Source organism: Heterodontus francisci, chromosome 23 (assembly GCF_036365525.1).
Source record: "Heterodontus francisci isolate sHetFra1 chromosome 23, sHetFra1.hap1, whole genome shotgun sequence".
Lineage (NCBI taxonomy): Eukaryota > Metazoa > Chordata > Chondrichthyes > Heterodontiformes > Heterodontidae > Heterodontus > Heterodontus francisci.
The window spans coordinates 44,836,897-44,981,075 of NC_090393.1; the positions used below are offsets into that span (position 1 = coordinate 44,836,897).

The window sequence follows — 144,179 nt, forward strand, 5'->3', positions numbered from 1 at the left end:
ACAGCTTTCTAGGTCCTAAACTCTCCGTGTCTCTACCTCACTTCCCTCCTTTAAGACACTCCTTAAAACCTACCTCTTTGACCAAGCTTTTGGTTATCTGCCCTAATATCTTATGCAGGTCACCGCCACATTTTGTTTTATAATGCCTTGGGATGTTTTATTAAGTTAAAGGCGCAATATAAATACAATCTGTTGCAATTGCAGCTGCTTCCTCAGCACTGTGAATAACACAACTTAGATTGCAGTTGCCTATTAGAAATTTTTAGTCTCCAAGAATTTAGTTTTAATCACACTTTTAGGCAATTGTAAGAAAATCCATTCACAATAACTCCAGTAGTTAAAATAATGATGTTGAAACATCTGGAGGTGATCAAAAACTATTTCAACGTGCACTCTAACAGTTACTTTGGCATTTGCAGCATTGCTACATTTAAGATTTCAACAGCTCGCACAAAGAAATCGCCAACAACCAGACTGCATATATATATAGTATATGCGTGTTGAATTATTTGTGGGGGGAGATTTATAGGATAATCTATCTTTTTTTTAAAAATTCATTCATGGGATGTGAACGTCACTGGCAAGGGCAGCATTTAGCACCCAACCTGAATCAATATCACAGAACAATTTCACAATACCCTGGGATTCAGATGCTATTCAGTCCTCCAACTTTGAGAATGTACAACAGTTTGAAAGTTGCAATTTGGGACTGTGCTTTTGGCTACTGGATCCTTCCCAATTGCTGGGGAATGTTGCTCCATGTTATCAAATGAGACAACTCTATTGTTCACTTGGACAGGTAGGCTGTGTATTTGGTCCAAAACAATTGGTGGGAATGATCACCAAAACATTTGTACCATCACCACTTGATGTTCCAGAGAAAAATGAGTGGCCTGCAGCACATCAGGGGAAAAGCCAATATCCTCATTTACCTTACTGTGCTTCTGCCAAACACTATATTGCTTTTAACTGCTAGATTCAACTCATGTCCTCAACCAGGAATGTTGATCACTACTACTATGCACAATTATTGCATGGTAACAAAGCCAATTATTTATTCAATCGTTTACAACAAATCACACCACCAAAATTTTCCGATACAACTTCTGTTGACAAGTATTTATAGAATTCTGAGCGTACAATAAAAATGATAGTTTTCCAGCTAAACCTTAAACCATTCTGCGTAAATGTCAATAATGTTAGAAGCCTGACATACAGCTGTTTCTGCACGATTCGAGCATTTCTGCTTATATCACTACAGGAAAATGAGGGAGAAAATTCAACAGAATAACTTGGGGTCAGAATTTCATAAGCAAAGTCAATACAGCTGGAAAAGATAGCTAACAGAAAAATAATACAGAAAAACCACAGCAAAAGAGCATTTGAAAAAAAGCTTTTAAATGTAAAAAGTGACAAAAATGAGCAAGAGAATATGGAACAAAAGAAAGGATAAATATTACGGAACAAAACAACTTGACCGAGTGTATTGTCTGTTAACTGTCACAAACAATGGGAGGGTTTTTTTGGCCATTTATTAAGATACATCAGTTGAGTTGAAGACTTGATTGTCTGAAGTAGAAAATTTACAAGCTGCGTTTCAGATGAGACCCAGATGAGTTAAGCATCTCAAGGAATGGAGTGCTTTACAGATACCAGTAATGATGTAGTTTTGCAGGTTTCTTTTTGTTGAAAATTTATTTTGTGGTTAAGTTCCTTTATTAATTGTACCAGTTGTTAAAAAAAGCAAGTGTAAATTGAATTTTTATTTGGTGACACTGGGGCAACCCAGCATAACTCTTATGGCATCAGTACTCACCAAAAAATAAGACCTGGACTTTGCAGTTATCAGCGAACTAATGATGCCAGCTAGTCATTACACGTCCCACAGTTTCCTGGACTTTTGCACTGGAACTTGTGGTGATTCAAAATCCATTTGAGCATGGTACCCTCTACAGGGGATCAGGGACTTGTGTGAACAGGGAAAGCAACTGAATACCTCCTTAGCTAATCAGATTGAAAAATCTTTAGTGAGGCAGAGGAAGCGTCAGTTAGAATAGTTAATTCAATGCTAAATTGTGTACAATAAAAAAAAGAGAATGATGTGAATGTGAGACAGTAAGAAAAAAGTTAAAAATTCTATTTAAAATCTCCAAAATATGAAGGAATGTGGTTTTGTATAAAAAAAAGTTTCAGTGCCAGAGAAGTTGTTCAGTCATAATAAAACTCATCACACCTTTAAAAATTTACTTACGCTGGAATGCACAAGCCCCAACTTTTTCTGACAAGTTTAGTGGGTATCTATCGTGCAAATATGACAACTTCACGCCCTTCTATGTGTTTCAATGCTACATCTCTCAGCAAAGATACTGTTACAACGAAGCTACTGGAGGAGCAGGGGCAACTCACACAGCAACTATGTGATATCTGTGTTTAACTGTACATGTGCGGTCACTGGAAATTGCTGTCAGATTTACTCTTCGATAACAGTGAATTTTGACAGCCTCACTTGTTTTTAAACTTCAAAATCAGGGGCATTATAATTTTAATCAAGAATTACACTAATAAGTCTTTTGGATCTTTCCATGCCAGGATACAGATTGCTCATGGAAATGTCCAATTGCTCAGTCCAACAAAATGCCCATTTACAAAAGACACTGGCACTTTGTTTTAACAACTGCCCGACATGTACTGTATGTATGCTTTAGAGAAACCTTTCATTCAAAATAGACAGAAGTTGCAAGAACTTGTGTTTCCTTGTAAAATATACTACAATCTCAAAATATGATAACTGTGCCCACCAGAAAAAAAAAACATAGCCACTAGTCTATTTTTTGATTATCTGGTATACTAAGCTATTATACAGATGATCAGATGAGAACATGATTAAGTTCAGCTGCAACAATCATCCCATGGGCAAATAGTCTTGACACACAATGCCCAGATCCACACAGTAAGATCAATCACTTCATTGAAGTACCCGAAGTCATCCATGCCCCCAAAGCATAATACAGTAACAATCCCCAAATCCAAAAAAAGGGCAAAGATATGGAAACTCTCGCAACTAATAAAGCTGACTGATGCCTCTGAATGATTCGATGTGAATTGGAACTGGCATCCTTACTGATCGTTGTTTAGCATTGTTGAGATGTATTTTAGCACCAATATTCTGTTATACTCCTACTCAGCAACAGGACGAATATAGAGACGTTGAATGAATACCAATCCTTACTAACCAACAATATTCGATTGGGTAATAGAAACTTAGGAGCAGTCGTCCATTCAGCCCCCCTGAGCCTGTTCACCATCCAATTAAATCTATATCTCAACTCCATCTACCTGCCTTGGTTCTGTAATGCTTAATACCCTTGCCTAACAAAAATCTAGCAATTTGAGTTTTCAAATTTCCAATTGATCTAGCTGGTACTGCTTTGGGAGAGAGTTCCAGATTTTCACTTAATGTTCCCTGACATTTCTGAATGGCCTAGCTCTAATTTTAAGGTTATAGTCCCTTGTTCAGCACTCCCAAACCAGAGGAAATGCATTCTCTCAACCCATCTAGCCTATCAATCCTTTAATCATCTTAAACACCTCAATTATGTCACCCAAATCTTCAAGAGAATCCAAGCGTAATCTATCACCCAAACTGATCTTGAACAATAAAGTGATCTGAAAGACATGGAATCGGAGTAGAGGAAAAGTAAATTGCATTTGAAGTATTTTTCTACTGAAATGCAATGCAACTATGTTACAGGAAAATTACATAACTATATGCAACTCCTTTTCTATTAAAAATTACATAATTCAACAGCACTGGCCACCTGTTATTAGATATTCAAGCCCATCTTAAATATGTGGGACAGACTAATTTTCCAGCTACGCTTGAAACAAAAAGTGGCATTGCCCAGATACCGGAGCTGCCAAAAGATTTAAAACTAGAGCCCGCCCAATTCACTAGTTTGGAACACAGGAAGAGAAGTAGGCCATTTAGGCCCGCTGTGCCATTCAATTAAATCATGACTGATCTGCACCTCAGCACAATTATCCTCCATATCCCTAGATACCCTTAGCTAAAAAAAATTTTAATTTTGTCTTGAAAGCTACAGTTGTCGTACAGCCATTCGGGGTGGACGGGAGGGTAGAAATTATCTACTATGTGATAAAAGTGCTTCCTGATTTCACTCCTGAATGGTCTAGCTCTAAATTTTAGGATTATACCCCCTTGTTCTTCATTTCCCCCTCCAAAGTAAATAGTTGCTCCGTATACACCCCAAATTCTTTGAACATTTTAAATACTGCAATCAGACCACCCCTACACTTAATGAAATACAAACCAACTTTACGTAACCTGTCTCATAATTTAAAGTTTCAAGCTCAAGTATCATTCTGGAGAGACGGTGCTACACCCTTTCTATGGACAATAACATACTTCCAGAGGTGTGATGCCCAAAATTGAACACAGTACTCTAGATGGGGTCTGACCAAGCTACTATAAAACCAAAGCATAACTGCCTCTCCTTCGTATTTCAGCCCCTTTGAGCTAAAAGCCAACATTCTATTAGCCTTTTAGTTTTCCATACTCAAAAAGGAAGCTTAATAAAATACTACATAGCTGGTGTAATTTTTCAACACTTTTATGACTGTAACAAAGGTAAACGTTCCCTCCTTCTGTCTGCAACTTTGACACTATTGACCACACCACCCTCCTCCAATGCCTCTTCACTGCAGTCCAGCTGGGTGGGACTGCTCTCACCTGGTTCCACTTTTATCTATCTAATTGTAGCCAGGGAATCATTTGTAATGTAACTTGTTACGAAGTGGAAAGAAAATCTACATTTAAAGTTTCTTGTACACCAATTTTATAGACAATCTTCTTACTGGAGATTTAAAAACCCATAACATTGAATGACTAACTCCTACATGACATTACTCCTTACGGGCTATGGATCAAATGCTGGGAAGTGGGATTCGGCTGGGTGGTTCGTTTCTCAGTCAGCGCAGACACAATAGGCCAAGTAGCCTCTTTCTGTACCATAAACTTTACATACGAGCATACAATTTAGGAGCAGGAGTAGGCCACTCGGCCTCTCAAGCCTGCTCTGCCATTCAACATAACCATGGCTAATCTGATTGTAACCTCAACTCCGCATTCCCACCTTGCCCAATAACTTTTCATTTATTTAGAATCTATCTACCTCTGCCTTAAAAATATTCAAAGACTCTACTTCCATTGCCTTTTGAGGAAGAGTTCCGAAGACACTCAACCCTCAGAGAAAAAATTTCTCATCTGTCTTAAATGGGTGATTCTTATTTTTAAACATTGACCCCTAGTTCTAAATTCTCCCATAAAAGGAAACATCTTTTCCACATCCACCCTGTCACGACCCCTCAGAACCTTATCTGTTTCAATCAAGTCACCTCTTACTCTTCTGAACTCCAGCAGATACAAGCCTAGCCTGTCCAACCTTTCCTCATAAGACAACCCGCCCATTCCAGGTATTAGTCTAGTAAACCTTCTCTGAACTGCTTCCAATGCATCGACATCCTTCCTTAAATAAGACGACCAATACTGTACACAGTACTCCAGATGTGGTCTCACCAATGCCCTGTACAACGAAAGCAGAACCTCCCTACTTTTGTATTCAATTCCCCTCGCAATAAGTGATAACATTCTATTAGCTTTCCTAATTACATGCTGTACCTGCATACTAACCTTTTGCAATCATGCACTAGGACACCCAGATCCCTCTGCATCTGAGCTCTGCAATCTTTCACCATTTAGATAATATGCTTCTTGTTTATTCTTCCTGCCAAAATGGACAATCTCACATTTTCCCACATTATACTCCATTTGCCAGATCTTTGCGCACTTAACCTATTATCCCTTTGTAGCCTCCTTATGACCTGGTCACAACTTACTTTCTGACCTATCTTTGTGTCATCAGCAAATTTAGCAATCATACCTTCGGTCCCTTCATCCTAGTTATTTATTTAAACTGTAAAAAGTTGAGGCCTCAGCACTGATTCCTGTGGCACACCACTTGTTACATCTTGCCAACCAGAAAATGACCCATGTATGCCTATTCTCTGTTTTCAGTTAGCCAATCTTCTATCCATGTCAAAATGTTAGCCCCTGCACCATGAACTTTTATTTTCCACAATAACCTTTGACGTGGCACCTTATCAAATGCCTTCTGGAAATCTAAGTCCAGTATATCCACCTTTATCCAGAGCACGTTACTTCTTCAAAGAAGTCCAATAAATTGGTTAAATGATTTCCCTTTCACAAAACCATGCTAAATCTGCCTGATTACCCTGAATTTTTCTAGATGCCCTGCTATAATGTCTTTAATAATAGTTTCTAACATTTTTCCTATGACAGATGTTAAGCTAACTGGCCTGGAGTTTCCTGCTTTCTGTCTCCCTCCTTTTTTGAATAAAGGAGTTACAGTGGCTATTTTCCAATCTAATGGAACCTTCCCCGAAGCTAGGAAATTTTGGAAAATCAAAACCAATGCAAATATCTCACTAGCCACATCTTTTAGGACCTAGGATGAAGTCCATCAGGACCCGGTGACTTTGTCAGCCCTCAGCTCCAACAATTTGTGCAGTACCACTTCTCTGGTGATTGTAATTTTCTTGAGTTCCTCCCTCCCATTTCCTGATTTACTGCTATTTCTGGGAAGTTACTTGTATCCTCTATAGTGAACACTGACGCAAAATACCTGTTCAATTCATCTGCCATCTCATTTTCCCTTATTAATTCCCCAGACTCACTTTGAATAGGACTAACGCTCACTTTGTTAACTTTTCTTTAAATATCTATGGAAACTCTTACTATGTCTTTATATTTCTCACCAGCTTTCTGTCATACTCTAACTTTTCTCTCCTTATTAATCTTTAAGTCATTCTTTGCTGCTTTTTATATTCTGTCCAATCTTCTGACCTGCCACCCATCTTAGCGCAATTATATGCCTTTTCTTTAAGTTTGATATTATCTTTAACTTTTTTTTAAAGTTAACCACAGATGGTGGGTCTCCTCCTTGGAACTTCTCTTTCTATGATTCTATTCTATAAAAAGTGGCCTATTCAAAACGTCCCATAGTAAGGCTGATGGCAATTAGAAATATTCGGCAACTGAGCTGGAAGATTCCTCACAGTCAATATAGTCCGCTAAACAGAACGATGATAAACTAAAAGAGCTAAGGGAGATATATGTGGTCTTGCCCAGATGCGCTGGAGGGCTAAGTGTTGTGAATATCGCAAAATGTAGGCCTGCCCTCCCCCCTTTATTTTAACTACACCTGGGGCATTCAATGTACCTGGGCTCAGATCCAGGTAAGATCCACCCATATGAGGATGGAGTGATGGTAATCTAACCGCATACTGCACACCTACCAAGCAAGCATCAACCTCATGCAGGAGGAGCTTGTTGATTCTGATACTTTAAACAGCACGTTTGCCAGCTCCGTGCATCAACAGAGTCATGTATACAATTATTTTACTGTAAACAATAAAACCTCTGCTCAGTCAGCGGAGGAACAAACACATGGACGGAGTTTGCACCTTCCTCCAGATATGGTACACAAACCCCGCCCGACTCGGGCTAAACCGCAAGTAAAAGTGAAAGAAAAAAAGAAACCGTCAGTACGTGGTCCAAAAGAGACACAGACACCGGGAAAACTTGCAAGTGGAACTTCCAACTCCCATCCGCCCGTGGGCTTCACTCACCTACAGTCCCGGCCCGCCGGCCAACATTCTCCACCCATCCCCTGAGGGAAACAGGAAGCGGCTACACCTCACAGAACAGGACGGGACAGGGTGAGGGTAGCCAGGCAGCCACTCATTCCACAACCATCACCACCGATCCCCCGTCTCGATTTAATACCCATCCCACCCCGAACCCCCAGTAAGTTACCGAGAGCTCACTCACAACACCGACTCTCCCTTGCAAAGAGTCCCAGGTTAGAGGAGCAAGAGAGGGGGCAAAAGGGAACAGGAAGTCCCTCTCTACTTAAACACAAGCCGCCCGTTTCCCCGGCCTGACACCGGTTAAAGTCGCCGGTTCCCCTCCACTTGCCTCGATTTCTCCCCCAGAGACGGCCCGCAGCTCGACTTCCTGGTGAAGGCCAAACGGCGCAGGCGGAAACACATCGAGTCGTCGTCCTCCTTGTATATCAACACACGGTGGCTGACAACAACTCCCGCTTCGGCCTCTGCTTTACACTGAAATCCCGATTCGAGCGACTGCCGCTCGCGCTTACTCTCTCCAACCGCTCTGGCGCGAGCTTAACGGACACTTCTCGCCGCCACCACCAATATGGCCGCGCCAACGCGCCGCCTTCTCCTCCTCCCACCAAAGAGCACCGACGCGTGTTGCAAGAGAACACTCCGTCGCCTGCTGGCCGATCTGTCTACAGGGTACAATTTGGAGTACTCATCACTTCCCAGGGCTGGAAAGCAGTGAAATACTGATAATTGGAAAGAAATGTAAAAAAAAAACGATAGAGAAAAAGTAGATCACTGTTTCGGGGTGTTGTCCCTATTTCACTAGATTAGAACATTCCATGTATGCTACTTTCAAGTAAGCTCAAATATGATCAGAATTGTTGACGCAATTAAAAAATTTCTATAAAACAATTCAGAAAATGAACGAGGACCGAACCCCAACAGCCTTATTCCACATACACCTTTAAAAAGGAACGTAACGTAGAAAACTGAGCTATAAAACTCAAGAAAATACAATTTCAATCAATTTAGGGGGTTGAAATCAGAGAAATGTTAAGATAAATATTTTAGAGATTGTCCGAGCAACTTAAAAATCAGAATACCTTAGATATATTCCAGAGGAAATGTTGGCAACAGATTACATTTCCTCATTTTATTTATTTAAAGGGGATGTATGTCATTTTGCAAACCAAACTTGGAGAAAAATTGCAATGACAAATATAAGCTGCGGTGCAGAACTGCTGAAATAGTGTTTTGTGACATAATTACATTTTCAGTATGAATTACTTCAAAGTATTGTATGCTTAACAGAAAATAAACAGCTCCTACACAGGGTTATATTTGAAACATCAACTTCCCTTTTCTCTTTGCAGATGCTGGTCGGACCTGCAATGTATTTCCAAAATTACTGGGGGGGGGGGGGGGGTTTCAAATTGTTGGAAGAACAAATAAAAAGTCTTGAGTTTGATGTAATTTAATCAATGATGATCTTGAAGTTTATTAACAATGACACTCCACATTTCTGACATCTTCAGTGTTGTCCTAAAAAGTCCTCCAAACAAAAATGTTCTTTCAGGATTAAATCATTTTAAACAACAGAGATTTTGCAGCAGTAAACATAACAGTTGAAACATTCCTTCATCCAAAAGCACAACCAGAAGGAAACTTCATGTTATGTCCTCGGGACTTGAATGAGACAAAGACTTGCAGCAACTAAACATAAAGGCTTCTCCTTTTTATTCTGTCTTTGCTTCACTTTTTCTTTCCTATCATGTTTGTTCTACAGCAGCCTCTAGACTGCAAAATGCAATTGCAATTTCAAAACAGTACAGCTCTTCACTGGTCTAAATAAAGTAGCAATAGTTGGAAATTAAAATTAAACCAACCTGTCAAAACAGAAATTTTAAAAATGATCAAAAGTTTCTCTAAAGGTTTTTGATATTTGTGGCCCCTAGTTTATAATATTTTCAATTGGAACAATACTTAACACTGTAGTTCCCTACTGTTCTAACCTTAAAAGTTTACATTGCACAGGGATGCCATTCGGCTCATGTCTGTGCCAGTTCGTGAATAGAGCAGTCCAAAACCAATCCCACTGCTCTGCTCTTTCCCCTTAGTCCTTTGCTTCAAATATTTGTTGAATTTTCCCTTTAAATGAACGATGGGCTCTGCTTTAACCACAGTTTGCATAGACTAGGCTTGTGTTCCCTTAACTATAGACAATTAAGGGGGTGATCTAATTGAAGTGCTTAGGATAATTATGGATTGATATAGTAAATGGAAAGAAATAATTTCATCTCGTGGGGAAGTTCAAAGCAAGGTGACGTAACCTTAAAATTATAGCTAGGTCATTCAGGGGTAATGTTGTGAAGCACCTCTTCACACAAAGGGTAATGGAAATCTTAAAGTATCTACCCCAAAAAGCTGAGACTAGGTCAATTGAAAATTTCAAAACTGAGATTGATAGATTTTTGTTCGGCAAAGGTATTTGGGAATGTGGAAACAAGGCAGGTAACTGGAGTTAAGATACAGATCAACCATGATCTAATTGAATGGTAGAATAGATTCGAAGGGTTGAATGGCCTACTTCTGTTCCTTAGGCAAAGTATTAATTCCATACTCCAATAATAACTCTAAGTAAAGAAATTTCAAATGTGTCATTATTTATTAACTCTTGTACTCTATGTCCTTATTTCCAAAATGCTCTTAGCTTTCTTATGGCTTTATTCACCTACTCTTGTACGGTCAGGGAATTATTGGGGTGAAATAGGTCTTCAGTACTAATGCAAAATGAATCTTCCTGAAGTCTTTTACAGGATCCTTATTTGCAGAACGTTCTACTGTTGTGTCATCAGCAAATTTCAACAGAGTGCTCCATATGGCCACATCCAAATCATCTGTATACATAGAGAACAGAAGTGTACAGAAGCACTGATCCCTGGGATACACTACTTCCAATTTTTCATCAATCCAAGCATCATCAATTAAAGCCAAACCTCAGTTTCCTATCATCCAAGCTGCTGTTTTCCAATGCAGATAGGAGTTAAGCAAACTGTTCTGAGATCAGTTGACCTCAGCTGAGGCAACAATAAATACAACCAGCCTCTGTGTTTTGCAGATAGGAATGGGAAATCACCCCGATTTCTCACTCTTTGTCATTATCCTGTGACTTCTTGCTGGAATTGCTTGTGCATAGTTGTTAGGTGAGGACAGATAAGCCCTCCCTGCAGTGAAACAGCTATCGGCACTCAACATCAAAGATAGCTGAATAATGGCCATTTGGGCAAGGTACTGAAGGGCAATTGTATTTCAACTATGCCTGCAAGAGAGGAGGATTGAGGCCTATAACTGGCAAAGACAAAAAGTAGCCTTTTACTCTTCCTGATCACAAATCTTCAAGCTTTCATGGTGAATGTCAATTTTAGTTCTTGGTTTTGATGCTTCTCACAGAGTTTAAAGTGTATAGGCCACATTGATTTCTGCCTTAAAAATGTGAATATCTCTAAAACAAATGATTATAGAAAGGTACAGTACATGAGTGGCCTGTGGTATATTGTACTTTTGCATTAATGCACTGAATAACAGAGTGGTAGAATCCAGAGTTGCACTTGTGATTTCACACATCTTAAGTTCCTAATATGGATATATGCTTGAGAAGATTAAACCAGAGGATAAGCACCTCCTCACAAGGAGCAAAGAAAAAAATCCAGTGACCAATCACAACTGAATCATATGCACGTCTCCCAAATATTAATGGCTGAAATTGGATCAGGATCCTGCTCCTAATCATTGTTTAGCAACCTCTGTCAAAAGTGTACAGACACTGACAGAAAACTGAATCTGCTCAGCTGTGTTATGTTTCTACCCTCTGCCCTGTCAACCTTTTCACATGGCTACTTGCATGGTGTACTGGAGGGTACCAGTATCTGTCAAAGTGCACCACAACAAGGGGTTAATACCTTCAGGAGAGAAGGGTAGAAAATTCAAAGAAAGAAGTGGGAGAAATAAATTAAATTGAAAACTGGGAGACTTGTGATTTGCCAATGATTACATTTCAGATGTGAGATATTTTTGCATTGTTCCGTGCTTGCCAACTATTACAGATCTTTGTTCAGGATAATTTCAGTTTTAGCCTCTTGTCTTGGATTCTATATTATGCCAATATAATTTGATTTGCACTAAAAATAGGTTTTTAAAAAGAATTTTCTTCAAGAGATAGTTAAACTTCATTTGCAAATGTCCTCATGTCCAGCATTTGCAGACTTTTGCCAGAAAACTAGTTCCTCCATAAGAACTGTTTCCCAACCCCCTCTGGAACATACTTTATCTCACTCAGTCAATTATTTTGCAGTGCAACATGAAGTGATTCACAGCTCAGTGACACTGCTTGTCTGAAGAACTACATGACTCACTGAGAGATCAGGAAACTAGCTTTGGAAAATGTGTGGGTGGATTATGACCTGCGATTGTGCTTTGGTGTGCTTTATCTAGTTATCCTCTTCCCCTTATCAATTCTGTTTCTCGTGATATTCCCCTCCTCAACCATTTATGCAGACTTTGAGTCTACAAATATGGTTTATTTAATTTTGATTCAATCTAGAATAATTAATAATCAGCAGTAAGTTTATGATATATAAACATTATCCTGTGTTTGTTATTGGTTATTATATGCACAAGAGGTGCAACCATGAATACAAGCCTGAATCAGTGAGGTATATTGTTCACTGCTGCAATTTGTTGCATTGCCTTCCTGACTGTAAGTATCCAGTAATAACTTTCCTTTTTATAAAGCTGTTGTCCATTGGTTCCTGACTTTTTTTCTTTTGCATTACAGGCAGCCATTTCCTTATCCATCTTCTTTGCTTCTTCTCCCCTGTCAGGTAACAGGGTTAAGCCAGCTTTTTCTTCAGAAAAAAAATGAAATTCACTTGAAGCAGCTGAGCTAGACCACCATCCCTACACCTGGCATTACTAACATTAACCTGGCTAGTTCCGAAGAAGGGTCACTGACCCGAAACGTTAACTCTGCTTCTCTTTCCACAGATGCTGCCAGACCTGCTGAGTGGTTCTAGCATTTCTTGTTTTTATTAACCTGGCTAGTACTGTACTCTGAACAGGGTTGGCTGGCCTGACATTATAGCTGTCGGTAATTGCATAAAGATTGCCACAAGCTGAGATAAAACCTTGTCAAGTGATGCCAACAAAATGAATAGATAATTCCCTTACAGGCAGTTCTTCAGCTGATACCTTGATCTTCTGCTAGTTATATAGGTATTTCTGTCCGTGGTGCAGTAATTGGGGCCATTTCTGACTGTAGCTTGGCATTAGAGCTATTTAAGGTGTTGCTGATGCAGAGCATGCCTCAAGCACTGTATGTTTAAGGGCAAATTTTACATAGGCTCCCTAACCATACTGAGCTAATCTTCCAAACAGCTGCTTCACTGCTCCAATCTTCAGGTTTTCTTGCATTCCAATAAATTTAAATTTGACATTCTGTAGGCCAAAATTTCCTCCCAAGGACTGAAATAATCATGTCAAGGCTGTGAGCTGAGTATGAAATTGTTTTCACAAAAAAGCAAGTCATACACTGCTGGAAGGCAATTAAAGCAGGTGTCATGCTATCTGTCACTGAAAACTATGACATACCACGAAAATTGTAGTACCGGGTGCTGGCATTGACCAATGGCTACTTAAAAACTTAGTAAAGCTTTGGTAAAAAATTTCACTCCATTTCTTAAGTGTGAAGCGAGAATATAAACCGGCTAACCAGCAAAATTGAAACAGGAGTGATGGACACCATTATGGCGGTGAAAGAAAGTGATTTTTCTAAAGGACTGGATGTGGGGGAAGAAGCAGAGCATAGAGATCATCAGGATACCAGGGCTCTGCTCCTTCTGATTCAGCGTGATATGGCAGCTGGGGAAGTGGATGGGATTCAGGACAGAGACGCAAAGGTGCTGACAGGAGGCAAAGAAGATTTGTAGAGTAAAACAAACAACCAGTGAAGTCACAGGTTTGTGCCCCAGTATGTGCTAATTTAGCTGATTTCAACCCTGGTGAAGGAAGCAGTGCTATAATTGACCTCCGTAACCCTTAGTCAGGGAGAAGGAAATTGGCTGGAATTCTCCTCCTGATTACCATCTAGCAATTCCTGTCAGAAGTGCAGGTACAATCTCTGGACTTTTGCTCAGGGCAAGATTGGGCTCGACTGTGATAGGTCCCTTGAACAAATAGCCCACCAGTGTCAATGATCATGGTTCATTCATAAAGAATGGTCACTTGGGTGAAATGCAGGAGGGTGACTACCACCTAATGGGATCAGATCTTTGCAAAGAGTGAAAACAGGATTAGGCCAGGGAGAAAATTAGTATAAAAATTAGGGGGAAAAAGCATAGTGTAAAACAGATGTTGCTTCTTTGGTGGAGTTTTAAAATGTGGTTACAGATTTTGAACTTATTACCAATGAGGGAAAGTTACATATTCAACAAATCTATCGTAAATTTAAAACCCATAATATAATCTTTCACATTCACCATAAATCATTACTCTGCTACTGAGCAATCACAGTGGGGTTTTCTGGAATCAGACATGGGTCTGAAATCATTAAAACTTATATTAAAGGAACACACCCAATGCAAGGAACACATAGCTTGATGTCAGTGTCTATCAATTCTGTTATTTATATGATGAGAAGAAGTATCAGAGCATAATTCAACTATATTCACATAAGTAAGAGAAAACTACATACTGTTATAGAAACCTTTGCCAAACCTGACACCATCTCCATTGCACATTTACTTAGTTTTCATTGAAATAATAACCCGCATTTTCCTACTGTTACCAAAGCAGTGAGTTAGTGGCAGAGCAGAAATACCACCCACCTATATTAATCAACTGCTAACCTATTGCAATTTCTTGCTGAGGCTTTAATTAAGTATATAGGGTAGATCTGAAGTCATGATCCTGTTACTGACAATGGGAGGAAAGCAAATTCAATACTCACAGGAACAGGATAAGGCCATTCAGCCCCTCAAGCCCATTGAGCCATTCAACCAGATCACGGCTGACCTGTTTCCTAACTTCATCTGACCACCCTGGTACCATATCCCCCAATACTCTGGTCTAACAAAAATCTATTAATTGGTTTTAAAATCTTCAACTGACCAGGCCTCAGCTGCTTTCTGGGGAGAGAGTTTCAAATTTCCATTAACCTTCATGTAAAGAAGTGCCCCCTGCCCTACACCACCCTCAAAAGGCATAGCTCCAGTTTTAAGGTTATGACCCCTTGTTCTGGACTACCCCACCTGCGGAAACAACACCTCTCTATATACACTATCAGCTTCTCCAATCAGCTCAAACACCTCAACAGATCACCCCTCAATCTTCTACACTCAAGGGAATATAAGCCCTTACAATATGACCTCACAATTTAACCTTTTCAACCATGTTTTGTTCTAGTGAATCTAGGCTGCACCACTTCCAAGGCCAATATATCCTTATACAAAAGCAAAATACTGTGGATGCTGGAAATCTGAAAGAAAAACAGAAAAATGTGGGAAAAACACAGCAGGTCAGGCAGAATATGTGGAGAGAGAAACAGAGTTAACCTTTCAGGTCGTGAGCTCTCATCTGGAAGGTCACAACCTGAAACATTAACTCTGTTTCTCTTTCCACAGATTTTTCCTGACCTGTTGAGTATTTCCAGCATTTTCTGTTTTTGTTTAGGCCAATATATCCTTCTTGAGGTGCAGTGCTGAGAATGAAAAGCAGTATTCAAAATGGGGTCCAACCAGAGTTTTAGCCAAGAGTTAGCAGCAGAAAGAAGTCCTATGCTTTCTGATGCATCTGGGAGGTGTATTGAGGACAAGAAGAGCAAGACTGTCCAGCACCAAGGGCAAAAAGCCACACAAGAGGGTAATTCGAGCTATATGGAGAGAGGTGGCAGAGGCAGTTAGTGAAAACTCCATCACCCCATGAAATACCACACAGAGGTTAATGATTTCACAAGGGTTGCTAAGAATAGGCACTGGTGCAAATACACATCTACCACTCAGTTAACCTTCACTTACCTCCTTACCTATTCGGAATGGATTTACAAAAGGGAAATCATGTTTGTCAAATCTAGTAGAATTCTTTAAGGATGTAACTAGTAGAGTTGATGAGGGGGAGCCAGTGGATGTGGTTTACTTGGACTTTCAGAAGGCTTTCGACAAAGTCCCACATAAGAGATTAGCATGTAAAATTAAAGTGCATGGGATTGGGGGTAGTGTATTGCGATGGATAGAAAATTGGTTGGCGGACAGGAAACAAAGAGTAGGGATAAATGCATTTTTTTCCGAATGGCAGGCAATGACTAGTGGGGTACCGCAGGGATCGGTGCTAGGACCCCAGCTATTCACAATATATATTAATGATTTAGATGCGGGAACTAAATGTAATATCTCCAAATTTGCAGATGACACAAAACTGGGTGGGAGGGTGAGTTGCGAGGAGGATGCAGAGAGGCTTCAGGGTGATTTGGACAAGTTGAGTGAGTGGGCTAATGCATGGCAGATGCAGTATAATGTGGATAAATGTGAGGTTATCCATTTGGTAACAAAAACAGGAAGGCAGATTATCTGAATGGCTATAGACTGAGAGAGGAGAATATGCAGTGAGACCTGGGTGTTCTCGTATACCAGTCGCTGAAGGTAAGCATGCAGGTGCAACAGGCATTAAAAAAGCAAATGGTATGTTGGCCTTCATAGCGAGAGGATTCGAGTACAGAAGCAGGGATGTCTTGCTGCAATTATACAGGGCCTTGGTGAGGCCACACCTGGAATATTGTGTGCAGTTTTGGTCTCCTTAACTGAGGAAGGATGTTCTTGCTGTAGAGAATGCATCGAAGGTTTACCTGGGATGGCAGGACTGACATATGAGGAGAGATTGAGTCAGTTAGGATTATATTCACTGGAGTTCAGAAGAGTGAGGGGGGATCTCATAGAAACCTATAAAATTCTAACAGGACTTGACAGGGCAGATGCAGGAAGGATGTTCCCGATGGTGGGGGAGTCCATAACCAGGGGTCATAGTCTAAGGATACAGGATAAACCTTTCAGGACTGAGATAAGGAGAAATTTCTTCACCCAGAGAGTGGTGAGCCTGTGGAATTCGCTCTCACAGAAAGCAGTTGAGGCCAAAACATTGAATGTTTTCAAAAAGGAGTTAGATATAGCTCTTGGGTCTAAAGGGATCAAAGGGTATGGGGTGAAAGCAGGAACAGGCTACTGAGTTGGATGATCAGCCATGATCATAATGAATGGCGGAGCAGGCTCGAAGGGCCAAATGGCCTATTCCTGCTTCTATTTTCTATGTTTCTATGAAACTCAGGACTTCAGTTTGTAGTCAGCAGGTGAAGCGAGATTGGAGGTTAATTCGATTATAATACACAGTTGTAATTCAACATACATTTTAAAGTTAAACATTCTTATTTTTATAAATTCCTATGTACACATTGATGAGTGATGTACTAAAATTGGTACATCACATATTTCCTGCCCATCACACTTTGTCATGCTTAAACTTCTGTGTTGCACAGAAAAATTCCAAATAAACAAAGCTAGACTTTTGGAAAGTAGAGAAAAACTCTCCAGAAACAGAAAATATTGCAGTCAGAGAGATAGATTTTCTGCTTTAATGCCAGGGTGTAAGAGTTTGGTGAGCTGAAACCTTTATCACAAAATCAGACAAAACTGCTCAGACTTTTCCATTCATTGAAATGAACTTACAGAAAATTGTAAATGGCTTATATTTGATTTTGCTATAATGGCTTCATCCTGCTAAGCACTTTCCAGTTTTGAAGAGGCAAATCTGCCTATGAATGCTTGTAACGTCTTAATCGACCTTAAAGAATGAAAAAGTCTGGCTTCTGCCACTGCCTGACCAGAAATTAAACTTTGACCTTACTCAATGTTTACTTAACTACATTTAGATTTTGTGTCCCTAAAGAGTCACAATTTCACCTTAATATAAAAATAATACATAATATATTACATGGCTAAATGCTCCTATTCTTATAAAATAAAACATCAACCTATCACGAGCAGTAATATATTCAGAATGGCATACATGCACAGAAATTATGCTCCAGACTTAACACTACCGATATTATACTTTGTTTATATATGCAAAATAAACTTAAAATGTTAACTGGTTTTGAGCTGCAATATGAAACTGAGAAGCACATTTTAGTCTGTAAAGTTCTATTAACAATCAAACAATTAATTTCTGAATAACCCCAGTCTGTTTTTTTTCTGTCACAACTAATGGATTGCCCTTGAATTTACCCATGAAAAGTCAGAACAGAGTGAATTTCCCTCAGTTGGTGGTGCTGCTGCTGCTGGTACAAGTATGGGAGTGGGCAGTTTATAAAATTTTTGAAGCTCAATCTAGTGGTAAAAGTGTGCAACTGCAGGCATGCTTGTGCATCACAAAACGATGATGCCCAAAAAGAGTGCAATACATATAGCAAATTTAATATATAATTCAGACTGTCTGACCTTAAGGGAATAGTATATCTTAAACATACTGCACTTTAGCACTCAATACTGTGTGGATCATTTGCTCAAATATTCCTTGCATTTAAAAGAGAATGGTTGATTGCATCATTCTATCTGCGAAAGATAATGGACATGTAGCAAACAATTTATTGTAAAGAAGATTTGCAAGGAATAGTTTAAAAATGAAATGACTACAAATGCAGGTACACAGTTTATACAGATGCAAAACAATCTCAAAATAGGGTGTGTTTTTGAGCTGCAACCTGAAACTAATGAGCACCTTTCCAATTTGCAAAGTTAGAAAGACTTGCATTTATATAGCACTTTTCATGACCACTAGACATCTCAAAGCACTTTACAGCCAATGAAGTACTTTTGAAGTGTAGTTACTGTTGTAATGTTGCAAACACAGCAGCCAATTTGCACATAGCAAGCTCCTACAAATAGCAATGTGATAATGATCAGATAATCTGGTCTTGTGATTTTGATTGAGGGACAAATATTGGCCAGGACATTGGGGACAACTCCCTTGCCCTTCTTCGAAATAGTGCCATAGGATCTTTAATGTCCACTTGAGAGGGCAGACGGGGCCTTGGTTTAATGTCTCATCTGAAAGGCGGCACCTCTGACAGTGCAACACTCCCTCAGTCCAGCATTGGAGAGTCAGCCTTGATTTTTGTGTGCAAGTCCTGGAGTGGGACCTAAACCCACAACCTTCTGCCTCAGAGGTGAGAGTGCTACCAATTACTAACTAGTTGCCAACGATCAAACTCTAAAGAACTCTTGTTTAATTAACTTTTTTAAAAAAGACTCATTCTCGGGGCTGGTAAGGCCAGCATTGTCCATCTTAGTTGCCCTGACTGAGTAGCTTGCCGAGCCACATAAGAGGGAAATTAAGAGTCAACCACATTGATGTAGGACTGGAGTCACATAAACTCCAGACCAAATAAAGACACCAATTTTCCTTTCGTAGGGGATGTTAAAACCAGTTGGGTTTTTATGACAATCTGACAGCTTCATTGTCACTTTTACTGAAACCAGCTTTTTATTTCCAAATGTTTTAAAACCGAATGATGGGATTTGAATTCGCATTCGCTGGATTTAGTCCAGGCCTGTGGATTATTAAAACAGTAACATATCCACTCCACTATTGTAACCTTCAAACTAGTCTTTGTGGTTTTAAAAGCCATCCCCACCTCACCAGTAATATAAAGCACTGTGACTATAATGGTTAAAAACAGCATTTATCTGACTTAAATGAGTAATGCCAAGGAAACCTGCATATATACTAGTGACAATTACTCTATTAATTCATGGGATTGTAAACTTCTGATAAATAGTAAAAATACCTGAAAATATGGTATAATAAACATAGCAGTAAGCAGAGCTGGGTGACTCATGTTGTAGATCCATCACTGGTGGCACCTCCGAAACAACAGTATGACTGCTAGGTTTTCCTATTAGATAAAATGTTAATTTACTTTACATAGTTTTCCCATTAGGAATGATTACATCGACATTTTCATTATAAATATTGAGGTAAAATGCATTACAGTCTATTTCTGATAACTCAAAAAACACTTTATTTAACAAAAAAAAAAATCAAAAAATTGAATTCGGCAAAGTAAATAGAAAAAACAAGTGGGAAATTTATCCCTAAAATTGAATTATCAAATTATTTAAATTAAGCAGTATTGAATTCAGGGTAAATTATCTTCTCTTCTAAGGCAGTCCCTCAAGATCAAGGATGACTTTCTTCCACTCTCGGTCGATGCGTTCTGAGATGGCTGGTAAATCAAATGCATGATCTGCAGACTCGGCATATGAGGGACAAGTGGTGCTTGAAGGGTCAGGTAAATGAGTAGTTTGGAGGTTTGTGCACTCCCTTCGATGCCTTGACTTTGCCTCTGCATGTTTGTGACAAAGTCCCTCCAGGTGTATGATGCCTTCTTGAATGAGCTTTCTCCATCTAGGATGGTCTCGAGTCGATGGGGATATTTCAGGGATGCTTTGAGGACATCTCTAAAGCATTTCCACTGTACTCCTGGGAGTCTGTTGCCACAACCAAGTTCTGAATGGGAGTTCTGCTTCGGGAGTCTCATGTCAGGCAAACGAACATGTCCCGCCAGCAGAGCTGGTTTTGGGTGATTAGCGCCCCAATGCTGGGCAGGTTGGCTTGGGAGAGGACACTGTCTTGCCACTGGATTTGGAGGATCTTCAAAGGCACCTCTGGTGGTACTTCTCCAGTACTTTGAGGTGCCTGCTGCAGGTTGTCCAAGTCTCCGAAGCATATAGGAGCACAGGGATCAGTGCTGCCTGGTAAAACATGATCTTTGGTAAAACATCCAAGGTAAAGCAGCAGTCCTATAGGCTCCTGAAGGCAGTGGTTCAGCATAAAACCCAGGACATAAAAAACAAGTGGTGTGTAGAAACAGCACGGGAGACACCAACGGCATGAGGGTGGTGAATCTTTGGAATTCTCTACCCCAGAGGGCTGTGGAACCTCAATCATTGAGCCTGTTCAACACAGAAATCAATAGATATCTGGATACTAATGACATCAAGGGATATGAGGATAGCGTGGGAAAGTGGTGTTGAGGTAGATGATCAGCCATGATCTAATTGAATGGCGGAGCAGGCTCAATGGGCTGAATGGTCTACTCCTCTGTTCCTATGTGCAGTTTCTTCAGCACTGTCAAGGCGATCAATGGCCCAAGCACTGAAGGTCTCACCCTGCTGAGAGCCAAGCATGGAGGAGAACTCAAGGACAGGGAGACAGTCAGTGCTCGCTGGAGGGAACATTTCAAAGAACTCCTCAACCGAGACTCTATCTTCGATTTGAATGTCCTCAGCTCCATCCTTCAACACCCTGCCTGGCTCAGTCTTGGTGCTACCCCAGTCCAGAGCAAGATTGACAAAAACCATGAAGAACAACAAGGCATCTGGAGCAGACGGAATCCTTGCCGGAATCCTGAAATATGGTGGAGATAGACTCCTGGCACGACTGCACAACCTCATATCCCTCAACTGGGGTAAGGAGTGTTGCCGGGGGACTTCAGGGACGCTGTGATTATGACTGTATTCAAAAAGGGAGACAAGACCGATTGTGGTGACTACTGAGGAATCTCCCTGCCATAGGGAAGATCATTGCAAGGGTCCTCCTCAATTGCCTCCTCCCACTGGCTGAAGTGCTCCTTCCGGATTTGCAGTGCAGTTTTCATCCTACGAGAGGTACCACAGACATGATCTTCACTGCACGGCAAATCCAAGAAAAATGCAGGGAATAATGCCAAACACTGTACATGTCTTTTTTCAACTTCACAAAAGCCTTTGATTCTGTCAACCGTGAAGGCTTATGGAGCACCCTGCACAAATTTGGCAGCTCTCAGAAGCTTGTCACCATCGTCTGGCTACTCCATGATGACATGCAAGCCGTGATCATCACCAATGGAACCACCAAAGACCCGATCTCAGTCAAGGTAAATTGTACTCAAATTGTGACAACAGGAAGTGAGGCTTGTGGACAGGAAGTTCACACTGCTGCAAAACGTAGTTTTCTGTTTGGAGTACATCAGTCACACTTCAGACAGCAATGGCAAAAGTATACATAAAAAACAAATTGAGTTGTTTTACCCTATTTTTACGACTTTGATAATTTGGCCTTTTCCCCAAAACCAAGAGCCAGGAATTTGCATATTTTAATTAAACTGATAAAGGTGACACTAGGTTTCTCCAGTGTGTTCGGATATAACTCAGTCCTACAATTGCCCCCTTTAAGAATGCACCACTAAAAATAAACTGAGTCCAATCAAACTAATAGAAGCTTAACATGTACTGGATTTATATTTCCTTATTTCAACTGATTATGCAATGAATGTCCCACAGTGTCCATCAGTTGCAGAAAGCCTCCAGTATATAGCAGACAAGGCATGTTTCCTAACCAAGTCCACCCAGCCAAGGACAAGGCCATGGAAGAAAGGCAGGCAGTTGGAGCAACCCTCCCTGGGCGAGCGGTGGCGGGTTGGAGGAGGAGTCAGGGATTTGCAAGTATCTGCCAATCTCTTCAACAACAACTGGCACCTTTAATGTACTGAAACATCCCAAAATGCATCAGGTAAAATTTGACACTGAGCTGCAGAAAGAACTATTTGGACAAGTGATCAAAAATTGGTCAAAGAGATAGATTTTAAGGAACATTTTAAAATATGACACCAGGTAGTCAGGCTGGGAGGTAGATGGAAGGAATTCCAGAACTTAGGATCTAGGCAACTGAAGGCACGGCCAGCAATTATGTAGTCATTAACATTGGGAATGCACAAAAAGCCAGAAATGCAGCACAGAGCGCTTGGATGGTTGCAGAATGAGCCCATTTGGACAATTTCACTCAGGAAACATTTGTTCAAGTACCTCTGTCTTCGTATCTAATGCAGTCAACTGGTGAGAATGATAAATCACTATCAGGACAGCTAAAGAGTGGAGCTAGCAGGATCCCTCAATGGCTGAATGACTTTATGGACTTTCTACCACAATGGTTGAGATGAACTGCATAGTTGTATTCAAGGTGAAGCTAGATTGGCACATGGAGGAGAAAATAGAAGAATATGCTGATAGGGTTAGATGAAGAGATGCAGGAGGAAGCTTTCGCGGAGCATAAACACCAGCAGAGACCAGTTGGGTCAAGCGGCCTGTTTCTGTGGTGTAAATTTTATGTAAATCTACTGAGTATCTGAGCCATATAGACCAGAAAAGGTATAAGCTTCATCATTAGTCTGTGCTGAATTAGCTGATTCTACAGTAGATGTTCTGACAGGACGCAGTGGCTGAGAAATGAGAAAATTGGCCCAATTTCCCAATCCTGATTGCTATTCAGTGATCCCAGTTGCAAGTTCATATATATGGTTCACGGGTGAGGGTAGGATCGGTCTTTACTGATACATATTGTTAAGGTTTGCATATGATTTTTGGGCAGTTACATGAGATATTGAACAGTGTCCAGGGCATGCAGAACTAAATGCCAGTAAGGAGTCAAAAACAAAGTCTTGCATTTATATAGTATCTTTCATCACCACAGGACATCCCAAAGCATTTTATAGCCAATGAAGTACTTTTGAAATGAAGGAAACAAGGCAGCCAATTTGCACATACCAAGCTCCCACAAACAACTTCTTCTTTGGCCTCCTTGTCTCGAGAGACAATGGGTAAGCGCCTGGAGGTGGTCAATGGTTTGTGAAGCAGCGCCTGGAGTGGCTATAAAGGCCAATTCGAGAGTGACAGGCTCTTCCACAGGTGCTGCAGATAAAATTGGTTGTCGAGGCTGTTACACAGTTGGCGCTCCCCTTGCGCTTTGTCTTTTTTCCTGCCAACTGCTAATTCTCTTTGACTCGCCACGCTTTAGCCCCGCCTTTATGGTTGCCCGCCAACTCTGGCGATCGCTGGCAACTGACTCCCACAACTTGTGATCAATGTCACAGGACTTCATGTCGTGTTTGCAGACGCCTTTAAAGCGGAGACAAGGACGGCCGGTGACGAGCTCGCTGTACAATGTGTCCTTGGGGATCCTGCCATCTTCCATGCAGCTCACATGGCCAAGCCATCTCAAGCGCTGCTGACTCAGTAGGGTGTATAAGCTGGGGATGTTGGCCGCCTCGAGGACTTCTGTGTTGGAGATACGGTCCTGCCACCTGATGCCAAGGATTCCCCGGCGGCAGCGAAGATGGAATAAATTGAGAAGTCGCTCTTGGCTGACGTACACGTTGTCCAGGCCTCGCTGCCGTAGAGCAAGGTACTGAGGACACAGGCTTGACACACTCGGACTTTGTGTTCCATGTCAGTGCGCCATTTTCCCACACTCTCTTGGCCAGTCTGGACATAGCAGTGGAAGCCTTTCCCATGCGCTTGTTGATTTCTGCATCGAGAGACAGGTTACTGGTGATAGTTGAGCCTAGGTAGGTGAACTCTTGAACCACTTCCAGAGCGTGGTCGCCGATATTGATGGATGGAGCATTACTGACGTCCTGTCCCATGATGTTCGTTTTTTTGAGGCTGATGGTTAGGCCAAATTCGTTGCAGGCAGCCGCAAACCTGTCGATGAGATTCTACAGACAATCTTCAGTGTGAGATGTTAATGCAGCATCGTCAGCAAAGAGGAGTTCCCTGATGAGAACTTTCCGTACTTTGGTCTTCGCTCTTAGACGGGCAACGTTGAACAACGTGCCCCGAGCTACGGGGTATTACAATGTTAATGTACATAATTAAGCAGCAGCAATTGGAAATGGTGGCAAACACTGTAAAAAAAAAACCAGTCACTGAAATGGTTGTAAACATTAATGAATGAATGAAGTACAACGTTCCAGTTGCACCATTGGCTGAGACTGCCAACTCGCGCGCGCCACCTCCCGCGCTCAGCTTCTTGCAGCCCCACATGGGTTATGGCCCCTCAGCTTAGGTGTCCCTCTCACTGCCTGATAGCCAAAACCCCCTGTTTAGGCGGCGGGGGCTCCCTCTTGCCGCCAGGGTGTGAGTAGCCGCGGTGTTGTTGTTTACCCGGTGTCCGTCCCTCGCCGTGTTTTTTGTGCAAGGCCCCGGCAGGCAGGCGGAGGTGCGCCCGGTGCTGCGGTTGCTGGGGGAGGGGGCGGGCGGTTTGGCGGGGAAGATGTCCGCCACTCTGCTCTCGCCCATCGTGGATTATTACAACGATGAGGAGGAGCTGGACAGCGTCGACGACGAGGACGACCGTAGCATCCGGGGGCGCGACTCAGATGAAGGTGATATTAGATTAAACCGGAGGCGTGCGTCTGAAACGGGAGGCGGGTGGTTGTCGCCGCCTGACGGTGGGCCTCATGCACAGGAGGCAGGAACCAGCGGAGGGAGGGAGGCTGGTAAACAGAAGCCGATGTCAGAGAAACCTGTTGGCGCTGGTTATAAAATGGATGACTTATTTACATCTTGTTTTGAGGGTAAGAAAGTGAAGAGGGAGACAGCTTGGACAAACTTTCAAAACACCTGTTAGAGAGACACTGCCAACTACACTCTTTGCTCTTTCATTAAATGCTCCATATACTTTCAAACTTCACGTATAATCATGAACCATTCCAATCCTGTTGGGAATATTTCCCCCAGAAATCAGATGTGCGTTTTAGATTTTTGCAAGTTTGTCAGTTCAGGATGTGGGAGAGTTGGGAGCTGGTTAACTTTGGACACACCACAGAACTTGTTAAGAAAGTCTTCCCGCTCCACCCAAAGCTTAGGGTAGAATTGGGGTGGCACAGTGGTTAGCACCGCAGCCTCACAGCTCCAGGGATCCGGGTTTGATTCTGGGTCCTGCCTGTGCGGAGTTTGTAAATTCTCCCTGTTACTGCGTGGGTTTTCGCCGGGTGCTCCGGTTTCCTCCCACAGCCAAAGACTTGCAGGTGATAGGTAAATTGGCTGTTGTAAATTGCCCCTAGTGTAGATAGGTGGTAGGGAATATGGGATTACTGTAGGGTTAGTATAAATGGGTGGTTGTTGGTCGGTACAGAATCGGTGGGCCGAAGGGCCTGTTTCAGTGTCGTATCTCTAAATAAAAAATTTTTAAAAATTATATGGACACTTGTTATCCTCCAAGACCTTGCCCAAGTAGCTGTGAGCCTAGATCGTGAGTGTTGGCGGACAGTGAAGATATCTCCGCTCATTCTGCTGTCACTTGGTGTCCACGTTCCAGCGCTGTGTAGCAAGGTTTGCTGAACGTGATCAGGATTCAATTGGAATTCTGGTTGAACTTCCCCCTCCCCAACACCCCTTTTACATTCATGTAGCATCTTTTGTCTTTAAAAACATCCAAAATCATTTTATACGTAATGAATTTCTTTGACATTTTAGTAACTGCTATGTAGGCGAATATAACCAGTGTATTCACAGCATGATCCCACATACAGTAACTGGATTAATGGCCAGTTAGTTTGTTTTAGTGCTGTACATTGAGGGGGGATGGGGCAATTTTGGCCAGGACTTCCCACTCTTTGAAAAATGAAGTGGCAATTTTAATGTTACTGCTGTTCAGTACAGAGGACAGCCTTTTGATACTGCAGCACTCTCTCAGTACTTAACTAGAATGCTAGATGAGATGATGGTGGAAAGATGGACATGGAGTTGGAAAAGGAGCAAAAGCTTAGAGAAAATCAAAGCATCTGTACTCACAGTAGAGGGAGAGCCCAAAATACCAGCTGTACAAGGGGAAACTTAAAAATAAATCAAGGGGAAGAACCTATTGGATTTAATTGACATTTAAAAAAAAATAAAATAAAATGAAGAAAATAATGCGACATAAGATGGACAAATATCCAGGACCTGATGGTTGCTACCCTAGAGTATTAAAAGAAGTAGCTGAGGAAATTGCAGATACATTAGTTCTAGTCTTCCAAAGCTCTCTTGATTCTAGAATTGTGCCATTGGATTGGAAAATTGCAAATATCTCTATTTTTAAAGAAATGAATGAGAAAGAAACTATGTAAATACAAACCTGTTAGTCTAATGTCAGTTTGAGGAAATTACTTGAATCTGCGATTAGGGACAGAGTGATTCAGTACTTCGATAAATTCAAGCTGGTATAAAAAGCCAGCATGGATTTGTAAGGGGTGAGTCATGTCTAACTAATGTAACTGAATTTTCTGATTAGGTTACTAATGTGGTAAATAAGGGAGTGAATATGGATGTTATTTATATGGACTGCTAGAAGGCATTTGATAAAGTTCCACATGAGTGTTAGCAAAACTGAGTGCATAGAATTGGAGGGAACCTATTTACATGGATTAGAAATTGGTTAAAAGGTAGGAGAGAGTAGGGATAATGGTGTGTACTGGAATTGGCAGGATGCGACAAATGGTGTTCCACTGGGATCTGTACTGGGACCTCAGCTTTTCACCATATTTATCAATGACTTGGATGAATGAATAGAAAGTTGTTTTTAAAGTTTGCAGAATATACTATGTTGGGAGATACAGTAATTACTGTAGATGGGAACGGGAAGTTACAACGGAACATGAATTGAATGGCGAAAACTGTGGCAAATTTAGTGCAACGTGGGGAAATGTGAAGTCATCCATTTTGGATCCAAGAAAGACATTTTGGAGTATTTTCAGAATGGTGAGAAGCTAAGACCCGTGGAGGAACAAAGAGATTTGGGTGCCCGTATATACATATCACTAAAAGATAGACAGGCACAGATAGCTATCAAAATGGTAAATGGAATATTGGCTTTTATCTGAAGGTGGCTGGAATACAAAAGGGAGGAAATTAGGCTTCAGTTGTACAGAGCCTTTTTCAGACACTGTCTGGAGGACTGTACTCAGTTTTGGACATTGTACCTCAGGAATTGATCACAAGTCGTGGGAGTCAGTTGCCAGCATTCGCCAGAGCTGGCGGGCAGCCATAAAGACAGGGCTAAATTGTGGCGAGTCGAAGAGACTTAGTAGTTGGCAGGAAAAAAGACAGAGGCACAAGGGGAGAGCCAACTGTGCAACAGCCCCGACAAACAAATTTCTCTGCAGCACCTGTGGAAGAGCCTGTCACTCCAGAATTGGCCTTTATAGCCACTCCAGGCGCTGCTTCACAAACCACTGACCACCTCCAGGCGCGTATCCATTGTCTCTCGAGATAAGGAGGCCCAAAAGAAAGACCTCAGGAAGGATATATTGGCCTTTGAGGGGGTGGGCTTAAATTATGAGGCTAGGTTGCATTAACTTGGCCTGTATTCCCTTGAGTATAGAAGATTGAGGGGTAATTTAATTGTGGTGTTTAAACTGTGAAAATGATTCATAGGGTAGATGCAGAAAAACTATTTCATCTGGTGGAGTATTCAGAACAAGGGGGCATAATCTTAAATTTAGAGCTAGGCCGTTAGGAGAGAAATTAGGAAGCCCTTCTTCACACAGACAGTAGTAGAAATGTAGAACTCCCAATTGTAAAAGATGGTGGATGCTAGGTCAATTAAAGTTTGAGATGGATAGATTTTTGTTAGGTATGGGTATCGAGGGATATAGAGCAAAGGGAAAAAAGTGGAGTTGAGATGCAGATGATCCTGGCTGTTGCTGGTTGAAATTAAAAGGTTATGGGTTCGGAACTTGCATAGAAGCAAGGAGGATCAAGAGATCACAGGATGCAGGGCAGGCTGAGTTTAAATGCAGGTTAAAGTCACTAAGAATGAGGAATGGCACAGTACTGAGATTGAGGTAGGAGATTTCAGTAAAAAAATGTGTTGAGGCCTTTGGGTGCAGTAAGCAGTGGCATCTTAAACAAAGAGGTGGGAAGGATGTGCTTAGGCAGAAAGGTGAAAGGCCATGATGAATGTTCTACTGCCTCCAAATTTGTTTGGGCAGGACATAGAACCACAGAACAATTACGGCACAGAAGGAGGCCATTCAGCCCATTGTGTCTGTGCTGGCCGAGAAAACTAGCCGCCCAATCTTATCCCACTTTCAGCACCTGGTCCATAGCCTTGCAGGTTACAGCACTTCACGCAAATGTTTAGGTACCTTTTAAAAGAATTTCTGCATCCACCACCGTTCCTGGCAGCGAATTCCAGACACCCACCACCCTCTGGGTGAAAAAACTTTTGCCTCATGTCCCCTCTAATCCTCTACCAGTCACCTTAAATCTGTATCCCCTGGTCCTCAGTTCCAGCGAAAACAACCCTAGCCTGTCCAATCTTTGCTCATAGCTGCCACTTTCAAGCCCTGGCAACATTCTTGTAAATCTGCTCTGTACTCTCTCCAGAGCAATTATGTCCTTTCTGTAATGTGGTGACCAGAACTGTACGCAATACTCCAGATGTGGTCTAACCAGCATTTTATACAGTTCCAGCATCGCATCCCTGCTTTTGTATTCTATACCTCGGCCAATAAAGGAAAGCAATCCATATGCCTTCTTCACCACTCTATCTACCTGTCCTGCCACCTTCAGGGACCTGTGGACATGCACTCCAAGGTCTCTCACTTCTACCCCTCTCAGTATCCTCCTATTTATTGTGTACTCCCTCACTTTATTTGCCCTCCCCAAATGCATTACCTCACACTTTTCTGGATTGAATTCCGTTTGCCACTTTCCCACCCACTCAACCAAACCATTGATATAATTCTGGAGTCTACGGCTGTCCTCTTAACTATTAACTGCACGGCCAATTTTTGTATCATCAGCAAATTTCCCAATCATGCCTCCCACATTTAAGTCCAGATCATTAATATATACCACAAACAGTAAGGGACTCAACACTGAGCCCTGTGGAATGCCACTGGAAACAGCTTTCCATTTGCAAAAACATTCGTCGACTACTAACCTTTGTTTCCTGTCACTGAGCGAATTCTGGACCCAACTTGCCACATTCCCCTGTATCCCATGGGCTTTCATTTTACTGACCAGTCTGCCATGTGGAACTTTGTCAAATGCCTTACTAAAATCCATGTAGACCGCATCCACTGCATTATCCTCATCAATCCTCCCTGTCACTTCCTCAAAAAACTCAATCAAGTTAGTAAGACATGACCTTCCCCTAACAGATCCATGCTGACTATCCCTGATTAATCCGTGCTTTTCTCAGTGGCAGTTTATCCTGTCCCTCAGAATTGAGTCTAACAATTTACCCACTACCGAGGTCAGACTGACTGGCCTATAATTATTTGGCCTATCCCTCGCATCCTTTTTAAACAACATTCGCAGACATCCCACTGGTTTGCCACTGATTTTCCTTCAGGTAGCTGTATCCAGTCCACTTTAGCCAGGTCACCTCCCAGTTTCGTCAAATTTGCCTTCCCCCAATTTAGAACTTTTACTACTGTTTTATCTTTGTCCTTTTCCATGGTTATGCGAAAACTAACTATTATGGTCACTATCTCCAAAATGGTCACCCACGGTTACTTCATCCACTTTTCCAGCTTCATTACTGAAGACTAAATCTAGAATTGTGGCCCCTCTTGTTGGGCTTGTAATGTGCTGGCCAGAAAAGTTCTCTTGAAAGCAGTTCAAGAATTTCTGTAATGGAATAACTTCCTGCGCTCTGAAGATGTATTTTAATGTTATATTTGCATCAACAATTGCAACCGTAATACAGCCATTTCAGCATTTGTTGAACTAACGCACTGGTTCTTAACGATCTGCTTGAGTGTCCAACCATATTTGCTATTCCAATCTCAACATAAATTGGTGTTTGCTAATCATCTCTGGTTAAGTAATTGGAAGTTTTTTGAATACTATCTATTCGTTTCCTCAGAGTGCCCACCTCTCCAAAACAATGCTGTCATCTGTAGACTTGGTCACTTTGTGTTGATACTTCAAGAAGTAACAGACTTGCTGTTGGCTGTCAATGGAAAGCAGATTTAAGAGTGAATGGAGTTTTGTAAGCTAAGAGAGATAATTGATTTTGAAGTTTTGATGAACTTTTTATCTTGGTTAGCAATGTAAATTCCATTTTACCATTAATATGCATACAAAATGAACATCTTGTTTATCTAATAATCTTAAGAGTGCACAATGGTGATAGGACCCGGTGTTTTAGGAATTGGCTTCTCTACTGTCTTGATCAAAAATCCAAATATAATATGAACTTTAGTTGCTCTTGATTGTTTTTGCTTTAAGCCTTCAGCCTCTCTCAAAAGTTTGAACTTAAACTTTGTGTCTTGAACTGTGCCTCTATTATTTAAAAGGAGCTTGCATAATCTAAGCATGAACAGTATGTCCAGGATACATTAGCAGGAATTTTGAGAATCCAAGTGGGATAATATTTATTTTCAGGCCACAATAATATGTGTTAATTTGTTTGTTTTCCAAAATTATTTTAGCAATGTTAATACAGAGAGTCTAATGCCAACAATCTGTCAATTAAAATTATATAAGGTATTTTACAGCATTTATTTTGAGCACATTTTATTGCCTTACCATTGTTGATCTTTTATATATTCCTGTGCTTCTTTCTCCCCCTCTCCTACAACCTGACATTTTCATACAGTACAGCATGTTGCAAATTTCTTTAACTCCATGCAGTTTGGAGGTAGATATGATCAGCTGGTGAACAAGTGTGCCAAGGCAACTCTTGATATACTTCATTGTTAAAAAAATGACTTGCATGTACTAGCATATTTCTCGTAAGGTTACTTAAGAATTGTCTGAAGTTAAGGGATGGGCTGCTAATTTCGCCTACCCCCTAAAAGATGAGGCAATGCACAATGCAGTATTCTGCTGGTATGGTGGAGCTGCGGCCCTTCTAAGATCACAAAATTCGAAATGTTATATAAACAGCCTCATGTTCAGGTCATTCAGAATTTAATTGTTGTGTGCATTAGACCCAAGCTGAGAAGCACCTAATATTAAATGTATATCACCTTGTGAGTGCCTGCCACACACCAGCTATCACATTTTGTTACAGATGCAAAACAGGCTGAAATTTGCAAATATTTTCCAAATATTCAATAACTAAATGCTATGTTTACTGGACAACAATTAGACTTTGTGCCCTTATGGGACGACCCACATTAGCAGCAGATATTGTATCGTGTATTGCATTGTACAGTACCCCTGTCCTTAGAAAATGCTGCATTCATCATCTGACTTAATGTGAGCAACACGGGAGATATAGCGAATATTAAAAAATAAAATCCTCAAGTTATATACTGTGTCACTTGGTAATCTTGCAACATTCATCATTGTTTCTTCAGTGTGGACACCATTATATATCAGGTATATATGAGCATCCTGGTACACTACCATTGATGAAACTGTCCTCAGGAAAAAAAATGACAGACTGAATAAAATGGCTGCTATGGAGCGTTATTTATATTAATAAATAACGAGTCTTCAAGCCTATGATCTTATTAATTTAGGGGTTCAGATGACTGTCGTAAACTGCTCAAGACTTCATCTTGGCCCTCATGATATCCTCTGAGGTGAGACAACTGCCTTGTAATCTGTTGTAGCTGTTGATTAATAGATAATGCAGGAGAATTTTCAGTAAAATTTATTATCTTGAATGTAGGAAATACGGCTATTCCCATCAGCATATTGACTTTTGCATACAAAACAAAAGATAAAGTTAAGCCCTAAGCTGATTATAGTCAGTATATTGAATGTGCTCCAACAATGGTGTTAGGTAGTCAGTTCCAGGATTTTGGCCCAGCGATGATGAAGGAATGGTAATATGTGTCCCAAGTCAGGATGGTGTGTGACTTGGAGGGGAACTTGGAGGTATTGGTGTTCCTATGCATCTGTCCATGTCCTTCTAAGTGGTGGAGGTGATATGTTTGCGAGGTGCTGCTGAGGTATGCTGTAGTTGAGTCCTTAATGCTTTCAATTTTTGATCACAGCTCTTCCATCAAGGAGAGGTCTTTTTGCCCACAAAGGAAGAAAGAGGTAAATGAAATATCTGGAGTGCATTTGTGCACATCCTGAAAGCCAGCATTCACAGAGACTTGGAAGCAATTCTGCTTCCTCAGCTGGGGCATAATGTTTGGTTTCTTATTCAAGAAAATAATTTTTAAAAGGAGGGGGAAATTGTTTCTTACAAATTGTGCAAATGAGTGAAATTTCCAATGCATGAAATGCAAGTGGCTAGATTTTTTTTAAACTGCTCATTTCAATGAGCATACTTCAAATTGTTTAATTTTTTTTGAAGTATTGTATTCGCTTATTTGAACTTATCTGAGGCACTTGCATTTAGATTAGCTTTTCCTGGCTAAAAGTTGGGCAACAAAATTGTGACATGATGTTTGTTCCTTATGCAGTTTTGGTGGATAGGTGTTCTTATTTAATGGCCCGGAGTTTGTGGTCAGTGGCAAAGTGACTGCGCTCATTGCTGACTTCGAAGAAAGTTGCCTACAAAGATCTAGTGATCTCTGTGGCATGGGTTTCACCTTTCCCGTTGTTGGTTTGAATCTGGTGCCAAGCCAAGGAGATCTTCAGGAACAGTGATGTTTTCAAGGGGGGGGGGGTAAGCAGCCAGTCATAGAGAGATACAGCACTGAAACAGGCCCTTTGGCCCACCGAGTCTGTGCTGACCAACAACTATCCATTTATACCAATCCTACATTAATCCCATATTCCCTACCACATCCCCACCTTCCCTCAATTCTCCTACCACCTACCTGCACTAGGGGCAATTTACAATGGCCAATTTACCTACTAACCTGCAAGTCTTTGGCTGTGGGAGGAAACTGGAGCACCTGGCAGAAGCCCACGCGGTCACAGGGAGAACTTGCAAACTCCACACAGGCAGTACCCAGAACTGAACCCAGGTTGCTGGAGCTGTGAGGCTGCGGTGCTAACCACTGCGCCTCTGTGCTGCCCCATTGAAGTATTTTCACAGACAACAAACCAGGAAGTAAAATGCATTGATTATCCTTCACTTTTTATTAAATTTTGGAGAATGAAATAAATGATTGAAACATACGCATTAGAAGCTGAAAAATAAACTTTTAAAAGAATTATGTTAAACTTAAGAATTTTTATCAGAATGGAAAGAAACTGACATTACAAAATATAAAATTAGTTTTCCATTAGTTATGGCATAATATGCCATTGAAAACCCAGTTACACCTAATTAACAAGTGTTATGATCAGGTGAGGAGGGGTTGAAGGGCTCCCCTCTTTTCCCTCTCCCTCTTTGACCACAACAGATTGATTTATTTTTTAAGTGGATATAGTTGCCATTTCAGTGAGTGTTTACTTGTTTATGTGCCGTAATCATAAAAAGAGCCAATCTGGCAGGTTTTCTCAAGTTTAACAAAGAAAGAAGTTAACTTCATTGTACTTAAACCTGTACTACGTAAATAAAATATGCTCCAACTTTCGCACACACACAAATAGGTTACAGAGTAAGGAAGGAGTCCAGAGAAATAAAAGGAATATACAGTCTGGAGGTTGGTGACTTGGCTGGCTTCAGGCCGAATTAGGTGGCCGCACGACTTTCCTTTGGTGGTCCTGAGGCTTCCGGTTTGAGGATGTGGACGCTGATTTGGTGTTTCTCCAGGAGGCAGCAATGTGACTGAGGGTCTCTTTCCAGAAAGTTCTCTGCTCTCAGTTGCTCCCCCTCCCTCCTCAGGCTTAAGTAATTAAGCACAGTGAGCATCAATTGGTGAACAGACTAACACAATCAAATACAGATCATTTAAACCACTGAACACTACAGTCTGCAGTAGGGAATATGCCTCAGTGATCACAGTCAGCAGGCCGTGTTTGAAGCTTGCAAGGTTTGAGCGGTTTGTCTCCACCAGTTTAATATTCAGGTTTTCAGCTAGTGGATTAAAAAATCATCATTCAACCTAGCACGTTTTCATGACACAAGGCACTACTTTTTTGGGGATTTTTAATAGTGATATTACTGCATAAAAGGGCTGTCTTTCATCAGTTCTGTAATTTCAAATTGATTGCAGTCTGGGGGTAGTTCAACACCATACCCCATTGGGAAGCATAATATCAGTGACAGCAACTTCTGACTGTCCGTGTTCAGCTGGGCCTGATGTTGCTATCAGTTTTAGAGGAGCGATGAAGGCCAACTCTAACAATTTTACCGTCATTACTACCACAAATTCCGAGCTATAATTTACCACTTAAGACCCTTCCTGATTTATCTTTATTCAGTCTGTACACAAATTGGCTGCCGCATTTCCTACAATACAACAGTAATTACACTTCAAAAGTACTTAATTGGCTGCAAAGTACATTGAGACGTCCTGTGGTAATGAAAGGTACTACATAAATGCAAGTCTTTCTTTTGTTCTTTTAATATTGAATATCATATTACAAATTTATTAAGCATACAGTATTCTATCAGTCCTTTTTAAAAGATAGTACAGTGAAACCTGTAAATTACAGACACCTTAGGGATTGGTATCAGTGTGCTTTTTCCCTAGTCTCCTTATTTTCAAAATGGTAATTATATGTATTATAAAAAATTTCTCAAAAATCTTGAAACACCAGCTGAGATTATGATTGGCACCTAATTAGCTGCAACAATGCTAAGAATTCCTCTTTCACACGCCAGCATTCAGCCCCGTTCACTTAACAGTTTTGCAGACTAAGGGGGCAATATTATGCTGTCCCCCATGTTGGGTTTTGAGGCTGGGAGAGCATATAATCGGGCAGGATGGTGGGAGGAGGCCCACCACCTTCCCGCCTCCACCCAAATTAAGTCTGGGGCGGGCGGGGGGGGGGGGTGGGGGGGTCTCTCGTTAAAAGACACTTAGTGCCTGAACGAGGGACCCGGCATCGGGAAGGGGAGGGCCCACTGAAAGCCATCACCTGACCTTGCTGCTGACCCGTGACCCCCACCCCACTGAGACTTACCTGTGGCCTGTTTCCAGATCCTCTGATCAGTGCTCCACCTGCAGCAGGCACTGCCTCTGCAATGGTGCTGCTTAGTTAAAGAGCTGGCAGCCTCTGATCGGCCAGCAACTCTCAGCAGACGGGACTTTCGTTGCTGGGGTCCTTGATCCCAGGGAAGGCCCACCGTTGTTCACTTAAGTGCTTAATTGGCACTTGATTTGGCAGGCCTTCCCCAGAGGAGGTGATGCGGGGCCAGAACATTTGCCAGTGGTCAAGACCCCATCGCCAAGACAAAATCCTGGCCTGAATTTGTATTTCATTTCAAACTATTTGGAGCAGAGTATAACTTCAGTAATGAACTGTATTTCTCAGTTCTACTTACCAGCATTAGGACAGTCACAGGACAAAAAAAAGAGGGAAATGTGATGACAGGTTTTGCCAGTATATTGAAGCTTCTAAAGGCAATTTTGGAATGGATTGAGAACATTTGGGAGGGGAAACACAACAGAGCACATTGACTCTTTGTGTAGGAGTGAAACTGCAGTTTTCTTGATGAGCAATGTGTCTGCATGCAGGAAGAGTGACTCAAGCCTGTCCACTCCATAGAGCTGCGAAGACACCTGGGATAGCCATTCACTTTTACTTGCCAAAGCCCTCAAAGAAGTGGATCCACCATCAAAAGACAAAGGAAAGAAGACAATGGTAGGGTCAGGTGGAGAGGAGCTGACAGCAGCTGCTGAAATAGTGCATGGACGCAGGGTTGGGACAGGAAATGATGGCCCTTGTCACTGTTGCATGCACTTTCTTTGATTTGGGGCGTTGGAGAGGTCAGTGCATGCAGGTCAAAGCAAGGTGGCAGTGGGTTATGAGAAAGAAACAACTTTGTTGAATGATGCATTATTTACCCATAATACATAGTGGCAAAGACACTGACTTCAATCCCTGCGATAGAGCTGTGCAAACATTCAAGCCCAGAGGTAGAATGGTTTCACTGCCATTATGGATGCTGGGTAAAGAAGAGCTTCCCATTCCACAAAAGCAGTTTCTTTCACAAAACAGCCTTTTGCCATCTTGCGTAAAGTTCTCAACTTGATGTTATTTCCTACATCTACAGAAGCCCCAATTAAAAGGATGATGCATACCCAGATATTTTCCTTTGCATAACTAACTTTTTCTTGCACTTGCTACCAACTCATTAAAGTTCTCTGAAATATATGGGTCAGTCTGCACTGGTATGCCTTTAAAATAGTTTGCCCAACTGACTAAACTGATCATTGCTTTAAGGTCAGTCTGAGTTCAACAGTTCAGTGGTCACTGTTTCTAAAGCGACTTAAACTGCACCACTTAACAGGCAAATTCTAAAGGTATATTTTACAGTATAATGAGAAATCAATAGCAATAACATTAGCAGACTTCAGGATATCTGATTAACCCTTTCGTTAGAGGTGCAATCCAGAAGTTGTACCTGAAATTGTGCCATTTTGCCAATCTTAAATTACACCCAAATATCCCCCTCCCCCACAATCTCATTAGAAGACGCCCAAACTTAAAATGGGCATCAATCAGTGTAAACAATCAGAGCCTTAGGAAACGTTGAACCTACCTCAGCGTATTTGTTTGTGAGTGTTAAAATTATAAGTTTCAATTTGTTTCACAATAGTTCATGCACATCAGCCATGGGAATTTTAAGTGAATGCAATCAGGCATGCTGGTCAGCCGTGGCTCAGATGGTGGCACTCTTGTCTCTGACTCACAATGTTATGGGTTTAAGTTCCACTCCCAGACTTGAGCACAAAAATCAAGACTGACACTCTAGTGCAATATTGAAGGAGTACCACACTTTCGGATAGACATTGAACAGAGGCCTAGTCTGCCCTCTCAGGCGGATGTAAAAGATCCAGTGGCACAATTTTGAAGAGCAAGGAGGTATCCCCAGTGTTCAGGCCAATTTTTATCCCTCAATCAACATTACAAAAGCTGATTAACTGGCCATTATCATGTTGCTGTTTGTGGGGGTTTGCTGTACGAAAACTGGCTGCGGCGTTTTCTACATTACAACAGTAATACTTCAGAAGTACTTCATTTGTTTGTAAAGCACTTTGGGATGGCCAATGGTCGTGAAAGACGTCTATAAATGCAAGTCTTTCTTTTCAATTTTTAGCATAACATCGTTTGCAATAAAAATGCATTCAAAGAAATGGATAATGCAGTGCACATCTTGACAAGGTTAAGTTTTGTTTTAAAATGCTCTTTTAAAAAAGGGGCAGTTAAAAGACCAGAAAAATCTCACTTTCCTGCTGAGAGAGAAAATCTGGGTGGAACCTGAGACCCTGCCCTCAAAAATGCAATTGGAGAATACTCATATTTGGGAGTTGGGGACATGGACGGTTTTGTGGGTAGAAATTTATCTGGACAGTGGGTTTGATGGACTTACAACCAGGTGAGAAAGGGGTCTATAGGGTTCCCTTTCAGCCTTCACCTGGTCTTACTGTAACAGGGTTTAATTTTAAACACACCGTTTTTTAGCTCCCCCTTAGTGAATTCTTATTCACTAACTTCCAATTATAAGGCAAAGAAACTAGCCAAACAGGTTTTCTGAGGTTTGAAGAAAAAAGATTGAACTTTATTAAACTCGAATTCGATTAACGCCTACAGATACGTGACATGTTAGCATACATACGCAATACACACATGCAGGTAGAGACAGAAAAGAACAGAAAAAATAAAGTGGAAAATTTTGAGGCAATATTTGAAGATGGTTTTGGTTACTGTTCTTAGAGCTCGCTGCAAAGTCCTTTATTGAAGGTAGGTCTTGCTTTTCGTTGGGACCCAGTATTCTTCTTAAATCTTGTTCGATGTAGGAGACTTTTCTCTCTTGAAGTTCATGTGTCCTCAGTGGGTCCAGAGGCTTGTGAGAAAGAGATGGGAGCAGACAGGAGAGGTCTTCTCATTCCAGGAGCAAACAGTCTTTCTGAGTTCAAATATTCTGTGGCGAGTTCAAAAAACCCCTGGACCAGCCAGTTAGTCATTTGATCAGCTGGTTTAACCAGTCCTGGCTTTCATGGATTGTATCACCTTAGCAGTCTCTGGAATGCTCTTCCTTACACCTTCAATGTCTGGTGATTAAAATCCATTGCGGGTTGAATGTGTCAGGGAATGGTACTTTGTCTCTACAAGCACTGTCTGTTAGTATGCAAATATTTTTCAGCTAACTGTCTGGCAGCCCTTGTAACAGGCCTTCTCTTCCCAGCAACAGTTTAAAATCAATGTTCATATGACAAAATTAATTTGCCTCATTCTTGGCAGGTGGGGGCGTGCATGACATGGACCGATATAAAAGATCAAGGAAATTTGGGCGTATTGCAGTTTATACAAGCAACTCTCAGAGGCCCAAAATTCTGTGATCTTTAAGCCACGTAATTGCTTTGCATCCAGATTATATGTATATCTGGGCACTGATGTGGAGGAAAATCCAGGCCCTTGAATTTCTGCTCATTAATATTTGCTGCCCCCTACAGGGAATGATGGGATTGGGGGGTGGGGGGGCGGTGGTGGAGGAGGTCATTTGAAAAAATAAATGTTCTGCTCTATTTTGATATCGTGCTAGCGAAATGTTGGTACTGTGTGAGATACTTCTGTTTTTCTCCAAAGTGATTTAATGGGATTCTGTTTCATTTACATTTCACAGATACAGAGGATGCAAGTGAGACAGACATTGCAAATAAGCAAGATGATGAAGACTACCTGGAGGTGAAAGAGCAGTGAGTATTCTTGCAATGTGATGCAATTGCCCGGTGCAATACAGACCACAGCGTAAGAAATTGCAGTAGTAAAAATCCCTATTGTAGAAAATAATTGTATTTTGGGAGCTATTTTGAGAAATTTGCAGGCTTTAATGAAGCATTGCTGTCTTGAATTAACAATTTGGGATGTCAAGGTTTTTGAAACAGTGAAGATTTGAACTGGCTTTGAAGCCAAGTCATAGTTAATGATGATACTTCCTGGCTGGTACAGCAGTACGGACCAGAGCATAAAAACTTGCTGTAGTAAAAATTCCTATTGTAGCCAGTAGTTGTATTTTAGGAGCTGTTTTGAGTAATTTGTTTGACAAATTTTGAGATTTATTTCTTTATAACTTATGTCACTGCAGAATAATTAATATGACTTGTACATTATTTGACACAATTTCACTTTTTATGTGTTTAGACTGTGAAAAGCAATCTGTAATGCAGTTGTCATCAATCTGCACAACTGTTTATCTGACAGTCAAGGCACTAAATAAATAATTAGCAGTCAGATTTTTAAAAAAAGTGTTCCCAGTAAAGCCACTTCCATCTGTGCCTCCACAACCCCATAATATTTGGATATTTCTTGTGACTGATTACTGGCTTTAGTCATTGATCTGTTCACCTCCAATTACAGCACCTTAGTTTGCTTAATTTGGAATTTTTGGTTGTTTCCCATTGAATCGGTGAGGTCTCAACACTTGCGTGGTGAAACAACTGAAGTGCACTTAGGGAATAAGGTTCTGTTTTGGGGATTTGGGAGAGCGAGGTTAGAGATTGCATGACCAATTAGGCAGTTATTGTGCAAAACTCTGAAATGGAGTGTCTTATTTAGGTGACTGCCTCTTCATTGTTATGTGGGGGTTGAACAACATTTAGAGAATGAGGAAGGCCGTATCTACAATATGGAATGTAACCTGGAATTCAGTAGATATTAATCAGGATTTTCGTCAGTGGTTTGAAGAAATGTATGTGATTTGAAAGATGTTGATCTGTATTGAAAAGGTCACTGTGTTGAAAGGTTGTTGATGAACATTTGTTTGAACTAACTGAAGTGAATACACCCCAAAGTAATCAATTTCTTTTGTTAATACTGAGTTCTCTAGCTACCTGGTAAGGCTTTTAGGTGGCATTTAATTTATGAGACAGTGGTCTTTCTCCAAGATTTCTGGGATTCAGTTTGGCCAGGGAAGATTGACAAAGGTGTAGATATAAAACCTATGTCTACAAAACAGAGATGTAAGGTAGAACTGAAAAAGTCCCGTTGTGAAAATTTTCACTGGCTTCTGAATTGCAGTAGTGGGACATCTCAGTCCTAGAATATCACTGCAGGAGTTCCTCAGGGTAGTGTCCTAGGCCCAACCATCTTCAGCTGCTTCATCAATGACCCCTTCTTCATAAGGTCAGAAATGGAGATATTCGCTGATGATTGCCCAATGTTCAACGCCATTCACGACTCCTCAGATACTGAAGCAACCCATGTCCAAATGCAGCAAGACCTGGACAACATTCAGGCTTGGACTGATATGTGGCAAGTAACATTCACACCACACAAGTGTCAGGTAATGACCATCTCAAATAAGAGAGAATCTAACCATCCCCCCTTGATATTCAATGACATTACCATTTCTGAATCCCCCATTATCAACATCCTCGTGGTTACCATTGACCAGAAATTGAACTGGACCAGCCACATAAATACTGTTGCTACTAGAGCAGGTCAGAGACTGGGAATTCTGCAGCACGTAACTCACCACTATTTTCCCTAACGCCTAACCATCATCTGCAAGGCACATGACAGGAGTGTGATGGAATACTTGCCTGGATGGGTGCGGCTGCAACAACACTCAAGCTCGACACAATCCAAGACAAAGCAGCTCGGTTGATTGGCACCCGGTCCACCACCTTCAGCATTCGCTCCCTTCACACCAATGCACAGTGGCAGCAGTGTGTACCATCTACAAGATGCACTGCAGCAACTCACCAAGGCTCCTTCGACAGCAACTTCCAAACCCGTACCCTCTACTGCCTAGAAGGACAAGGGCAGCTGATGCTTTGGGAACACCACCTGCAAGTTCCCCTCCAAGTCACACGCCATTCTGACTTGGAGCTATGCCACCGTTCCTTCGTTGTCGTTGGGTCAAAATCCTGGAACTCCCTCCCTAACAGCACTGTTGGTGTACCTATACCCCAAGGACTGCAACAGTTCAAGAAGGCAGCTCCCCACTACCTTCTCAAGGGCAATTAGGGATCGACAATAAATGCTGTTGTAGCCCTCATCCCATAAACAAATACATTTTTTTAAATGGTGTGCTGCACTGTAGGCTCAATACCTGATTTATCTGCTATGTCAGAGCCTCTTCCAAATTTATTAAAGTGAAACTCTCCCTTTAAGCTATTTTTCTAAATTGCATTCTTTGGCACGATATGTCACAATGGGACTTTTTCATTTCTACCTTCCTTTTGTAGGCGTAGGCTTGATATAGATCTTTTGTAGTCAATCTTCCCTGCCAAAGTGAGTCCCAGAAATCTTGAAGAAAGACCATTGTCTCATAAATTAAATACTATCTAAACTCCTTACAGAAAGTTTCAGAGCTCATTCTTAACACAGGAAATTGCTAATTCCTCTCGGGGTGTTTTCACTTCAGAGTTAGTTCTAACAGCCTATCAACACAATGACCTTTTCAAGACAAAAACATCTTTTCAATTGCATACATTTTTTTTCTAGCCGTTGACAGAAATCCTGATTAATTTCTACTGATCAGTATAATGCAGGTTACATCCCATTGTGTAGACACAGTCTTCCTCGTTCTTGAAATATTGTTCACTCCCCACATACCAATGAATAAACAATCATCTACATAAGACATAAAAACAAGAAATGCTGGAACCACTCAGCAGGTCTGGCAGCATCTGTGGAAAAAGAAGCAGAGTTAACGTTTCGTGTCAGTGACCCTTCTTCGGAACTGACAAATATTAAAAATGTCACTGGTTATAAGCAAATGAGGTGGGGGTGGGGCAAGAGATAACAAAGGAGAAGGTGTAGATTGTAGAAGGCCACGTAGCTGACCAAAAGGTCATGGAGCAAAGGCAAACAATATGTTAATGGTGTGTTGAAAGACAAAGCATTAGTACAGAAAAGGTGATCTTCTTCTTTGGCCTCCTTATCTCGAGAGACAATGGGTAAGCGCCTGGAGGTGGTCAGTGGTTTGTGGAGCATCGCCTGGAGTGGCTATAAAGGCCAATTCTAGAGTGACAGGCTCTTCCACAGGTGCTGCAGAAAAATTTGTTTGTCGGGGCTGTTACACAGTTGGCTCTCCCCTTGCGCTTCTGTCTTTTTTCCTGCCAACTGCTAAGTCTTTTCGACTCGCCACACTTTAGCCCCGCCTTTATGGCTGCCCGCCAGCTCTGGTGAACGCTGGCAACTGACTCCCACGACTTGTGATCAATGTCACAGGACTTCATGTCGCGTTTGCAGACGTCTTTAAAGCGGAGACATGGACGGCCGGTGGGTCTGATACCAGTGGCGAGCTCGCTGTACAATGTGTCTTTGGGGATCCTGCCATCTTTCATGCGGCTCACATGGCCAAGCCATCTCAAGCGCCGCTGACTCAGTAGTGTGTATAAGCTGGGGATGTTGGCCGTCTCGAGGACTTCTGTGTTGGAGATACGGTCCTTCCACCTGATGCCAAGTATTCTCCGGAGGTAGAGAAGATGGAATGAATTGAGACGTCGCTCTTGGCTGACCTACGTTGTCCAGGCCTCGCTGCCATAGAGCAAGGTACTGAGGACACAGGCTTGATACACTCGGACTTTTGTGTTCCGTGTCAGTGCGCCATTTTCCCACACTCTCTTGGCCAGTCTGGACATAGCAGTGGAAGCCTTTCCCATGCGCTTGTTGATTTCTGCATCTAGAGACAGGTTACTGGTGATAGTTGAGCCTAGTGAACTCTTGAACCACTTCCAGAGCGTGGTTGCCAATATTGATGGATGGAGCATTTCTGACATCCTGTCCCATGATGTCCGTTTTCTTGAGGCTGATGGTTAGGCCAAATTCGTTGCAGGCAGCCGCAAAGCTGTCGATTAGACTCTGCAGACACTCTTCAGTGTGAGATGTTAAAGCAGCATCGTCAGCAAAGAGGAGTTCCCTGATGAGGACTTTCCGTACTTTGGACATCGCTCTTAGACGGGCAAGGTTGAACAACCTGCCCCCTGATCTTGTGTGGAGGAAAATTCCTTCTTCTGAGGACTTGAACGCATGTGAGAGCAGCAGGGAGAAAAAAATCCCAAAAAGTGTGGGTGCGAGAACACAGCCCTGTTTCACGCCACTCAGGATAGGAAAGGGGACTGATGAAGTGCGGCTCTGTTGAATTGTGCCTTTCATGTTGTCATGGAATGAGGCGATGATACTTAGTAGCTTTGGTGGACATCCAATCTTTTCTAGTAGTCTGAAGAGACCACGTCTGCTGACGAGTTCAAAGGCTTTGGTGAGATCAATGAAAGCAATGTAGAGGGGCATCTGTTGTTCGCGGCATTTCTCCTGTATCTGACCAAGGGAGAACAGCATGTCAATGGTCGATCTCTCTGCTCGAAAGCCACACTGTGCCTCAGGGTAGACGCGCTCGGCCAGCTTCTGGAGCCTGTTTAAAGCGACTTGAGCAAAGACTTTCCCCATTATGCTGAGCAGGGAGATTCCACGGTAGTTGTTGCAGTCACCGTGGTCACCTTTGTTTTTATAGAGGGTGATGATATTGGCATCGCGCATGTCCTGAGGTACTGCTCCCTCGTCCCAGCACAGGCAAAGCAGTTCATGTAGTGCTGAGAGTATAGCAGGCTTGGCACTCTTGATTATTTCAGGGGTAATGCTGTCTTTCCCAGGGGCTTTTCCGCTGGGTAGAGAATCCGTGGCATCACTGAGTTCCGATTTTGTTGGCTGTACTTGGCATTAGTGCTTTTGTTGGCATTTGTACAGAAAATGTGTTAACGGACTGAATATTGAACAATGGGGCAAGTGCAAACATGAAAAAAAACAGTGGGTAAGCAAACTGAACAAACTAAGATGAAATGTAATCTACACCTTCTCCTTTGTTATCTCTTGCCCCACCCCCACCTCACTTGCTTATAACCTGTGACATTTTTAATATTTGTCAGTTCCGAAGAAGGGTCACTGACCCGAAACGTTAACTCTGTTTCTTTTTCCACAGATGCTGCCAGACCTGCTGAGTGGTTCCAGCATTTCTCGTTTTTATTTCAGATTTCCAGCATCCGCAGTATTTTGCTTTTATCTACATAAGACACTCCATTTTAGAGTTTTGTTCAATAATTGTCTAATTAATCATGTCATCTCTTGGTCTTCCAAATCTCCAAAATAGAAGCAGTTGGTGACTTTTGCCTTTGTTTCTAATTATGCCTGTGTTTTTCTGATCTTGCCATTCAATTCCAGCAAATCTGCTGTTGTGGTACTTTTGTTATTTGTTCATGGCTTGTGAATGTCACTGGCAAGGCCAGCACTTATTGTCCTTCCCTAATTGCCCTTGAGAAGGTAGTGATGAGCTGCCTTCTTGAACCTTTGCAGTCCATGTGGTGTAGGTACACCCACTGTACTGTTGGGAAGGGAATTCCAGGATTTTGACCCTAACTGTGAAGGAATGGTGATATAGTTCCAAGTCAGGATGGTGTGTGACTTAAGAGGGGAACTTGCAGGTGCTGGTGTTCCCATGTGCCTGCTGTCCTTGTTCTTCTAGGTGGTAGAGGTTGTACGTTGGGAAGGTGCTGTAGAAGGAGCCTTAGTGAATTGCTCTAGTACAATCTTATAGATGGTACACATTGCTGCCACTGTGTGCCAGTGCCAGTGGTCGAGGAAGTGAATGTTTAAGATGTTGAATGGTATGCTGATCAAACGAGCTGCTTTGTCCTGGATGGTGTTGAGCTTCTTGATTCTTGTTGGAGCTCCACTTACCCAGGCAAATGGAGAATATTCCATCTCACTCCTGACTTGTGCCTTATAGATGGTGAACAGGCTTTGGGGAGTCAGGAGGTGAGTTACTCGCCGCAGAATTCCCAACCTTTGATCTTCCTTTTTAGCCATACTATATGACTGGTCCAGTTAAGTTTCTCGTCAATGGCAATTCCCAGGATGTTGATGTTGGGGGTTTCAGTGATGGTAATGCTGTTGAATGTGAAGGGGAATTGGTTAGATTCTCTCTTGTTGGAGGTTTTCATTGCCTGGCACTTGGGTGGTTCGAATGTTACATCCCACTTATCAGCTCAAACTTGAATATTGTCCTGGTCTTGCTGCAAGCAGGCACGAACTGCTTCAGTATCTGAGGCATTGTGAATGGTGCTGAACACTGTGCGGTCATCAGTGAACATCCCACATCTGACCTTATGATGGAAGGAAGATCATGATAAAGCAGCTGAAGATGGTTGGGCAGAACACTACCCTGATGATCTCTTCCAGTGATGTCCTGGGGCTGAGATGATTGGCCTCCCAACTATCTTGCTTCGTGCTAAGTTTGTCTCCAGCCAGTAGAGAATTTCCCCCCTCCCCCACCCCGATTCCCGTTGACTTCAGTCTTGTTAAGGCTCCTTGATGCCACAGTTGGTCAAATGCTGTCTTGACGTCAAGGACAGTCACTCCAAACTGACCTTTGGAATTCATCTCTTTTGTCCATGTTTGGACATTTTTGGCAGATTTCCTTCCCCAAAGAACATTATTGAACCAGATGGGTATTTGATCTAGCCATTGCTGAGACTTTTTTTTTTAAATTCCAGATTTATTTATTTAATTGAATTGAATTTAAATTCCCTTAGCTGCTGAGGTGGGATTTGAACTCAAGTCTGCAGAGCATTAGTCCAGGCCTCTGGATTAATAGTCCAGCGACATTACCACATGCTTCTATGAGTGTACAAGGGTACAGTAGTGCAGTAATTATGTTACTGGACTAGTAATACAGTGGCCTGGAATAATACAGCAGACATGAGTTCAAATTCCATCATGGCAGTCTGAGAATTTTAATTCAATTTTAAAAAACCTCGAAATGAAAGTGACCATGATGATGTTGGATTGTCCTAAAAACCCAACTAACTGGTGACTCCAGTTCTGCACCAATGTGGTTGACCCTTAATTGCCTTCTGAATTGGCCTTGCCTGTCACATAGTTGTATGCATCCAACAGATGGGCATTAAATGCCAGCCTTGCCAGCATCACCCAGATCTCAAGAAGAAAAAGAAATACTTGAAGTTAGAGCATTGCCTACATACATTTATAAAAGAATTTGCTTACCAAATATGGTAAACTGACATTATAATCTGGTAATGTTAAGTGCTAAATTAGAAAAATCTGAACTACAGTATTTTTGTACTATGTGTAAGTTTGGCTCTACACGAGGATATATTGGTGGCTTTCATTATATCTAAATTCCATCTTTTATATCTTGTTCTTAGGATGTACCAGGAGAAACTAACATCTCTTAAGAGGCAGCTACAGCAGTTACAGGAAGGTGGGTATCTTGTTTTCTTGTACTTGAACAAATAGAGTGTAAACACTGGATAGTAGTGGATAGCATAAGAAGAGTAGGCCATATGGCCCCTCAAGCCTGTACCGCCATTCAATAAGATCATGGCTGATCTTCTACATCAATCCCACTTTCCCGCCCTATCCCCATATCCCTTGATTCCTTTAGTGCCCAAAAATCTATTAATCTCAATCTTGAAAATCCTCAACGACTGAGCATCTATAGTCTCTGAGGTAGAGAAGTCCAAAGATTTACAACCCTCAGTGAAGAAATTTCTCCTCATCTCAGTCCTAAATGGTCGACCCCTAGTTCTAGACTCTCCATCAGGGAAACAATTGTTCGGCATCTACCCTGCCAAGACCTCTTAAAAAAAAAAAATGTTATACATTTCAATGGGGTCATCTCTCATTCTTCTAACCCCCAGAGAATGTAGGCCCATTCTACTCAATCTCTCCACACAGGACAGACTTCTCATCCCAGGAATCAATCTATTAATAGATATTATTTCATAAAATGTTCCTTACATTTTACATGACCTGCAATCATGGCTGAACATTCTCAGCTCAAGCATTTATTTCTTTTCCTAACACTGGCTTGACTTGATGGGCCGAATGTCATCCTTCTGTGCTGTAATGACTGTATACCACTTCATGTTCAGGAAATAGCTAATTCCTCCAAGAGCTATAATTTGACCATCTGTCAAATTAGCCCAAAGCGTGAATACTACATTTCGCACTAAATAACGAAACAGGACAGAAAAAAACAACTGCAAACATTTTCCTGTCCAGGCAATTCAGAAAAGAAACACTTCTGCCTCATTCATACGATGAGACAAAGATCAGAACATTGTTACCATTCCTACCATGGTGCAGAAGAGGAAAGTTTGTTCAATAAAAAGAACTGGACAAGTATCTGGTACCACATTGCTGCCATCCCACTTAACCCTTGCCTTTCTTTATTATTGTTACACCTCAGGACTGAGCTCAATAAGTTCTGCTTCATACAAAGAGTGATCAATGCATGGAATGAGGCTCTGGCTAGGATCGTGGCACTGCAAACATTGGGATGACTTGAGATGTGTTTGGGTGCTGTGTTAGGACCATTATTTTTTTTTTGTATGAATGAGCTAGGATGTGTTGAACAGCAACTCGTCTCATGTCCGTCTAATCAAGCTGACATCTGTACAACCATCTTTCATTGGTTTCAACTGATAATTCCACAATGCTCAGTGACTGAGGCAAGATGCACATGAAATAGTTTCCACAGTCCAAGATGGAGTCAGTTCCTTTCATTGTATGGGTTCCCTTGAAATGAAAAAGAAACGTCTTGCATTTATATAGCACCTTTCACATCCTCGGGCTGTCTCAGAGCACTTTACAGCCCATGAAGTACTCTTTGAAGTGCAGTCGCTGTTGTAATGCAGGAAATACGGCAGCCAATCTCTGTACAGCAGGCTCCCGCCAGCAACAATGTGTTGGTGACTAGATCATCAGTCTTTTTTGATATTGATTGAGTGATAAATAATGGAACAATGGATTACAGAAAATAAACCATTTGGTAACCAGGAACCGTGAAAATCTGATATACTGGTAGCTTTATTAGTGGTTTATTTTTCATAATGTTCCATAGCCATCCAACTTGGCTCAGTGGTGACACTCTTTGTCAGAAGGTTATGTGTTCAAACCCACTCCAGAGACTTGAGGGACTTTAATACAGTACTGAGAGAGTGCTGCACTGTTGAGATGAGACATTAAACCAAGCTGAAAGGTAGTTATAGCAATTGCATGCAAGACTTTTACGCTGTTTTTCAGGTAAGATGTCAAACCGAGAACCCATCTGCATTCTCAGCTGGATATAAAAAAAAAACTCATGACACTATTCGAAGAAAAGCAGGGGAGCTCTCCCCTGGCCAATATTTAACCCTTAAATGACATCTGAAACAGATTATTTAGCCATTATCTCTGCCGTTAGTGAGAATTTCTGTGCACAAATTGGCTGCCATGCTTCCCTACGTCACAACAGTGATTATGCTTCAAAAAATACTTAATTGGCTGTAAAGCATTTTGACCTTTCCTGACGTTATGAAAGGTGCTATATAAATGCACATTTTTTATCTTGTCATTTGTTACCTATGCCTGTCAAAAATCACAAGTGAAGTTGGAATGGATATTAGGGTAAACAAAGTGGGAACAACAACAGGAGGCAATAATAATAATGGATAGTACAGGAGAAAGCTAAATGCATGGATAAAAAGAATTGAGCCTGTGGAGGAGGCAGAGCATGATTGGGAAATTAGCTATTCTCTGAAATATAGTTGCAGCAGTTAAATGCAAGTCTTGTAACTCTGTGTATGGTATAAATTAGGTTTTCCTCCCAGATGCAGTATTATTTTTTGTTGCAACTGACTTGTTATCCTTTTCCCCTATTCTACTTGGATGATTTATGTTTTATTAAAGTTTTATTAAGTCCCTGAAAGTTGCTACCCAGGTTAATAGGGCTGTTAAGAAGGCATATGGTGTGTTAGTTTTTATTAGTAGGGGGATCGAGTTTCGGAGCCACGAGGTCATGCTGCAGCTGTACAAAACTCTGGTGAGGCCGCACCTGGAGTATTGCGTGCAGTTCTGGTCACCGCATTATAGGAAGGATGTGGAAGCTTTGGAAAGGGTGCAGAGGAGATTTACTAGGATGTTGCCTGGTATGGAGGGAAGGTCTTGCGAGGAAAGGCTGAGGGACTTGAGGTTGTTTTTGTTGGAGAGAAGGAGGAGGAGAGGTGGCTTAATAGAGACATACAAGATAATCAGTGGGTTAGATAGGGTGGATAGTGAGAGTCTTTTTCCTCGGATGGTGATGGCAAACACGAGGGGACATAGCTTTAAGTTGAGGGGTGATAGATATAGGACAGATGTTAGAGGTAGTTTCTTTACTCAGAGAGTAGTAGGGGCGTGGAACGCCCTGCCTGCAACAGTAGTAGACTCGCCAACTTTAAGGGCATTTAAGTGGTCATTGGATAGACATATGGATGAAAATGGAATAGTGTAGGTCAGATGGTTTCACAGGTCGGCGCAACATCGAGGGCCGAAGGGCCTGTACTGCGCTGTAATCTAATTCTAATTAACTCTGATGCTGTGGGGAAACTATAGGTTCCTCCTATTAATTCTGCTGTTGCTGAGACATATACAGTGCACAATGACCTAAGTAATTGTTACCAAGGTAGAGGCCATTCCGCTGCCTCTGCTGATTCCCTTAGTCCAGCAAACCAAACCTGTTCACAGCCCTTGCCGTGAACCCTCTTTGCTTTAGTTATCCACCTATGTCTCCCATGCTCTCAGTTCATCTCATCCATGAAACCCATTGACTGCTTCCTTGACCCCATTTCCAATAAATTGCTAACTACCCAACTTTCCCATGTTGTCCCCATTTCCAATAAATTGCTAACTACTCAACTTTCCCATCTTGTCCCCATGCTAGCTGACATTGTAATGGTTTCCTTTTGGATACTGGCTCCTCCCTTTCAAGTGTATCATCAACACCGCCCCCCCCCCCCCCCCTTCAAAAATGTACTTCACCTCTCCTTGCAATTGTGACTGCCATCTCCAAGTCTATTTATTCTCCAGTCCTTGAATATGTTGTCGTCTCCCTAATCAATTTTCATCTCCTCTTCAACTCCCTGTTTGATTATCTTCAGTCAATTTTTTTTTTTGCCTCTCCCAGTGAAACAACCCCAAGAAAAGTCACGAATGACTATAATGCATTATTCTTCCTGTCCCACTCTATTTCTCTGTAGCCATTGATACGTTTGACCATGCCATTTTCTAAAGCCAATACTCTGTTGTTCTTTCCGGTGGAACTGCTCTTGCTTGCTACCAATGGCTTCTTTTCTCACCTCTGCACAGTCAATTTTGGGAATTCCCCAAGGATCCATCCTGGGCTTTCTCCTTCTTTTGCTCATTTACATACTGCCTTGGCAACACCATCTGCAGATTTGGGGTCAGCTTCCATTTGCCTGCTACGAATCCTAGCTGTATCTGTCTATCACCTATCTCGATCCCTCCAATTCTTCTATGCTGTCAGACTGCTTATCCAACATCCAGTCTTGGATGAACTGCAGTTTCCTGCCCCTGAACGTTGGGATGACCAAAGCCATTGTCTTTGGGCCTTACCACAACCTCTGTACCCTTACTAGCCACTGTCTCAGGTTATGCACTGAACCAAACTGCTTGCAACTTCGGTGCCCTAGTTAACTCTGAGATGAGTTTCTGACCCCATGTCCTCTTCATCACAAAAACTGACTTCTGCCACTATCTTTTCATCGCCCACTTCTGTTTTGACCTCAGCCAATCTGCTGTTGAAGCCTTCATCCATGTTTCTCACCTCCAGTTTTGATTATTCCAGTGTTCTCCTAGCCATTCTCCTGTTTGGCATCCTCATGAAAAACATTGCTGTCCATATCCAGTGATCTTGCTGGCCTGCATTGGTTTCCAGTTCCATAATGTCTCAGATTTAAAATTTAAAACCCTTCTGTTTAAATCCCTCCATGACCTCATCCTTCCCTATCTGTGCAATTTTCTCCAATGCTACATCCCCCACTGAAGTTTCTAATCTTCTGATTCCGGCCTTTTGTGCTTCCCCCTCTCTTTAGTTGCACCAGCCCTTCAACCACCTAGGCCCACACTTAATAATTACAATTTTGTGTGTTTTGTAAATGCCTTCTTGGGTTCAGTAGTCTCAATCAGTCCTGTGAGTGGATCCCATAGCCCTTACATACAAATAATGTTCTCTGTAAGATGTGTGTGTGGCCGGGCAGCAAGCCGATGAACATGCTGCTCACAAATTGTTACCTTTGAGATACCACGTGTGCGTGGCCGCTCAAAAAAAATTAAAATGTACCCCGCATTGAAACGAACAGGTCGCGCTCAACAAGAAAGATTTAGAGGGGACATTGCATACCAACACCCGAAAATGATGAGCAGGAAAACACTATCTAGTCCACTGAGCCTGTCCCATATTGTCATGGTATAACTGAGCATCATAATCGCCAATATACTCCACCTCCAGCAGCTGTGCAACTTCCTGGGAGAAACTAGAAGCCAGAGAAAAACTCGAGGACAAAGCAGGAAAGGAAAACTGGGAAATTTCTCTCTGACTCCCATAGAGGGGAGCTCACTGCTGTTTTTGTGAACTTCCTGTGTACAAAGTCGCTGGCATGTTTGTCTACACAATAACAGTGACTGAACTTCAAAAGTAATTCATTGTCTGTGAAGTGCTATGAGGTGGTCTGAGAAATGTAAGGTATATAAATAAAAACTCATTCCTTGGATGCAAGAAATGTGGTTTGCATTACTTGAAGTCTGACATGCAATATGTCTGATACACTATGATTCTTTTCCAGAGATTAACCGTCCAACATTCACAGTGTAGTACTGTGAATACCCATTCATGAGATTTTGGAGAATCATAGAATGGTTACAGCACAGAAGGAGGACATTTGGCCCGCCATGTCCATGCTTGCTCTCTGCAAGAGCAACTCACCTAGTCTCACTCTCCTGCCTTTTCACTGTAGCCCTGCAAATTTCTTTTCAGATAATTATCCACTTCTCTTTTGAAGGCCTTGATTGAATCTGCCTGCACCACACTCTCAGCAAGTGCATTCCAGATCCCAGCCACTTGCTCCGTTTAAAAACAAAAGTTTTTCCTCGTCGCTGTTGCTTCTTTTACTAATCACCTTAAATTGGTTCCTCTGGTTCTGGATCCTTCCGTCAATGGGAACAGTTTCTCCCTATCTACTCTGTCCAGACCCCTCATGATTTTGAGCACTTCCAAGCCACATGTCATCCTGACTTGGAACTATATCGCCGTTCTTTCACAGTCGCTGGGTCAAAATCCTGGAACTTCCTTCCTAACAGCACTATGGGTATACCAACCCCACGTGGACTGCAGTGGTTCAAGAAGGCGGCTCACCACCACCTTCTCAAGGGCAATTAGGGATGGGCAATAAATGCTGTCCTAGGCAGCGACGCACACATCTCATGAACGAATTAAAGAAAAACAATATTTCCAAGTTTTAAAATGATTGAGTTGTTAAATAAACACAAGTTGTAAAATTGTTTGCATTTTCATAGTGGGATATTTAATCCAAGGTCCTGTCCAAACTTCAAATAGGTTGATGATCCCAATATACAGTGTAGCCTGTACAAATGGACAACCCAAAAAATTGACACCTACTGAACATCCCAAATAACTTACAATAAATAGAAACAGCCCCATGAAAAATAGACACTCACAAATTACTAACTACAGCCAGCCTTCAATGCACCAAGTCTCTTTACAACTTAAAACACTGGACATACATGTTAGTGTGAGGTGGCATCGGGTGGAAAAATGTCTTTCTTATAATGGAGACCAGCTTGCATAGTGGCAGAGAAATCCCTCTATTTCTTAGATTGAACAGATGCTTGCACTGCTCTATCCCAGAGGTCGAGGAGTTTTTCTGTCGCTATAGATGCTGGTAAAAAGATCTCCATTGCACAAATGCCGGAAACAGCTGGTTGGGGAGGGAAGGAGTTGGGAATTGGGGACTCCTAAGCTTGCGGGGATGGGGTCGAGGGGGTAGAATCACAGGGAACTTGAGTTGGGGGGGCGGGGAAGAGGGAATAGGGGGAATGGCAGGCAGAGGTGGGGCTCGGGGGTAACGAAGGAGACAGTGGCTTCCCCAGTTTCCTGTCCCCGGTTTCCCCTCTTCACATGCTTACGGGTGACCTCCTGGTTCTTGGAATGTCTTGCGCATCAGCTGCTGGCACAAAACCTCAGCTTCTCAGCCACAGGGGACCCAACGTTTATAAGGTTAAGTCCAGTTACAGTTGTAGGAGTCACATGATCTGCTTTCACATGGTTTAGACATCACATGATCAAACCTCCAGCAATGCCTCCAACCAGATGTGGCAGCTTTACTCCACTAGAACATCACGTAATGATGAGCTATTAACAACCCCTTACCCACTCTCTAGCAATTCAGATAGTCGTGGCTGCAGCACATGGAGGGATGGGTTCTGGACAGGCGTCTGCAGGACATTACTTCCCTCCCCCTCCACCGCTACAGCATTTACCTCGCCCTGTGCAGGCTGCCAATGTAGCAGATCCCAGTACCAGGACATCCCTCCATTACTGGAAAGCCCAATAAACAGAAATTGAATGGAATCATATCCAGCTGTCAGGGCTTGAGAATTAGGCATGATCCTAGGTGAGGATGAAAACAGGAAGGAATGCTGCAGGGAATGCAACCAAATCTGGAATATTTGGCTTATCTGTTTTACTGTACATACAATGACCATTTTGAAAATAAGTACAACTGATGCAAGCACCTTAGGTGTTCCTAATTCCGAGAAATCAAATGGTTTGAATTGGGTTGCAAGGAAAAGTTCTAATTAGGGTTATGCCAGAGTGATTTGTTAGCTATATGAACCACATGATTCTAACCCTTTGTTACCCATCCTGTATTTTTATGTTGTATTTTTTCACTCCAAGTAACTTCTTTTGTGTTGCAACCATTGGGTGATGATGCTAAGTGGCAGGGGACATCGTGAAACAAATAGATCATTCAGGTGATGGATTACCAAGGAATTCTCCATATATTGTGTTAAAATATAAATTAATCCTTGATTGTGGCTATTTCTATCGTGGTAATATAGGTACATTGCAGGAATATCAGAAAAGGATGAAGAAACTAGATCAGCAATACAAAGAAAGAATAAGAAATGCAGGTTAGTTCTTGGATTGCCTTTACCTTAAGGTGCCAATGTTCTTTGTTTCAACAATTTTCTCTCCTGCAGTCACTGATTATTTCTGTGAGTAAACACCAATAGTCCTTACACGAGTGGTCATCAGGATATAACAGCTGAGTCTCAACTTGTCATAGCCTCACAGCTCCAGTGACCTGGGTTCGATTCCGGGTACTGCCTGTGTGGAGTTTGCAAGTTCTCCCTGTGTCTGCGTGGGTTTTCTCCGGGTGCTCCGGTTTCCTCCCACAAGCCAAAAGACTTGCAGGTTGATAGGTAAATTGGCCATTATAAATTGTCACTAGTATAGGTAGGTGGTAGGGAAATATAGGGACAGATGGGGATGTTTGGTAGAAATATGGGATTAGTGTAGGATTAGTATAAATGGGTGGTTGATGTTCGGCACAGACTCGGTGGGCCGAAGGGCCTGTTTCAGTGCTGTATCTCTAATCTAATCTAATCAATGTCCACTGTGACAAATGTATTTTTGTCTGTCTTGAAGTTTAAGTTTGTATTTTATATTCCCAGAAGCAACTTGTAAGGGGTTAACACTCATGATCTCACAGTATTCCTCAAAGAAAAGGCATTAGCTCAACCACCAGACCTACTGAGCATACTTAACATGATTAAAATCTCATCAACAAAGAGAAAAAGATAATTGGCAATTTGTTGTGGCAGGGCATTTAATGGTATCTGACGTTCATTAGACTTGCCCTTGCACATTTAGTTTTTCTCATTTTTGAGTGGCAAGTTGCTAAGATTGCAAGCAGATAATGGCACAGCACAGGAAACCAGGCATGTGCGACAATCAAAATGGAGGATTGTGAAGTTAACTGAGCAAGGACTGAGAAGGAAGTCTAAATGAGAGGGTGAATTCAATGACAAATCAGGTACAGAAAGAGGGCGAAAGAAAGACTGGTTTAAGATAGATTTTAAAAAAGGCAGAAAAGTAAAATCATATATTTTTATAATCTCCAACTACAATTAAACTGTGAAAGAATGAGACTTCACACTTGTAATGGTTAATTTTCAGTGCCAGTCAGTAATTAACACTTGCCACATTGTTAAGACCACTTGGGCCAAAATGGACAAGGCTTAACTTTCTGTGGCCACTTCAGTTTGCATCTACCACATAATTACAGCAACCTCATGCCAATCAATGCATTCCAGTGATGAGGCACACGGTGAGACGCTGTTTTTGCAAAGCAAAAGGCAGAGCAGCACAACTTGAACAGCAACTTTTTGATTTCTGCCTTTAACAGTGCATCTGCTTCTTGCCTGAAGTTGCTGTAGTATTTGCACATAAATATTAGCAAGCGCCATGAGCCTTCCTGTTATTTTGACAGAAAATTATGGGCCAGTTTATTTTGAATTGTTCTCCTTTGAATTTTTAAATAAAGTTAGAAAACATTAGAACTTCACGTTGCTGGATTTAGAGATACAAACTGGCAAGTTAAATGCAGTGCATATCATTAATACTATTTTCCCCACCCTTTTTTCCAGAGCTTTTTCTGCAACTGGAGGTGAGTGTTCTTCCTTTCTTTTATTTTCCCCACTGAATTCACTTAAAACATAACCGGCTGAATAAAAATGATTGCATTAAGATTACCTTTTCCAATGGTGCCATATGTTGTATTTGGAAACACCTAAGTGTAGAGCAACTTGATAGAATATAAGTTTGATTTTTGCTAGACTGCCCAGTAACTGATCTCAGCTGTTCTGGATGAAGATTTTAGGTCTCTGTTGAGAGGGAAAGAACATTTATTAAGTCTTTGTTGTTTATTTCCTGATGGTCAGCGATAGAGCATTGGTGGAGGTCTGGCAACAGATTACTTACACCATTGATGGCAATGGTAGTTGGCCTGGCAGGACTTAAAAATAATGGGGATGGCGTAAAAATTGTGGGTAAATGCTGTTCAAAATGTCCTGCAGGTAAGGCAATGCAACTGGTAAATATGGCACTTAGAAATTCCAAAAGGGTAAAGACTCCATGTAGAAGATAGAAATTTTTCCAGAGGGAGTTCTATCTGATGGTTCCAGAATGGTATTGGCAAGTGACTGGGAAATAGATCATTGTGTCTGTCCACTGAAGAATAGCACACATCATTGAAGCAACAAAAAGGATAAAAGATAAAAATATTTTTAAGAAGTAGAATTTTGTTTGCTTATACTCGCCATCAATTTATTTAAGTATTCTGAACCTGTAGCATATATATTGTTAGGACCAACCGGTCCAGTCAAAGCCCTCAATCAAAATGTACGATTCTGGCTGTGGTGGGAGAAACACACTGTTAGGCAATCTGTGGAGCGACAGGATTGAACTAACATATCATTTTAAATTTTCCAAATTAAAGAAAGACCCAGCCAAATTGTTCCATCTATTAACCCCCGAATTCATATGCTTCACCCTCTTAAATTCTAAATATGTCTGCTCAGCCAATCTCGAGCTTCATGAGCTCTGCCTACCAGCCTACCCTGCATGAGCAATGTCAAGCTTTCTTTCGGCCATTTCATCTGTTTGGCTATTTTTTCAAAAGATATGAAAAATGCCTCCACATCCTTGAACTTAGGAAGAGCCTGTATAAATTTGAACAACTTCTCGCTGGGCCCTGATCTAAACTCAGATTCTTTCTGACCCAAATTTCCCCTGGATTCAAGACTACTCTTTTGTCTTAGTTCCATCACTATTAACTGAAATTCCTTCTCTCCTACTTTCTCTCCGAAATGCTCTCTCTTTCTCCCTTTCCTCTTTTTTCAGTTCAAGTTTTCTTAGTTCTTTTTCTGCTGAAGCTCCAGTTTTTTCATTTCTAACGGAATCCTAGCCAATTCCACTGCATCACTCTCGGACCTGCTATCTTCATGTCTCTCATATTCCCTTTCTTGTTCCTCGTATTGCCCTTCATCTGTACCATCATCATCATCATCATCTACTAATTCCAGATGTTCGGCTATTTTTTTTTAGATTTTACAGATACAGCACTGAAACAAGCCCTTCGGCCCACCGAGTCTGTGCCGACCATTAACCACCCATTTATACTAATCCTACATTAATCCCATACTCCTACCACATGTCAATTATCTCTGCATTTTTGGCACCTAATTTCAATTCCAATCCCAATTTTGCTGCCAATTCTTTTAATTGTTCTTAGTTAAAGTTATCATGTCACTCAGGGAATCATTCTGCTTTCCCAAAAACTCTTAATACCATAACAATGGTATAGATTGTACCTTATTATACAAGAGAACTGGTTCTTTTAATTTCTTTGTAATTGGTGTTAGATTTAGATCCCAGTAATCGATTTTCCAATTGATATGATCCCAGACTTGAGAGAAATTAAATATGATGCCAAATGCAAGACCTCAATTTGAATATGTTATCTCAGAAACGAGTAATCACTATGATTCCAAATGTGAGCCCTCCAGATTAGTCTGATTCTGATCCCAGATGCGAGCCGCTGAATTAAATATGATTCAAATCTCGAGCGAGCCCCCAATCAATATGTTGTTCAAATCCTAGACGAGCCCCTAATAAATATGTTGTTACGACCAACCGGTCCAGTCAAAGCCCCCAATCAAAATATGCGATTCTGATTGTGGTGGGAGTCACGCACTGTTAATTCAATCCTGTTGCTCCACAGATCGCCTAACATATCATTTAAAACTTTCCAAATTAAAGAAAGACCCAGCCAAATTGTACCATCTATTAACCCCCGAATGAGGCTAACCAAACCAGGTGTCTTTAAATCAACACGTTAACTGTTTAATTAGAAAAACTAAATTCTTAAACACTATGAAGATGTATAAACAACATTTAAAATGGAAAAAATTAGAGTCCTTTCAAATGTACAGTCCAGTGTTACTTGAAGTTCTCATGGCTGTCCGATGGGGGGGGAAAAGGTTCTTCCACAGTGGAACAGTCTGTAGTCTAATTTTAGCAGTACATGATGTTTTCCTTCTCCAGCGAATTTCAACAATGAACGACTTGCAAACACTTTCAATACAATCAGTCTGACCTGAGAGGTTTTGAGGGATAAAAGATTGTCACAGTCTAACTTCCTTCTGTTTAAATTACCAGAGATCTCTGTTTTGGCTTGACCTTTTTTAGAATTTTGAGAAATAATAATTAAACAGACTAAAATTCTCTTCCTTCAGTTCAAATGGTTGAGGGCTCTTTTTCCAGGTGCTAACACTAGCTGTCTGTGTCCTCTTAGAACAAACTGTCTTCAACTATAAAGCCAGTTCAAAATTGAATTGTAACAAATGTATCGCTTATACTCACTCCAATTGGCTATATCCATGGTAACGAGAATGCAGCCTTTGAATCACAGTTTCCAAATGGTTGTATGCAACGGCAGTCGAAAATGCATTTTCTCACTCCAGAGGCTTGCTGGTTCTTAAAGCAGTACTGATCCTTTGCAAGCCTTAAAGGTACGCCGTATATTCCCAGGAAAAAAAACCCACAGGACCTTGACGATGTTTATTTGTTCATGAGATGTGGGCATCGGTGGCTAGGCCAGCATTTATTGCCGATCTCTAATTGCCCTTGAGAAGGTGGTGGTGAGCCAACTTCTTGAACGTTTGCATCCTAGGGGTGTAGGTACATCAACAGTGCTGTTAGGGAGGGAGTTCCAGGATTTTGAACCAACGACAACGAAGGAACGGCGGTATAGTTCCAAGTAAGGATGGTGTGTGGCTTGGAGGGGAATTTGCAGGTTGTGGTGTTCCCAAGGATCTGCTGCCCTTATCCTTATCGGCAGTAGAGGTCATGGGTTTGGAAGTTGCTGTTGAAGGAGCCTTGGTGAGTTGCTGCAAAGCATCTTGTAGATGGTACATACTGCTGCCACTGTGTGTCAGTGGTGAAGGGAGTGAATGCTGAAAGTGGTGGACGGGATGCCAATCAACCAGCCTGCTTTGTCCTGGATTGTGTTGAGGTTCTTGAGTGTTGTTGCAGCCACACCCATCCAGACAAGTGGAGAGTATTCCATCACACTCCTGACCTGTGCCTTGTAGATGATGGACAGGCATTGGGGAAAGTAGTGGTCAGTTACTTGCTGCAGAATTCCCAGTCTCTGACCTGCTGTAGTTGCCACAACATTTATGTGGCTGGTCCAGTTCAGTTTCTGGTCAATGGTAACCCCAAGGATGGTGATAATGGGGGATTCAGCAATGGTAATGTCATTGAATGTCAAGGGGAGATGGTTAGATTCTCTCTTATTTGAGAAGGCCATTACCTGACATGTGTGGCATGAATGTTACTGTTACAGACATTAGTCCAAGCCTGGATGTTGTCCAGGTCTTGCTGCATATGGACATGGGTAATCATCAGTCAACATCCCCACTTCTGACCTTATGATGGAGCAGCTTCATTGATGAAGCAGCTGAAGATGGTTGGGCCTAGGACACTACCCTGAGGAACTGCTGCAGTGATATTCTAGGACTGAGATGTCCCACTGTTGCAATTCAGAAGCCAGTGAAAATTTGCACAATGGGACTTCTTCATTTATACGCATCTGCTCTGATGATGCTACCTTCCATGACGGTGCCTCTGATATGACCTCCTTTTTCCTCAGCCGAGGATTTCCCCCCACTGTGATTGACAGGGCCCTTAACCGTGTCCGACCCATTCCCCGCACATCTACCCTCACCCCTTCCCCTCCCTCCCAGAACCGTGACAGGGTTCCCCTTGTCCTCACTTTTCATCCCACCAGCCTCCATATCCAAAGGATCATCCTCCGCCATTTTCGCCACCTCCAGCATGATGCCACTACCAGTCGCATCTTCCCCTCCCTTCCCCTGTCAGCATTCCGAAGGGATCGTTCCCTCCGCGACACCCTGGTCCACTCCTCCATTACCCCCACCACCTCGTCCCCGTCCCAGGGCACCTTCCCCTGCAATCGCAGGAGGTGTAATACCTGCCCATTTACCTCCTCTCTCCTCACTATCCCAGGCCCCAAACACTCCTTTCAGGTGAAGCAGCGATTTACTTGTACTTCTTTCAATGTAGTATACTGTATTCGCTGCTCACAGTGTGGTCTCCTCTACTTTGGGGAGACCAAACGCAGACTGGGTGACCGCTTTGCGGAACATCTCCGCTCAGTCCGCAAGCAGGACCCTGAGCTTCTGGTTGCTTGCCATTTCAACACTCCCCCCTGCTCTCATGCTCACATCTCTGTCCTGGGATTGCTGCAGTGTTCCAGTGAACATCAACGCAAGCTCGAGGAACAGCATCTCATCTACCGATTAGGCACACTACAGCCTGCCGGACTGAACATTGAGTTCAATAATTTCAGAGCATGACAGCCCCCCCATTTTACTTTCATTTTTAGTTATTTTTTCTTCCTTTTTTTTACCTTCCTTACAATCTTTTTTTGCATTTATTTCATTTCATCTTAGTTTGTTCAGTTTGCTTACCCACTGTTTTTTTCAGGTTGTTTTTCTTCAGGTTTGCACTTGCTGCTGTTCAATATTCAATGTATTCACACCTAATCGGTACTAATGCTTTGTCTTTCAATACACCATTAACATATTGTTTGCCTTTTCTCCATGACCTTTTGGTCAGCTATGTGGCCTGGTCCAATCTGCACCTTCTCCTTTGTTATCTCTTGCCCCACCCCCACCTCACTTGTTTATAATCTGTGACTTTTCTAATATTTGTCAGTTCCGAAGAAGGGTCACTGACCCGAAACGTTAACTCTGCTTCTTTTTCCACAGATGCTGCCAGACCTGCTGAGTGATTCCAGCATTTCTTGTTTTTGTTTCAGATTTCCAGCATCTGCAGTATTTTGCTTTTATTCTTCATTTATACCCTTCATCTCTGTTTTGTAGACACAGGTTTTATATCAACACCTTTGTCAACCTTCCCCTGGCTAAACTGAATCCCAGAAATCCTGGAGAAGGACCATTGTCTCAGATTAAATGCCACCTAAAAGCCTCACAGGTAGCTAAAGAACTCGGTACTAACGAAATAAATTAATTCCTTTTCGGGTGTTTTCACTACAGAGTTAATTCGAACAAAATGTTCACCAGCAATCTTTCAACACAGTGACCTTTTCAATACAGATCAACATCTTTCAAATTGCATACATTTCTTCAAACCACTGACGAAAATCCTGATTAATATCTACTGAATGTAGTTTACATTCCATAGTGTAGATACGGCCTTCCTCATTTTCTAAATGCTGTTCAACCGCCACATAACAATGAAGAGGCAGTCACCTAAATAAGACACTCCATTTTAGAGTCTTGCACAATAACTGCCTAATTGGTCATGCAATCTCTAACCTCTTGCTCTCCCGACTCCCCAAAACAGAGCCTTATTCTGTAAGTGCACTTCAGTTGTTTCACATCACACGAGTGTTGAGACCTCGCCGATTCAATGGGAAACAAACAAAAATTCCAAATTAAGCAAGCTAAGGTGCAACAGTTGGAGGTGAACAGATCAATGACTAAAGCCAGTAATCGGTCACAAGAAATATCCAAAGATTATGGGGTTGTGGAGGCACAGATGGAAGTGGCTTTACTGGGAACACTTTTTAAAAAAATCTGACTGCTAATTATTTAGTACCTTGACTGTCAGATAAACAGTTGTGCAGATTGACAACAACTGCATTACAGAATGCTTTTCACAATCTAAACACATAAAAAGTGAAATTGTGTCAAATAATGTACAAGTCATATTAATTATTCTGCAGTGACATAAGTTATAAAGAAATAAATCTCAAAATTTGTCAAACAAATTACTCAAAACAGGTCCTAAAATACAACTACTGGCTACAATAGGAATTTTTACTACAGCAAGTTTTTATGCTCTGGTCCGTACTGCTGTACCAGCCAGGAAGTATCATCATTAACTATGACTTGGCTTCAAAGCCAGTTCAAATCTTCACTGTTTCAAAACCCTTGACATCCCAAATTGTTAATTCAAGACAGCAATGCTTCATTAAAGCCTGCAAATTTCTCAAAATAGCTCCCAAAATACAATTATTTTCTACAATAGGGATTTTTACTACTGCAATTTCTTACGCTGTGGTCTGTATTGCACCGAGCAATTGCATCACATTGCAAGAATACTCACTGCTCTTTCACCTCCAGGTAGTCTTCATCATCTTGCTTATTTGCAATGTCTGTCTCACTTGCATCCTCTGTATCTGTGAAATATAAATGAAACAGAATCCCATTAAATCACTTTGGAGAAAAACAGAAGTATCTCACACAGTACCAACATTTTGCTAGCACGATAATATCAAAATAGAGTCGTACTTTTAATTTTTCAAATGACCTCTTCCCCCTTACCCCCCCCCCCACCACCCCGTCATTCCTTGTAGGGGGCAACAGAACGAGCAGAAATTCAAGGGCCTGGAGTTTCCTCCACATCAGTGCCCAGATATACATATAATCTGGATGCAAAGCAATTATGCGGCTTAAAGATCTCGGAATTTTGGGCCCATGTGAGTTGCTTGTATAAACTGCAATATGCCCAAATCTCCTTGATCTTTTACATTGGTCCATCAAACCCTCTGTCCAAATGAATCTCAAGCCACAAAACCGCCCATGTCCCCAAGTGCCAAATGTGAGTATTCTCCAATTGCCTTTTTGAGGGTGGGGTTGGGGGAGTCGGGTCTCAAGTTCCACCCAGATTTTCTCTCACAGCAGGAAAGTGTTTTCTTTCTGGTCTTTTAACTGCAGTTTTTTTAAAAAAAGAGCATTTTAAAACAAAACTTAACCTTGCTAAGATAGGCACTGTATTATCCATTTCTTTGAATGTATTTTTTTTTGCAAACTATGTCATGCTAAAAATTGAAAAGAAAGACTTGCATTTCGATACGGTTTCATGACCACTGGCCATCCCAAAGCACTTTACACCCAAATGAAGTACTGTTGTAATGTAGAAAACACAGCAGCCAATTTGCACACAGCAAGCACCTGTAAACAGCAACATGATAATGGCCAGTTAATCTGTTTTTGTAATGTTGATTGAGGGATAAAAATTGGCCTAGACACTGGGGATACCTCCTTGCTCTTCTTCAAAATATTGCCATTGGATCTTTTACATCCACCTGAGAGGGCAGACTAGGCCTCTGTTTAACATCTCATCCGAAAGTGCAGTACTCCCTCAGTATTGCACTAGCGTGTCAATCTTGATTTTTGTGCTCAAGTCTGGGAGTGGAACTTGAACCCATAACATTGTGAGTCAGAGACGGGAGTGCCACCATCTGACCAGCCATGCCTGATTGCATTCACTTAAAAATTCCGTGCCTGATGTTCATGAACTATTGTGAAGTGAATTGAAACTTTTAATTTTAACACTCACAAACAAATATACTGGTGTAGGTTCAGCGCTTCCTAAGGCTCTGATTGTTTACATTGATTTATGCCCATTTTAAGTTTGGGTGTCTTCTAATGAGATTGGGGGGGATATTTGCATGTCACTTAAGATTGACAAAATGGATGTAGCCTCAGGCACAATTTCAGGTACAGCTTCTCGATTGCTCTTCTAATGAAAGGATTAATCAGATATCCTGAAGTCTGCTAATGTTATTGCTATTGATTTCTCGTTATACTGTAATAATATTAACCTTTAGACATTGCCTGTTAAGTGGTGCAGTTGAAGCCGCTTTAGAAACAGTGACCACTGAACTGTTGAACTCAGACTGACCTTAAAGCAATGATCGGTTTAGTCAGTTAGGCAAACCTATTTAAAAGACTTGCCAGTGCATACTGATCCATATATTTCAGAGAACTTTAATGAGTTGGTAGCAAGTGCAAGAAAAAGTTAGTTATGCAAAGGAAAATATCTGGGTATGAATCATCCTTTATAATTGGGGTTTCATTAGACGTATGAGACAATATCATGTTGAGAACTGTTATGCAAGATGGCAAAGGGCTGTTTTGTGAAAGAAATGGCTTCTGTGGAATGGGAAGCTCTTTACCCAGCATCCATAATGGCAGAGAAACCATTCTACCTCTGGGCTTGAATTACAGTAATGCTACATCAAAGGCATAATTTGGCAGATTTGGAAAATAAATGAAGGCATGTTGTGGATAATAGTATTTCTCAAAGGTTTTAATCTATTCCAGAAACTCGTTCTCCAAGATGATAAAGTGACTGTTATTAATGTTGCAATATCTTGATCCTTACACCATAGTTGAAATTGATTTCTGCTTTTGGGTTTGGGAAAGGAAATACAACAGTGGCAAATACTTATTAACAGTTCAGAGAGTAAAATACAGAATTTGTGTTTTTTAATTTCTCATATTTGAAGTACTGTGGCGCATTTGAGTATTATCTGTGGCTGATTTCTTTTTACAATGTTCTGCAATTCAAATTGTTCATTTGCAAATTCTAATTGTGAACTATTGTAATGCTCAAGGTTATGTGCTAGTCCTTTATTATGGCACCAGTGCACTTTCTGACACAAGATAAATGTATAAATCTGTTCAAAGAACCATGATCTGAGTTGATTCAGTGAAAAGAGCTTCCCTTTAACTTGGCTGTCCCCTCTTTTGTACCCCTCTGGCAGTTATATGATGCATTTTATTTATCAGCAAGTTGTGTGCTTTTTATTGCCTATCTTAAAGCCCAAATATTTTCTACTTTCTCTTGATTGCACACATCCAGCCTGTAGAAAGACACACTAAAGATTTTGATTGACTGTGATTCTCTCCTTAATGATTTTTTTCTTTTAAAGCCATTACTATGAGTCATCAAAATTATTTTTCTTGTTCCAGACAGAGCAAGTGGAAAGGAATTATATTAAAGAGAAAAAGGCAGCAGTGAAGGAATTTGAAGATAAAAAGATTGAGTTGAAAGAGAACCTCATTGCTGAATTAGAAGAAAAGAAAAAGATGATTGAGAATGAGAGACTAACGATGGAACTCACTGGAGGTGTGTAACAGAAAGATTTAATATCCTTTGCAATATTGCAAGGAAACATGAGTTGTTAACATATTGGCTTAGATTTTGACCAGATTGAATTGGGCTTGTCCACTAACAAATAACTTTTAAAAACAATGAATTGGCTGGAAAATTGCCTTTATTTATCATAGAATCTACCTGTAGTGTGCAATATGAGAATGTTTCATATAGACAAATAAAATACATTTTGTTAAATTCTCGATTAGTCATTTAGAATTTTGTTGCAATGTTTGCAAACTATACTGTGCAAATTGGATTGTTTTACATATATTGTGCTATAGATTTATTCTGCTAATAGTTAGCCCTCAATACTGCTAACCACAATACATCTGTTTATTATTACAGATTCTATGGAGGTGAAGCCAATTATGACCAGGAAGTTGAGGCGGAGACCTAATGATCCTGTTCCAATTCCAGACAAAAGACGAAAACCTGCACCTGATATCCTTTTATGAAATCAAATATCTACTTTTTGGAATGGTCGAATCACTATTGGTCTGTTGTGAAATTAAGGATTATTTGGTATGTTTTAATTATTACAAGTGTTTGTTGCAGTAATAATATTCAAAACTTCAATGTTTCAGTTTTTTAAGCTTGTTTATTTAAAATAATAGACTATTCTCATCAAAGTAAGCAAATCAAAATGGTGAAGAATGGCATAGCTGTTCATTTTTAGATCATTTTTCTACATCAAATGCTTTTGGCAAAACTATTTCTTGTGCAGTATTGTGTCCTAAAACCTTCATTGTTGACAAATATTTGCTGATGTTGGATTTCCTCTTACATCAAAAGCAAAAAAAAATTTACACTATAGTTGCTTTGCTGATGTGGAAGGGTCAACCCTCTGCAACTGTTAGGTTTAAAACTTCATTTTTAAAAATGCCCAATCATACATTTACTATAGTATCACCAGGGCGGCGCAGTGGTTCGCACTGAAGCCTCACAGCTCCAGCGACCTGGGTTCGGTTCTGGGTACTGCCTGTGCAGAGTTTGCAAGTTCTCCCTGTGACCGCGTGGGTTTCCGCCGGGTGTTCCGGTTTCCTCCCACAGCCAAAAACTTGCAGGTTGATAGGTAAATTTGCCATTGTAAATTGCCTCTAGTGTAGGTAGGTGGTAGGGGATTTGGTAGGGAATATGGGATTAATGTAGGATTAGCATAAATGGGTGGTTGTTGGTCAGCACAGACTCGGTGGGCTGAAGGGCCTGTTTCAGTGCTGTATCTCTCTATGACTCTATTTTTAAATCATGATTTACAAAGTGTAAGAAAATGGAAATGTCCTAGATTTAATCTGCTGGATATATTAATGCCAAACACAGAACAGCCCTTTTGTGGTCTCTTATTGTAAGCATAGACTATTTTAGAATAAAGATTGAAGGTTATTTCTTGAAAGGATGCAAAGGCTTCTGTCAGAATAATAAAGTATTAGCTGCACCAGGCTGCTTGCATTTTTGCCCTCCCTTAAGTGCGTGCCCTATTGGCTTTTGATAATGTGATTTAAACAATACCAATTGCACACTTATGATAAATAGATCCATTCGGTCTGTGTTGGAAAGATTTTTTTTAAATTTAAGAATGTTTATGGGGCAAAACACTGTGTTCCTAGAACCTGTTGTGGATCAGAGTCTATGAAGCAGCTCGTGTCCAGATGCAGCAAGACCTGGACAACATCCAGGCTTGGGCTGATGAGTTTTAAGTAACGTTCATGCCAAGCAAGTGCCAGGCAATGACTATTTCAAACAAGAGAGAATCTAACCATCTCCCCTTGATGTTCAATGGCATTACTGTCACTGAATCCCCCATTATCAACATCCTTGGGGGTTACCATTGACCAGAAACTGAACTGGACCAGCCACATAAATACTGTGACGAGTAACTCACCTCCTGTCTCCCCAACGTCTGTCCACCATCTACAAGGCACACGTCAGGAGTGTGATGGAATACTCTCCAGTTGCCTGGATGGATGCAGCTCCAACAACACTCAAGAAGCTTGACGCTATCCAGGACAAAGCAGCCTGCTTAATTGGCACCCCAGCCACCACCTTCAGCTTCAGTCCCTTCACCACAGCGCACAGTGTCAGCAGTGTGTACCATCTACAAGATGTACTGCAACTCACCATGGCTCTTTCGACAGCAACTTCCAAACCCATGACCTCTACCACCTAGAAGGACAAGGGCAGGAGATGAATGGGAACAGCACCACCTGCAAGTTCCCCTCCAAGCCACACACCATCCTAACTTGGAACTATATTGCCGTTCATTCACTGTCGCTGCGTCAAAATCCTGGAACTCCCTTCCTAACAGCACTGTTGGTGTACCTACACCCCAAGGACTGCAGCAGCTCAATGAGGCAGCTCACCGCCACCTTCTCAAGGGCAATAAGAGGTGGGCAATAAATGCTGGCCTTGCCAGCGATGCCCATATCCTATGAACGAGTAAAAAGAGAGTGCAATATGAATTTGTGGAAACCAAGATCTGAATGATTTCCTACAAGGTAGATTTCTTACCTTGCGCAGGAGATTGGGAGAGATGCAGAGTCTGAGTCCCAGAATTTGGGTTCTTGGAATTGAATGCAATTAGAGTGCAAATTGGCCTGATGATACACCATATGACTGACTATAATAACGGAGGCCTGGAAATTATGTTTGGTGACCAGACAAGTGGGGAAAAGAAAAAGTAAGAAGGACTTGCATTTATATAGCACCTTTCACAATCAGCGGACGTCCCAAAGCGCTTTACAGCTAACAAAGTGCTTTTTTTGAAGTGTAGTCGTTGTTGAAATGTAGGAAACGTGGCAGCCAACTTGCACACAACAAACTCCTACAAACAGCAATGTGATGCTCACCAGATATCTGTTCTTTGTGATAGTGATTGAGGGATAAATATTAACCAGGACACCAGGGATAACTGCCCTGCCCTTCTTCAAAATAGTGCCATGGGATCTTTTATGTCCACCTGAGAGGGTAGACAGGGCCTTAGTTTTAACATCTCATCTGCAAGACGGCACAAGTTCTTGATCATGATCTTGTTGAATGGCGGAACAGGCTTGAGGGGCCAAGTGGCCTATTCCTGCTCCTAATTCGTATGTTCGTATGTTTGTTTGTACCTGTAACAATACAGCAGTCCCTCGGAACTGCACTGGTGTGTCAGCCTAGATTGTTGTGCTCAAGACCTGGAATGAGATTTGAACCCGTGACTCAGAGGCGAGCGTGCTACCAACTGAGCCACGGCTGACACACACAAGAAAAAACAAAACAAGTTAGATGTTTTTCTTCAAAGGATCACAGGGTATCTTTTAAATTTTTGTGCTGCCATGTATTAATCGGTGTAGGAAGCATTTTTTTGTGTTCTCCTTAACCATCAATACCGCAGTTAAATTATTTGTTAACAGATGAGCAGATTATGGAGGATCTGCGAACTCTTAATAAGGTGATTTACTTGGATACTTTGGAGATAAAATAAATAAGTGATTATGTTTCACTTTTTTCTAACATAAGGCTGTTATGTGCACAGGATATCTTATGCACTGAGGTGCTGCATGATGGGCTTTGTTGACATTATTTGGATAATACAATCTGCATAAACCCTGAAAGGAGAGAGTTACACCTATTACATTTAAGTGCAACACTGTACAAAGTAGAAAATATACAGGAATGTACTTCTATAAACTAATAATTTTACAAGCTATGTTCTCTGCCTATTACCCTAAATATTTGCATACAAGCTGGCCTGTGAATAAGATGATCCTTTTACTTTCTAGCTGATTTAAAAAAAAATCCTCCATAGAAGACAAGGGCCAATGTTCTAGGAATCAGTTACTGGCCAAATATACACACAATTCTCTTTTTAACTGATGGTTGATCATGATTTTTTCTTAAACTATTTTTCAATATATGAAGCAGGTCCTACCTAGACCCTGGTTTTTGACAAGGTTCCACTCGACTACACTGTCGGGCAGGGTCCAACCCCACTGGAAGATCAGTTATTTCAGTGCCAATTGAAATTGCTGGCAGGAATTTATCTAATTGAAAATTGCAATTCTGTTGCAGTGGGGGAAGCTGCAGTTGGCAAGCTGGGCTGAGAGGAATAGTTTATTTTGATAGCACTGGGGTTGGGCCAAGTTTTGTTTGAATGAAAGTTTTGATCATCAATATATTTTAAGTAGTTTAACTAGTTAACAGCTTTGTTTGGGCAGTGGTAAATGATTACTGATAAGACACACACCCCTGAAACAGTGACATAGTTAATTAATTGCTGAAGGTGATGAGGGTCTGAAAAGTTTGATTCTCAGGGTGAGTAATTTATTTTTCATTTTATTCCCTACAGCTCAAATCTCCAAAAAGACCAGGTAGTTATGCTTTTTATAATCAATTCCCATGTGGTTACAAAGCTGTTCTTTCGAAAATATTTTTTGCAGGAGAAAACAAAAGGTAGTGAAACAGAATAGTTTTGTTGATCCAGTATGCATTTTAACCAATTGCTTGTTTTTTTTTGGGCAGCATCTCCATCTTCTCCTGAGCACCTTCCCAGCACTCCTGCTGAATCGCCAGCACAGAGATATGAAGCACGAATAGAAGATGGAAAGTTGTATTATGATAAGAGATGGTGAGTTAGGATTTTGCATTTTTCTTATTCACCATTTACTGCACCATTCTTGACATGGAATCATAGAAAGTTTAAGGCACAGAAAGAGGCCACTTGGCCCATTGTGTCTGTGCCGGCTGAAAAACAATCCACCCATTCTAATCCCACCTTCCAGCATTTGGTCCATAGCCCTGCAGATTACAGCACTTGAGGTGCACATCCAGACTCCTTTTGAATAAGTTGAGGGTTTCTGCCTTAACTACCCTTTCAGGCAGTGAGTTCCAGACCCCTACCACCCTCTGGGTGAAAAGGTTTTTCCTCAACTCCCCTCCAATTTTTCTACCAATGACTTTAAATCTATTCCCCCTAGTCACTGACCTCTCTGCTAAGGTAAATTCTATAGGTTCTGGAACAGTTCTTGCAGATTAGAAGGCACCAAATTTCACCCCACTATTTAAGAAGGGAGGGAGAGAGATAACAGGGAACTACAGACCTGTTGCCTTACATTAGTAGTAGGGAAAATGCTACAATCTATTCTAAAGGATGTGATAATCTGGGCATAGTCAACATGGATTTATGAATGGGAAATCATGTTTGACGAACCTATTGGCGTTTTTTGCGAATTGATAAAATGGAGTCGGTGGACGTAGTATACTTGGACTTTCAGAAGACTTTTGATAAAGTCCCCCACAGGAGGCTGGCCAGCAAAATTGAAGCACATGTACAGAAGGTAATATACTGGCATGGATTAAGGATTGGTTAACAGGCAGAAAACAGAGAGTAGGAATAAACGGGTCATTCTCATGTTGGCAGGCTATAACCAGTGGGATACCGCAAGGATCAGTACCTGGGCCCCAGCTGTTCACAATATATATCAATGATTTGGATGGGGACAAAATGGAATATTTCTAAGTTTGCGGATGATACACAACCAGATAGGAATGCATGTTGTGGGGAAGATACCAAGTGGCCTCGAGGATCTGGACAGACTTGGGGAGTGGACAAGAACATGGCAGATGCAATATAATGTGGAAAAATGGGACATGTTGCAGCTTTAACCCTGTTGTGACATAAACTTGGGTTATTTTAGTCATTGGTTCTTGAATTTGCAAAAGAAGTGACCAAACATATATTACTGAATTCTAATTGTTAGATTATAACAATCCAGTAATGTGACTATATTTTTAAAATCTTGAAAGATAATGCCAATATCCCAATGTGTCTCTGTAAATTCCTATAAAAACTTACCTTTTTTTAATTGTATGACATTTTTGGGTCCTTTTTTAAAACAAAGTGACTCCTGACAACACAGCCCCGCTGCCGAATTCATCAGAGCGCTCCCAGTTTCGCACATGCGCAGAACAGATGCTTGCTGCCAGTATGGTGCTGCGCATGTGCAGTCTGCGTCAGCACCTGGCTTGCTGCGCGAACACGACTAATACACGCATGCACACAAATTAGTCATTCGTTGATCATCACTCCCAACACTCGGCTGCCTCCTGCATCTGGTACCCACTCCCTCCAGTGATCGCAGCCTTTATTCCCCGCACGGGGGAAGCATGGAAGAGAGAGAGTGACAAGGTAGGCAGGGGAGGGGAGGGAGACTGCGAGCGAGGTCACGGATTCTGTTGAAATGCACACACAATCCTGCACATGAAGCTATGCTGGAGCTCAGGTCTAAACACAAAGCTCACTGAAGTGATGCCAGATCAAGTTGTTGATCTGGCTCTTATTACAGCACAGAAGCAGCTCACTGCCGGTGTTCATGCTGAACACAAGCTCCCAGGATTTATCTGTTCCAACTTCCAAAATGTTAGAAATCTCTTTTTAAAATGCTCACTGGTTTAAAATTTGGATTTGTGTCCTGAAATAATGGTCAATAAAATTCATTAAACAACCTGTTGCGAGGAGCAGGAGCGGGGACCAGAAGTGGCCATTTTGGTTTCATTTGTTTTCATTTTTGTGATATATTGAGCAGCGCCATCTTTGCTCCTGCCAGTTGCCAAAGCGTCACAGACAGTGACGTTACAGTGCTCGAGGCTGCATTTGTGCATGTGCAAGTACTGCGCTACCTAGTGGTTGCGTTGTCAGCAAACGCAGCCTTTAAAAAAAAAAATCCTGCTGCTTTCTGCATATAAACTAATAGGCCAGTAGATGGTGGTACATACCCACGATTTCCAAATTTTCATCTCAGCATTTTTAGCCGGTGTCCATAATTAAAATTCATTGAAACAATCACCTGACTACCCGAGTTGTTTTTCCAGGAATACATATATGTACCACATTCTGCAAATGCGTGCTTCAGTGATCAAATGTTTAAATTGTCTGGTATGGATTGATATGAAAGAAAAAAGCTAATAAGAAATCATTGAAACATCAACATAATAAAATAAATTTTTTTCCAGGGTGAAATTCTTGACATGGGCTCACTTAATTGCATCTCTGAATTGGTTCACTAAATTAGGAGTTGTCCTAGAGATATGCAGAGGGTGTGGAAAGTAAACATCAGCGGTCTTACTATATCCCCTCCATAAATAAAGAAAAAGTAAATGTGTATAGTCCCATCCACCATAATTTTTTCCAAATAGAATATTGGTATACAGTGTTCTATCCGACTGCATGTTGCTCTTCTTCCCCAAAAATACAAATACATCTGTATCTATGGTTCATGAGTACTTGTTTAAAAAGCAAGTAACAGAGGTTTATTTACCCAAATTCAATAGGAATGGATACTGCTGACCATTTTAAATTTTCCTTGAACATTTCAATTATTTGGTACAAATTGCCATTAATGGCTGTGACTGCATAACTTCATTGAAGTAGTGATGTGAGGCTTAGTTTGAGGGCTAAAGTGATTGACAAAAGATATACAATATTGATTCTTTTCCTCTCTAAATTACTACTCTTAAATTTTACTCCCATCACGTTCTATCTGGCTGGTGCACTTCCATAAATGTGGTGGTGTTCCCTGATTGTATTATGTTCAAATGGCAATCCTGGGTGTTGGGGACTGTCAGAAGTTAGTATATTAGCATTGTAGGTAACAGGCTATTTCAGAGTGCAAAACTTTCCTTGAATTCCTGTTGCAGGACAGAACAGCCTTAGGGGTGAAGGGAATCATCATGCTTGTTAAGCAAGTTCCTCAATTAATTTGTGTGCGATCAACCCATAAAGTCTGGCCCTGTACAACCATCCTTTTGATAAAATACCCTAATGTTATCTTCACAAATAAAACTAAATAACTTGAAATGCTCCAAAATAATACTATTAGCACTAACTTAGTTAATTAATAGAGACAATAAACAGATGTACCTTGCACACTTCCACTTATCCAGCTGATTGGAAACCCCTTGTCCTAGCTCTCACTTTACCCTGCTTGTTACTTTGGTAATCTTTAAATAGTAACTCCACTCCTTTTCCAGTTAGGGGCAGCAGATGGCTTTTACTTTCTTAATCTGTATTCTTCAATTTCCTGGTAATGAATCAGATGGCTGTTTAAGATTCAGGCTTGCTTCCTTCATTTTTAAGTTTTTTTCAGCAAAATGGTAGTTTTCGTAAACAGATATTTAATAATATGCAAAGACACTGATTAATTTAACTTGGATTTCCATGTCAAAACAACACATGAGGTAGCCCACTCATGCTAGATAGCCCTTTTCCTGCCCACACATTTAAACTTTTTGCATGTGATAACGATCAGCTTTGTATCTTTCACTATCTTCTTTCACCAACTTTGCTTTTGCCTGCAATTCTGTCTTTGGACCTCTGGCTTCCCATCCATCCCTGGTTGGAGCCCTTGAGTAGCTTCCTTGTTTTGTGGCTGGATATTTAAGTCACTCTTCTATGATGCTGTTGACTGATATACTCCTCACCCTGTACAGCATTGTGACATTATTTATCAGGTCTTCTCATCTTTTTTTCATTATTCTTAAGCATTGAATGTGAAAACTAACCTTTCAAAACAGGCAACACACATACTCCATTAATGGGGTTGAAACAGCTAAGGATCGTGTCATGCAGGCCCCCACCTGCCAAGAATGAGCCATATGGACATTAAATTGCAAGGTATTGCTGGGAAGAAAAGGCCTGTGACAAGGGGGTGCCAGGCCCTTGGCTGGAAATTCATTTTTGCATTTTAATAGACAGTGCTTGTAGACAAAGGAGCTATTCCCTGCTCCAATTCAATCCACAAATGGACATGGACCGACCAGTTAGTCACATGATAAACTGGCTGCTATAGTTTTGAACTGAGAGCCTGTAAAAAGCTGTTTGCTCCTGGATTGAAAAGACCTCCCTGGCAGGCTTGCCACAGCCTCTCCTGCCTGCTCCCCAGCTCTTTCTCACAGAACTCCAAAACCCACCGAAGACACATGAACCGTAAGAGAGAAAGGTCTCCCACAGTGAACAAGATTTAAGAAGATACTGGGCCCCAACGAAAAGCAAGATCTACCTACAATCAAAGGACTGTACAGTGAGCTCGAAGAACCGTAACAACAACTCTTCAGATATTGCCTCAAACCTGTCCACTTTCCAGGCAGTCAGTGCAGGAATCCCCTGTGGCTATCCCCCTCTCTAACAAGTATACCGTTTTGGATACTGTTGGGGGGGCTGGCCTATCAGGGGAAAACAGAGCAGCCAGAGCAGTGGCACCACGGCTGGCACTGTTGTTCTGCAGGGAGGGACAAAGCGCAGAAGTGCAATAGTTATAGGGGACTCTATAGCCAGGGGCACAGATAGGCGCTTCTGTGGACGTGAAAGAGACTCCAGGATGGTTTGTTGCCTCCCTGGTGCCAGGGTCAAGGATGTCTCTGAACGGACAGGGGCATTCTGAAGGGGGAGGGTGAACAGCCAGAGGTTGTGGTACACATCGGTACCAACGACATAGGCAGGAAGAGTGACGAGGTCCTGCAAGGGGAGTTTAGGGAGTTAGGTAGAAAGTTAAAAGACAGGACCTCTAGGGTTGTAATCTCGGGATTACTCCCTGTGCCACGTGCCAATAAGGCGAGAAATAGGAAGGTAGTGCAGCTAAACGTGGCTGAACATCTGGTGTAGAAGAGGGTTTCAGATATCTGGATCATTGGGATCTCTTCAGGGACAGGTGGGACCTGTGCAAGAAGGACGGGTTGCAGCTAAACTGGAGGGGCACAAATATCCTGGCTGCGAGGTTTGCTAGCGTCACTTGGGCAGGGTTTAAACTAGTGTGGCAGGGGGATGGGAACCAGAGCAGTAGGACAGCAGGTGGAATAAATGAGGGGGAACTAGTAAATAAGGCCAGTAAGACTGAGAGGAAGAGCAGGCAGGGAGATGTTGCTGAGCACAGTGGGACTGGTGGTCTGAAGTGCATTTGTTTCGATGCGAGAAGTATAACAGGTAAGGCAGATGAACTTAGAGCTTGGATTAGTACTTGGAACTATGATGTTGTTGTTATTACAGAGACTTGGTTGAGGGACGGATAGTATTGGCAGCTAAATGTTCCGGGATTTAGAAGCTTCAGGCGGGATAGAGGGGGATGTAAAAGGGGTGGGGGAGTTGCATTACTGGTTAAGGAGAATATCACAGCTGTACTGCGGGAGGACACCTCGGAGGGGTCATGCAGCGAGGCAATATGGGTGGAGCTCAGGAATAGGAAGGGTGCAGTCACGATGTTGGGAGTTTACTACAGGCCTCCCAACAGCCAGCGGGAGGTAGAGGAGCAGATATGTTGACAGATTTTGGAAAGATGTAAAGGAACAGGGTTGTAGTGGTGGGTGATTTTAACTTCCCCTATATTGACTGGGTCTCACTTTGTGCTAGGGGCTTGGATGGGGCAGAATTTGTAAGGAGCATCCAGGAGGGCTTCTTGAAACAATATGTAGATAGTCCAACTAGGGATGGGGCCGTACTGGACCTGGTATTGGGGAATGAGCCCTGCCAGGTGGTCGAAGTTTCAGTAGGTGAGCATTTCGGGAACAGTGACCATAATTCCATAAGTTTTAAGGTACTTGTGAATAAGGATAAGAGTAGTCCTCGGGTGAAGGTGCTAAATTGGGGGAAGGCTAATTATAACAATATTAGGCAGGAACTGAAGAATTTAGATTGGGGGTGGCTGTTTGAGGGTAAATCAACATCTGACATGTGGGAGTCTTTCAAACGTCAGTTGATTAGTATCCAGGACCAGCATGTTCCTGTGAGGAAGAAGGATAAGTTTGGCAAGTTTCGGGAACCTTGGATAACGTGGGATATTGTGAGCCTAGTCAAAAAGAAAATGGAAGCATTCGTAAGGGCTGGAAGGCTGGGAACAGACGAAGCCCTTGAGGAACATAAAGACAGTAGGAAGGAATTTAAGCAAGGAGTCAGGAGGGCTTAAAGGGGTCATGAAAAGTCATTGGCAAACAGGATTAAGGAAAATCCCAAGGCTTTTTATACGTATATAAAGAGCAAGAGGGTAACCAGGGAAAGGGTTGGCCCACTCAAGGACAGAGGAGGGAATCTATGTGTGAAGCCAGAGGAAATGGGCGAGGTACTAAATGAGTACTTTGCATCAGTATTCACCAAAGAGAAGGACTTGGTGGATGATGAGTCTAGGGAAGGGAGTGTAGATAGTCTCGGTCATGTCGTTATCAAAAAGGAGGAGGTGTTGGGCGTCTTGCAAAGCATTAAGATAGATAAATCCCCAGGGCCTGATGGGATCTTACCGCAGAATACTGAGGGAGGCAAGGGAAGAAATTGCTGGGGCCTTGACAGAAATCTTTTCATCCCCATTGGCTACAGGTGAGGTCCCAGAGGACTGGAGAATAGCCAATGTTGTTCCTTTGTTTAAGGGTAGCAAGGATAATCCAGGAAATTGTAGGCTGTTGAGCCTTACGTCAGTGGTAGGGAAATTATTAGAGAGGATTCTTCGGGACAGGATTTACTCCCATTTGGAAACAAACGAACTTATTAGCAAGAGGCAGCATGGTTTTGTGCAGGGGAGGTCGTGTCTCACTAACTTGATCGAGTTTTTTGAGGAAGTGACGAAGATGATTGATGAAGGAAGGGCAGTGAATGTTGTCTGTACGGACTTGAGTAAAGCCTTTGACAAGGTCCCTCATGGCAGACTGGTACAAAAAGTGAAGTCACACGGGATCAGAGGTGAGCTAGCAAGATGGATACAGAACTGGCTCTCATAGAAGACAGAGGGTAGCAGTGCTTTTCTGAATGGAGGGCTGTGACTAGTGGTGTTCCGCAGGGATCAGTGCTGGGACCTTTGCTGTTTGTAGTATATATAAATGATTTGGAGGAAAATGTAGCTGGTCTGATTAGTAGGTTGCGGACGACACAAAGGTTGGTGGAGTTGTGGATAGTGATGAGGATTGTCAGAGGATACAGCAGGATATAGATCGGTTCGAGACTTGGGCGGAGAAATGGCAGATGGAATTTAATCCGGACAAATGTGAGGTAATGCATTTTGGAAGGTCTAATGCAGGTGGGAAGTATACAGTAAATGGCAGAACCCTTAGGAGTATTGACAGGCAGAGAGATCTGGGCGTACAGGTCCACAGGTCACTGAAAGTGGCAACGCAGGTAGATGAGGTAGTCAAGAGGCATACGGCATGCTTGCCTTCATCGGTCGGGGCATAGAGTATAAAAATTGGCAAGTCATGCTGCAGCTGTACAGAACTTTAGTTAGGCCACACTTAGAATATTGCGTGCAATTCTGATTGCCACACTATCAGAAGGACGTGGAGGCTTTGGAGAGGATACAGAAGAGGTTTACCAGGATGTTGCCTGGTCTGGAGGGCATTAGCTATGAGGAGAGGTTGGATAAACTCGGATTGTTTTCACTGGAACGACGGAGGTGGAGGGGCGACATGATAGAGGTTTACAAAGTTATGAGTGGCATGGACAGAGTGGATAGTCAAAGCTTTTTCCCAGGGTGGAAGAGTCAGTTACTAGGGGACATAGGTTTAAGGTGCGAGGGGCAAAGTTTAGAGGGGATGTGCGAGGCAAGTTTTTTACACAGAGGGTGGTGAGTGCCTGGAACTTGCTGCCGGGAGAGGTGGTGGAAGCAGGTACGATAGCGACGTTTAAGAGGCATCTTGATAAATACATGAATAGGATGGGAATAGAGGGATACGGTCCCCGGAAGTGCAGAAGGTTTTAATTTAGGCAGGCATCAAGATCGGCGCAGGCTTGGAGGGCCAAATGACCTGTTCCTGTGCTGTATTGTTCTTTATTTTTTCTTCTGCTCTTTCTGTCCCTATCTGCATGTGTCTATTGCGTATGCGTGCTCGCGTGGGGCGCATCTTGTATCCATAGGCGTTAACTGAATTAGAGTTTTAAGTTTAATAAAATTTCACATTTCTTCTTTAAACCTGAGAAACCCTGTTGTGCTGGTTTCTTTGCCTTATAATTGGAAAGTGGTGAACAAGGGTTCACCAAGGGGGAGCTAAAAACTTGGTATGTTTAAAATAAAACCCTGTTCTAGCAAGACCAGGTGAAGGCTGAAAGGGAACCCTAGACCTCTTTCTCACCTGGTCGTAACAATAGAATTGAAAGGGACTTAATAGTCTTAGACTAGACACACAACATGTCCAACTGTTGAAGAGCTGCAGCCAACAAAACCAATCGAATGTTGAACTAATTAGCTAAAATAGATCTGACCTCAACTCCATTTACCTGCCTTTGATCTGTATCCCTTGATAACCTTACCAAATAAAAATTGTTTGCTCCCAGTCGTAAATTTCCATTGACCCAGCATCCACAGACTTTTGGGAGAGAGAATTCCACATTTCCACTACCCTGTGTGTGAAAAAGTGTTTTCTGACTTCACTCCTTTTCTAATTTTAAGATTGTGGCCCCTGGTCTGGCTTCCCCATCACAGGAAATAGCTTCTCTGTATCTACTCTGTTGTATTATTTTAATACCGCAAATAGATCACCTCTGAACATTTTAAGCTTAGAGGAATGCAACCCAAGTTTATGCAACCTGTCCTCATAATTTAACCCTTTAAACTCTGGTGTCATTCTGGTATCTGTTCAGAGGTGAATATATCCATCCTGAGGTTGCAGCACCCAGAACTGAATGCAATACTCCAATACTCCAGATGAGGTCTAACCAAGGCTTTGTACAACTGAAACATAACTTCATTTCCTTTGTATTAAAACCTCCCAAAACTATTATCAGACTGCATGGCAACAGCTGCTTAAACCTGTTAAATCCTTCCAGATTTTTCAATGGGAGTCTTCAAGTTAAGCATTTTAAAATAGTTCTTCAAAAATGGTGAGGCTGTATAGATTTGATTTAGGTTTGACTTCAAAAGTGTTCAGGTTTTTAAATCACTGAAGTTTCACATATGTACTCTGCTTTAGGACATTTGTTGAGAATTAAGAGATGGATTAGATTAGAGATACAGCACTGAAACAGGCCCTTCGGCCCACCGAGTCTGTGCCGAACATCAACCACCCATTTATACTAATCCTACACTAATCCCATATTCCTACCAAACATCCCCACCTGTCTCTATATTTCCCTACCACGTACCTATACTAGTGACAATTTATAATGGCCAATTTACCTATCAACCTGCAAGTCTTTTGGCTTGTGGGAGGAAACCGGAGCACCCGGAGAAAACCCACGCAGACACAGGGAGAACTTGCAAACTCCACACAGGCAGTACCCGGAATCGAACCCGGGTCCCTGGAGCTGTGAGGCTGCGGTGCTAACCACTGCGCCACTGTGCCGCCCTGGCTGTTCCAAATTTCCAGAGCGCTGAACTAATAAATTTTTTGATTGCCTGCTATGAGTCACACTTGTGTCATAGCTCGTTTTGTTATAGTGGTATTGTTATCAGCAAGTCATTGCATAGCATGAAAACAAAACACAAGGTTTTGAAGCATTTGGTGAAGTACAAGGCTACTATTAATCATTTTACATTGCCCTTTGAATTTCCACTGATGAAATTTGTAGAGTGGAATGTAAGACAGTCTCAAGACCTTGGCATCTCAATCATTGTGTGGGATTGAATGATTTTTAAGCCTTAAGTAGAAGTATTATAGTGTAGTTTCACAAAAATAAACTACACTGTATGGGTGGGGATAGAGAGAAAGATCAACAAGTGCATCTATGTTTCAGTGTTGCTAGTGTCCCAGTAAACTGCACTACATAGTACATGGTTTATGCCCATACCTTCTTAATTTCACTGACATCGGAGGAAAAGGACAAAGTTGGTAAGTCATCCTGGCTTGCACTTAGTCCAAGGCTGGCATTAGCTTAAATCAAAGAGTTGTTTACTCACCCCTCTTCTTTTGGGCATATATGATGCAGGTTGGGAATGGAGAAGGATCTTCAGGGTAGCCAATTCAGATCAACTAAATTTGGTTCCCTAAAAAGAGAAGCACTGGTTCTAGGTGAAGAGAACAAGTACTTGCTGTTACATTCCTGAATTTTAATATTCGCAGAAATGTGACATTACTTACTTAAAACTCTGCATACTTGTGACAGGAATGGGGCAGGTACTTCACATACTTGTGTTTACTTTTAAATATGTTATCTCAAGCAATGGTACCATTTGTGTGAAGGATAATTAATTTTGGTATTTACTTTTGTTACACTACATAATGTTGGACACCAGAGTGTTATCTGTTTTATAACTAAACTTGTAAAAGAAAGAGGCAGAAGGAAACGTGTATTTAGATATTCTCTGATCATGTCTTAGGAGTGCTGTGAAGTGCTTCACAAGCAATTAATTGTTTTGAAATGCAGTAACTGTTGTCGTACAGGCATACAAACAGCAATGAGTTGAATAACTAGTTAATCTTTTTTATAGTAGCTGAAGGGGGGGGGGAATGTTGGCAGCTTCGAATAAAGATCTTCACCTTAACAAACAGAATAGACAAAGCCTTTGATTTAACATCTCATTCAAAGGGACAGTGCCTGTGACAATGCAGCACTTCCTCAGTACTGCATTGGCGTGGCTGCCTCGGTAATGAGTTCAGGCCTGGGAGTGGGGCTTGAAAAAGAATGTTTGTTAAAAACAGTAATTTGAGGTGTGCTTACAAATGTTGCCATTTTTTCTATAGGTATCACAAAAGTCAGGCTATCTATCTGGAATCCAAGGATAATATGAAGATCAGCTGTGTAATTAGTTCAGTTGGAACAAATGAGGTACTATTTCTTGTTTTTTTACTTCCCCTCTGAAGCTTCTATATTCATCCTGATTCTCAATTGCATTATCCACCTGACATTTGTCATATGCACCCTTTTTCTGCTTTGTCTTACTCTCTATCTCTCTATCTCTTTGTCATCCAGGGAGATCTGGATTTGTTTGCCCTACTTTTCTCCCTTGTGGGAATCTACCTTGACTGTACACGAACTGTCTCCTCTTTAAAGGCAGCCCATTGCTCCATTGCAGTTTTTCCTGCCAATGTTTGATTCCAATTTACCTGGGCCAGATCTATTTTCACCCTGTTGAAGTTGGCCTTACTCTAGATTTCTCCTTGTTCTTGTCCACAGCCAATCTAAACCTTATGATACTATGATCACTATCCCCTAAGCTGGCACTTGATTTACTTGACCCACCTCATTTCCCAGAACCAGACCTAGCAATGCCTCATTCCTCATTGGACTGGAAATATACTGATACAGAATTGTTTTCTGAACGCACTCTAGAAACTCTCGCCCTTTCTGCCCCTTAGACTATTACTATCCCAGTCTATATTAGGATAATTAAAATCTCCCCAGTATAACTACTCTAATTCTTGCATCTCTCTGTAATTTCTTTGCCAATGTGTTCCTCTATATCTTTCTTTTCCACTAGTTGGTGGCCTAAAGAATACACCCATCAACGTAATGGTACCTCTGTTGTTCCTTACTTCTAACCAAATAGATACTCTCCTTGACCCCTCTAGGACGTCCTCTCTCTCCAGCACTGTAATGTTCTTCTTAATCAATACTACTACCCCATCTGCTTTCTTCCCTATTTTTTCTGAACATCTAGCATCCAGGATTATTTAGCATCAAGTCCTGCCGTTTTTTGAGCTAGGTCTCCATTATTGCCACGGCATCATATTTCCACATGGCTATCTGCTTCTGCAGCTCACCAACCTTATTTACCACATACTGCACAGTAAACCTAATTTAGACTGTCTCACATTCCTTCTTACTCTGACCCCACCTAATACCTTGCTATTTCCTAGTGCTATCTCTCTCCCAATTTTTGGTGCACCTTGGATTTCTTCTCTATTAGTACTTCCTAGTTCCCACACCCTGCCAAGTTAGTTTAAACCCTCCCCAATAACACTAGCAAATCCCCGCAAGGACATTGGTTCAGGTGCAACCTGTCAGGCCTGTACAGGTCCCATCTCCCCCAGAACCGGTCCCAATGACCCAGAAATCTAAAGCCTTCCCTGTTGCACTATCTCTGCAGCCATGCCTTCATCTGCTCTATCCTCCTATTTCTGTACTCACTTGTGCATGCTACGGGGAGTAATCTGGAGATTATTACCTTTGAGGTCCTGCTTGCTAGTTTCTTTCATAGCTTCCTAAACACTGCCTTCAGGACCTCATCCCTTTTTGTACCTACGTTATTGGTAGCGCTATGGAACATGATCACTGGCTGTTCACCTTCTCCACACAGAGTGCTCTGCAGCTGTTCAGTGACATCCTTGACCCTGGCACCAGGGAGGCAACATACCATCCTGGATTCACATCTGCAACTGCAGAATCTGCTGTCTGTTCCCCTACCTGTTGAATCCCTTATCACTACTGCTTTTGTAATCTTCCTCCTGCCCCCCCCACCGTACAGCTGAGCCAGCCATGGTGCCCTAAACTTGGCTCTGGCTACACTCCCCAGAGTAACTATCACTCTCAGCAGTATTCAGAACTGAATGCTAGTTGGAGAATGTGATGCAGTCAGGGGACTCCTGCACTACCTGCTTGGTCCTCCATGACTGCCTGTCAGTCATTCATTCCCTCTCTGCTGCATACCCTTGAGATGTAGGGTGATCACATCTCTAGATGTGCTATCCATGAAAATCTCCTCCTCCTGGATGCGCTGCAATGATGCCAGCTGTTGCTCAAACTCTGAAACCATTTTTTAAATTCTTTCATGGCATGTGGGCATCGCTGACAAGGTCAGCATTTGGTGATAATCCCTAATTGCCCTTGAACTGAGTGGCTTGCTAGGCCATTTCAGAGGGCAGTTAAGAGTCAACCACATTGCTGTGGGTCTGGAGTCAATGCAGGCCAGACCAGGTAAGGATGGCAGATTTCCTTCCCTAAAGGGCATTAGTGAACCAGATGGATTTTAATGACAATCGATGATAGTTTCATCACACCTTTGCTGACACGAGCTTTCAATTCCAGATTTTTATGAATTAATTGAATTTAAATTCCACCAGCTGCCGTGGCGGGATTTGAACCCATGTCTCCAGGACATTAGCCTTGGTCTTTGGATTACTAGTCTAGTGACATTGCTACTACATCACCATCTCTCCCTGGAGCTTGAGCTGCTGCATCTGATGACAGTTCCTGCACATGTGATTATCCAGGACACAAGAAGTGCCCTGGAGTTTGCACATGGCATACGATGCACACTCCATGTGTCTGAGTGCCCTGCCATGCTTCTATTCATTAGATTAACTTGCTTAACTTATATAATCAAAATAGTCTTATTATTAATATACTTAATGTTTTATTTCCCAATCAACTACCTGTATTCCTGAGATGCAGTTGGGTTGCTCAGTTGCCTAATTATAGTCGAGAAAAAACAAATAAGAGAAGCAAAGAGAGAGTATTAGAAGAGACTGGCAGCTAACGCAAAAGGGAATCCAAACGTCTTCGGTAGGCACATAAATAGTAAAAAGGTGGTAAAAGGAGGAGTAGGACTGATTAGGGACCTAAAGGGGATTTACACATGGAGACAGGGGCTTGACTGAGGTATTAAATGAGTACTTTGCATCTGTCTTTACCAAGCAAGAAGATGCTGCCCAAGTCATGGAGGAGGAGGTAGTTGAGACACTGGATGGCTAAAAATTGATAGGGGGTATTTGATAGGCTTAAAGTTGATAAGTCACCAGGACTGGATGAGATGCATCCAAGCATACTGAGAGAAGTATGTGTGGAAATTTCAGAGGCACTGGCCATAATCTTTCAATCCTCATTCGATAAAGGGGTGGTGCCAGAGGACTGGAGAATTGCAAATGTTACACCCTTATTCAAAAAAGGTGTAAGGACAAGGCCAGCGATTACAGGTCAGTCAGTTTAACCTCTGGTTGGAAAGCTTTTAGATGCAATAATTCAGGACAAAAGTAAAAGTCACTTGGGCAAATGTGAATTAATTAAGGAAAGCCAGCACGGATTTGTTATGGGCAAATTGTGTTTAACTTGATTGAATTTTTGATGAGGTAGCACAGATGGTTGATGAGGATAATCCGGTTGATGTGGTGTATGGATTTCCAAAAGGCATTTGATAAAGTGCCACGTAACAGGCTTGTCAGCAAAGTTAGAGCCCATGGAATAAAAGGAACAGTGGCCGCATGTATACAAAATTGTTTTGAGTGACAGGGAACATAGAGTAGTGGTGAATGTTTGTTTTTTGGACTGGAGAAAGGTCTCGGTAGAGTTCCCTGGGGCGGTGTTAGGACCCCTGCTTTTCTTGATCTATGTTAATGACCTAGAATTGCATATACAGGGCAGAATTTCAAAAATAGTGAATGATGCAAAACTTGTAAGTATTGTGAACTGTGATAGACCTGAAGAGGACACAATAAGGCTGGTGGAATAGCCAGACAAGTGGCAGATGAAATTTAATGCAGAGTAGTGTGAGGTGATTCATTTTGGTAGGAAGAATGAGGAAAGGCAATATAAAATAAAGGGTACAATTCTAAAGGGGGTGCAGGAGCAGAGGGACCTGGGTGTATACGTGCACAAATCATTGAAGGTGGCAGGGTAGGTTGAGAAAGCGGTTAATTAAATGTACAGGATCCTTGGCTTTATAAATAGGGGCAGAGTACAAAAGCAAAGAAGTTATGATAAACCTGTATAAAGCACTGGTTTGGCCTCAACTGGAGTATTGCATCCAGTTCTGGGCACCACACTTCAGGAAGGATGTGAAGGCATGAGAGAGGGTGCAGAGAAGATTCACGAGAATGGTTCCAGGGATGTGGAACTTCAACTTATGTAGATAGGAGATGCTGGGGCTGTTCCCTTGGAGAAGAGAAGATTAAGAGATTTAATAGAAGTGATCAAAATCATGAGGGGTCTGGCAGAGTAGATAGGGAGAAACTGTTCCCATTGACAGAAGGATTGAGAACCAGAGGATACTGATTTAAGATGATTGGAAAAGAAAAACTTATTTACATAGTGAGTGGTTAGGATCTGGAATGTACTTGCTGAGAGTGTGGTGGAGGAAGATTCAATTGAGGACTTCAAAAGAGAATTGAGTAATTATACAAAGAGAAAAAATTTGCAGGGCTACAGTGAAAAGACGGTGTGGGACTAGGTGAGTTGCTCTTGCAGAGAGCTGGCATGGACACAGTGGCCCGAATGGCCTCCTCCTGTGGTACAATCATTCTATGATTCCAAGATTTCTTCTGACCAGTATGCCTCGATGCTTTAGCATTCTGACAAATATTTTGATTTAGGTATCTTTTCCTTGAAGCCTGACCTGGGAAAGGTCAAAGTGATTTACAGTGGCAAAAACAATAGATCTTTAATTTACTTATGCACCTTTAATCCATTAGGGAGGACAAATATTTGTATCAGTTTTACTGTCAAGATTCAATAATGTTAGACATTTTCTTTATGTAGCAAATTCCATATAATAATCTGGTGTCACATTTTTAATGTCCTTATTTTTATCAATAGATTGTATTTATTGACTTAATTTTTTTATTGTTCATTTCCATTTAACGTTACTTAAAATATTTCATGCCCTTCTCCATCATTTCACATTAAGGGGTTTGGAAATAGCTTAGAATGGCAATTTGAATGGATGTAAACTTGTTTTACTGTTCAATTTTTCTGTAATATATCCTAATCCAGATTTGCCTGCCATTTGCTATTCAGTTTCATTGTTGTTTAGTTATTCAGAAACATAACTTGATACTATTGGCATGCAGAGCATTCTTTTATAGTGAAATCTTATTTGCTGGAACAAAACTTTGATGTAATCAGCTGACATGATTATTGTTGATTACATCTAAGAAAGCATCATATCCAGACACTGGTACAATAAATACATTTGTGAGCTTGATTACTCTTCAGTGTTTGGGGGAGTTTTTAGATGCAATGATCGGAGCTTATTGCTTCTGCGCTTACCAACCCATTAAAGTAAATGGGATGAAAATCTTGGACCAGTGAGCACAGATATAAACATTCCTGCCTAATATTTTTTCCCATTTGATGCACCAAACCCCATTGAGAGCTTATAAAAGAAGCACTCGTGCCTGTGTAAGATGGTTGTGGGTTCAAGCCCCACTCCAGAGACTTCAGCACAAAATCTGGGCTGGCACTTCAGTGCAGTACCTAGGGAGTACGGTTGAGACATTAAACCATGGATTACACGGAGGCCTGTACTACTAATCCAGAGACGCGATGTGAGTTCAAAACCCACCATGGCAGTTTGTTAATTGATTTCAGTTAATTAAATAAATCTGGACTAAAAAGCTAGTATCTGTAATGGTGACCATGAAGCTATCGGATTGTTGGAAAAATCCAGCAGTTTGCTAATGTCCTTTAGGGAAGGAAACCTACAGTTCTTAGCAGTTTGGCCTATATGTTATTCCAGACCTGTATCAATGTGGTTGACTCATAACTGCTCTAACAAGCACTAAGGCAGCTCATCACCTCCATCTCAAGGGCAGTTGGAGGTGGCAATAAATACTGGTCTTGCCAGCAATGCCCACGTCCCATGAATGAATAAGTATAAAAAAAATCCAAGGCCCCATGTACCCTCTCGGGTAAATGCAAAATCCCATGGCACTATTTGAAAGTGAGTGTGGGAGTTCTGCCTGCTGCCTTGGCCAATATTTATCCCTCAGTGTTACTAAAAACAGACTAACTGCTCAGTATCTCATACCTGCTTTGTGGAGCCTTGTGTGCAAATTGTCATGTTTTCCCTACATCACAGCAGTGACTAAATGTTTATGGGGGAAAAAAAATACAGTTTTCATGAGTAGACTTCATGTGTTCTACAGATGATATTTAGGACTTTGCTATGAAAATCTGAGGTCTGATCATTTTAACAGAGCAAATTTTAAAATATGGAGAACTACCACAGAAAATAAATAGCAATTAAATATTAAGGGCTGATGCTTGAGCGTTGAATCATTGGGAGCAGTATAAATCTGAGAGTGATAGCAATATTCCTCTCTTGGTAATTGTATGATACGTTGGACTGAGCCAAAGTTCAGCTTTATTTTTGAACACATTAAGTTTTATTTATATGTTTTGGGGTTCTTGCATCCCTGGCTGCAATATCTCTTCTAGATCTTTTTACATGAATGTTCTGAAACTGCCTGGCAGTGGGCTCCAGTTTTGTCCTGCCTGAGAAATACTCTTGAACTAAGCACATATGCTGAGTGCTGTTTTGTGTTAGCAACTGTTGATTTTTTTTTTAAAGCTCTTTAGCCTTTAGAATGTTGGACATTGTATTTTGAATGAAGGGACCATATTAATGTGAAAGCTTTGTATTTTCAGTTCTCATAATATTGATCAAATTGTATTTTTGTTTCTCACAGATATGGGTGAGGAAAACGAGTGACAGCACTAAGATGCGTATATATCTGGGACAGCTACATAGAGGAGTGTTCATTATACGTAGGCGATCTGCTGCCTAGCACTCATGCCAAAACATGTTGGAGACTGAGACCTTCCTGTTATCTCTCTGCTCTCAGAGTGACACCTCCCTGGTTTTTGTATTGGAAATCTGTATTAATACAAGCAAACTTAGTGACAGACTGAAGAACACATAATGTGAAGACTCTTTCCAATGCCAACTCAGTTCTGATGATTGTGTATATTTTTAAGAATAAGATTCACCTTTTCAAGGGTTTTTCTATACTTTCATCTTCCTCGAAGATGAACTTGACCATTCTTTATGGCTGGAAACTGCCAATTTGTGGATCGTTTCATTTATTCCAGGCAACAGGATGAAAACCAGTTTTGCTTCATTGCTGGACAATCTGGGACATCTGAACCTGAACAATTCAGTCACCTTTTTTTGAGAAATTTGTTTTGTACATGCTGTTTATTTTGTAATAGAATGCTTTACCATAGTCACTATTGGGCATAGGCCAAAAACATGTATTTTGTTTTTAAAAGTGTATTAAATAACCTTGTTTCTCTGAACAAATCAACTCGAGTTTATGTTTTATAGTATTCTGTATCCTTTAATAAAATTGAAAATGGTGGCGGCAGCCTGTGATTATGGTTAACACTGTGTTATGATCTGCATTACGAATTTCTACTGTTTCTCATGTTTTACTACCCGCAGCATTGGAGCAGAATCAAATCAAATAATTCTGCTTTAATTTTGTGCTACCAACTTGATTGCCAGTGTAGAAATATATTTTGAAGCTGCCGTCTGAAAATGCTCGTGGTCAGTTACATGAGTCAGTAAGCTTAGAGCGTCCTCCAATTGGCTTGGCTCTCAGGTAACCTTTGAAATATTTGAAGCATTTTGCTCCTACAGAAACAACTATTGTGAGATGTGATTAAATCAAAAATGTATTCCTTTTGTAATGTAGCTACTGGTGACACTGTAAAAATAATACTAAGGCATTATCACTCTATAATGACTGCTTTCACACTGTTGTGCCACAAAGGGTCTGATGGAGCTTTTGCTGTTTCCTGCACCTTCCTCTCTATTATTTAAATTCTGCAGTTGAGTAGAGGCATTTTTGAGTTGGGAAAATTGAATTGTGGTCTTTAGAAAAGATTTTGAGATTTGTCGTAGGGAGCTTTTTTTTTATAAAACTACGGTAAACTTAGTTTTTATTTTGGTTCAACCTTCTCTAGAAAGTCAATGAACTTGAAAGCATATTAGCTTTCTTACTTGAATGGTACTGCTGCTGAATCTCATTTAACAAAGACATCATGTTAAGTTTGAAATTATTTGAATTCCTCATGCAACAAGATATGGAAATTCAATTCATTACATGTCCAAGAAAACTTGTTCCAGTTTGCTGTGTCGGCACCCTAAAACCCCACAGTTTATTGGTGGTTGTGTTCAAATTGTTTTTTTTTGTCAATGTGAATGTGTCATTTTTACAAATGTACATTTAGACTTTTGCTTTTATATAGCGTTGGAGATGAGAATTACTGTACATACATGCCCCTTGGTGATCTTTGAGTTACAGATGTAATTGCTTACAGATAATTGAGAAATATTGAGATATCAGTATCATGAATAATACAATCAAGAATGCAACTGCGTTTTATTCATCTTTATCAATTGGAATAAGTTTTTGCACTGATTGTGCTCTTCTTTACAGTATTTTGATTTCAAAAATAAAAAAGATTTATTTGTAATAGTATATTAAACATGATGCCAGCTAGCTTTGGAGATATTGTTTGAAGTCCTCATTGATAAAGTTGGTATAACTAAGAAATTAGTATAATGGCCGGAATTTTACGCTGGCCCAGCAGGTCGGATGGTGGTGTGGGGGCGGTGTAAAATTGAGCGGCAGGCCTACCCGCCCTGATTTTGCCTCCAACCAAGTTTACGGAGGTCCGGGGGGGGGGGGGGGGGGGGGGGGGGAAATGGCCTGCCTGCCCGAGGCCAATCAAGACCCTTAAGTGGCCACTTAACGGCCCTCACCCGCCTCCACGGGTATTTTACCCATGGCAAGCAGGTGTGCCGGGGATGTGAAAGGCCGCCCAGCTATAGTTGCTGGCCTTTCTGCACCATGGGGGTGGGGGGGGAATGGCAGTCAGGCACAGGGTTCCCTATTGAGGTCCGCCCCCATGCCTCCTAACCCAACCCAACCCAACCCCGGGATCCAAGGTGCCCCCCTTCCCCCAAACGACCACCCTAGCTTCACTAGGGCACGACCGATTCCCTTAGTGAGGCAACCCAAACTTACCTTCAGTCCCGGCTCCTTGGTATCCTCCTCGTTCGACTGGTCTGCAGTCCCAGCAGTGGCCACCGCTCCCAGTGATGCTGCTGAGACTAAGAGCTGCCGGCCCGCTGATTGGCTGGCAGCTCATTGAGGCGGGAACTCCTCCTCTAAGTGGGTGGAAGTCCTGCCTCGGGCCAATTAAAGCCTGGGGATCTGTAAAATGCGGGACGGATCCCCAGGCTGGGAGGAAGCGGGTTTGCCACCGACATTTACGTCTGAGTTTGGCTCCTGTCCGCCCACTGTAAAATTCTGGCCTATGAATCCCAAACAATTCTATCATAATGCTGTTTCAGAAACAATGCAGGTTATCTGAATGATAAAAGTTTAAAAATAATTGCTTTGTACTGTTCAGAAATATTACCAATATGTATGAAAAGTTGCCATTTAAATTTATGTCCATGCACCTAATTTAAATACAGTGTTCAACCATGTAGGAGTATTGGCTGGGTTATTGACTTAGTGTAGTGCTTTATTCTGGCACTGTGAAAATAAACATTTTGACATGACCATGACAAACTAAGAAAGAAAAAGCTTGCATTATGTAGCACCTTTCATGTTATCAGGCCATTCCAAAGTGCTTCACAGCCAAAGACATCAACCATTAACTCTTTCTGTCTCCATAGATGATGCCTGACCTGCTCAATGATTTCCAGCATTTTTTGTTTTGTAATTGCTTTGGAGTGTTATCACTGTTATGTAGGCAAATGCGGCAGTCAATTTGTGTGCATCAAAGTTCCATGGATAGCAAATGAGATAAATGACCAGTTAACCTGTTTCACGATGGTGTTGGTTCAGGGATATTTGTTGGCCAGGGCACTGAAACTCCCCAAAACAAAATACTCCAGACGCCGCAAATCTGAAATAAAAACAGAAAATGCTGGAAACACTCAGCGGGTCGGACGGCATCTGTGGCAAGAGAAACAGAGTTAATGCTTCAGACCATTGACACTTCACTGGAAAGACTGTCTTTGAATAGTACTACCTGAACAGTTTGGGTGCATCTCAGTTTAACATCTCATCTGAAAGATACATCTCCAACAATGCAGCATTTCCTCTGTATAAATACTGAAGTGTCAGGCTAGATTATGTGCTGAAATTCTGAACAGGGGCTTGAACTTACAACGTATTGATTCTGAGGCAAGAGTGTTACTTCTGGGCTAAGCTTACAATTGTAATGATGGTCAGCTATAATGCTCAGTAGCATGTCCTGGTTTAGTGGTTATGGCAATATTTTTATCTCTGCAGTTGTGCTGCCATTAAATTAAACTTTCACTTAGTTAATGTACTACTGTACATGACTTAATAAATTTTGGCTGTGATCTCTTATTAGCACGATTTATTCAAATATAGATCTTGGAAAGTATAGAAAAATAAGCCCCATCAGTCCCTGGACCAACATCAGTAAATGCCCCAATTATTGACTTATTGGGCTGCTAGTCTCATTTGTTTATGACTGACTTCTTTTTTCTTCTTTGGCCTCCTTGTCTCGGGAGACAATGGGTAACGTCTGCAGGTGGTCAGTGGTTTGTGGAGCAGCGCCTGGAGTGGCTATAAAGGCCAATACTAGAGTGACAGACTCTTCCACAGGTGCTGCAGATAAAATTGGTTGTCAGGGCTGTTTCGCAGTTGGCTCTCCCCTTGCGCTTCTGTCTTTATTCCTGCCAACTGCTAAGTCTCTTTGACTCGCCACACTTTAGCCCTGCCTTTATGGCTGCCCGCCAGCTCTGGCGATCGCTGGCAACTGACTCCCATGACTTGTGATCAATGTCACAGGACTTCATGTCGCGTTTGCAGACGTCTTTAAAGCGGAGACATGGACGGCCGGTGGGTCTGATACCAGTGGCGAGCTCGCTGTACAATGTGTCTTTGGGGATCCTTCCATCTTCCATGCGGCTCACATGGCCAAGCCATCTCAAGCGCCGCTGACTCAGTAGTGTGTATAAGCTGGGGCTGTTGGCCGCCTCGAGGACTTCTGTTTTGGAGATATGGTCCTGCCACCTGGTGCCAAGGATTCTCCGGAGGCAGCGAAGATGGAATGAATTGAGACGTCGCTCTTGGCTGACATACGTTGTCCAGGCCTCGCTGCCGTACAGCAAGGTACTGAGGACACAGGCTTGATACACGTGAACTTTTGTGTTCCATGTCAGTGCGCCATTTTCCCACACTCTTGGCCAGTCTGGACATAGCAGTGGAAGCCTTTCCCAGGCGCTTGTTGATTTCTGCATCTAGAGACAGGTTACTGGTGATAGTTGAGCCTAGGTAGGTGAACTCTTGAACCACTTCTAGAGCGTGGTTGCCAATATTGATGGATGGAACATTTCTGACGTCCTGCCCCATGATGATCGTTTTCTTGAGGCTGATGGTTAGGCCAAATTCGTTGCAGGCAGCCGCAAACCTGTCGATGAGATTCTGCAGACACTCTTCAGTGTGAGATGTTAATGCAGCATTGTCAGCAAAGAGGAGTTCCCTGATGAGGACTTTCCGTACTTTGGTCTTCGCTCTTAGATGGGCAAGGTTGAACAACCTGCCACCTGATCTTGCGTGGAGGAAAATTCCTTCTTCTGAGGACTTGAACGCATGTGAGAGCAGCAGGGAGAAGAAAATCCCAAACAGTGTAGGTGCGAGAACACAGCCCTGTTTCATGCCACTCAGGATAGGAAAGGGGTCTGATGCTGAATTGTGCCTTTCATATTGTCATGGAATGACAATTCTACTTAGTAGCTACTTAGTAGCTTTGGTGGACATCCGATCTTTTCTAGTAGTCTGAAGAGACCACGTCTGTTGACTAGGTCAAAGGCTTTGGTGAGATCAATGAAAGCAACGTAGAGGGGCATCTGTTGTTCACGGCGTTTCTCCTGTATCTGACGAAGGGAGAACAGCATGTCAATTGTCAATCTCTCTGCTCGAAAGCCACACTGTGCCTCAGGGTAGACATACTCGGCCAGCTTTTGGAGCCTGTTTAAAGCGACTCGAGCAAAGACTTTCCCCACTATGCTGAGCAGGGAGACTCCACGGTAGTTGTTGCAGTCACCCCGGTCACCTTTGTTTTTATAGAGGGTGATGATATTGGCATCGTGCATGTCCTGTGGTACTGCTCCCTCATCCCAGCACAGGCAAAGCAGTTCATGTAGTGCTGAGCGTATAGCAGGCTTGGCACTCTTGATTATTTCAGGGGTAATGCCGTCCTTCCCAGGGGCTTTTCCGCTGGCTAGAGAATCAATGGCATTACTGAGTTCCAATTTTGTTGGCTGTACCTCCAGCTCATCCATGACTAGCAGAGGCTGGGCTGCATTGAAGGCGGTCTCAGTGACAACATTCTCCCTGGAGTACAGTTCTAGGTAGTGCTCAACCCAGCGGTCCATTTGCTTGTGTTGATCAGTGATTGTGTCCCCTGATTTAGATTTGAGGGGGGCGATCTTCTTGATGGTTGGCCCAAAAGCTCTCTTAATGCCATCATACATTCCTCTGATGTTTCTGGTGTCTGAGGCCAGCTGAATATGACTGCATAGGTGTTGCTAGTAGTCATTTGCGCAGTGCCTGGCTGTTCTTTGTGCAGCGCTTCTGGCTGTTTTAAGTGCTACGGATGTTAACTCGCTGGTGGCTTTCTTGTATTTCAGCAGTGCAATGCGCTTAGTGGCTATGACAGGTTCCAGCTCTTCAAAGTGAGATTGAAACCAGTCTGCGTTCCGCTTCATGCGCTTGCCATAGGTGGTCATAGCTGACTCATAGATGGCGTCTCTGATGTGGGCCCACTTGGTCTCTGCATCCCCTGTGGGAGTGTTTTGAAGGGCTTTTTCAAGTGAATTTAGAAATTTTTGTAACAGCTGTGGATAAGAAATTCTGCTTGTGTTGATGCGCGGGTGGCCCTTCTGCTTGGAGTGATGCAGCTTCTTTGTTTTGAGTCTAACCTTGCTGCACACCAGGGAGTGGTCGGTGTCCCAGTCCGCACTGTGGAAGCTGCGTGTGGTTTGAACGCTGTTTAAAGAGGCTCGCCTTGTGACGATGAGGTGCGGCTGGTGCCAACGACGTGATCTTGGGTGCTTCCAAGAAACCTGATGACGGGGTTTATTGTGAAAGAACAAATTGGTGATGCAGAGGTACATAGGTACACAACTCAAGCAGTCTCTGTCCATTCTCATTCATCCTTCCAATGCCATAGCGCCCAAGGCAGGAGGGCCATGAGTCATGGTCGGCCTCAACCCTGGCATTAGAGCTGGTAAAGTACTATGGGTGTTCTTGGTATCACCAGTCAGTACTAATCAAAATGTTGTAATAATTAGGGTACTGAAACTTAAAGTTCTGTGGCAAATGGATAATTACAAGGTGAGAGGGGTGGATATATTCAGAATTTTAAATTTTAGCCCCCGCCAATTGCATTTTGCTCAATTTTAAAACTCCCATCCATATATTCAAAACTCTCTATGGCATTACCCCTCCCTGTATTTGTAATCTCCTCCAACCCTTCAGTCCTGCAAGAAATCTGCATTTCTTCAATTCTGACCTCGTGCAACCTCCACCATTGGTGGCTCCGTTTACAGCTGTCTGGACCTGAAGTTTTGGATTTCCCTCTGTAAACTTCTCTGTCTCTCCCTCCTCCTTTAAGACCATGCTTAAAACCTACCTCTTTGACCAAGCTTTTTGTCCTTAAATCTCCTTCGAATCAGTGTCAATTTTCGTCTGATTACACTCGTGGAGCACATTGGCATCTTTTCATGTTAAGAGCGCTATGTAAATGCAAGTTGACATTTCACTTACATGATTGAAATTATAGTTCCAGAAAGGTGAATGCTGCCTGCTATTGCACAAATACATAAACACAGGATCTTGGACTGTTTGAATTTCAGATTTTATTAACCACCACCTCCCCGCCTCCTCTACATGGACAAATGAATAGGAGGGTAAGTCTGGAAACTAGAGAAACTGGGGCTCTTTCGAGAAGAGAAGGATAAGAGGAGACCTGATAGATGTTCAAAATCATGAACGGTTTTGATAAAGTAAATGCAAGAAAGACTTGCATATATATAGCACCTTTCATGACCAGAGGATATCCCAAAGTGTGTTCCAGCCAAAGAAGTGCTTTTGAAGTGTAGTCACCATTGTAATGTAGGAAATGGGGAAAATCCATTTCCTTTGGTCAGTGAAATCTTAACTAGAGGGCATAAAATTTAATATCAACAAAAGAACAAAGAGTTTAGGAGTATATTTACACAGAGGGTTGTTGGACATGGAATGTCCTACCAGAAACAGTGATGGAGCAGAATTGATAAAAGCCTTTAAAAGTGGATAAATATTCAAAAATTAAAAGGGCAGGGCAATGGGACAAGTGGATAGTGTTTTTCGAGGATTAGCATAGATGTGATGGCCCAAAGGACCCTCCTGTTGTAAAATGTTAAAAAATATCCACATTCAATGGGGTGCCTTTGAGTATATATCTCATAATCAGCAATGATTTTGATGAATATTATCCATTAATGAGGTTGACCCTAACATTTCCACTATGTAATTATTCTGGTTTGATGACAACTTATTCATAATTTTGAAAGATTACAGAAAATATAAGTGGACATTACTTTTAATCAGTTGGAATGTGACCAAAAATATTTTGCCTTTTTTTTCTTGTGTCTTTTAGTTCTAAAATATCACAGCCCAAATAAAAATTCTGAATGAATTCAAAATCCAACATACTGACTGAGGAAAAAAGGTCAACAGTAAACCTCCGAAGAAACAAAAATATCCTTAATTTGCAATTATTTTAAATGACACTGAAACTCACTAATCTCATCAAGGCGATTGCTTTTGTCTTAATTCAAAATAAGTAATTAGAATTAATGGTGCTTTGAACCAGACATCACTGGGGTGTGTTAAACAGCTCAAACAGGCAGATTATAATTGTCTTTCCTTTATGTTTATAGATTATCAATGTGCATGCTGCTGAGCTGTACCAGACAGTTCTTCAATGTGTTTTGTGAGTATAAATATCCCATATGGTCAAAGCATATTTGGTTTTGTCTACTTTTCTAATATTTGTCAGTTCCGAAGAAGGGTCACTGACCCGAAACGTTAACTCTGCTTCTCTTTCCACAGATGCTGCCAGACCTGCTGAGTGAATCCAGCATTTGTTGTTTTTGTTTGGTTTTGTCTAGCTGTGGGATGCAGAGGTGAAATGCAGCTCTAGGTATGCGCTTATAAATCCTGCAAAGATGGTATGTTATTGGCCCATCAGGAAAGGCAGACTTTCTTTCTTTTGGGCCTCCTTATCTCGAGAGACAATGGATACGCGCCTGGAGGTGGTCAGTGGTTTGTGAAGCAGCGCCTGGAGTGGCTATAAAGGCCAATTCTAGAGTGACAGGCTCTTCCACAGGTGCTGCAGAGAAATTTGTTTGTCGGGGCTGTTGCACAGTTGGCTCTCCCCTTGCGCTTTTGTCTTTTTTCCTGCCAACTACTAAGTCTCTTCGACTCGCCATATTTTAGCCCTGTCTTTATGGCTGCCCACCAGCTCTGGCGAACGCTGGCAACTGACTCCCACGACTTGTGATCAATGTCACAGGATTTCATGTCGCGTTTGCAGACGTCTTTAAAGCGGAGACATGGACGGCCCCTGAAAAGCATTGCTTTTATCTCAAGTTGTGCCAGGAAGCTTTTAAGTGACCTCATGGCTGTTTTCTGTTCATCCCTCCAACTGGCTCTAATGTATTTTTGGACTATTTCGTTGTGACATTTTAGAAAGAAAGGAAGCTTTTACAACACTCAATTGTGCAGTCTTTTTCCACAGCCATGATTTCAAGGTTTGTCTTTTAAAAATAAAACTTTGAATTTTCTTCAAGGGATAAGTTTTAATTGAATCAGTTATGTAGCAAGAATTCTTGAACTCATGATAGCTTTCAGCAGGTACAGTTTATAGAATGGTGAAGTATGATGGGGATAAGTACTTGTAAATTGTGTAAAATGTCCAGCAAATGGGAATTTACCAAGAGATTAAGGTCAGGGAAATTATTCTCTTCTGTATGGTCTTGCCCCTGCACCACCAACCCCCCCCCCTCCCACCTCCAACACACAGTCCACCATAAATATGTTGAAAAGTAGTTGTATGTTTTTGTAAGGACTGGCAGCTCTCCTGTAGTGTTTCTCATGGTGAGTCAAGATAATGGGGTGTCATTAACAAAGTGTGACAGGATAGTGTTCCAGGAAGTGGAAACTATACACTGGACTTTGCACATATCAATTGTCTGTGGTGATGAATCAAAACAAAGTGTATAGAATTCAGATGAAGCAGGGTAGGTAGTGTAGATAATTGGAATAGATGAACTTCAGTTGGCATTTTAAGATCATACATTCTGGGTTTATTTTTATAATAATGCTTTGATTTTGTATTATTAAATAATAGTTAAATATCAAAAATTAAGGCAAATTGGGAAGCAGGGTTGATTGGTGTCAGGCAGACGATCTGCAAGGTGCAAATCCACCAGTGGTGTAGTGTAATGACAGCTTGACAGATGCAAATTTTTTATTATAGAGAGATATGTCTTTTGTTAAAATGCATATGAATCTAGCCAGTTTTAGGCATTGTGACGTCCAACTGATGTAAATACTTCAGCAACATAATGTCTTGTATGAAATTGCAAAGTTATTTTAAAAAATATTTTTGGCTAACGTCTTAAGTTGGACTTCTCTTCCATATTCTCAATTATTTATTTTGCATGGTTTATTTTTCCTCCTCTTATCCAAAATATGTGCATCCATCACTCCTCTGCCAGAAGGGTGCTTAGATAGATGACCTGTTTCTGGACCTGTGCTGCCCTCAGCTGGTTTGTGGAGGAGGAATGCCAATGATGCAGTAGAATGAAGGTGAATTGAGTCATTCTGCATTTTCTCAGGAGATGGCCTCAACTAAAAATCTTCATGTAACCTTGTAGAGAATCTGCAACTATCACTTCTATAATACCACCCATTATCGTAATCAAATTGGCTCTGATTATTAATAGTATTCATTTTTTAGAGTGTATGAAAAGATGCCACTTTACTGATTGAGCTAATTATAATAAGAATATAGTCATGTTGAAATTGCATTACAGATCATGGAAAGATTTAAATATGTGGTTATGAAAGTTGTTTTCATATTCAAATTACTTCAGATCATTAAATTGTTCTGCATGGTTTCAGTTCTCATGATCCAAGGATTAAAGCCCTATAAAATATTATTTTAATGATGAGAACCAGTTTGATTACAAAATTACACTGCAGTCTTAAACTTAAAATGTGTTTTCTCTCAGGTAATTGGATTATCAGCATTGTTGGAGTAGGGAAAGTGTTGGGTTTCAGTATCATGCATTTATCTTTTCTTCATTAATTCAGACAAGCTATTTTTTGGACTTGACGTGCATTCATAATAAGATTGGTCTTATCCAGAGTTTAATGTATACACTACACCTTCTTCTGGCAGGGCAGGGATCCTGAAGAACCAAGACAGCATGGAGTGGGCTTTGCCATCAGAAACTCCTTGCTCAGCATGATAGAGCCTCCCTCAAATGGCTCGGAACGCATACTGTCCATCCGGCTGCTCACCACCTCTGGTCCAGTACACCTACTCAGCATCTATGCTCCAACACTCTGCTCCTCACCTGAAGCTAAAGACCAGTTCTACGAGGAATCCCAAAACATCATTAGCAGCATCTCCAACACCGAACACCTGTTCCTGCTGGGAAACTTTAATGCCAGGGTTGGGGCCGACCATGACTCGGGGCCCTCCTGCCTTGGGCGCTATGGCGTTGGAAGGATGAATGAGAACGGGCAGAGACTGCTTGAGTTGTGTACCTATCATAACCTCTGCATTACCAACTCGTTCTTTCACAATAAACCCTGTCACCAGGTTTCATGGAGGCACCCAAGATCACGTCGTTGGCACCAGCTAGACCTCATCGTCACAAGGCGAGCCTCCTTAAACAGTGTTCAAATCACATGCAGCTTCCACAGTGCGGACTGTGACACCGACCACTCCCTGGTGTGCAGCAAGGTTAGACTCAAACCAAAGAAGTTGCATCATTCCAAGCAGAAGGGCCACCCGCGCATCAACACAAGCAAAACTTCTCACCCACAGCAGTTACAAAAATTTCTAAATTCACTTGTAACAGCCCTTCAAAACACTCCCACAGGGGATGCTGAGACCAAGTGGGCCCACATCAGAGACGCCATCTATGAGTCAGCTTTGACCACCTGCGGCAAACGTGCGAAGAGAAATGCAGACTGGTTTCAATCTCATAATGAAGAGCTGGAACCTGTCATAGCCGCTAAGCGCACTGCACTGTTGAACTACAAGAAAGCCCCCAGCAAGTTAACATCCGTGGCACTTAAAGCAGCCAGAAGCGCTGCACACAGAACAGCCAGGCGCTGCGCAAATGACTACTGGCAACACCTATGCAGTCATATTCAGCTGGCCTCAGACACCGGAAACATTAGAGGAATGTATGATGGCATTAAGAGAGCTTTTGGGCCAATCATCAAGAAGATCATCCCTCAAATCTAAATCAGGGGACATAATCACTGACCAACGCAAACAAATGGACCGCTGTATTGAGCACGACCTAGAACTGTACTCAAGGGAGAATGTTGTCACTGAGACTGCCCTCAATGCAGCCCAGCCTCCACCAGTCATGGATGAGCTGGACATACAGCCAACAAAATCGGAACTCAGTGATGCCATTGATTCTCTAGCCAGCGTAAAAACCCCTGGGAAGGACAGCATTACCCCTGAAATAATCAAGAGTGCCAAGCCTGCTATACTCTCAGCACTACATGAACTGCTATGCCTGTGCTGGGACGAGGGAGCAGTACCTCAGGATATGCGCGATGCCAATATCATCACCCTCTATAAAAACAAAGGTGACTGCGGTGACTGCAACAACTACCGTGGAATCTCCCTGCTCAGCATAGTGGGGAAGGTCTTTGCTCGAGTCGCTCTGAACAGGCTCCAGAAGCTGGCCGAGCGTGTCTACCCTGAGGCACAGTGTGGCTTTCGAGCAGAGAGATCGACCGTTGACATGCTGTTCTCCCTTCGTCAGATACAGGAGAAATGCCGCGAACAACAGATGCCCCTCTACATTGCTTTCATTGATCTCACCAAAGCCTTTGACCTCGTCAGCAGACGTGGTCTCTTCAGGCTACGAAAAAAGATTGGATGTCCACCAAATCTACTCATCACCTCATTCCATGACAATATGAAAGGCACAATTCAACATGGCGGCACCTCATCAGACCCCTTTCCTATCCTGAGTGGCGTGAAACAGGACTGTGTTCTCGCACCCACACTCATTGGGATTTTCTTCTCCCTGCTGCTTTCACATGCGTTCACGTCTTCTGAAGAAGGAATTTTCCTCCACACAAGATCAGGGGGCAGGTTTTTAGATTTTAGATTAGATTAGAGATACAGCACTGAAACAGGCCCTTCGGCCCACCGAGTCTGTGCCGACTATCAACCACCCATTTATACTAATCCTACACTAATCCCATATTCCTACCAAACATCCCCATCTGTCCCTATATTTCCCTACCACCTACCTATACTAGTGACAATTTATAATGGCCAATTTACCTACCAACCTGCAAGTCTTTTGGCTTGTGGGAGGAAACCGGAGCACCCGGAGAAAACCCACGCAGACACAGGGAGAACTTGCAAACTCCACACAGGCAGTGCCCAGAATCGAACCTGGGTCCCTGGAGCTGTGAGGCTGCAGTGCTAACCACTGCGCCACTGTGCCGCCCTTGTTCAACCTTGCCCGTCTAAGAGCGACGTCCAAAGTACGGAAAGTCCTCATCAGGGAACTCCTCTTTGCTGACGATGCTGCTTTAACATCTCACACTGAAGAGTATCTGCAGAGTCTCATTGACAGGTTTGCGGCTGCCTGCAACGAATTTGGCCTAACCATCAGCCTCAAGAAAACGAACATCATGGGGCAGGACATCAGAAATGTTCCATCCATCAATATTGGCGACCACGCTCTGGAAGTGGTTCAAGAGTTCACCTATCGAGGCTCAACTATCACCAGTAACCTGTCTCAAGATGCAGAAATCAACAAGCGCCTGGGAAAGGCTTCCACTGCTATGTCCAGACTGGCCAAGAGAGTGTGGGAAAATGGCGCACTGACATGGAACACAAAAGTCCGAGTGTATCAGGCCTGTGTCCTCAGTACCTTGCTTTATGGCAGCGAGGCCTGGACAACGTATGTCAGCCAAGAGCGACGTCTCAATTCATTCCATCTTCGCTGCCTCCAGGGAATACTTGGCATCAGGTGGCAGGACCGTATCTCCAACACAGAAGTCCTCGAGGCAGCCAACATCCCCAGCTTATACACACTACTGAGTCAGCGGCGCTTGAGATGGCTTGGCCATGTGAGCCGCATTGAAGATGGCAGGATCCCCAAAGACACATTGTACAGCGAACTAGCCACTGGTATCAGACCCACCGGCCGTCCATGTCTCCGCTTCAAAGACATCTGCAAACGCGACATGAAGTCCTGTGACATTGATCACAAGTCGTGGGAGTCAGTTGACAGCGTTCGCCAGAGCTGGCGAGCAGTCATAAAGGTGGGGCTAAAGTGTGGCGAGTCGAAGAGACTTAGCAGTTGGCAGGGAAAAAGACAAAAGCGCAAGGGGAGAGCCAACTGCGAAACAGCCCCAACAAACAAATTTTTCTGCAGCACCTGTGGAAGAGTCTGTCACTCTAGAATTGGCCTTTATAGCCACTCCAGGCACTGCTCCACACACTACTGACCACCTCCAGGCACTTACCCATTGTCTCTCGAGACAAGGAGGCCAACGAATGTATACAAAGTCAGTTATCACAGGAAAAATGCATGCCACTGGACTTTTGCATCCTAAATCTTGGTCATTTACTAGCTCTCATTTGATCCGAATTACTGTTATATTTTTAGAATTGCTAGTGTCAGGGACCATTGCTTAAAATGTTGAAATGTTGAGCAAGGATAGATTAAGACATGCAAGTAAATGTTCAGGTAATCTCACTTCTGTAGCAATCAAACCAGTATTTAAGCATTTCCAAAAGAAAAAGCCCCAAACATGTTATGCACAAAATAGTTTGTAATTGTCTGCCATTTAAAGTACAATATATTAAAACTGTAAGATATTTGAAATAGAATATTGCTCTAACTGCAAAATAACTTACCCACTAGATGGTGAGTTAGCTAGCCTTGCACAGGGTTTAGAGTCAGTTCTTGTGTGTTAACCATTTCTGTGTCAAAGAATTTTTAACCCTATTAAAGTACTCTGTAGAAACAAAATCATTCAGAGGTTCATGATGAAATGAAAGACATTTCAGAAGTATCTGTGTTATAGAAGTTTGAGGGACCGAACTAAACCAGTTAGATACTGTTTTCACCAGAGAACACAACAGCAATATTAACTTACCCCTTAGCTTTATACCATAATATTTTTAACAAAGTCTTCCCCTTGACAAGATTGAATATTTTGCACTTGTAATAGGCTACACCATAGCTTGAAATTTCCTTGGAGTTTCTGCTACATTTCTGACGAGAACATAGCTGCTGGAGTAGGCCATTCAGTCCATCGAGCCTGCTCCACCATTTAATTAGACCATGACTGATTATCTACCTCAATGCCACTTTCCCGCGCTATCCCCATATCCCTTGATGTCATTAGTATCCAGATATCTATCGATTTCTGTCTCGAGCATGCTCAATGATTGAGCTTCCACAGCCCTGTGGGGTAGAGAATTCCAAAGATTCACCACCCTCAGTGAAGAGATTCCTCCTCAATTCAGTCTTAAATGGCCTACCCCTTATTCTGAGACTGCATCCCCTGGTTCTAAACTCACCAGCCAGAGGAAACATCTTATCTACATCTACCCTGCCACGCCCTATAAGAATTTTGTAAGTTTCGATGAGATCACCTCTAATTCTTCGAAACTCTGATGAATACAGGCCCAGTTTCCTCAATCTTTTCTCATGAGACAATCACACCATTTCAGGGATTAGTCTGGTGAACCTCCGTTGCACTACCTCTATGGCAAGTATATCCTTCCTTAGATGAGGAGACCAAAACTGTACACAATACTCCAGGTGCGGTCTCATTAAGGCTTTATATAATTGCAGCAAGGCTTCTTTACTCCTGTACTCAAAACCCCTTGCAATGAAGGCCACCATACTATTTGCCTTCCTTATTGCTTGCTGCACCTGCATGCTAGCTTTTAGTGACTCATTAACAAGGACACCTAGGTCCCTTTGGACGTCAACACTTTCCAACCTCTCACCATTTAAGAAATACTCTGTTTCTGTTTTTTCTACCAAAGTGGATAACTTCACACTTATTCACATCATATTCCATCTCCCATTCACTTAGCCTGTCCAAGTTGCCTTGAAGCTACCTTGCATCCTCCTTACAACTTACATTTCCACCGAGTTTTGTGTCATCAGCAAATTTGGAAATGTTACATTTGGTTCCCACATCCAAATCATTTACATAGATTGTGAACAGCTGTGTTCCCAGCACTGATCCTTGCGGTACCCCACTAGTAGCAGCCTGCCATCCTGAGAATGACCCATTTATTCCTCCTCTCTTGTTTTCTGTCTTTTAACCATTTCTCAATCCATACCAGTATATTACCCCCAATCCCATGTGCACTAATTTTGTTTACTAACCTTTTTGGGACCTTATCAAAAGCCTTCTGAAAATCCAAATATTAGCACATCCACTTGTTCTCCTTTATCCATGCTACAAGCAACATCTTCAAAAAAAACTCCCAACAGGTTTGTCAAACATGATTTTCCTTTCATAAATCCATGTTGACTTTGCCAATGATATCATTATTTTCTAAGTGTCCAGTTATCACATCGTTTATAATAGATTCTAACATTTTCCCTACTACTGGCATCAAACTAGCAGGTCTGTAGTTCCCTGTTTTCTCTCTCCCTCCTTTCTTAAATAGTGGGGTTACATTTGCTACTTTCTAGTCTGCAGGAACCTTTCCAGAATCTATAGAATTTTGAAAGATAACCACCGATGTATCCACTACCTCTATAGCCACATCCTTCAACACTCTGGGATGTAGCCCATCTGGTCCAAGGCATATATCAACCTTCAATCCAGTTAATTTTTTGAGTACTACCTCTTTATTAATACTAATTTCTTTCAGTTCCTCATTTTTACAAGTCCCTTGGTTCCCCAGTATTTCTGGGAGAGTTTCTGTATCTTCCTCCACGAACACAGCCACAAAGCAATTGCTTGGTTTCTCTGCCTCCATTATAAATTCTCCTGTCTCCACCTGTAATAGACCCACATTTGTCCTTGCTAATCTTTTCTTTTTCACATATCTAAAGAAGTTTTATATTCAGCATTTATGTTTCTTGCTATCTTGCATTCATATTCTCTTTTCCCTTACTTTCTCAGTTTCTTGGTCATCCTTTGCTGGATCCTAAATTGCTCCCAATCCTCAGGCTGACCACTTTTTCTGGCAACTTTATAAGCTACTTCTTTTGATCTAATGCAATCTTTAACTTCTTTTGTTAGCCCCAGTTGATTCATCTTTCCTGTTGGGTTTTTGTGTCTTAGAGGAATGTATATTTGTGGTAAATCATGTAATCCTTCTTTAAATGCTAGCCATTGCCTGTCTACTGTCAAATCTTTTAGTGTATTTTCCCAATCCACCATTGCCAACTTGCCCCTCATACTTTCATAGTTTCCTTTGTTCAGATTTAGGACCCAAGTTTCAGAATGATCTATATCACTTTCAAACTTAATGGTCACTTTTTCCCAAAGGCTCCTTTACAGCAAGGTTATTAATTAGCCTTTTTTCATTACATAATACTAAATCTAAAATAGCTTGATCCCTAGTTGGTTCTTCAAAATACTGCTCCAGAAACCCATCTCGTACACACTCCAGGAATTCATCCTCCACAGCATTAGTGCTCATTAGGTTTACATTACAAGTGGGAGCAGCTCCAAGGCCTATCTTAGTGCACAGAGCAGGACTTGATATTTCAAGCTGTTTGTAAAGCTGTCAGCTATATAATTCTAACTGCTCATACTCTCTCGTGCTAGTTATGTTAATCATATTAGCTTAAGTGTTAAGAAAAATGTTAGCTCATGATTCCATTGTCTAGCATCTTTAACATAAAATGTTTAGTCCATTCACTCAGTTGTGTACTTAGTATACAAAAATGGGATCGGTTAGCATAACTTGGATTGGTATATATGATGATTCAGGTTAGTGAGGGATCTGATATTCCCTAGGCATGGACGGTAAACCTTTAGATGATTCTTTATTAAGTAGTTTCCTGGTGCTTTTTAAGAAAAGCTCTTTTTCTTCTTTCGGATGCAATGTGAAATTGAGGTCTCGCCTGCCTGTACAAGTGGATGCAACTGATCCCATGACACTTTGTGAAGAACATTCAGCTCTTCTTGGCTCCCGGCCAACATTCCTCCCTCAGCCAACATCTCCAAGAATAGTTTAATTGTTCTAATTTCATGTTTGCTGTATCTTGCTGTGTGTAAAATTTGCTGCTGTGTTTGCCTACAATGACGACAATTCAAAAATTAATTAATTGGATGTGAAGTCATTTGGGACACCTTGAGGATGTGATAAGGTGGTTGCTTTATGAATGCATGACTGCTATGAAGTAGATTGACCTTTTTCTCCAAAGCTGTCAAAACCTTTATGATTTCACTCAATTCTTCTTAACTGCATGTTTCTAGTTAACAGCTCGTGCTCCTTTCCGGAGGGTTTCATAAATATTCATTAAATGTACATTTATGAAACCTTTAAGTTTTAAACATTTTTATATCTCGGTAACTAAGGTAACACTAATACATATGGTTTGGATTTATAACTAATTGGACTGTCAAAGTCACCACCAGACTGGGGTCCCTTTATGACAGGAGCACGCTACAGATATTCTTCTTTTGTACACCATGAAAACATCTGTTCAAACACAGAGCTTTCATGTCCATGTGTGATAAGCTAGTCTTCATCACATCATGGACATTTCACAGCTGCTCCCTATTCTTAACTATTCAACCTTTTAACCAGGTAGAAATGTTTTATGTATGTACACCTCCAAATTTTCCATGCTTCACATAATTATCAGCAGAGTATTTTATGTAATACACTTCTTCATAGAGCTACTGCTTAAATACTTTTCAATCTTTCAGTTAAATATTCCACTAAGCTAACTATAGAGTAGACATGAGAATAGAATGGATGCAATATGTGGTTAATGTATACAGTTACCATGAACCATATTTAACGAGAATGTTACATATTTCTCATCAAAAAGGGAGTGGGAACAAAAAGCAAAGGTTATATGTAAAGGGGAAGGGTGAACATACCATCTAGCTTTTAAAAATGAAGCATTACTATGTCAGCACAGAAGTTCAAGACAAATCTTCAAATCTATGTTGAGATACCAGCTCTATCTAATGAACTTCCTTGAGATTAATTCGACTGCTGCAAGGTAGTTAGGTTTTTATTATTAAAGAGGGAAGAGATCTGCATTATGAGAAATTTTGCCTGAATGAGGCAGAGCTTCAATGATCTTCTGCAGTGGAGCCATTCTCTAAGTTCCACCTACCGTTTACATAAGAGGAAATTCGCTTGTACGGAATGGAATGTACAAGAAGCTTCCCACAGAGTCCAGTTCAGATTTTCACACATGCCAAACTCTCAGTTATGTGCCTGCTGGCAAGGCCACATTTATTGCACATCCTTACTTGCCTGGAGAGAGTTAACCTCCTTCAGCGATTGTGATTACAACTGACTGATGCTTCTCTTAATGAGACCCCTTCTATTCACGTATTTTATGAATAGTGGTAGTGTTACATTTATTGTTGACATGAAACTATGCAGACCAATGGATTATGAAATTGGATGAAGCCTAGTCCAATGAGAATACATCATCAGATTATCTTTCTTATCAATGAGAGCACCACTAAAAATTCAAGGAACAATTGGCTCTTTCAAACCTCAAATGTTCTTGGACTGTCAGGTCCTGCAAACAGCAATAAGATGATTCCGTTTTTGACAGTTGGCCAGGAGAACTCTTTGTTTGTTCGCTGGTAACTGAAAATAGATAGTCAAAGCCAAAAGGACGAAGATCTCAATTAATGTTCAAACATCTAATCTTATTTTCACTGGAGAAAAGAATACTAAAATAAAGCATCATATTGGTCTTTAAAATGGTTAACAGTGTAGACGAGGTTAATGTGAGCAAATTATTTATCTTGAAAAATGATTATTTAACTGGGGAAAACGAGTACAAAATTCACCAGCCTCATGCAAGGTTAGGGAAGAACAAAATTTTTCTTCCATGCAATGTCAGTTCTACAGATTGGAGGGGAGTTAATGTAACCCCCACTATTTAAAAAGGGAGGTAGAGAGAAAGCAGGGAATTATAGACCAGTCAGCCTGACATTGGCAGTGGGGAAAATTCTAGAGTCCACTATCAAAGATTTTATAGCAGAGCAGTTGGAGAACAGTGGTAGAATCAGACAGAGTTAACATGGATTTATGAAAGAGAAATCATGCTTGACAAATCTACTAGAATTCTTTGAGGATGTAACTAGTAGAGTTGATGAGGGGGAGCCAGTGGATGTGGTTTATTTGGACTTTCAAAAGACTTTCGACAAAGTCCCACATAAGAGATTAGCATGTAAAATTAAAGTGCATGGGATTGGGGGTAGTGTATTGCGATGGATAGAAAATTGGTTGACAGACAGGAAATAAAGAGTAGGAATAAATGGGTCTTTTTCCGAATGGCAGGCAGTGACTAGTGGGGTACCGCAGAGAATGGTGCTAGGACCCCAGCTATTCACAATATATATTAATGATTTAGATGCGGGAACTAAATGTAATATCTCCAAATTTGCAAATGACACAAAACTGGGTGGGAGGGTGAGTTGTGAGGAGGATGCAAAGAGGCTTCAGGGTGATTTGGACAAGTTGAGTGAGTGGGCTAATGCATAGCAGATGCAGTATAATGTGGATAAATGTGAGGTTATCTACTTTGATAGCAAAAACAGGAAGGCAGATTATTATCTGAAAGGCTATAAACTGAGAGAGGGGAATATGCAAAGAGACCTGGGTGTTCTCGTACACCAGTCGCTGAAGGTAAGCATTCCGGTGCAACAGGCGGTAAAAAAGACAAATGGTATGTTGCCCTTCATAGCGCGAGGATTCCAATACAGGTGCAGGGATGTCTTGCTGCAAATTATACAGGGCCTTGGTGAGGCCACACCTGGAATATTGTGTGCAGTTTTGGTCTCCTTATCTGAGGAAGGATGTACTTGCTACAGAGGGAGTGCAGCGAAGGTTTACCAGACTGATACCTGGGATGGGGGGACTGACGTATGAGGAGAGATTGAGTCGGTTAGGATTATATTCGCTGGAGTTCAGAAGAATGAGAGGGGATCTCATAGAAACCGATAAAATTCTAACAGGACTTGACAGGGTAGATGCAGGAAGGATGTTCCCGATGGTGGGGGAGTCCAGAACCAGGGGTCATAGTTGAAGGATACGGCCTTAACCTTTCACGACTGAGATGAGGAGAAATTTCTTCACCCAGAGAGTGGTGAGCGTGTGGAATGAATTTGCTACCACTGAAAGCAGTTGAGGCCAAAATATTGTATGTTTTCAAGAAGGAGTTGGATATAGCTCTTGGGGTGAAAGGGATCAAAGGATATGGGGGAAAGCGGGAACAGTTTACTGAGTTGGATGATCAGCCATGATCATAATGAATGATGGAGAAGGTTCAAAGGGCCAAATGGCCTACTACTGCTTTTATTTTCTATGTTTCTATGTTTCTGTCCAAGCAGAACTGACTTTGGGTGAATAATTAATTTGGGATCAAGTAGGTTGGTAGTGCAGAACTTGAGTATTGCTGAAAACAGAGACATTTTGTTGATGTTTTTCGTCTTGCACTCATCAGGGCAACTCGCAAGAATACCAATGTAAGGGAAGCAACAAATTTATACTGTATGAGAAGAGAGTGCTGATTGGTTGACAAGTGGACTCTGATTGGTAGAGGCTTTGCCATGGAGAATGCAGCAGTTTATGGTGACTGACAGCTGCCAAGCTTTGTTTGAAATTTAAACAAGGCAGCTTGACTCTGATTGGTCAAGGCATTGCCCTGAAAAATGAACCAGCGTAAGGCTGATACTTATTTTGTTTAGCTGAAATTGGCGCAATGTGTGTACGTGTTCGTTCTGTCTGCAAATGACAGGGCCCTGTGTATTAATATATGTACCTGCCAGTACACGCAAATGCGCCACACTGTGAGCCCTACTGACAATCGTAAATTGGTTGTCAGCGTAGTTCTTAGCACACTGAGGATTAATGAGCAAATGTTGTCCAATCGTGGAATCGCATCTAATGGTGGACACTGGCACGAGCTGGTTGGGCAAGGCCTGTACCTTGCCCGTTGCGAACAGCAAAGGGACATGTTGTTTGATACGATCCGTCTGTCTTTGGGATGTACAGCCTATATACCAAGCATCACACTGGCATTGAAATTCATCTATCACATTACTTATTTGTTTGATGGGCAGAATGTCTTTTTGGCTTGACAGCAGCATCCTGTTAGTGGCGAACACCACACATGTTGCTACTGCGTAGTAGCAGCTTGAAACAACTATCTTCACCTGTTGCTCAAATTTTTGGGATACATTACCCTTCCAGGGTAATCTGAGGTAGACTGGACACTTTTCAGGACCGAAAATGATGGCCTTTTTCCCATTCATAAATTTGCACGATATACAGCGAGAAATGATCTGATCAGAGTAGCCATTGTCAAGCAGAATGCCTTCGATTTGCCCTATTTCGGCATCAAGCTTGCACGGTGAGCAAATGGCTCAGGCCCTATTTACGAGGTTGCCGATAAGGCCAATCTTAGCGCATGGAACTGTAAGAATCCCAACGCGTGTATTGACCAATGAAAGTAGGCTTGCGGAAGACCATGGTAGAGAACCTCTTAGCAGATTTCTCAACTAGTACATCAAGGAAAGGGAGCTCATTTGATTGCTCCATTTCAAAGGTGAATTTGAGCGCAGGATGGAGCCCATTAAGATGTGTAAGGAAATTATTACATTCAGCTGCAGATCAAATATAGCAAACATATCATCTACATATCGGAAATATGCAAGAGGTAGGAGGTTAGGTGTCATTCCCTCGAAGACACATTTCTCATGGAACCCAACAACGATGTTTGCGAGAGATGGGTCTAGAGGGGATCCCATGGCAACACCATCTATTTGGGCATACATGTTGTCATTAAAACTGAACTCAACTGCGTGATTTGCCGAGTTCATGAGTTCAATGAATACTGACTCACGCAATGGTGACGGGTCTAGATCGCCATGATATACTGCTACAGCGCAAATATCTGTGGCTTCCTTAAGTGGTACATTGGTGAATAGGCTAGAAATATCAAATGAGCACATGGACATGGCATTGTTATTGATATGCAAGTCCTGTGAAGGAGTCCTTCATCGTGTATGTGGAGAACTTGCTCAAAACTGGTTGTAACAATTCGCCCAACCATTTGGCCAATTCATGTTGTGCAGAACTGGTCATAGATAAGATATGGCATAGAGAAACATGTACACACTTTGTGCCTGTTTCAGCTAAACAAAATAAGTGACAGCCATTCACTGGTTCATTCCTCAGGGCAATGCCTTGACCAATCAGAGTCAAGCTGCCTGGTTTAAATTTCAAACAAAGTTTGGCAGTTAACTGTCAGTCACCATAAACAGCTGCATTCTCCATGGCAATGCCTCTACCAATCAGAGTCCACTTGCCAACCATTCAGCACTTTCTTCTCATACAGTATAAATTTGTTGCTTTTCTTACATTGGTATTCTTGCAAATTGTCCTGATGACTGTAAGATGAAAAACTTCAACAAAATGTCTCTGTTTTCAGCAATACTTAATTTGGTATCAATGGAGACCTTTAAAAATGAGCTGGAGAAGGTGATTGTGATTATAGAGATATTAATGACATTGTTTTTCCAGAGAAAGGTAGAAGAAAAAACTGTTCAGGGATCAACAATGGTGGCAGGAGAGGACCAAGATAGTATCATATATGGTATCTGGATTGAATGACTCGATGGAAAGAAAGAGTTTTATTTCCTCCAAAGTTTATGGGGGAAAATTTGATTAGGCCAATTATTGGGTGCAGAGATCATGATCTGTGATTATCCTGTACCCGGTCCTTTTGAGGCAGACAGCCCACAAATTTCATGCTGTCTGCTCATTGTCAAGAAAACACAATATGCCAAATGAGAAATATTAATTAATTGTTCGGAAACTTACATTAAACTTGGAATGGAAAAAATCCTATAGTTAACTTTAAAAAAAACCTGACAACCAAGATGGCCACCGCAATTTGCATCTGAAATACCAGGAGATCGAATTGGAGACACAAGTCTAACAAGAAGCCCAGCCAGGACAATGCTCTGGCTAACTGAGTAGATTATCCAGATCACCCTCAATAGCAGGACATTCAAAGCCATCTTGTGGCATTCATGAATGGAGATGTCCCTCCAGGGGGTAAACACTGACAATACCACCTGAGAGAGGTTTTGGGTTTGAGACTTTGGACTTCATTAAAAACAAAGGGGATTGAGAGAACCATGTGGCCATCTCCCTGGGCTGTGTAAAACTGGGAGTTTTGTTACACACAAGACAAGTAGTAACTGAGTGTGCAGCGGCAGAGAAGGCTGTGTGCTTCCCTTTCTCTGTCTCTCCAGAAAACATCAAGTTTGAAAACTGTCTGCGACTGTGGACCCTCCAAGCCTACAGACTGCTACTGCCAGAGACCAGGGGAAGAGAACCAACTATAATTCTGTTTCCAGGAAAACCTTGAGCAAAGTGAGCCAGCCACAAAGTGTACTTTGACCAGCCTAAAACTTCACGAATACAATGCCAGCCGGAAGACCACTGAATCATGCAACCTCTCTCTTCCTCAGTTGGCTGAAGGCAGAGTTGGCACATTGAAGCTGGTGGTGGATTTTGCTTTTGTTGAGAGGAGTCTCCTGAGATATGGGAAATGGTTCACGTTTTCCAGGGCCCTGCCGTGGAATCTGATTGATAGAGGATGATGTTCTGTTGTGGGAGTGAGTTGGAAGAGAACCTTAGTTTTCTGGATGTTTAAAATAAAGTGCATCCTCACATACGCTTCAGTGAAGGAGTCAATGATGACTTGGAGCTCAGTCTCCAAATTAGCACATACAGTGTCATCAGCATACTAAAGCTCATTGACTGAAGTTGGACACAATGCTACACAACCACTGACATTCTTCCCTCTCTCTTGTAGGACAAAGTCACACAGAACCACAGGGAGCAGCAGAGAATCAGCAGGGGCATGCACGCTTGAATCTCCTGAACCTTTTTGAGGAGACGATGTTCCGCGTCATGGGGTTGGTTGTGATTGAAATCTGGCGTCACTGAAAGCATTCGCGATGACGGTATATTCCTATCTTATGTCCCTTTTCAAATCCCACATCACCCTCATCCTGCTATCTGGCATGAAGTGCAAGTTGCAGATGCTGCGACCATGAATCTTTTCCCTCACCCCAATCCTCCCCTTCTGCATTTTTGTTTTCAGATACCTAAGATTTCCTGCCGGCCAGCTAGTGCAGCCTCACAGTGAAGAGTGTGAGCAACAGCAGATCTCTGATGAAGAAACACCGTCACTTGATCTGACAATCGCAACGACAATCTCAGATAATGGAATTGTAGATACGTTAGAGGGTAGAATAGAATCAGAATCAGCACGTGGTGAGTTACCAGGCAGGAGTGGGCTGCAGCAAGGCCCGCCGAAAGGATAGTACATGTGCCAGCTCACTGGAGGGCAAGGCCGCAGACGAGATCTGCTGCAAAGGACTCAGATGGAGACTTTGATGGGGTGTATGCAGAAGAAGAACTCTGATGGGCAAGTGCACTGAGATGCTTGGTGCTTTGGCAGGCCTGCTGCAGATCCTGTTGTCACTGTCAAGGATCATGGAGGAGTCTGGCTCCAATCAGGCTTCGTGCAGGGCCTTGAGCCCATCCTTTTCAGCGTGAAAGTGATGGCCAGCTCCATGACAGCACTTGCAGATCCAGCCGTGATGTAGTGTCTGGTGGCCGATGCATCAGCCTTCATTGCAGTGCAAGCAGAAGCCACGCACCATCTGAGAGCTGCAGTGGAAGCTCAGACAGAGATCATGAGATCCATGTTTGTTGCAATGTAAGCCCATCTTGATGCCATGCAAGTTCAGACTGCTGCCACTAGGTTTGCTGAGGAATCGCCCCAGGGGAGCAACAGTGGTTTTGAGGTGTACAAACCTGCTATCCTCCCTCAGGATGACAGTATTTGTGCTCCCACCACTGCCAGTCCGCTGGTGCCCCACTATTTCCACTCAGGCAGCTAGCCTCGACTGCTGCCACCCATGCAGAGGTGGTGCAGTCTGAAGCTGGGTGCTCAAGGTCCAGAGGTGCTTGAAGGCATCCTGCAAGGCCATTTGCGTCTCCCCCATTGAAAGGCAGCAGCCTTCCACCAGCTATGCTGCAGCTACTGGGGTAACGCTGCATAGGAGCATGAGGTCAGACAGAAGCATCTGCAAGACAAGCACTAAGGGAATGCATAAGAGTAAATGTGTTGTTAGATAAAGTTGTGTTGGAATTTGTTTTCAGTCGTGGCTTTTGTTTAGGATTCTGGCCCAGAGGACACTGTGATAGTACATACAGAGGGATTGAAAGGTGGAGAATTGTGGAGTAAAGGTGATATGGGAATGAGATTTCAGCAGAACCAGAGTCTGAGTAGCTGCTCTCAGACAGCCCATCTGGAGCAAAGGGATCCTAGATACTCCTCCCTTCCTCCGCTTCCTTCTTTTCTTTCTCCTCCTCCTCCTCCCGAGGTACACTCATGAGAGTAACGGCGTGGAGGATGCGGCAGATCACCAGGAGCTCGGAGACACACTCCAGCAAGTACTGGACAGCTGTCTCTGAATGGTCCAGGCAGTCGAACCATTGGGCTGGATTTTTACCTGGAGGTGGGGCTCCTAGCACCGGGCCGAAAAGCAAGGGGAAACCCCGCCTCTGCCTTTTTGTGCCCTTCCCACCTCCGCAGTGATCCTCCAGTCTTTTTGAATCAAAGTTTCAGATGGCAGGATCCCTGTCCCTTTAAGGATGAAGATCCTGCCTCCAAGAGCTGCCAGCCAATCAGGGGGCTGATAGCTCAGCAGTATCGGCAGTGCTACCGGGAGTGGTGGCCACTGCCGGTACTGCAGAGGCCTCAGACCCCGGTCCAGTGCTGAAACCCTGGAACAGAGGTACGTGAAGCGGGTCACCAGGGCCAGTCCGGAAGGCCCGTGGGGGTGGGGGGGGTGGTCGAGCAGTCCGAGGGAGGGCTGTTCTGTGGGGTAAAGTTGTTCCCGGTAGGGATCCTCTGTGGGCCACAAATTGCCCATGAAGGAGTGATGCCCCCCCACGCCCGCAGTGAGGGTGCCTCATTTTACAAGGTGACCTCCCCGTGTGGTGGAGCCCCCCTGCCGCCGATCCCAGCAGCAGTGGGAAGAGGCCCTTAATTGGCCATTAATAGGCCACTTAAGAGTCTCAATTGGCCTCTGGCGGGAAGGCCGCGAAGATCGCTGGGTGTCGGGGTGTCGGGGTGGCGGCGGGTCTTCTGCCCCAACACCCCCACACCCGTCGCGATTCACTGTGCACCCCGCCCTGCCTCCAACCCCGCCTCAGGGGGCCTCTCAAAATCCCGGCCAATGTTTCAGGATGCCAGTGGTCTGTTCCATGTTGTTCCTGGTGGCAGCATGGCTCTCATTGTATGCACGCTGTCCGCATGTTGTTGGGTGGTGGAGGAGGTCATGAGCCAGGTGTTGAACGAGGGTAACCCTTGTCACCAAACAGTCAGCCTCTGGGTCATCATGGTCACCCGAAGATGACGGGTATGGCTGATTGGCGCAGGATGAATGCATTGTAGCTGCTGCCAGGATTGCGGGTTTTCACCAACATGATGTGCTGTGCATGGTTGCACATGAATTATATGCTCATGGGGTGGTAGCCCCATTAATATGTGAGGGCTGCAGAAACACGTGTGCTGTCAATGGCACCCTGCACCATTGAGAATTCTGCTAGCCTGGCAAAGCTTGTTCTTCCTGCTTCTCTCTGGTAAGACAGAGGGTGATGAAATCTTCTCTCCTTCTGTACAGAGTTTCTGTTACCTCATTGATGCAATGATGCACACTGAACTGTGAAATATTGGAAATGTCGCCTGCTCCTGCCTGGAAGGATCTGCTGGCATAGAAACAAAGGACCACGGTTACCTTCACAGCCACTGGCAGCGCAGTCCTTGCTCTGCTGTGCAGCTGCAGGCCAGGTTTTAGGAAGTGGCATAATTCAGTCAATACCTCCTCAGTGAAACATATATGCCTCAGACATTCCTCCTGGCTGGGTGGAGGTAGGTGAAACGCTCTGAAGACCCTTGGCGGGTACGGCCTTCTATTGAGAAGGCAGTTTCGTGAGTTTCACTCCCAACTTTTTTCCTTCAGAGTACTAACTTCTTGCCTCACCATGTTAATGCAGCAGAGGTTGGGAACTCATAGAAAATCATAGTCAAAAACTGGCCTTCACAGCATGGCACTGCAGGGTGCATCAGATGCTTTGGCAATGCTTTATTTTTATTTATTTCCTGAGAAAATTTAAATTAATATTAAAGAATAATTTGAACTTTAGAAATCCAAATTGGTACAGGAGTGCATTGTGGACCAAGCAGGGTTGGCCTGGTGTTTGATGAAAGCAGGTTCTAACTTGACAAAATTTAAAGTTCTTAGCCTACTCCTGAATTAAGTGTATGAATGTAATCAGGTTCTGATTACAGAAAACATACTGCATCAAACAGTAATATTTAAAATGTACACATTTTAGGCTGAGTGTGTTTCTGGTATTGTTTGACAGTCCCAAAGCACGCAGTTGATGCTGTGGTTAATTGGCCCAGAGATAATTGATTGACAGGCATTGGCTTGTATAGCTTATCTTTATATACTGGATTGAATGAGGTGATTATGGCCGTGGAAAATTACTCAGGCGTACTTGGGAGTATTCTTCTGAAATTGCAATTAAAGTAATTCTTGAAAAAGGGCAAAGGGAGCTCGCTGTGCTATACCCGGCCAGGGAGTTTAAAATATTGATGCTAAATGCCAACATGGAAAAGGTTCTATTTCCCAGCACTGGCATTCTTATTTCATGAGATCAAACATTTCAGTATAAAGTTAACAAACTGCTTATTTAAGTGATAGGGTTAATAATATGTACTTAAAGACTGGGTAATGCTAGTAGACATTAAGAACTTAACTAGAATGTTTTTTACTTTAGCACATATGATTTGGATACAAGGAGTTTGTGAATCTACTTATTTCAATCAATCTTGAGATGATTTTTTGTTTTCATCTAATATTCTCCCCATACCACCTCCCCCTCATAAAGGTGGACATGGGATGACACTCATGATGTTTGATTACATCTATACCAGAATATTTCCCATTGTTTCCAGAACTCCCCAGTCTCTTCACATCCTGCCATCAACCCCCAACCACACCCCTCCCACCCTGCCATCATTCCATTGCAGTCAGGATCCCTCCCATACTGCTAAACCCTGAGGGCTGTCCCGTGATACAAAACTGCAGGATCCTCATCCTCAACCCTCAGGGCTATCCTCTCACTGCTGCCACATCTATAAATCCTCTACCCCCTCCCAAGCCCCACGAAATGATAAATCCAATGCCTCCTCCTCTCTACTACTGGCAGCTATCTCCAATTTGGTTCATCTTTCCCACTATTTTGCTGTGGATCCTGGACCCTGGTTTAGAAAAAAAATGAGATAAAATGGGTAAAGGAATATATAATAAAGGTTACTGATTTACCAATTACTCCTTTCTACCTCCGCACCCTCCTCCAGCCCTAAGTTTCAGCTTGCACCATTTTTTTTTTGGACTCTGGATTGCTGTATATCCCTCCCTCCACTCTATCAAGTTCACCCTCTGCTGCGGCATTGGTGTCAAAGCCTTCTGTCATCAAGGATCTTCAGTTTGGAATTTTCTTTCTAAAAGTTATTTCTGCATCACTGTCCACCTATCTCCTCAACCTTGCCTTTGGCTGCACCCTCTCATTGCACTAATGTCCAATCTGCCCATCTGTGAGGTAGATGTTTGGTGTTCTTTCCTATTTCAAAGGTGCTTTACAATTGCTGTTTTAGAATACAACAGCTTTTAATGGAGTAGTACTTTATCTGTGTTACAGTTAGCCTGATATTGCCCAATATCAAAGTAGATATCCATGAATATGTTATTAGATCTGTTGTTCTAATTTGTTGACAAATGTTGGCCATTTTATGATAATCGGGAACAACACAAGAAATGGCAAATATGTCAAGTTTTTGACTTGTAGTCAACTCTTCCACATTATCTACCCAGTGGAAGCCAGCCACAGCTTCAACCTGTGAAAATTATTTGGTTCACCCATGGAAATTGGACCAAAATAAGCTTCACAGAGAAATGTTTTAATGGTTGTTCAAATAAATTACAGGCTTTACAACCTTACTGCTTGATCAGAGTGGATTGTCTGCTGGAGATTTCTGACCAGATTCTGAAGCTGCATCTGAAAGCAAAATAGCACTAATTGACAAAGCAGCTCTTTGGGGAACAATTTCCAGACACTTATAGTCAATTTGCAGCCATTATTTTTTGATACATTGTTGCTTGGTATTTTAAATGTGAAGAGTATTTACACATCATTTTGAAGGTTAAAATAGAACTTTCTGACAGGAGTTTAAATACTGTACATACAAACTAAAATATTGTGTTAAGAATGACTTGAAAGCCTATAAGATACCATAAATCTAGTATTTTAATTGCATTAATGATTATCTTGCTTTCACAGAGGGTAGTCTCCATTGTGTGCCTTCCAATTATCCCTTAAAATTCTTGTGAGATTAATCTTGTGTGAGTTAATACTTTGTTCCCTCGGCTGCTAGTGCCAATCAAGTTCTGTCTGTTAAATGTAGCCTCATAGTCCAGAAAAGATTTAATTCAAAGCACGCTATTTGGATTGTACTTATCTACATTCCTGGGGTACCAAGATCAAAATTTGGAGACTTTTAAATATCGACTAATTACCACTGAATTCATCAACATATTATAATTGGGGAACTTCTAAAGAAGCATCCAGCATTACAGTATTTCATTCATATATTATATCTATGTCATTGGATCTGCTGTCACAGCCTCTCTTGGGAATAGGAATTGTCTAGGAACTGATTGTCTACTGAAGCAAAGTATGTGCACCTCTGTCTGCTGGTACAGATGTGAGGATACTGACAGGTAGGCATAGAACACCTTTGATGGTCCTCATATTCTTCCATTAAACACCTCAGGTATATGAAAATTCACATGGGGAAACCCATTGGCAGCCCCTAATGGAGGCACACAAAAGATTAAATAAACGGCAGAACAATTGCCCAAAAGCTCCTGTAAGCCTAAATGCAGCAGAATAAAAAGAAAAACAATGCAGTAAATTGCTTACAGAATTTCCTTATTATACCCTTTAAACATACTTCCATATAGAGCTTAGTGCCTAGTAACCCCAGATAACCATATGGACTTAAAGAGCAACATGTCAGGAATTAGGGTATACAATGCACAACATTCATTTTAATAGTCCAGTGAGGCTCTGGCCAATTCCTTTGCCAGTGGAAGTGTGTCCTGACTGCGACCTCATCTACATGAAGCAGAATGGATAGCTGTCAAATTTCCTGCTTTGGTGCACATGGGTCATATCAGCGGAAAATGGTCTTTTACACTGTTTCTAGCCATTCTGAACTGAAGGTTGTCAGGGCCAGAAAATCTAGGCTGTCAAAAACTAAACAGATAACTCAAATCGATCTTTAAGCTCAAGCTAATGTGGTCTGATGGAAGATCCATTGGGGTTTTGACAATGCATTTTCAAAGAGTCATTGTATTGGGACTTGCAGTCCCAGTACTCTTAATCAAAGGCCACTGTCACATTATCTGTGAAAAATGATTATTACAGGTTAAAGACATCTTCTGCTATCTGTGCCATTTGTTTCTTTCCCCATGTGAAATATAGCACACAATGTACACAGAATGTACTATATTTTGAAAAGACAAAAGGTCTTTTAACCCAAGCTTTCAATATTTGTCTCCCAAGTATGGAAATAATGAGAATCCCATTTTCTTCAGCACTGTTTCTGGACATCTCAATTTGCTCTGTTTACATCCAAGCAACAGAACTATTAGGAAAAATAATTTGGTTTGTTTGAAGCAGTATTATTTAAGTACTATCTATACTGTCATAAATTGAAAAAAACACAGTGAAACCTGGATAAACGGAGACTCCCAAAAGCACAGACATCGGCAAAAAATGGACACTTATCGAGAGACCCAAATAGCTTACATTTTAAAATATACAAAACACTCTGAAAACTCATAAATTATAAACTACTGACAGCCTTCAGTGCACCAAGCCCTCTTACAACTTTAAACATGGGATACAGCCTGACGTCACACTTTACAATGCTCAAAGTACATACTGTAACTGAATATAAAGATTGTGATGACCGATGTGTTATATTCCAGAAAGTCAGTTGATGAAGGAAAGTACTGGAGCCAATCTTTACTCAGTCTAACATTTATTTACAGAGTGAAACATTACAAGCATACACCTCCTAACTCAACCACAGCTTCAATAAGTGTCTCTTTACATGTGCTCAATTGAAACCCTGCTTATAATTAAACACAATTGATGTACAATTACTAATTCCATTCTACCTTTTTAAATAGATCTTAAAGTTAATACGCACAAACAAAATTTAAAACAAATCAAACACTTCCATATTCTGTACAAAGCATTACATTGCGAGACACCACTCCTCTAGGACCCCTAACAATTTCTTTGTACAAGCATTTCTTTTTTGTAAAACAATTGGATAGTTGATGACTTGCATTAATCCATTAAATTTTTGAGATTTCCTTTCTCTCTAGCATTTGTTTCAAGCCAACAGGGACAATCCAGAACTTTTCCTCTTTCACACCTTTTGTACAGTGTACATTATCCCACAATGAACGATTATCTACCCAACATTCGATGGGTATACAATCTTCAGTACAACCCTTTTATAGAATCTCACTTAAAACATTTGACAAATAGAATTCCCTATCCACTCCCTCCATGAGAACCAGTGTTTCGGCAGCTAAAGTACTTTTAATAACCCTTTTTATTTTCTTAGCTTTCCAAGTTAAAGAACATTTCCCGTTATCACCCAACAGAAATATTATGAAACCAGCTGAACTCGATAACCCATTAGGAAGATTAGCATGTGAAGCATCACTAAAAATGACTAGTTTCATGTTCTTTGGGTTACCTAAGGATGGGAACTTAAGTATGCATTTCTCCCGATTTAATTTTTTTTGATGCTTTTTGCCCTTAAAATATTCTCTGTACAAAGCATTACATTGCGAGATACCCCTCCTCTAGGACCTCTAGATACCCCTCCTCTAGGACCTTTCTTTGCATTTTCTTTTGTAAAACAAGCTGATGACTTGCATCAACCCATTTAATTTTTGAGATTTCCTTTCCTTTTTCGAGTTGCTCTTCAAAACCCCTAGCAATGCCCTTGCTTTAGCCTTGAAAGTCCCATCTACAAGGACTTTTTCAGTACAAATCCATCAATGTGACAAGGCTGTCTGCTCCTTATCTAATACTTCAGAATAAACTCCAAAATCTCCAACTATCTAACACCCTTTGTTTTTCCTGTCTTTTTCGTTTATCCTCAAGTTTATTGGTAGCCACCAAACCTCATGGTCATGCGGACATCTGTTTCTAATTCTGTTCTGAGACTATTCTGTAATCTTCATTTCATTGTGTAATCTATCCATGCTACAGCCTCTACTTGCACTTTTATGTCTGTCAGGATTACTATTGTGAGATCTCCCTCTCACACTATTGGAGGCGCCTTCTCTGGTATGTGATTATTTTTTGATGCAAGAGTCACTTCTGGACCAACTATTAGAAATTGTACTGCACTTGTTTACTCTACACTCTTTCACCACATTCTACCAGCCCATGGACCTCGCTTCTTGGCCATTGTCCTTAACATTCAATCAATATTTAAACTTGCCAGTAGCGTTTCTTGCACGTCCCACAATTGTCGCATTCCCCCATTTATTCGTCATTGCCGGCTGTCCCTCGAGGATGACGTCTACTCAGGTTCACAACTTTCTGCCATGGGTCTTCCTGTGACTGAGCAGGCCAATTCTTGACCTTCAGTTCTTAAGCACATGGGGCAGGACATCTCATGAGGTAGTAGGATCTGGAGTGCAGGACTTGCTTCCTTTTCTTTCCTTCTTTGCCGCCACTCTGCCTCATCATTAAGGTATTTGGATTCAAAGCGTGATGCAGCTTGATGGACAAGTTGTTGCCATTTTGAATGACTGGTAGCAAGCTCCTCCCAGTCATTAATGTCAATGCTGTTGTGCTTCAAAGAAAGCTTCAGAGTGACTTTGAAGCATTTTCTTTGCCCTCCCCTGGAACGCTGGCAATTTGAGAGTTGAGTAAACAGGACGTGGTGGGGGAGATGGTTTTCAGCCATTCAGATACATTGTACAGTTCATTAAAATTGATTTTGCAGGAGTTTTGCCTGAATGCTTGTGGAGCTGGTTCTAGCAAAGATATTAGCATTTATTCGCTGGTCCTCCCATTGAATTGGGAGGATGTGGCTGAGACATTGCTGATGGAATTTCTCTAGCACTCTTACATGTCGCTGATACACAGTCCAGGTCTCACTGCAATACAGGAGTGTGGTGATGACAATTTCTCTGTACACTAGGACTTTTGTTGACTTGTGGAGGTCTTTGTTGTCAAACACTCGCTGCCATAGTTTGTAGACAGCTGAGCTGGCGCAGCTGATGTGGTGTTGGATCTCCTCATCAATGGTGGCCTTTTGAGAGAGGTGGCTGCCAAGCTATGAGAAGCGCTCAACAGATTCTAGAGTCTCTCCTTCAACATATATGGGAGGTAGAATATTTGGCTGACCAGGTTGTTAGGGTCTGAAGTTCTGTTGATGGATGATAAATACCTGGTAGTTCAAGATAATAGGGTGAACAGGTGGTGGGTGTTAATTAGTTAATTGTATTCAAGTGTATATATAAATAACAGCTAGCCAGCATTAACTTTGGGTTGTTTGGAGTGGAGAAGTAAGTTCCGTGGCAAGCAATAAACAGTCTCTACCTCAGCTTCCTGGTCTCAGTGTCTTTTTCACAATCAGGCTTGGAAATTCTATAACATAGGTGTGGGTTGATATGTGAGTTTTGTTTTGGCGACATTCAAGGACAGGCCAAGCCTCTTATATGCAGAATTGAAGAGATTGAGAGTGGTTTACGAATCTGGTGCAGAATGGGCAATGACACTGCAGTTGATATAGTTCCAAGTCAGGATGATGTGTGGCTTGGAGGGCTATCTGAAGCAAATTCCTTTCATGAACCTCCCATGCCAGAGAAGCTGTTAACTTGCAGTTTAGTTGGTCAGTTGAGATTTTATGCAGCATTTCATCGATCACCCCATGATTTCTTTCACAGAGTCCATTACTGAAAGGACTTTCAGCTGCAGTGTTCATGGCCATAATGCTCATGTTTTCATTCATGTCTCAGAACTAGTCATTGGCAAATTACCTCCATTATCAGTCAGAAAATTAGTTGGTATTCCAAGTCCAGTCCCTATCCATTTCTCCATTATTTTGTCTATAATCACTCTTTTGTCCTTAATATGCATTATTGCAGAAAGACTACATAGTGTTATCAGGTCTATAAAATGTTGTATGAAAATATTTCTGTCTTTGTCCCATACCTTTAGGTCCATGGCAATTACCTTGTTAAAGTCACGTGCAAATGGAAGGCTTACAACAGGACATGGTGGCGTCCTCTATACTTTTTACTGAATTCACACATCTCACTAATCTCTTCTATTAGCCTCATATATTCTTTGTAGAGGGAAAAATTGTGGCCGATGTAGCTAAATAAATACACACATATATACAAGATGAAAGTGTAGCCACATATTGTTACAAAATGAAGTATTTACCCAAGACATTGTGGGACAAGTTAGTTAGCTTACAGCCTTGAGCATGGTACTGCTTAGCACAGGCAATTAGGTTGACCAAAGAGGGCCCCTCATATCAGTGCATAACACCGCTGCTCTGTCTAATTGTAGACTGCACAAAGCAGCTACGAAAGCAGGCCTGACAGAGATAGAAAGATTCATTGTGAAGACTCAAGGATAGTTGATAAAGGGGCCTGGTAAACATCCTGAGATGGTCAGGGGCGTACCACGAGCTATCTCCACAACCACATGATGCATAATTAGTAATTTTATTGGTAATGAATGTAATGTATGTAATCAATAACCGTTATGATTGGATTGTGTCCAGCCGGGATGAGCTGAGTAACTGTATATCCATTGTGGATTTTCCTTTGTTCAGTGGAGAAGCGCATGGTAAACCCAGCGTCTTACTCCCCACCGGTGTAAAATAAACCTTTTGACAATTGGAACAGACCTGAGCATCAAGTGGTTCATTTTAGCCAATTCCACTCTAACAATTGGCGTAGTCGGCAGGATCAGGTGTAGGTCAGCTCTTCTGTAAACCCGCTGTCCCAATCACCCAGTCTGGACCTGAATTGAGGACTTAGTCCCACATGACGGCCAGGATCAAGTAGGCGAAGGGAACTAAGGGGCCAAGGGGGAGTTGGCTGGAGCCTGATTCAGAACTTGGGACGAACAGGATATCGAAGGGCGCCCACCATTGACAGAGTACCGGGTGAGTATGTTTATTCATTCTCCCTGGGACTGGGTGGTGGTGTTCAGTGGCTAGGATATCCAAATTGTAGAGGGGTCTGACCAGTCGCCAAACGGTGGTAGGCAGCTCATTAGAACACGTTATCGGGTATTGTATGAATTACCATAAGTTTGTTGTAAAGTTGTGACAGGCTTGTGATCCGATAGTTGGCACAGTTGGTAGTTCACTACAAGTTGCGGACCTCTGAGAGTAAATAGTTCACTACAAGACACGGACCTCTGAGAGTGAATAGTTCACTACAAGTCACGCTGGGGTTAGTTACTACAAGTCACGGACCTCTGAGAGTAGACTGACCGGCGGACCTCTGAGAGTGGACAGTTATTAGTTTATTACAAGTCGTGCTGGAGATAGTTACTACAAGTCGCGGACCTCTGAGAGTAGACTAAAAAACGGTGCTGATCCTACCCAAGTATGGCCAATGAGAAATAAGAGCTCGAGCGGGGACCAGAGGGTTCCCTTACGTGTTATTTGGCAGTTAAGAACAAGAAACTTATCGATAAGATGATTAAAACTAATTGGAATCCCCACGACCCTGCCACAAAACAAAGCGAGTAGTGACAAAAAGAAGAAAAGCATTCACTAAGTTTATGGCAGAGTGACATAAAAGACTATGTTTTAGAGTAAAAACAAGTTACTGTGTCTTTTGATTCGAATGTGTGAATGTTGGAAGCTTCCACGATTGAATTGGATGTCCCTGGGATGTACAGCTTGTGTTCTGTAGAACTGACTGTCGTTAACTCTTTGTTGTCTGGTTTTAATGTTGAAAGCATGGGTCTATTAAGTTGTTTGGAGTTGAATGAGTGTGAAAAGTGATTGTTGAGTGTGTTCATTTCAATTTAAGATTATGCACCCAAGAATGAGATATAAACTTGAATTATATTTTAAGTTAAAATTTTATTTTTATTTTAAAAGTTGGTTTTGCAACTGTGAAAAGGCAATGAACAATTTTCTAAGAGATAAGCTTCAGTGTTGAAGGTCTGAAGATGTCTGGCAGAAATCCAATTTGATGTTTAAAACACTGCTTTAATTGGAAACTCTGCTATTGCTTTATTTTGCAGTCTAAACTTGAAGACATGTTTTACTGACTGTTTTTAAGTAGCAAATGTCAAAAAAATTGGATATTGTTTTAAGAGAGAGAAGGATAAACAAAGGAGATATGAGAAAGATTAAAGTTTTGTAAGGAGCTGGTGTTAGGTCTTTTGTTGTAAGAATGTTAAATAACTTTTCTTTAGTTTTTGGTTTTATTACAGTCGTTTGAAAAGACGCCTGAAGAAAGAACAAGAAAAATGACGTAATTTACCTATCTTTAAAAAAAAGCACGTGCTGCTCTGTTCTGTGTGTAGTTATTAAGTATTATAAGTTAATAAGTCTGAATTAAATTTATACAGTTAAGGTTAACTAACCTGTTAAGTTGAGGAAAACTTTTAAACGTTTATTGACGTGAACCGGAATTTGGAATCATCTTGCAGTTTAATCTAAAACTGCATCTCCTGATGGAGATGGTTTCCTTTGAAGTTGATAATGTTACTAAGGATTTTGTTGTTTTAAAATCCTAAGAATACTAAAAAACGTTTAAAATGGAGTTTAGTTCTTTTCAATAAGGGATAAAAAGGGCTACGTAAAGCGACACAGCTGAGAATGCTTTGCTCTGCCCCCTTGGAGACAAGCAAGGAAATTAACCTTGCTGCAGTTGTCTTTATCAATGAGATGAAGTGCTTGAGAAGGAGAGATAGCTGCAAGCACTTCTGTCTTTAATGCAAAAAAAAATGCAATATCACCAAGTCTGGGCATAAGAAATTGGAATCGATAAACAAAATTAAATTGATATCAATGGTTATTTAAAACATTCGAAGGGAAATTTACTGTTGTTTGAATTTGGAATAATCTGAGATTTGAAAATCCAGTTTAATTTGGCAAGTTATTAAAGGAATTAAAATGTCATCTAAGGTAAAAAAAACAAACAATATATCGTAATGCCTGGAATCAAATGGAAATGTTTGATTTCTGTTTTAAGGAATTATGAATATTGATTGTAAAGGTTCTCCAGGGCTCAAAATGAAATAGAATTATAATTAATGGGAATTGGCAGTTAGATCCAGTTAGATGCAAGAGCTAATAAAGGAATTCTGGGGATGAACAAATGGTGAAATTAGAATTCAAACAGCTAAATTAATATAGTGTGAAATTTCCAAGAAGCCTAGAATTTTCCAGTGAAAGACAGGAAAGTGTAGATAAGACTGGCAATTGATAGTTTTCTCTTGGAGATATGAGTTTTTAAGAGAGCTACATTTGAAAGTCTGGCTATTTTTGATCTTTTGATAAGATCACCTGAGAGTTGAGAATATGTGGCATGACATTGGGATACCAGTGTAAGTGTGCAGATGTGATTTGTTGAATGCAGAGCAACTAACATGCAAAATGCATGGTGAAATGCACTGACAAACGGGTCTCAAACATGTTTACTGACTTGAGAAACCGCATGGCATGAAATGGTTAATGCAGCCAGTGCAGTGAGACAACTCACATAGAGATAATGATTTTATAATAATCAGGATAAATTAAACACCTTAATAATGATAGGAAGGGCAATGAGGTTGCCAGGGGATGTCGTAGCAGTTAGTGAGGAAATAGGACCCGCAAGAGAAAGGGTTAAAAGATTTTTGAAGGAGTTGTGCAGACAACTGCACGAGCTGAGGCAGGAGGTTCTATAGAAACAGACATGAAAGAGGAACAGACAAAGGTGCCTGTTCTGGGAGGCAAAGTAATGGTAAAGGGAAGGGCCGATGGAAACACTGGTCCCAACTGAAGGTATATAAAGACAACAGCAAATGACAGACCCCAAAATAAACACCACCTGGTATGCAAAGAGATACCGGGAATGGAAGAATACACTTGAGAATGGACTACTCGGGGGCTGGGAATAATGGTAGTATTGATAGGCATTTGGATTATTATTAAATGGGCTACTAACTGGGCAAGGATTGTGGGGAACAAAGCCCGAGCACGACAGGACCATATAGATAATTTCAAAAGAGTAGAGATGATAAGAATATAAATTAACTCCTGGATTCCCCAGGATGTGTTTGGTCCCCACAGGTAGACATGTATCCCTCATCAGGGGATACTCACAACATGGACAAGTACTAACATCTGGTGACCACCAGGGCAGTGTGTTTAAATTATAGATGTAACCACTAGTGGAGAATGGGAAGGAACCTGACTGCAGTGGCTGTGGGGCCTGCTAATATCCGGAGAGGAAGAACAAAGACCCGGTAAAGGATGCACAACAGATTAATGAAAGGAGTATTAATATGGACTATATGAACTATGCGGCATTGTACAACATGTTGGATGGGAAGTGTATACCGGCGAGTAAAGATCAAAACAGGGACCGAACCTACTTGAATGCATAGCTTATAGTGAATCCGGGCAAATATGCAGCATGTGTACAGTGCTCCACAGATGACCGTGCTAACTGCGTGACCAGACAGAAAGGGGGAGGGGTGACTGAGAGCTGTGTCTTTGGAATTGTTTGTGCCCCTCCCATTGGGCAACAGATGATAAGGAAAGTTGAAGGGAACATGGATGTGTGTGGGTACATCGAGCCCAGGGGAAGTGTTGTATGATAATGTAAAACATGAAATTGTGCCTGTGTTGATCAATGTCTTAGGTATTGGATGCCAAAGTATTGTTCAGAACAGGCTAAGAATATGTATAGTATGTTAGCCACTGTAATATTGCGACAAGCTGCTGATGCCACAGGGGCCACAAGGATAAGGGGGTGTAACCCATTTGATAGATACAAGAGGAAAAAAAAATTAAATGATGAAGTAACAGGGATCAATATTGGGACTTCTTTAATCAATTCTTTAGATACACAAGGGGTAAATGAGAATGTGGAATGACTTTGGAGGGTTATAAGGGAGCTCATAATTCAAGCTGAGGGGGCCCAATCAAACAGGTCTGGGGCAGAGAACAATGGAAATACAATTAGATGGGATAACGGTGCTGGAGGCCCATGCCAAGACCATTAATCACTTAGGATGCTGGACCGGGCAGGGACAATTGTGCCACACTTATGGGCTGTGGATGATTGGTTAATCTGCATCCATTGACTTTCCCAAAACAATTGCCTGATTGTGCTCCATGTCAAGTTTCATTTGTGCTGTTTTCATAGAAGGTTTACTCAATAGCAAAAGTATCTCACTAGAGACTACATCAGTACTGATAAAGTGACTTAATTCAGCTATTATACATGGAATTACAACACTCTTTAGTGACTTCAATGTGTTGTCATCACCAAACGTAAAGAAAGTAGCACTTTTATATTCCTTAACCTGGTGTCAATCCTCACTATATTTAGCACAGCAGAGTTGGACCAGTGAATAACACATTCATCACAGGTCTAAAACTCCTTGCAACTAGTACAATTCATTCAGATTCAATGCTATCTTCATCTTCTGCCTCAGAATTCACTGTGTCATGTGTCATTTCTCCACTATAGGCAGTTCATTGCATAATGATACTTTTGAGTCACACCTGAAGCACCTCTTAACTGTTCCTTGTGCATTCCTGGGATTCATTCACCTATTATTGTTGTTCCAATTCTGTCTTCTGCTGTAATAGCCAGATTTGCCAAAGGTGTTTTCATCCTCATTCTGCCTGTCTGTAACACTTCCATTGTACTGATACCTGCATCCAATACCTGGATCATTTTGAAATCTAGCAATCATTGAGTATTCTATCCTTTGTGTCACCTCAGAATATCCCATTTGTTCCACCATGCTTGCAGTAAATGAATGTTTCCCCAGGAATTTTATCAAGGCAGCAGTCATCTGACCCAACAGGGAGTCTCTCTCTGAGAATTAAATACCAGTTAGAAGCAGGCGTCTATTTGTGGCACCTTAGCACAATCCAGCAACTTAAATGCCTGCACTGAAACAGGGATCTCTAAATTGAATTTCCTTGATCTTTTATACAGTCTGTTAAAATCCATGATATATTCCTCCGTTGAATAACTATCTGTTTCCCGAAATCTGTCAAAGTCTGACCATGCCTCTTTTTTTTATATGTTTCATGGAATGTGGGCGTTGCTGTCAAGGCTAGCATTTGTTGCCCATCCTTAATTGCCCTTGAGAAGGTGGTGGTGAGCTGTCTTCTTGAACTGCTGCAGTTCATTTGGTGCGGGCACATCCATAGTGCTGTTAGGGATGGAGCTCCAGGGGTTTGATCCAACGACAGTGAAGGAACGCCGATATGTTCCAATGTCAGGATGGTTTGTGGCTTGGAGTGGAACTTGCAGATAGTGGTGTTCCCACGCATCTGCTGTCCTTGTCCTTCTAGATAGAACAGGTTTCAGGTTTGGAAGGTGGGTTGCTTGCTATAAAATTCCCAGCATCTTGCCTGCTCTTGTAGCCACTGTATTTATGTGGCTGCTCCAGTTCAGTTTCTGGTCAATGGTAACCCCCGGATGTTCATAGGCATTTAATAGATCATCTTTCTTGTAAATTTCATCCAAGAACTCTGATAGAAGATCTAAACCTTCATCAGTATTCAACTGATGGGCATCCATCTTACAAAATGCTTTATTTCTGGTGGGAAGTGACAATGAAAAGGCCACAATTTGTTTCCTCTTTGGTAGGGACGTAACCCGTGTCCACATATCCATTTCATTCTTCCACTGGTCATATGGTTCAGACTCTGAGAACATTGGAGGGTAATCATACCCCAACAATTTACACTTGCTTTCTGCCATTTCTCACAATGGCTACCAGGATGTAGTCTTCTGTCAGATTTTTTAATTTCGTTTCTTATTTTCACCTTTAGGCAACCATTCTCTTCTACCATCTTATAATCCAGAAAATCAGTTGGTGAAGGATATTACTGGAGCCAATCTTTATTCAGTCTTACATTTATTTACAGAGTGAAACATTACAAGCATACACTTCCTAATTCAACCATACCACAGTTTCAGTAAGTGTTTCTTTATATGTACTCAAGTGAAACCCTAATTAATGCCCTCCACCTGCATATAATTAATCACAACTGATGCACAATAAACACGATGGATGTTATTGGATTCCTTTTTCTTCATGCTGATATTGGAGATTGAATCAACCCTGCAGCAGCTGTCCCTGCTTTCAAAAATAACCTAATTGACAGCACTCTCCAGGAGATGAGAGCAGTTTGACCCCATGCAAACCCAGAGGATAGTCATGCACCTAACTTCATGTGGACCCAGATGATGCGCACACAACTGACCCCACAACCATTCATAAGATGCATAAATACTCAGACCTCGGTCATCTCTGAGTCTAGGAACAGGCTCCACTGTACAGGTGCCAACTTGGCATATCGATTTTGTTATTTCATCTGCTTTAAAATTTAATTTCTTACATTGCTTGTAGTTGATTAGCTGCTGATCATAATTTCAGCTGCTTCTTCAAAATGGTTAGAATTTTTTTTACAGTACATATAATGACCATTTCGAAAATCAGGAAACCTGTAAAAAAGAACAGCTGGTGCCTGTCCCTTAGGTATTTGTAATTTACTAGAAATGTAGCATTTGTCACATGTATTATGTACAATCGTTAAAGTTATAAACAGATTACGGTTGCAAACAGGTATTAATATAGTCTTGACATTGAAGTTCTATCTGATTTATCCAGGACAGAATGGCATAAGATCATTTCCTATTATACTTATAAAATATTCAACATACTGTTTTACTACATTAGACAAAAGGATGTGTGAGATCTGCATTTTGTACTTGGTTGATATTTATTCAGTGTGTTTTAGGTGTGAGACCACCTGTTCAGTATTTCACTGATTTATGAGAACATTAACAATGTATTTTGATCTATTGTGGTTTAATTGATATTAGTTGGATATTAAGTGTGATAATCTAATAAAAGACAGGAAGAAGATTTTCTTTGTGTGCTATGTCAAGCAAAATCTGTTTGTAAAGCAAAGGTTGGTGATTCCAATACACAAACAGCCTGGAAGAAATCAGCCCTCAGTATGATGAAGCGATAACAAATATCTAAGTTTCTTTGGAATCTGGGTTGCCAGTTATCCATATATTTCCATGGATATTTAGGCAGAGTCATGAAGAAGACTCTACTTTGCAACAACTTAAGTGAAGAAGAATTAATTCACCAATTTGCTAAGGTAAGTAATTTTTATTGCATGTCCTTAAATGAAATGATCATGGGCGGCGCAGTGGTTAGCACCGCAGCCTCACAGCTCCAGAGACCCGGGTTCAGTTCTGGGTACTGCCTGTGCGGAGTTTGCAAGTTCTCCCTGTGTCTGCGTGGGTTTCCTCCGGTGTTCCGGTTTCCTTCCACCTCCAAAAGACTTGCAGTTTGATAGGTAAATTGGCCATTGTAAAGTGCCCCTAGTGTAGGTAAGTGGCAGGAGAATCGTGGGGATGTGGTAGAGAATATGGGATTAATGTCGGATTAGTATAAATGGGTGGTTGTTGGTCGGTACAGACTCGGTGGGCTGAAGGGTTGTTTCAGTGCTGTATCTCTAAATTTAAAAAAAATCAATCAGATGGAACACTGGTGTACTTATTAGTAGCTATTTAAATGAAGCTTAATCAGTGATTGTTTAATCACTGTTATAAAACTGAAAGCTTTTGTTAAATATTTCGACTCCTTTGTGTTGTTGCACAGACTAAGATTTTTGTCATCTAGCTTATCAAAGATGACAATCTGATAGATGCAAGTGTGACCGAAACCAAACATGCCAAAATGAGATTTATTAATTTTGTCATATGGAACATTATTTTTGAACTGTTACTGGACATCAAAATAATTTCTTATAAAGACCACAGAACAGTGGCTAAAAACATGGCTGTACATTTGCATTCCAAAAGACAGTGGCATGAAGAGACAATAGGAGTATTCCCTGATTCAATTAGCCAGATGAGTTTTGTCAATAGTGATGATCAAGAGACATTCAATGTGTAGGAGCCAGCATTCCACCCACCCCATCCTGCTGAGAGTCCTGGTAAGCTTGGAGGGATCCACAAACCTCGCAGGCGAGGCTGCTCCAAACAAGGAGCTAGCCACATGACTAAGCTGCTGGCCAAACTGGGGCTTTTTGAATTGTGCTCACAGAACAGTTTTTGGAACAGACTGCAATTGAACTTCAAGACGAGAGCACCTCTCTCTCTCTCATGCAATGTTCCAGGGATCCACAGAAGTAACTTAGGCCTCATGACAGAAGAGCAGCGAAACAAGTTTGAAAGTGTGCCACTGGGACTGAACAAGAACTGCAAGACTTAACTTCAATCAAAGACTTTACATCCAACTCAAAACCAGTAACTGAATTTCCAGCTATTACTTCAAACCTTCCCCCCCACTTTAATCCTTTCTCCTCCTCTGTCTCTACTTGTGTGTGTGTTTATCACGTATGCATGCTAGAGTGGTTGCATCATGTATTTTAAGAAGTTTTAACTGAGTTAGAGTTTTAAGGTTAATAAACTTACACCTTTCTTGTCTAAATCTGGGAAAACCTGTTTGGTTGATTTCTTTGTAATCACAATTAGAGATCAGTGAGCAACGACTCACTGAGGGGAAGCTAAAAACACTGTGTTTTAAAAGTTAAACCCTTTTACAGCCAAACCAGGAAAAGGCTGAAAGGGGAGCCCTGGACCCCTTTCTCACCTGGTCGTAACTTAAATTTGGGGGCTAGCGTTCGCGATTGGACCCACAGACAAATGAGAGATTGGAAGTGGGAGATCGAATCGATCCCAGTCAAAAAGAGAAAAGATTTCAATTCAGATTTCTTGTGGTTGTGTGTGCTAGAATATTAACATGTCTGCGACTGAAGCCAGTACCTCCCCAAGCCAGGGTGAAGTAACTTGGGATAAGTTAAAGGCATTGTCTATGAAAGAGTTGAGGAATATGGCTGGGCAGTGTGGGATCACTTTTCGTGCCAAGGCTGGGAAATCGAAACTTCTAAGACTAGTGGCCAACCATTTTTCCCTCGAACCTGAAGAATCATAAACAGGGTTAGAAATAGACTCAGACAGGGTATTGCTAGCAAAGATACAATTAGAGCCGAGGAAACTTGAATTAGAAGACAGGGAAAGAGAGGGAGAAAGGGAGAGACAGGAGAAAGAAAGAAAGAGAGAGGAGAGAGAGAAAGAAAGAGAGGAGAGAGAAAGAGAAAAAACCTTCCAGAAGGAATGGGAAGAAAGAGAGCTGAGGCAGCTTGAGTTAGATAGGGGGCAACAGAATAACCCCAGTGACAGCATAGAAAATACAAATGGTGCAGGGCTGTGTATGGAATTGTTAAAATTTTCCCAATTGATCCCAAAATTCAATGAGGGAGGTGTGGAAGCATTTTGTTGTATCTTTTGAGAAACTTGCAAGGCAGTTAAAGTGGCCGGCTGAGAACTGGACTCTTCTAGTGGAAAGTAAGTTAACAGGAAAAGCCCAGGTTTATTCCCTGTTGCCAATGACAGTTCATCAAATTATGAACTGACATAAAATGCTATCCTTGGGGCATATGAGCTAGGACTGGAAGCCTACCTACCAGGAAGCAAGCTGATCAAACTTACTTGGAGTTTGAGAGAAGTAAGCAGCTGGCTTTTGACCGGTGGTTGAGGGCTCTTAAAGTGCAGCCCCGCTATGAAAACCTCAGAGAGATAATTTTGGTAGAGGAATGTAAAAACTGTCTCCCCCTCTCCATAAAGACTCGTGGAGGAACAAAAAATGTATAGAGCAAGGCTGGCCACAGTTCTGGCTGATGAGTTTGCTCTAAAATACAAGTCGGTTACCCGGGGGAAACATTTCATAGTCACCCGCCCCCCCACAAATCCGAAAAGGATAAAGGATGGTAAGGTGATAGGAGCCCAAGCTGTCCTGGGAGAGAAAGAAAAGCAGGAGACATAGGGGGCCCTCCTCCAGCCAAAAAGGAAGGTGCTGTAAGTAGGAAGTGACGAAGATGATTGATGAAGGAAGGTTAGTGGATGTTATCTATATGAACTTCAGTAAAGCCTTTGACAAGGTCCCTCATGGCAGACTGATACAAAAGGTGAAGTCACACAGGATCAGAGGTGAGCTGGCAAGATGGATACAGAACTGGCTCTGTCATAGAAGACAGAGGGTAGCAGTGGAAGGGTGCTTTTCTGAATGGAGGGATGTGACTAGCGGTGTTCCACAGGGATCAGTGCTGGGACCTTTGCTGTTTGTAGTATATATAAATGATTTGGAGAAAAATGTAGCTGGTCTGATTAGTAAGTTTGCAGACGACACAAAGGTTGGTGGAGTTGCAGATAGTGATGAGGATTGTCAGAGGATACAGCAGGATGTAGATCGGTTGGAGACTTCGGCGGAGAAAGGGCAGATGGAGTTTAATCCGGACAAATGTGAGGAAATGCATTTTGGAAGATCTGATACAGGTGGGAAGTATACAGTAAATAGCAGAACCCTTAGGAGTATTGACAGGCAGAGAGATCTGGGCGTACAGGTCCACAGGTCACTGAAAGTGGCAACGCAGGTGGATAAGGTAGTCAAGAAGGCATACGGCATGCTTGCCTTCATCGGTCGGGGCATAGAGTATGAAAATTGGCAAGTCATGCTGCAGCTGTACAGAACCTTAGTTAGGCCACACTTGGAATATTGTGAGCAATTCTGGTGCCACACTACCAGAAGGACGTGGAGGCTTTGGAGAGGGTACAGAAGAGGTTTACCAGGATGTTGCCTGGTCTGGAGGGCATTAGCTATGAGGAGAGGTTGGATAAACTCGGATTGTTTTCACTGGAACAACAGAGGTGGAGGGGCGACATGATAGAGGTTTACAAAGTTATGAGTGGCATGGACAGAGTGGATAGTCGAAGCTTTTTCCCAGGGAGGCAGAGTCAGTTACTAGGGGACATAGGTTTAAGGTGGGAGGGGCAAAGTTTAGAGGGGATGTGCGAGACAAGTTTTTTACACAGAGGTTGGTGAGTGCCTGGAACTTGTTGCCGGGGGAGGTGGTGGAAGCAGGTATGATAGCGACGTTTAAGAGGCATCTTGACAAATACATGAATAGGATGGGAATAGAGGGATACGGACCCCAGAAATGCAGAAGGTTTTAGTTTAGACAGGCATCAAGATCGGCGCAGGCTTGGAGGGCCGAATGGCCTTTCCTGTGCTGTACTGTTCTTTGATCTTTGTTCTTTGTTCTAGGAGTGATTCTTGGAGGCCTGGGTTCTTCCATTCTAATAAAGCAGGTCATCTGAGAGCTGACTGCTGGAAACTACAGGGAAAGCCTATAGGGTTAATCAGGGCATACCTGCTCAGTCAAGGAGATGGGGACCCTGATGGAAAGCACAGCTGAACAAGCTGTGGCCTTAACTGCAGCAGTAGTAAGGCCCAGAAAACATACTGCTGTGGGTGCAGGAAAATTTAATAGGATTCCTGAAGGTTATCAGGATTTTGTGTCTAAAGAGATAGTAACCTCATACCCCTCGAGTGGGGCAAGCAAGCCCATAGTAATCCTTAGGGACACAGGGGCCACTAGATCCCTTTTACTGGGAAAAGGCCTGACCTTTCCTCCAGAGAGTGCAGTAAATACCAGAATGGTGGTGAATGGTATTGGAAGGCAGTGTACGCCTGTACCTTTACACTGGGTGAGCCTGGAGTGTGACCTAGTTTTGTTACCGGTGACTGTAGGGATTGTCCCTAGTTTGCCTGTGGACGGGGTTGACCTGCTCCTAGGTAATGATCTGGCGGGGGCGAAGGTGGTAGCTTTCCCAGTAGTGAAAGAGAGACCACAGGAGGTCAGAGAGACAGGGCAGTGGCAGGAGACGGTCCCCTGCAGTCCCCCTGAATGTGTAGTAGATCGGGCTATGACCAAACCAGCTCCCCCAGAGGAGACTAAATTGGCACTGCAGGAAGATGACTTTGAAAAGTTAGAGGACCCAAGGAATGGATTAAATGGGTTTTCCCTAGCTGAGGCTCAGCAAGCTGTCCCAGTACTGAGAGTTAGCACAGGCTGCACAGACTGAAATTGAAGCAGAGGGAGTCCTTGACTGCTACTATTTAAAGAATGAGGTACTGATGAGGAATTGGAGTTCTCCTCATAGACCTGAGGACAAAGAGTGGACAGTGGTTCACCAGTTAGTGGTGCCACAGAGGTGCCGAAGAGCAATATTAAGAATGGCCAATGAGATTACAATGGCTGCACATGTCAGTATACGAAAAACCAAAGCCCGCATAAGACAGCACTTTGGCCAAAACGCCACAAAGATGTGGTGGAGTACTGCAGGAGTTGACACGTGCCAGGTTGAGTGGAAACGCCAACTTACAGTGAAATCTGCACCCCTAAGTCCTGTACCGGTGTTTGGAGGACCCTCCAGCTGGGGGCTGGTGAATTGTAAGGGACCACTGCCGAGAACAAAAGGGGACAGACAGATACAGGGCTGTCAAAAAGTTAGAGAGGAAAGGGTAAAAGGGACAAAAAGGACAAGTTAAAGGAAGTCCTGGAGTAATCCCAAATGAAAACCCCTACTGTCCATTCAGCTAACACTGCAATATTGAAAGTTTGGACCTCACATCCTCCTATGTAAATGCACACACTAGAAGCACACAACCAGAGTTGCTAACAACATTTACAGAAACCTGCAGGAACAAAGAAAGTCCCCAAAAGGGCAGAGAAACCATGAGGGTGATGCCTCATCTAGTTGAAGTGCCACAGGGGAGTGCAGTAGAATCTGGGCAAATACCTGCAAGCAGGAGTGTCCCAGAGGACAAATGGAAGATAAGCAAAGAATCCCCCCCCCACCCCACCCAAAGTCAGGAGAAAAGGGAACCAACCATACCCTAAAATGAAAAGCCCTTGCAAGACTCATCAGAACACTGAAAGAGAGATCAGAGTGGATCCACCCACTGCCGACTCTCATGAGCAGAACTCCAAACCAGGGCTAATTAAATCTAACCCTCCCCCTTGCAGACCTCAACAGGAACAAATGCACTCTAGTCAGTCATCGAAATATGCAAACTGCAAACATCCCCAAAAATCACATGTTTATTGGGATGCCCATTCCCAATGTATTGCAGGCTGATATTGAAAAAACTTTAAACCCTTTGGGTAACACAGAACTATTTCAGACCCACCTCAAGAAAAAGGGCAGTTTAAAGCAGCACTGCTACAAAGGAAAGACAGACTGTAACAATTTTTAAGATTTCTGAATGAATGAGAGGAATGCATGTGTGTTTTCCTGTACTTTCTCTTCTTTCTGTTTTTATAATGAAATGCTCCCCTAATGTTGCATTGCATTCTGCTGGATGTGGAGGTGTGACGCAAACCACACCTGCCAAAATGAGACATATTAATTTCATCATATGGAACATTGGCCAGAATTTTATGCTGGGTGGACGGGAGCCGGACTCCGACGTAAATGTCGGTGCTGATCCCGCTCCCACCCAGCCTGGGGATCCATCCTGTATTTTACGGATCCCCAGGCTTTAATTGGCCTGAGGCGGGACTTCCACCCGCTTGAGGGAGGAGGTCCTGCCTCAGTAGGCTGCCGGCCAATCAGCGGGCCGGCAGCTTAGTCTCAACAGTGCCATCCGGAGACTGCAGCCCAGCCGACCGAGGAGGACGCAATGGAACCGGGACAGAAGGTAAGTTCGGGCAGCCTCACCAGGGGAATCGGTCATGCCCTGGTGAGGCTAGGGTGGTCATTTGGGGGGAGGGGGTGTCTTGGATCCTGGGGTTGGGTTGGGAGGTGGGGGTGGCCCTCAATCGGGCACCCGATTGCCAGGCCCCCCCCCCCATCCCCCCCGGGGGTGCGGAAAGGTCAGCAGGTATAGCTGGGCGGCCTTTCACGTCCCCGGCACACCCGCTTGTCACGGGTAAAATGCCCGTGGAGGTGGGCGAGGGCCCTTAAATGGCGTAAAATTCCGGCCATTATTTTTGAACTGTTACTGGACATTGAAATAACTTGCTGAAAAAGGCCACAGAACAGTGACTGAAAACATGGCTGTACATTTGTATTCTAAAATACAGTGGCATGAAGAGACAATAGGAGTATTCCCTGATTCAATTAGAAGATGGGTGCAATGAATTTGGCCTAACCATCAGCCTCAAGCAAACGAACATCATGGGACAGGACGTCAGAAATGCCCCATCCATCAATATCGGCGACCACACTCTGGAAGTGGCTCGAGAGTTCACCTACCTAGGCTCAACTATCACCATCAGTTGCCAGTGATTGCCAGAGTTGGCGGGCAGCCATAAAGGCGGGGCTAAAGCATGGCGAGTCGAAGAGACTTAGCAGTTGGCAGGAAAAAAGACAGAAGCGCAAGGAGAGAGGGGAGGAGGGGGAGGAGGAGGAGGTGGTGGTGGTGGCGGTGGCGGTGGTAAAAATAAAAATAAAAATAAACTGGGGCTTTTTGCATTGTGCTCACAGAACAGTTTTCTGAAGGGTTTGCAATTGAACTTCAAGAACACAGCACCTGCCTCTCTCTATCTCAAGTAAAGTTCCAGGGACCCATGGAAGTAACTGAATCCTCAAGACAGAAGACCAGTGAAACAAGTTTGAAAGTCTGCACTGGGCCCAAACGAGAACTGCAAGACTTAACTTCAATCAAGGACTTTACATTCAACTCAAAACCAGTAACTCAATTTCCATCTACTACTTCAAACTTTCCTCCCTTTAATCCTTTCTCCTCCTCTCTCTCTACGTGCATGTGTGCATATCACATATGCATGCTAGAGTGGTTGCGTCGCATATTTTTAGTAGTTTTAACTGAGTTAGAGTTTTAAGGTTAATAAACTTACATCTTTCTTGTTTAAATCTGAGAAAACCTGTCTGGTTGATTTCTGTGCAATCACAATTAGAGAGCAGTGAGCAAGGACTCACTGAGGGAAAGTTAAAAACACTGTGTTTTAAAAGTTAAACCCTTTTACGGCCAAACCAGGAAAAGGCTGAGAGGGGAGCCCTTTCTCATCTGGTCGTAACACTAGTGTTAAACATGCACAATCTATAGAAAAGCACTGAAATTCTGCATGATCTATTAGTTGAATGTCAGTATTTTCCTTTTTTTAGATTTAGAGATACAGCACTGAAACAGGCCCTTCGGCCCACCGAGTCTGTGCCGACCATTAACCACCCATTTATACTAATCCTACACTAATCCCATATTCCTACCACATCCTCACCTGTCCCTATATTCCCCTACCACCTACCTATACTAGTGACAATTTATAATGGCCAATTCACCTATCAACCTGCAAGTCTTTTTTGGCTGTGGGAGGAAACCGGAGCACCCGGAGGAAACCCACGCAGACACAGGGAGAACTTGCAAACTCCACACAGGCAGTACCCAGAATTGAACCCGGGTCGCTGGAGCTGTGAGGCTGCGGTGCTAACCACTGCGCCACTGTGCTGATATTTGTGACTGTTGAAAGTGCTGTCTTTCAGATGGAACATTAAACCAAGGCCCCATCTGCCCTCTCAGGTGGATGTAAAAGATCCCAGGCACTACTTTGAAGAAGGATAGAATTTTCCCTGGCATTCACGCCAATATTTATCCCTCAATCAACATCAGAAAGGCAGATTAACTGGTCATTATCACATTCTTGTTTGTGGGAGCTTTCTGTGCGCAAATTGTTTGCTGCATTTCCTACATTACAACAGTGAATACACTCAAAAGTATCTCATTGGCTGTAAAGCACTTTGGGATGTCCTGCGGTCACAGAAGTTACTATATAAATTAAAGTCTTTCTTTTCAGTCTTTAAATGAAGCAGTAACTTTGTGATATTTTCTTTCATATGTTAAGTGTGCATATCATTTTTGCGTTTGCAATAATCCTGGAATCAGTATCAATCCTGTTCCAGATATACTTCTCATCTAGAGAATTTCAATGTACTATTCAAATTTATTCCTGCTATATAGCTATCTTCCTATGCCAGTCCTTGGCAAGATAATAGGCTGGAATTTGCCGTAGAAATAACAGTCAGGCTAACACCACTCACTGTTATTTGTGTGGAAATCAAGTAGCAACTTCTGGGAACCACACATGGGGCTGCATTTTTGGCGGCGAGCTTCCAGATTGTATGAGATGTGCGCTGCAGAGCTGCCGCGATATTTCGCGCGGCAGCACATTAACATAGAGGGGTGGAAAGCCCGCCCCCGATGTTGTAGAGGGGGCAGGCATTCCGTCCCTGGCAATGGCACCATTTTTAAAGGGCTTCAAGCCCTTACAAGACATTTATATTTTTATAGAGAGCTGCAAGTGTGATTTAAATTTACACATTCAATAAAAGAATGAGGCCAACCCCCCAATGACCTACCAAGTTATTTATTTCCCTCTCCCCACTGAAAAATCTTTTTTCACTCCCAAACGTAGATATCTTTGCCCTTTAACCCCTTCCCACCATCCCCTCAGCCAATAGTAACAGTTTTCCCTGCTCCCCCCGCCCGCCCTGAAAACTTCACTCCTCCCCACCAGCTGGAATATCAGTGTGGGATGGTCTTCGCTACAAAGTGAGTCATTATTCATTCATTCCACTTTATTAACATATTTAAATTAAGTTTTTTTCACCAAGCAGCGGTGGCGGGAGGGGGGGGGGGGGCGGGGGTTGGAGGGTTCTGCCCAGAGGCCTTGCTGCCACTGGCAAAATGGGATGGGACCTTCCCAGCATTGAGGCCCATGGCGGGTCTCTCCCGGAGAAATGTTCCAGGCCACCCCAGCACGACCCCCCGCCCCCCCCACCCCACGTCGGGAAGCTGGTAAAATCCAGCTAATGCAGTTAAATGTAAAAATTCAGATGTTATTGTCTGAGATGCAATGTTCCTCCAAAAGCTTCCCATAAACAGCATGTCGTCGCCCAACTCACCATTCAAATATATTAAACGGCATGAAGCTGCTGTATCAACCGCAAAGATATGGACCAAAAAATGATAGGGCTTGTCCATTCCCGTGTAAATACCCTTTTAGTTGTGTGGCAAGTCTTAATCACTGCCAAACCGCCTCTCTCACACTGAAAATTGTAAGCCTGGAGCCTCGCTTCTGCAGATTTTAATGATTGTTGGATCTTAGAATTATAGAAACTTGCAGCAAAGAAGTAGGCCATTCAGCCCATCATGTCTGCGCTGGCTGATAAGTAGCCATCCAGCATAATTGGACCTTCCAGCTCTTGGTCCGTAGCCTTGTAGGCTACGGCATTTCAAGTGCATATCCAAATATTTTTTAAATGTTATGAGGGTTTCTGCCTCTACCACCCTTTCAGGCAGTGAGTTCCAGATCTGCATCACCCTCTGGGTGAAAACATTTCCCTTTGAATCCCCTTTAAACCTCATACCTGTTACCCTAAATCTATGCCCCCTGGTTATGGGCCCCTCAACCAAAGAGGAATAGGGTCTTCCTATCCCCTTTATCTGGACCTCCTCATAATTTTATAAACTTCAATTAAGTTTCCCCTCAGCCTTCACTGTTCCAAAGAAAACAGCCCTAGCCTATCAAACCTTTCCTTGCAACTAAAATTCTCCAATCCAGGCAACAACCTTGTAAATCTCCTCTGTATGCTCTCTAGTGAAATCACATCTTTCCTATAGTGCAATGACCAGAAATGCATGCAATACTCCAGTTGTGTCCTAACTAGTGTTTTATACAGTTCCAGCATAACCTCCCAGCTCTTATGTCCTATGCCTTGGCTAATAAATGCAAGTATCCCATCTGCCTTCTTGATCACCTCATCTACCTGTCCAGCCACCTTCAGGGATCTGTGGACATGCACTCCAATGTCCCTCTGTTTCTCTACACTCAGTATTGTTACAACCAGGTGAGAAAGGTATCTAGGGGTCCCTTTTAGCCTTCACTTGGTCTTGTTGTAACAGGGTTTTAATTTTAAGCATACCATGTTTTGAGCTCCCCCTTGGTGAATCATAGAGTCATAGAGAAATACAGCACTGAAACAGGCCCTTCAGCCCACTGAGTCTGTGCCGACCATCAACCACCCATTTATACCAATCCTACATTAATCCCATATTCCCTACCACATTCCCACCTTCCCTCAATTCTCCTACCACCTACCTACACTAGGGGCAATTTACAATGGCCAATTGACCTATCAACCTGCAAGTCTTTGGCTGTAGGAGGAAACCGGAGCACCCGACGGAAACCCATGCGGTCACAGGGAGAACTTGCAAACTCCGCACAGGCAGTACCCAGAACCAAACCCGGGTCGCTGGAGCTGTGAGGCTGCGATGCTAACTACTTGTTCATCTCTTTCCAATTATAAGGCAAAGAAATGAGCACAAACAGGCCTTCTTAGGTTTAAAGAAGAAAAGTGAAATTTATTAAAATTTAAACCTAAACTCTAATTCGGTTAACGCCTACGGATACACGCCGCACCCCACGCTAGCATGCATATGTAATATGTACATGCAAATAGAGACAGAAGAGAGCAGAAGAAAAAATAAAGTAGAAAGATTTGAGGCAATATCAGAAGAGTTTCTTGTTGCTGTGTCTCGAGCTCACTGTAGTCCTTTTGTAGGTAGTTCTTACTTTTCGTCGGGGCCCAGTATTCTTCTTAAACCTTGTTCACTGTTGTTGTAGGAAACCTTTCTTTCTTGGGGTTCATTTGTCTTCAATGGGTCTTTAGTTCCGTGCAAAAGAGATGGGAGCAGACAGGAAAGAGATCTTTTCAGTGTGGGAGCGAACAGCTTTCTGAGATCCAAAACTCTGTAGCAAGTACAAATTCAAAAAACTCGAAACAGTCAGTTAGTCATGTGACTAAACTGGTCTGACCATGTCTATTTGTGTATTCGGCCATCATAGCAGTTAACTTGGAATGCTAGCCTCTCCACCTTCAACGTCTGGTAATCAAAAGTCCACTGAAGATTAAATTGGAGCAGGGAATGGCCCCTTTGTCCGTTCCAAGTACTGTCTGTTACTATGTAAATGTATGTCCAGTCAGGGACTTGGCAACCCCTTGCAATAGGCCTTCTTTTCTTCCCAGCAGCAATTTTAAGTTTTAATGTTCATGTGGTGAAAAAATGTGTGCTTCATTCTTGGCAGGTGGGGGCCTGCATGACAGCATCATATCATTTATTGTGTATTCCCTTGTCCTGTAGCCTTCCCAAATGCATTACCTCACACTTCTCCAGATTGACCTCCATTTAGCACTGTTCTGCCAACCTGACTAGTCCATTGATATCTCCCTGTAGTCTACAGCTTTTCGCTTTATTATCAACCACACAGCCACTTTTCATATCGTTTGCAAACTTCGTAATCATACCTCCTACATTCAAGTCCAAATCATTGATAAATCACAAAAAGCAAGGGACCTAGTACTGAACCTATGGAACCCCACTGGAAACAGCATTCCAGTCGCAAAAAAACATCGACCATTACCCTTTGCTTCCTGCCTCTAAGCCAAATTTGAATTCAATTTGCCACTTTGCCTGGATCCCCTGAGCTTTTACTTTCATGACCAGTTTGCCATATGGGACCTTATAAAAAGCCTTGCTAAAATCCACATGGACTACATTAAATGCAGTACCCTCATCAACACTCCTTGGCATCTCTTCAAAAAATTCAATTGTTTTAGTCAGACACGGCCTTCCCTTAACAAATCTGTGCTGACTGTCTTTGATTAATCCCCATCTTTCTAAATGAAGATTTGTCTTGTCCCTTTAAATTTTTTCCAATAATATTCACACCACCGAGATTAGGCTGACTGGCCTGTAATTACTCAGTCCATCCCTTTTCCCCTTTTTGAACAATGGTACAACATTAGTTGTCCTCCATTCCTCTGACACCACTCCTGTAGCCAGAGAGGATTGGAAAATGATGCTCAGAGCCTCTGCTATTTCCTCTCTTGCTTCCCTTAACAACTATTCATTAAGAACCATACCAACATCCTCCGCCGCCACACATAGGTTACCCTTACGGTCCCTTTAGACCCTACTCTTTCTTTAGTTATCCTCTTGCTTTTTATGTATTTATAAAATATCTTTGGATTTCCCTTGATTTAACTTGCCAGTACTTTTTCATGCCTTCTCTTTGCTTTCCTAATTTTCTTTTTAATTTCACCCCTACACTTTT

General features: G+C 42.1%; 2 protein-coding genes across 4 annotated transcripts in view; one reads left to right on the forward strand and one right to left on the reverse strand.

Annotated features, from left to right (window-relative positions):
* Positions 1 to 8,370, reverse strand: part of taok3a (TAO kinase 3a) — a 184,487-nt gene extending 176,117 nt beyond the window's left edge. For both annotated transcript variants that reach the window (XM_068055185.1, XM_068055184.1), the window contains exon 1: positions 8,078 to 8,370. The gene's annotated coding sequence lies outside the window, so the exon portion shown is untranslated. The remainder of the gene's footprint in view (positions 1 to 8,077) is intronic.
* A 16,494-nt stretch (positions 8,371 to 24,864) lies between these two features.
* Positions 24,865 to 88,427, forward strand: suds3 (SDS3 homolog, SIN3A corepressor complex component). Of its 2 annotated transcripts, none has more exons than XM_068055186.1 (12): positions 24,865 to 25,027; positions 39,232 to 39,304; positions 46,775 to 46,830; positions 54,531 to 54,602; positions 56,121 to 56,140; positions 65,346 to 65,502; positions 65,878 to 65,973; positions 68,898 to 68,959; positions 69,857 to 69,878; positions 70,030 to 70,135; positions 81,154 to 81,238; positions 87,814 to 88,427. In XM_068055186.1, the coding sequence occupies exons 1-12, from the start codon at positions 24,916 to 24,918 to the stop codon at positions 87,910 to 87,912; spliced, it is 960 nt and encodes a 319-aa protein (XP_067911287.1). In that variant the 5' UTR covers positions 24,865 to 24,915; the 3' UTR covers positions 87,913 to 88,427. The 2 variants fall into 2 exon arrangements, with proteins under 2 accessions (XP_067911287.1, XP_067911288.1); XM_068055187.1 differs by lacking the exon at positions 24,865 to 25,027 and adding an exon at positions 25,034 to 25,219.
* Positions 88,428 to 144,179: the final 55,752 nt, after the last annotated feature.

Excerpts from the sequence above, each read along its gene's own strand:
- suds3 (XM_068055186.1), top strand. The coding sequence starts at position 24,916 with ATGTCCGCCACTCTGCTCTCGCCCATCGTGGATTATTACAACGATGAG. Across the intron at positions 25,028-39,231 it reads GGGGCGCGACTCAGATGAAG|ATACAGAGGATGCAAGTGAG; the intron begins GTGATATTAGAT and ends TACATTTCACAG. Across the intron at positions 56,141-65,345 it reads AGCTTTTTCTGCAACTGGAG|ACAGAGCAAGTGGAAAGGAA; the intron begins GTGAGTGTTCTT and ends TTCTTGTTCCAG.